At 48.0% G+C, this 144179-nt stretch overlaps 1 protein-coding gene across 1 annotated transcript; it reads right to left on the minus strand.

Annotated features, from left to right (window-relative positions):
- Nucleotides 1-7963: 7963 nt before the first annotated feature.
- FGFR2 (fibroblast growth factor receptor 2) lies at nucleotides 7964-105192 on the minus strand. The gene is made up of 17 exons (XM_035030390.1): nucleotides 104958-105192; nucleotides 83018-83284; nucleotides 82081-82158; nucleotides 71538-71707; nucleotides 60404-60527; nucleotides 44263-44453; nucleotides 41638-41782; nucleotides 39372-39568; nucleotides 30473-30624; nucleotides 27480-27601; nucleotides 25091-25201; nucleotides 23235-23425; nucleotides 16833-16955; nucleotides 16206-16276; nucleotides 14311-14448; nucleotides 12650-12755; nucleotides 7964-9641 (listed from the first exon to the last, which is right to left on the minus strand). The coding sequence occupies exons 1-17, from the start codon at nucleotides 105124-105126 to the stop codon at nucleotides 9477-9479; spliced, it is 2520 nt and encodes an 839-aa protein (XP_034886281.1). The 5' UTR covers nucleotides 105127-105192; the 3' UTR covers nucleotides 7964-9476.
- Nucleotides 105193-144179: the final 38987 nt, after the last annotated feature.

A 144179-nucleotide genomic window follows, 5' to 3' on the forward strand; every position in this document is an offset into this window, starting at 1 on the left:
CAGACCCTCAACTCATCCGACAATGAAGAAATTCTGGAACCACCCAGGACACCCCCTTCTGTCTTAATAGCCGGCGTGCTCTCGTGTAGGTAAGGGGCTGATCGAAGACACGCTTGAGTCATGTTGGAGATCTTAAATAACCAGGGGGAATTCTGACTGTTGCTATTGTTCTGAAAAGCTGCAAAAGCCGAGTCTACAAGGGTGCCTGTGTATACGCATGCCACCACACGTGCCCGCCCGGCCGCTGCCCGGGGGCCCCTTCTCGGGTTCTCCTTGGGTTTACAGGTGCCATGCAAATCAGGCCAGGCCAACAATGTGTACGTTTCAAGGAACATGACTTACACCCTTGCCTTCTCCCTCACACTCGTCCCAGTGTTTGAAAAGGGTCTAGGCTTTCACCCTGGGGATCTGCCAGAGACTCGGCTGCCCAAAGCTGCTTTGCACACCCACACTGCATTTCCCCCTCATCTCTGTCTCTGCACTTGACTAAACTCACCTGCTTTCGGGTCAGAAAAATAACGGCTTAGTGTTTGATTTGCTTTAACCCTCATTCAGAAGACAAGGGAAAAGCTGAAACCAGATCCACTCATTTTTATTACAACTCCCCATTACCTGTATGCATGGATGGCATAGGTAGATTTTCCCCCGGATCTGCTTATGTGGGGGAGTTGCGTGCTGACGTACGGGGCGAGTGGCCCTGGCAGGTCAAGCCTGACCTTCAGAAATGTTCTGAGCTCCAGTTCTTGGGAAGCAAATGGAAGTCGTACTCAGTGGTGCGGGCAGGTGAGCTAAGGCAGCCCCAACATGATCTGTCTGGCGATGGCCTTTGTGTTCAGAGAAGAGTTCGGACAAGGATGTGTGCCTCCCACCTCGTCCATGAAAATCCTACTGCACACAAGAACACCGGAGTGGGGATGGAAAATAAAACCCGGCCAATGAGATCGGGGTCATCCTGCCCCCTGAACTCGGTGTTCCCAGCCCCGCCGAGGAATACAGTGTGAAGGTACAAAGGTGCTCCTTCGCTGGAAAAGATCAAATTTACTTCCTGCCAAACGAGCATCATTCAAATCCGAATGTCAACCTCTCACCTTCTCTGCTTCTGGAAGAGCCACACTATTTATTTAGCCTTGGGTTTGCGGATCTCTTTGGCAACCTTGTTTGGAAGAGCACCGGGCATGTTGCTACACGGCGCTCCAGGGGAGAAACGGCGCCAGGAAGGCTGGTTTAGACACATCACACTGGCCACTAACCATCTCCAGAGGATCTTAAAACACCCTGCTTGGCCAAAGGGTGTTGCTCCATGACTTTCATCCACACCCCCAGGCCTCTCTTTCAAGTGGACCCCGTTCTCTAATGCGTCACCCATTTTCAGGACCTCTCTATCTGCTGCTGTCCTTGCCCACAAGCCACCTGCATGAGAGCCTGGCCTCTAACTAGCGTGTCATTATCTAAACCAGGGGTCAGCAACTTTGAGTAAAGGGTAACAGAGAGTAAATAGGTTCAGTCTTGTTGGGCCATGCGGCTTCTGTCGAAACTCTTCAATTGCTATCATAGCGCTAAAGCAGCTGGGCATGATGCGTTAATGAATGTGCGTGGCAGCGTTCCAATAAAACTTTACATATGGACACTGAAATTTTAGTTTAATGTAATTTTCATACATCACAAGATATATCTTTTTTTTTTCTTTTACCCATTTCCCCCACCACCCTCTCCTCTAAAACCCTCAGTTTGTTTCTCAGAGTCCATCGTCTCTCATGGTTTGTCTTCCCCTCCTATTCCCCCCCGCCCTCATTTTTCCCTTCCTACTGTCTTTTTTTTTTTTTTTTTAACATATAATGTATTATTTGTTTCAGAGGTACAGGTCTGTGATTCATCAGTCTTACACAACTCACAGCGCTCACCAAAGCACATACCCTCCCCAGTGTCCATCACCCAGCCACCCCATCCTTCTCACCCCCCACCACTCCAGCAACCCTCAGTTTGTTTCCTGAGATGAAGAATTCCTCATATCAGTGAGATCATATGATACTTGTCTTTCTCTGATTGACTTATTTTGCTTAGCATAATACCCTCTAGTTCCGTCCACGTCATTGCAAATGGCAAGATTTCGGGGGGTTTTTTTGATGGCTGCATAATATTCCATTGTATCAAGATATATCTTTTTTATTTTCTTTCAACCATTTAAAAATGTAAAAACCAGGGGCGCCTGGGTGGCTCATTCAGTTAAGCATCTGACTCTTGGTTTCTGCTCAGGTCATGATCTCATGGGTTGTGGGATCCAGTGCCGTGTCAGGCTCCGTGCTCAGCAGGGAGTCTGCATGAGATTCTCTCTCCCTCTCTCTCTACCCCTCCAGCTTGTGCTCTCTCTCTGTCTAAAATAAATAAATCTTTAAAAATACATAAATAAAAAATAAATAAAAATGTAAAAACTTTTCTTATAGCTCACAAGCAGTACAAAAGCAGGTGGTCAGCTGGATTTGGTCTGTGGGCCACCGTTTGTCCACCCTGATCTACTCAAGAGCAGGAAAGCTCTCCCACTAACCACACCCACAACCCTAGTGACATCATTGCCCATTTTGCGATTTAATGTTTTGACTTTGCCTTTTTCCTTCACAGCTCTGGCCGCTACTGGGTGATGGCCAGCAATAAACCAGGAACTTCTGCATTTTGGTTAAATTTAAATCCAACCCAAAGTAACCAAAGGGCTAGCTGGTCCCATGGGGAGTGACGATGATGCCAGGAAGGAAACTAGGTTCTGACTTCCTCTCCCGCTGGGTGAGTGTATGCACACTTCACCTTTTTCCAGAAGAGGCAATCAAGTCACAGCATAATTTGAAAGGGCAGCTCTCAGTCTGCATAAACTATCCAGCCATTTTCTCCCATTTCCACTCTCCCAGTACTCACTGCAGGAACGAGATATGCCCAGGGTCGACCAGAACGCTTAATGAACTGCCCCACGGAACAGAGCATCTTTCAGCCTCTCCAACCCTGTTGGGTAACTTACATTCATGTCACAAAGATTCAGTGGGACAGCCCCTAAACAATACACAACCCTAACCCCGGGAGAACACTGCGTCAGGCCTCCTCCGTTTTTTCCATGTGATATTTCCTTTTGTCACGGAACCCATTTGGATTTGCTTGTAACAACATCACATGCAGAGCTGGAAAGGAGCGTCCCTTGCAAAAACCCTCCTGAACTTTTGCTTCTGTTCTGGTCAGCCTTTTAGACCGTGGTACTTCAACCATTCAGCAGCGTGGTCCATACAGTTCTGAACATGTTGAATTGTCCCTTAAAGCACAGACAGGGCATTGCCTGGCAGTTTATAGATCAAATTCTTGTTTAAAAGGGGAACATAACAGGTTGAATGTTGTAAGCATAATTTCATTTTAAAAATTTTTGAGCACTTTCTTTGACTTAAAACTTCAATGATATTTTTTTTTACAAAAGTAGGAAAAGACATCGCCCTCATGAAATTCACAACTGTCTAGCAATCTCATGAATCAGTTTCTTCAGTGGTAATTATAAACATATATAGGGGCGCCTGGGTGGCTCAGTCATTAAGCGTCTGCCTTCAGCTTAGGTCATGATCTCGGGGTCCTGGGATTGAGCCTCACATGGGGCTCCCTGCTCAGTGGGAGGCCTGCTTCTCCCTCCCCCACGCCCCCCGCTTGTGTTCCCTCTCTCGCTCTGTCAAATAAATAAAATAGTTTAAAAAAATAAAAATAAACATATTTAGTTTCTGTCTTTAGATCTATATCTATGTGTATATTTACATCTATAAAAAAAAAATGATAGAGACAACTACTAAGGTGCGCCTGGGTGGCTCAGTCAGTTAAGCGTCTGACTCTTGGTTTTAGCTCAGGCCATGATCTCAGGGTTGTGGGATGGAGCCCCATGTCGGGCTCCATGCTCAGTGGGGAGTCTTGCTTGAGATTCTCTCTCCCCCTAATAAATTAAATCTTTAAAAAAAATAAGTAAACAGCTGTTAATATTTGAGGGCTATGTAGCAGGCACTGTGTTCAGTGTTTCCCAGGTAAAATCTCATTTGATTCAACAATCATTTGAGAAAGAGATCATTTGTCATCCATTTACAGAATAAGAATGCGTTTCCTCCTCTATTCTTAATTTACAAATCCATAAGCGTTCTCTGTCCCTTTCCAAATACATGGTGCTGCAGACTTTGACTTGAAAGGGATTCAGGCAAGGTTTGGTTAAGTGCCCTCAACTAAGGAATTAGAAGAGAGAAAGAAACTAAAAAGACAGGGCCCAGAAGGAGGCAGTGTTCTGAGCCATAGGAGGAAAGATCACTTACCTGCATATGTATTTTAAGCCCAATTCTGTCACTCAGCTGCTACATACTCTAGGATTCAGCTTTGCAAATTAGAAGAAATCCACAGCCTTTTATTTCCAGCGTCCCTAGATAATGGCAAGGTGGTCAACACTGATCGTTCTCATAGCCACTGTCTTCTTTCTACAGTACCTGGTGTGACCTCTGAGCCAAGGCTTAGAGGCAATTTTGAACAGCTCATCAAAACCCCCGGAACCCTGAGGGAGAAAGGACACAAGAGGGGCCCCTTCCAGAATGTCGCTTAAGCCGTGGAAGGCTTCTGCAGTCTGTGCCCCGCCAAGTCATTTCAAGGCTTCCTGGGGATGAAATGTGAGAGAAGATAAACTTGGCTTTCATCTTTAAAAACATAAAAAAATAAGTAACATCAAAACGCAGGCTGGATAAGGAGGGCTCCGATGTGCATACGTAAGTAATGGTGCATTAATCAGTCCCAATGAATTGCTCAAGCTCACCAGACTTCATAAAACTGGGGACACGGGACAGAGATATACTCAAGGATTCCAGCCAGAAAGCATGTCTATTCCTTTGCATCACATGTCAGTGCTTCCTTCCTTTCTCGGCCAAGAGGAAATGATCAATCTCAGCCCCTCCACTCCATGAGGCTCCACCGAAGCCTCCTCAGTTATCTTGGCCATTTTCTAAGTGCAAAAGCTGGCCAATTATTTGAAGCTAAGTGTTTTGTTCTAGAAAACCCAGTAAGGTATTCTGTATCTTTGATTCATGATCGGAGTGGTATCTCTTCAGCTATTAAATTCTTAGGAAGACACTTCACACCTACTAGGATGGCTATAATAAAAAATACCGACAATAACAAATGTTGACAAGGATATGTAGAAATTGCTACATTGTACATTGCTAGTGAGAATGTACAACAGTGCAACCACTTTGGAAACAATGTGGCAGCTCCTCAAAAGGTTAAACACAGTTATCACATGTTCCAGCAATTCCTCTGCCAGGCGTGGACCCAAAAGAAGTGAAAACATACGTCCACACAAAAACTTGTCCAAGAGTGTGCAGAGCAGCACTATTCCTAATAGCCACAAAGTGGAGATCCAAATGTCCATCAACCAATGAACAGAAAAACAAAATGTGTCTATTTTCACACAACAGAATATAATTTGGCAACAGAGGAATGAAGTGAGCACCTGGGTGGCTCAGTCGGTTAAGCGTCTGCCTTTGGCTCAGGTCATGATCTGGGGATCCTGGGATCGAGCCCCGCATCGGGCTCCCTGTTCAGTGGGGAGCCTGCTTCTCCCTTTCCCTCTGCCTCCACCGCCCCACTCGTCCTCTCTCTCTCTCTAATAAATGAATCTTTTTTAAAAAAATGGGAATGAAGTACTAAGAAATACTATAAAATGGGTGAGTCCTGAATACATTAGGCTAAGTGAAAGAATGGCCAAACACAGAAGACCATATATTGTACCATTCCATTAGACAGGAAGCAGAGTGATGGTTTCAGGGCTCGAAGGGAAAAGGAAAGTGGGAAGTGATTGCTAATTGGTACAGGGCTTCCTTTTGGAGTAATGAAAATGTTCTGGAATTAGATGGTGGCGATGGTTGCATAACCTCGTGAATATACTAAAAAAAAAAATCACAAATGTTAAAAACAAATTCTTAGAACACTATTGAGTATGGTATGCCAGAGCTGAGCTAAGCTCCTATAGGTAGTCCTCACTGTTAAGACCAGGAGGCTGGTGATAACTAGTTTTGCAGTTGAGGAAAGGACTGTCCAGATAGAATCTCTGACTTGCCCAACATCACCCAGCTTTAAGAAATAAACCAATCCAAATCTGTCTCAACCCACCATCCTCTACTGCATAAGGCTGCATTAGACCATTCCCAGCCATGTGACCCTCAGGAACCTCCAGTTCCTGACCTATTGTAATAGCGGAGACCTCTGTTTCTCCACCCTTCTGGAGCCTCAACTACAGTACAAGCTCGCACACAGACCAAGTTCTTGTTTCCGGATTGGTGGTTGGGTCCTCAGAGGTTTGACTGTAACTGCGTGTTTTACTTCCCTGTGTGTGGGATCAAGGAACTTTCGATGGAGGGAAGCTTCCTGAGGTCAAGAGGGATTGAGAGGCTGAGCAGTAGAGAAGGTAAGCCCAGTCCCAAAGAAATCCACAGAACTCTCTGGAAGGCCCCATTTCTGTCCTGCTCCTCCATCCTCCCCAGCCTGCCCGAGCCCATCACCAGTTAACTTTCTGCCCGAGCCCATCACCAGCCTCTTGACTACCACCCTTTCCAGCTGGAGACGGAAGAGCCAGGCACTACCCACTTCTCAGGGAGATGCCAGAGATTTTTGGTTCTTTGTAAGTGAACTGATCTCACATCACGGTGCCAATCACATTGTGGTTCAACTAATTTCCTTAGGTCTGGTGGCGGGGCAGGGGGGCGGGAGGGGAACCATAAGCTCCAGGATCCTATCCCACCCTGCTTCCATCTATTTATTTGGGGGGCAGAGCTCAAAAAAGAAGTGTTTCTCATTCTTCTCATGCACCTTACTGACTTCTTCCTCTGGATGTCCAATCTTTCAAAATAATTCAAAAACCAAAACGGCCAACAGCCAGTACGGTATTCTAATCTACATGGTCTCCTAGAAAGCTGCTCCCTCAGTCTCACAAGCATAAAATGCACATCAGTTATTCTCCCAGGACAACGGGTTACCCTCCAGATGGCTGGCCAGACCCTCATTTCGCTACTAATGGCCTCCAACCCAGTGAAGAGCCTCAATGTGGCACTTTGTAACCATATGGTTCTGAGAGCATGGCTGAAGTTTGGACGAATTCGGGCTATTTCGGTCTCCCTTTCCTGATATGGAGGCTGGCAAGCAGATACAATGGGGCCTTGAATCATAAATTCACATTGTTAGCAGGCAAAACACCACTTCCCTCTTCAGATTCTTGGTGGCCTGGAAATAGGTCAAATTATTTTAAGATTTGTTCAAGCTCTCTTTTTGAAATGTTGAAGCCAATTCTACTCCCTGTACATCAGGAGGAAGCCAGCCTACAAGGCTTCAAGATCCCTTCCCAGTAGCCAGATCATCTGAACCCCTCCACTCATAGCACCTGCCATCTGCAGGACACCTCCCTGTTTGCAAAGCTTTGCCCATGCCATCCCTCGTTTGCTTTTCCAAAAGTTAAAACCCAGAAAGAGGGGCACCTGGGTGGCTCAGTCATTAAGCGTCTGCCTTCAGGTCGTGATCCCAGGGTCCTGGGATCGAGCCCCGCATCGGGCTCCCTGCTCTGCGGGAAGCCTGCTTCTCCCTCTCCCACTCCCCCTGCTTGTGTTCCCTCTCTCACTCTGTCTCTGTCAAATAAATAAACAAAATCTTTTAAAAAAAAAATAAATAAATAAATAAATAAAACCCAGAAAGATACGACGACACCTTCGAGGTCCCGGGAAGCAACACAGCCAGAGCGGAAACCCACCTCCCCTGATTTCCCACCCGATCCACCTGTCCCAGGTACTGCTGGTCCCGGCCAATCCCTGTGGCAAGGCACCAGTTTGTAGCCAACAATGAACCTTCCCAGCCCTGCCTTTCATGCCATCACACCAAACAGCACTGAGTCAACACCTCCAAGCACAGGAAACCATTTGGTGAGACACGAGTCTTAAAAAAATAAGCTGCGTGACATTTATTTTGTCTTGTTAACATTAATATCTGTAGAAACATTTTTTATTGTCAGTATAAAAATTAACAGGATTTATTAAATACTTTCTCCAATTTGTAACAAGTAGAATCAGTGTAATCTGCATTCATGTTGCATGGCTATAACAAAGTGAGTAGGTGTTTCCAAAGCAAGACACAGTACTTTCATATAGAACGCGAAACATGGCAACATTGTGATGACGCTGGTATGAGGCCCAATCTTTTGGTGAGGTCCTGCCAGAATTAGACAGAAGCAATCCCTTAAAAAGATGGAAGTGTCTCCAAAGACTATCAGCAGAACAATTCAGTGTTTCAATTCTAAAAGCCTTCTCTAACGCCAATGAATCTGGAAGCCATTATCAAAATCCATTGAAGAGAATACAGGCTAATCTGATTAACGTGCAACTCAGGGCAGAAGGCCAGTTGCCAGGGAGGAGGACAGTCGGCTATCATCTCAACTAAGGTCCATCCTCAAGGAATGGATTAAGGCATCTTTTTAAGAGAACGGTGGTTCCATTTGTCTTGGGAAGTCCAGTTAAATGTTCCACGGGCCCAATGACAGAACTGCACAGCGAAACAAAATACTCTCTTATTAATGGGTTTGTTTCCTACTGGCATTTTTGTGGTGTAAGAACAACCATCTGACAGCAGAGCTTAAACAAATAAATCAAAACTTCATTTTCCCCAAATTAGTCATGTTCTGTAAATATTTCTCTTTTCAAAGAATCTGATAACTAGTAAAGTCCAAGCAATAGATTGACTAGTCCGATGCGCTGCCTGCAAAGAAATGCCACTTAAATTACAAAACAAAAACAAAAAAAACACAAAACTATAAATGATTAATTGTTTTGTATATTACCAATTCATTAATAAATTAATGTTATACCATTTTCCCTGAAAGCAAAAGTATTCTTCCACCTCTGCTCGGTGAAAATTAAGAAATTCTGTGTAAGAACAGCATTTAGCAAATAGCTATTACAAAAAGAGAGACCAATTTTCTAGGTGCATTGGGACATCCATTTAAAATCAATACAAAAAATAATTCCTTGTAAATATATAATATATATTTATACATAATTTGAATATATTTACATACATTCAGCACCTATATACTGCAATTGTGCTCTGTGTGTGCTGACATATATTTTCTCCAATTATTACAAAATTCACAAGGAAGGCAGAACCTAAGTTTGCCTCAAGTCCAGCTGGTCCACAGCCAGTACCCACAGTGGGTCATGGGCGCGTGGTGGCCCATGGCAGTCCATGGCCCCAGAAACATTCTTCTTCTCCAGGTGAAGATTACAAGTTTCCAACTGTATAAATTCTTTACACGTGTGCCGATTACTTTTCCAATTATTTACTCCTCTGATCCATATATACAAGCGGAGCCAACAAGCTCCTGGAGGCATGGCCTCCCTGCTCGTGTGGCTAGGTTCCTGGTGCTGTCCTGTGTGGGGACAGAAGGACAAGCTCATTCATGTTTTAACACTGCCGTTTACATGTGGATACTGAGGAAGGCAGGGTTCGTAAGGCATGGGGTCCGGAGAGAAAACAGAATCGTCTCCTGAAGAACAAGAACTCCTTGTGTCAGGATAACTAGGTGAATACTGTTCGAGAGGCTGACTGAGGTCCAAGTATTCCTGAAAGAAGGGAAGAGAGACGTTTTATTTCATCTCGGGTCAGGATAACAAGGTGAATACGGTTCGAGAGGTTGACTGAGGTCCAAGTATTCCTGAAAGAAGGGAAGAGAAGACCTTTATTTCAAATGCAGGCTCTCGAGACGCTCTATCGGAGTTGAAGATTCAGAGACCTAGCACCCCCCGCTCCCATAAAGATCTCCTCTAGACAACCCCCCCTTTATTGACTCTAGGCTGCCCTTAACCCTTCTCTTACAATCCATCATGAACAAACAAGAGGCAAGGAGGGAATGGGAAAATGCTGAGCACTCCAGTCCACTCACACAGACCCCAACAAGCGGCTTGCTACACGCCTCCTCGAGGGGAAGCACATGGTTCAAACCCGAGCCCCCGCAAAATGAAAAACACGTAATGTGTTATGGATTCCGGGGACCCCTTAAAATAGTTGAGACCATGAATATTTATTTTACGAATTACATTTTACTATTGCAGTCTCTAAGATAATTTAGGGGGAATCTGTCTCCATTCAGCGGGTAATTTCACAGATGTAATTCATTACTCTCAGAAGCTCTCCAAGTGGAAAATGTAAACAGGTTCAGAAAAGGCTCGGATGTACTCGTGTATGTTAAATCCATAATGGACTGTTAAAGAAGAGTTTGAAATTCAAAAGGGTCTCTTCTGCTCCCTACAGCCTCTGTTGGGGTTGCTATGGAAGAGAGCCCCCTGGATGACCCAGGATAACATTTCCTCCAACTTATGGCAGGGTGAGCCCACTGCCTGGTCTTGTGTGGCCCATGAGCAAAAACGTGTTTTGAAACATGAGCTAAAATGTTTTAACATTTTTCAAGGGGGGGGGGGAATCAAAAGAAGAGTAATATCTCATGGCATTAAAATGACATAAAAGGACATAAAAGTCATACAAAATTTAAATGCTAGGGTCCATCAAGTTTTACCCAGAACATAGACACACTCATTGACATATTGTCCGTAACTGTTTTCTCGCCTTGACGGCTAACCTGAATAGTTCGGCTCCCAGAGATAAAAAATGTTTACTATCTGGCCCTTTACGGAAGAGGTTCGCAGACCCTTGCTCGGAAACTCTGGCAAGATTTCTAAACCGAGGAACTTCTGGGTCTCACTCAGAAAAGAGCCTGCAGAATGTTGGGAACTCTACATTTTAAAAAGAACCCCCCCCAAAAAAAATTGGAAAAAAAAAACAACAACACTATAATTCATCACCAGGTTTGGCAAGGGAAAGAGTCCCCATCCAAGAATGGGGGATGTGTCAGTTCCAACAACATCAGCATTAACCGCACAACTGGAAACAAACACGCCCACCACATCAAAAGAGAACTTTTTGCTTACAATGATAAAAATGAAATTTTGTCCTAAATGGAACCATTTTTCTCAAGCATATGGGAATGATTTTCAGAAGGAAAGAAACTTCGATTTTTATATCCGTTAGACAATATGGCATTCTGCTTTTTTATTTTAGGATGCTAGATGTAAATTTCAGTATGAATGGACCCACTTTAAATATAAATACATAAATAAAGACATGGACTTAGGACCAGTAAAATGGAACATTAGTGCTTTCCCAGTTTCTAAATGCAGCCATAAATGTTCAGATCTGATAGGGGGAAAAGAGGGGTACCAGTGGATTCCAAGTCTAGGGTTAAAGGAACTTACACTAGAAACAACAATTTTGGCAGGAGAAGAAAGTTGCTTTTTTTCCCCTTGAACTGTTCCTTTCCTTTCAACTTCTGAAGGTCAGCTGTATTCATTTAAATGCAATCTCTCCTTTTATCAGCTACAGTTAGACGCACAAGATAATGTTGCTGGCTTAAGGCTTCATATCACAACATTTGATTTAAAAAAAAAAAATCATTCTGAAACTATTAAATGTATTTAAAAGTACATTAAATGTATTATTTTTATTCAAGCAATTTTAACCTCTTTTTGTTGTTGTTAAGATAACTGGGTTTGAGGATTTTTTTTTTTCCTGTTTGAAGGAAGACTGCTTGCTGCACCCTCATTAAATATCTCAAATTCATTCATTAACAATTTTTTGTGGGATTCTTCTGACCTCGATGGGTTTCTCATCGTTCCTGCTCAGATCAGACACTCTCTACAACCACAGAGTCCACTCTATCTGCATGCGGAAGCGAGCACTACCACGACTGAAATCACTCAGTGAGGGACAGAGGAGTGTTTCTTTCGTTGGTACAGATTATAAATATTTTAAAGAAAAATATTTTAACAAAAGGTAAAAGCTGTCACTTAAAAATCACAAGTCCCGGGGCACCTGGGTGGCTCAGTCAGTTAAGCGTCTGACTCTTTGATTTCGGCTCAGATCATGATCTCAGGGTCCTGAGATAGAGCCCCGGGTCAGGCTCTGGGCTCAGCAGGGAGTCTCTGCTGGAGATTCATTCTCTCTCCCTCCCTCTGCCCCTCCCCCAGTTCCCTCTCTCGCTCTTTCTCTCTCAAATAAATCTTTAAAAAAAATCTCAAGTCCCTCATTATACGAAACTGTGTGTACATTCACATACACACAGATGGAGACCGCACGCCCCAGGCCATTTCCAGACAGGGTCACGGTGGCCACCGCCGTGCGTGTGAAGCTAGACTGGCAGAACCTCACTGCTTCCAGCGAAGCCCACCAGTAAGAGAACGGCAGCAGCTCCTACATTAGGAGCTGAATCCAAGCAGCACAGAAACCCAAGCTCCTCACACGCAAACCCAAATGCTGCCATTTCTCTCGCCTCCACACTGTCCAGCATACCACAACCTGGACCCACCACCCAAAGGCCACAGAGAGGGGCAGCCTCAAGTAAGGCCCTCGGTCTGGTTTCATGAGTCAGAACTCTCAAAACTGCCCATATTTTAACTCTGTCTGACCCCTGTAGAAAAATGATAATCTCTACCACAGACTCCGACAGGGGAGGTTGCATTGAAAAAGCCGCACCGGCCTCCCAAGAAAGGACCACAGGCTTCTGGAAGAGGGTGCTTACCTCATTGGTTGTGAGAGTGAGAATCCGATCCAAGTCTTCTACCAACTGTTTGAACGTCGGCCTCTGGGAGGGCACCGCGTGCCAACAGTCCCTCATCATCATGTACCTGGGGAAACGGATTTCCCGGTGAATTCATTTTATAAGTACTAGGTGCATGGCTATAAGCCAGTGTGAACAGGCACTAGGGAGATACGTCCTAAATTATGAACATGTACCAGAACTTTCCAAATTAGAAGGCAGTTATTTGCTTTCCCCCAAAATTCACTGCTTGGGTCCTCTGAAAGGCACTTTGAGCTACAAAAACATCACTTCACCCCAAACGTTTTAGGAGCGTGTCTACGCCATTAAGACTTTTTTCTACGTCTTCGCTGCTGACTTGCATCTGTGAGTGACACACGCAGACTAGCACATCTCTCTGGCACTCTGACATGCTGAAGGAAAAGCCTTCTAGGAGCAGCCCGGTCTCCAGCCTCTCCCCAGCGCCCCCCGCGCCCCCGCCCCCCACTCCTGCTCCCGACCAAAGCAGCTACACATTCTCCTCCCTGACCCTTTGGGTTTTATCTTAATGACTGCAGAGGACAAAGGTTCCTCAGTTTAAAAAAAAATGAAGTTTGAAAACCACAACTTTAAGGTAAGGTTTTTATGAATTAATCTGCCATCCCTGGGCTGCACATTAACTTCCTGATTAACTCCTGGACAGGCCTAGGGTCCCAGGCCTTATCTTGATTATGGGTTTCGACAGACCCTCTATATTAGAAAAAGCAATAGGAATGACAGGCAGCACAATAAATACCTTTATATAATATACTATAAAATGTGGCCATTCATCAGATGTCCACTGTACAGTGAAAAGCACTCATGGGATTACGGATATAAAATCCCCATGAAATGATACACAATAGACCACAGTCTCCGGGACAATCACTCTTCTTAGTTAATCCGGGGGGGGGGGGGGGGGGGGAGAGAGGCCCCCCTTCAAAGCACTGATTTTACTGCTCCACAAGACGCATGTCACAAACACAACATAATTCCACTTGAAGTGTGGGGTAGGCTTTTCTCGAAACCGGCTCATGGTTTTATAGCCAGATCTGGGATTCTAAGGATGGCACCTGGACACATTCTCAATTCTCTGTGCTAAACTATGGGTAAAACAGAGGTAACCAGACACCAGTTTGCTCTGAAGTCATGTGGTCAATGCCAATCTAGAAGAGCAATTTTCAGTGTTCACCCATGCCCCCTGGCCGTGCTGGGGGCAGAAGCCGTGAGGAAAGGCCGGGCAGGCCCACGGCTTTCCAGCTTATGTATGAGAAAAAGCCAGATCTTTCTCCCCGTCCATCTAAGGAGAGACAACAGCAAAGCACAGCACGGTGGCCCAGGAAGATCGCTGCGTCTCACTCTCGAAAGTCAGAAGCCCTCAGCCAGGAAGCCTAATGCCCTGATCTAAAGCTCAGTCCATACACCTCGGGATGATGTTCTCTCTCTTATGGCCGTCAGTGTGGCCATCCACCCCAGTCCTGGGATTGAGCCCAGAAAGCTTCAGCAGTAATTCTTCTTAGGGCCTGTATGGAAAACCCGGGGCCTTGGGAAACCCGAAATAAGTCGGGAGAAGAGTTAATGGCATGGTGGGTCCGCTGGGTATCAGGAGAGACAACGGTCCTTACAGTTCATTGGTGCAGTTTGCTGGCTTATCCATCCTGTGTCCTTCCTTAAGCAGCTTAAAAAGTTCCTCCACTGGAATCCCTGGGTAGGGTGAGCCCCCTAACGTGAAGATCTCCCACATTAACACCCCGAAGGACCACCTGCAAGGAAGAGAGAAAACAGTGTTACCAACCCACCTGAATCCCAAAAACCCAAATATGCCCAGTGAATAAAGTACACGCCCACTCACTTCTCATGTTCAAAGACAAATGGCCTGAACCCTCCGGCAGTTCATCCCACAGGCCCCTCCCTGCCCCGAAGGAGCATCCTCCCCAAATGAGGACAACCGGAGGGATGTTCCCATGGAATTTTCCATCAACAGACAACAGAGTCGGGGTGGGAAACCATCCCTCTTTTTTTCTGGTAGAGATCTGGGGTGGTTGCTTTTTCATTCTGACACTCTCAAATGAAGTTACTCGTCCTTAAATGCAGTGTTAGCAACATGAGGATCTCAGCTCCTAAGCTGCAAAGCTCTTCATGCTGCCGTCCAGCTCTTCCAACAGCCTCTGTGCCTGACCCCCCTGGACTGTGACCCACCAGTATGGGCTGTTGACCGAATGAGGCCTGCAAGCCAATTCTGCAAGGTACACAGCTGCCCAGTGTGGCCAGTTGGAGCATCTGAGAGCACAAAAGGTTCATGACTCACTAGGGTCATGAAGGGAGTGGGCATCAGGCTGGGATGAGGATGATGGAATCCCGTGCCCCAGACGAGTTTCCTACAACAGAAACTGAAAACCTCTCTCGGGACCATGGGTACCTGACCTCACGGAGACCCACAGCTGGACTTTCTGAGCCTCGTTCCGGATACTCACAGTTCCTGGGATAATGGAGCCAAGACTCCTGCATTTACCTGTATCACTGAGGCTCTTGACACACACCCTTCCTGACTCTCTTCGGGTTTGGGGTGAGAAATGAAACTCTCCCCAGTTTTCTGTAGGGCAAAAGTGGGAGCACAACGCAGGCAGCTGACTCCCTACAAAACTGGGACTTGTAACACCTTCCTTCTAGGACTGCTAAAGGGGCCCGGCTGCGACACCATGCCTGCCCCGGGGAGCCGCCTGGTCATGTAAATAAAAATGGCTCAACTGATTTTTTTTTTTTTTTTTACTTTTTATTTTGGACTAATTATAGACTCATAGAAACTTGGAAAAAAACAGTACAGAGAGATGCTCTGTACCTTCCCCCGGTTTCCCGGCAGGGTAACTTCTTCCAAACTAATTTCCAACGCTAAAATTCTAAAATATCAGTTGGAGTCTGCCCCTCCAACTGGTATTTTAGAATTTTAGCGTTGGAAATTAGTATTTTCAAGTGTATCATAATGGGAATATTATATAGTTTTCACTGTTTCTGTCATGTCATCAAGGGTGCCAGGCCGAGATCGGACCTTTTCAAAGGATAAACAGAACACGCGGGCCCCGTGGAGATCACCTGAGCAGACTCTGCCCCACTCAGCCTGTCCCCCTAAGGACAAACCTGAGATGGGGGGAGTATGACAAACCACCCTCAAGTAGGAAAAGTTTCAAAATTCCTTCTTTCAGGGAGCAAAGAACATGCCAATGGCCTGGCAAATGAGACAGCAGCTTTGTAGTCGTGGATCCGTGAGTAAGTTGGGGTGGGGGGCACTTCCGCCCTGGCGGGACGAGGTTCGAAGTTACACCTCCCGTGCACTTTGAAGCTGGGCAGATTAGTAACAGCGCATTGGTTACCAGCCTACCATAAAATCCGTCCTTTCTAAGGCCGGCTCCTGCACCTTCTATCAACGTGTGAAATACAACAGACACCAAAGAATGAGGAAAGATGAATACGTATTTTTGCAGCTCAACCCGATGGCGAAGCCAGAGAGAAGGGAGTTACTTACACGTCACTCTGGTGGGTATACACTCGGTCAAAAAGGGCTTCTGGGGCCATCCACTTGACTGGAAGTCGCCCCTGCAAGTGTGGGGGAGAAAAGGTAAAAACCACCAGATTAAAACCAGTTTACTTTTGCTGGCTCGACAGGCTGTGCCCTATTTGGGAGCTGATACTAACGATTTTCACTGGTCAGTCATGAGAGCAGAAATAAGGTCCAGTAGGGCCTACACGTAACATGTAAGACGCACAGAGTGGGGCACATGAGTACAATGCCGTTTCTTTGGACTCTCATCATCCTCGATCTCCCTCGAACACAGACACACCCTGACCACCTTCTAGGCAAAAATTAATCCAGAAACTCCCAAGCTCTAGTCTTGGCTAGGGAAGTTCTTGACAAAGAGCCTGATGAAGACCAGAGGCTGCCGATCATTCTATATACAAGGCTGTTTCACATTTACTAGAAGTATCTTAAATACAGCTAAAATTTGCTTATTGAGAAGTCTGTCAAGAATACAGCAAAAGAACAGAGATAAAGGGCAGAGGAATAAATGCCTACTATCTTTCATCTGGAACATTCCGTGCCACCACCATCCCTCCCTCCGTCCCTTCCACCACAGTGCTGCCATAGACTTACGTTTGTGGTCTTTTTGTAATAGTCTATATTGTTGATATCCCTGGCCAGTCCAAAGTCTGCTATTTTCATGACATTGTTTTCTGTTACCAAAACATTTCTGGCAGCTAAATCCCGATGAATACACTGAAATCAAGAAAGAACTCATTTCAAAATGTTTCAAGGATAAAGAGAAAACATACTCACTTCTTACAAGGCAGACAGAAAGTACATCTTAAGTCAAAAAATGGTATTTCTTTTCTAATTAAAAATAACTAAAAAACCAAGGCCCCAATCATTTCAAAGAGCAAAGAGACACCAAGCAGCCAATTCTCTTTTACCTGCAAATGACCAACAACACTGGCGTCCTTCCTAGCAGGAGATCTGTGCTAGAGTATTCCAAAATCTTTTATCTCAACACTTAACTCCCCCCCCCCCCTTATAGCCAGACTTTCAGAAGAGCTGGTTAAACTCCAACACCACCTCCTCCTTACTTCCTTACAATCCGCAAACATTGTTTCCATCCCTGCCCCTCCCAAAAGTATATGAGGAACCTCTTGTCAGACCCAAGTGAGCTCTTCTAATGCTTCAATGTTACCCTCTGCAGCTCTGGACTCTGTTGATTTCATGCTCCTTTTAAAAAAAACGGTCCCCACCCCCACCCCCTTGAGTTCTATCCCTTCCCTTCTCTTGGCTCACCCTCTCAATCCAGCTCCTCTCTTCCCCTGTCCCTCAAAATAGGAGAAATGTCCCATTAATTTTGTATATTTCCACATATCCCCCGGGCTTCCATTCTTAGATACACACAAAGGATTTGCAAATTCCTACCTCTCTCCTGGGACCCTCACTGTCATCTTCCACAGGTTATGGGACATTTCCACTGTGACATCCCTTTGGCTCCTCAAATTCAAGGTCTCTGCTCCCCTAATTCTTACCCTCTTGGGTCTCTCTCAGGCCAAGAAGTATACACCAGAATTCTGTGGACACTGACTCCCACCTGCCTCTGTAATTTGTCCACCCCGCTGTGTCCCCACTACTAACCACACTTAGCCCAGGACATCACCACTGCCCACCCCCAGCCCCATGGAGAGCCACAGTGCCTGCCTAACCGGTCTCTGCGCTTCCAAACTCAGCCCCGCTGCACCTGCTACGCTCCCCACAAGTTGTGTTTCTAAGAACTGACCATGTCCTTTCCCGGCTTATATCATGACCAACGCCTGTCTGTCTAGGCCCAGAGGACACCGGCCCACACAAAATACCTGGGGGGTGGGGAAGGGTGGTGGGTGGGGGGGATGCAGACATGCTCACCAGAGGGCAGCTAATTTATAGTTCTGATACTCTTCGGTCTCAGAAAGGTCTGGTCATTGTAACTCCCATTTTTCCTTTCTACAAATGATACACTTTTGTAGAGTGTTATACTTCAATGTCACAAGATTTCATCATGACACATGGTAATGAGAATTCCCCAATCATCAGCCCCTATTTTTGGAAAAGGCAAGGTCTAAGGAAGTGAACAAATATCTCTACCAAATGCTTGGACACAGCCTCGTGGGTTAACTACTGGATGAAGGAGAGAGTCTTATCAAGCCACTTGACAAGGGTGAAATGGGGCTGGCTGTAGTTAGGGACTTCACGACACGGCCAATAAAAAGGAGCAAGCCACACTCTCTCTGAAGAATAAATTAGGAGCTACTTTTTCCAGCCCACCGCCCAACGATTCCTTGTTTTTAGACGCTTCGGTGGCCCCCTGGATGGGTGAAGACCAGGAAAGGGAGAGCAGGAAAACCCCACAAGTAGGTATGCCTGTGCCAGAATGGAAGCAGGAAATGTGAGAGCTTCCAGAAGCCGCCTGGGGATCCGGCCGGGGCGGGAGCCATGCTCCTAGTTTGGAGGCCTCTTCAAACTGAACTTCCAAGCCCTCGGCCAAACTCTCCCGGCGGCGTGCTCCCTGCCGACATGAGCTCTGTGCATTTGGCAAGCTGTGTGGTCAGAAGAATCTGGATTCCCACACGCTGGGCTCCCACCACACATGAGGGTTCAACTCAGAGATACCACGACAGTGACCTCCATCATCATCTTGGCAAGAGCCAGGATCGAGCACCAACCTCCCACATCCCACGATGCTAGCAGACACGAACGCCCACCCTCTGGGCTGAACAGTAAGAGACTTGGAACCAACACGCAAGAAAAAGAAAATAATTAACATCAAGCCAAATTCCCATCATCTGCAGAAATCAGAGCTGTTTTCCAGGGCAGAGCTGACCATTTACATAACTAGGGCCCTCAGACCATTTGGTATCCATTTCTTAAGTAAGCGGAGATCCACGGGTCACTAAGGGAAGGAAGACTAACACCCCTATGGCCCAGACGATAGAATTAAATTCCCATGGCAATCTCATGGGTATGGTTGCACCCATTTCACAGATGGGGAAGCTGGAGCCTGCTTTAAATAACAAAAACACCACCCACTCAGGTTTAACACCTTGGAGTAAGCTGAACTGGTTTTGGGATTTGGTAAAAAAGAAAAGTTAGTGTACTTTGAACTAAAAACAGCAAAGCTTTCATAATTTGTATGAGGTTCAAATACCCCATATTACCTTGCTGTGTTCTGTATACATCATGGTGTTTCTTTACTTGCCCCCCCCCCGAGTTCCCCACAAATACTCGCACACATGCGGGCACGCACGCACATATTTAAGCGGCTCAAGGACAGGCCCTGCGTGTTCATCTCTATATTCCCAGCACCGAGCACAGAGCCTGACCCAGTCAATGTTTACTGAGCCGAATTCATTATTGCATTCCATCAGTAATGAGCCAGAGAGCTCACTCAACAGTTCTTTAAGCGGGCCTCCAGCAAGCTCATCGCCGGCGGCTGTGAGGCGTGAGTGTGAGCAGGCCCTTGCCCTGCTTCTTCATACTCCACTGTCAGGAATAAGCCGTCCATCTTTGGAAGCAGGCTCCACTCAAGGGGACCATTCCTAAGATCCTCATCTACGGCCAGTTTCACACCTGTTCTACGTCTTCAACTGCAGGCCATCTTCTACAAAGGGCTTTGGGACCCTTCAAGGCCCTAAGGACATACAGCTCCGTCCCTTTGGGCCCACTCTGTGTCTGTGAGCAACGCCCTGACACAAGACACAAGGCATCTTATCGGTCCTCCCCACCATCCAGAGTGAGGCAGGGATTACCTGAGAGCAGGGTGGGGGAGGCTGGGGCGCAGGGTGGGGGAGTGGAGAACCAAAGGGCCAGGTCTGGGACCAGCGACTTTTCTCTGTGGACCTAGGAGTCCCCATCTTGGAAATGAGGACAATGACTCAGGCACACCTGGCTCAAAGGTGTCCTGGCACCTCCCAACGGTCCTCAGCATCCTTATCCTAAAATCGCACCTACTTCAGAAGTGTTCTGAGGTTATGGATGATACTGTATGTAAAACACTCACCCTGTGCCTGGCAGATGTTGAGCTCTCAAAAACTGGTACGGATTAATAATGGGAATTGCCCCCTTTCACAAAGTTCCCTCTCCACTATTCTGAACAGTTCCAAAAGAGGAAGGATCTCAGAGTCCTCGGGGCTAGGGAGCAATGGGGAGTCCACAGGGGCTCCATAAGCCAGGTGCAAGGCATGTTCTTCTCTCCCATTCTGAGGAGAATGACACTCCGCCTTCCTGAAACCTGTCCTGTGGCCTCTGTGAACCACATCCTGCCTTTCCTCTTGCTTCTCTGTGTCCCCTCAGCCTCCACTGCCATCAGGTGCTTTGCGCCAAGCTCCAGAAATTGAGAGTTTTTTCTACTCCCCCTCTTCTCTGCCTCTCCCCGGCTAGATGACCTCCCATGCCTTGGAACTGCGCTTCCTTTGCTGGCTCCCAAGGTCTTAGCCCGGCCCCCAGAGCTTCCTGCCCCGCACTGGCCCTTGAATGGCTCTCACACGTGGTCAAAGTGCATTCTGAACTGTGCACCAGAATCTCTTCCCACCACCCTCTCCCACCACCTCCCACCCCAGAGTCTTCCTCATCCTGATCAGCTGCGCTACCATCTGATCTCTCAGGCTGGAAATCACTAACTATCCCAAGAGCAAAATCTGTCCAAAATCAATCTTCTTATCCGGTGCCTTGTGGGAGCCAATAAACCCTAGCCCAAAACACCAGCACCAAGCTTGCCGAGCAGCACAAGACCGAGTGAGCTTTGTGGCACAAACCTGACCCCGTTACCCCCACCTCGGTGGCCTGCCACAGGCCGAGAGCGCAGCCTACAGCGCAGTCTGGAGGCCTGGCCTGGGTCCATGAGGCCCCAAATGAGCTCAGCCACATCTCGTACCCTGCTCTCCGCACCCTGTGTCCCTCCTCAGAAGCTGCACACAACTGTCCCCCGGGGGGGTGCTCACCAGCCACCTTTCCCCCTGAATCCCCCACTGACCTCCCACAATTTGTTTCCTGCACAGCACGCCTCTCACACCTCTCACCCTTTCCCATCTTTATTTTTATTCCCACGCTTATCGTTGATCTCTCCTGCTGTCACCCGAGGTTCCTGCTCCAAGAGGTCCAAGGACTCCATCCACTGCAGCCACCCGCTATGGGAGCCTGACCTGGGGCACGAAGCACCGGAGTCGGGAGCGCTCCGGAATATTCGCTTGAAGGATTAATAAAATGACCAAGCCGGCCTTCCTACTGCTTCTGTATTAACAGCAGAGCCCTGCTGCGTCCAAAAAACACTTCCCCCCCCCCACACGGGGAAGGGTACAGAGGGGCCGGGCCCTGGGGGGTGGCCAGCCCTCCCCCTGCCCCAGCCCTGGGGACCCCCTCAGGCAGCCTGCAGGCAGGCCACGCTCCCTAGGGTTTAGGGAAAGCTACAGCAAAGGTGAAACAGAACAGTGATGGTCCGTGTGTGCTGGGATCGCCCGTCATGCCGGCTCTCTCTTCACACACAATCTCCAGCCCAAAACACATACTTTGTACGCCTGAACCATTTAAAAGTGATTGCACACCTCACACCTAAACACGTGAGCAAACATCTCCTACCTTAACACAGGACCGCTATCACCACCCCCAGATTTAGTATCGATCCAATCATATCATCTAATGTAGACCCGATTCAAGTTTCAGTTGTTCCTAAATGTTCTTTATAAAAGCTGCACCCCCCCCCCAACCCTGAACAAGGCCCAGTCCAGGGTCACGCATGCACACAGGGTTTTCCACCTGTCTCTTAAGCCTCCCTTAATCTGGAACTGTCTCCCCAGTGGTTTTTGTCTCTCGTGACGCGGACATTTTGAAGCGATGTCTTGTCAAATGTCCCACATTCTGGATCTGATCCATTTCCTCACGTCAGAGACCTTTTCGGCTGGCCTGTATTCCTGCACATGTACACAATGTCAGGCACAAAACTGCTTCCTAAAATCTACAGGTTAAGAGCTTTTACGGGAAAAAAAGAACCTGAAAAAGTCTTCAACTCTGGCCTCTCTTGAAAATAAAAACCAAACAAAAAGGAAAATAAAAAGCAGACCAAAAAACAGAATGTGTGGGAGCTCTGGCCATGTTCCAACACGGCCACAGAAGCAGGAGCTGAGCGGCAGCCCCCCCCACAGCCCTGATGCCCTGTGGTCGGATCCCTTACTCCTGTGACTGGGCAGAGCCATGACCCAGCCTGGAGCCTGGGCTCCCCCGTGACAAGGGGTCCACGCCCACAAGAGAATCTCACTTCTCTGGGGACCCGAAGATCGGCACCAAGCTCCACCGCAGTAGAACGGACCCCACCTCTGCCTAAGGAGGAAGTTCTGCAACCCCCCGCCCCCGAAGTGTGAGCTAAGGCAGGGTGTCTTGGGTCATCCGAAACGCCCCAGAGGACATCGGGGCACCTGCCTAACTGCTTTCAGAATAACTCAGATGTTTAAAGTTCCATTGCAAGCGGCATGCTTGGAATGCAGACGGTTCACCTCAGGGGACCTGGCCAACTTCGAGCCAGAGGGTCACCCCGCTAAATGAGACAAAATAAACCCAGATGATACCCAGGACTCAGTGTTACTAAAATACCACTTTGCTTGATCTTTATTCGTAGAATATTGAAGGCCCTTTCAAGCTTAAAACCATAAACACAACATCCAAGTCTATGTCCAAAAACGCATCCCAAAACAAATAAAGCCCCCAAAACTCATCAGAATTAAACACAGCACCCCCTAACCTAGCTGTTCCCTACCGAGAGCAGAATCCCAGGAGAAGAGACAGCTTTTCTGCTCATCTCCACGGTGTCATGACAGGCTTCTCTGGCTTTTAAAGAGTTCACCAAACCCCCATGTGAGTAACGCAATAAATATTTTCCAGGTTGTACAAGACATGCAAGGGCTTGATTTAGCAAATGAGCTCGTCCAAATTGCCTGTTTTCTTCACAGATCTTTTTAACTGGAGTCCACCCAACTGAGGAGAAATTGAAGGACTCACTTTCTGGGAAGCCAAGTACTCCATGCCTCTCGCCAGTTGGTAGGTGCAGGACACCAAGTCCTTGAAGGTCATCTGCTCCTCGGGAACTCGGTTAATGTCATAGGAGTACTCCATCCCGGGCGGCCTGCGGGCTCGGAGGTACTCGCGGAGGTTGCCTTTGGAAGCATACTCGACGATGACGTAGAGAGGCCCTGTGGATGGAGAGGGCAAGCTCGCTGAGAAGACGCACCCAGATCCGCGCCGGGGAAGCTCAGCCACGTTTTGTTTCTTACAACCCACTACTTTTTCTTTCTTTTTTTTTTTTCTAATTGAAACATAAAGAAAAGCACACACAAAAATAGAACACCTACATTCTCATCTCCCCCAAAATGATCATCGACACTTGGGTCAAGACAGCCTCAAAAGTCTTAGAGGAATAGACAGAGATGCAGTGAGTGTCCTTCCCCTGTCATTTCCAGGCTCCCCTGTGCCCTCCTGCAGAGCAATGCTTACTATAAATTTTGCCTTTTACATACATATATGTATCAATGAACATTATTATTTGTAATCGCATATATGAATAATAAAGCTACAGCTTTGCAACATTTTCCCCCTACACGTTATCGTCCTGGAACACAGTCGGGCTGATAAAAATAAATCTAGATCATTCCTTTTAACAGCTACCTATGTTCCATCATGTAAACATGCCACATTTTATTTACTCATTTGCCTATGCTTATGGGCATTTACATCGCTTGCAGGTTTGGCCTGTAACAAACTGTGCACGGCGAACATTCCTGTGTATGTCTCCTTCCACACACGTGCAATCCTTTCTCCATGGCATAGACCAGAGGTTGGCAAACTACAGCCTGCAGGCCAAATCCTGCCCACTGCCTGTTTTTGTAATTAAACTGCATTGGCACACAGCCAGGCCCGTTCATTTCTGTATTGTCTGTGGCTGCTTTCTCGCTCCAATGGTAAAGATGACTAGTTGCCACAAAGACCCTAAAGGCCACAAGACCAAAACTACTGACAATCACCCTTCACAGAAAGTCTCCCGACTCCTGGTAGAGGCCTCAAGGAGAAATGGCTGAGGCAAAGACAGGCTTCTTCAAGTTTATTAATTATCATCAAACTGATTCCCGAAGTGTCAGTTAGCTCTCCAATGAGAGAAGTCAATGCTCCCTCTCCCCCAAGGAAGATAACATGTCCCTTCATTCTACTCTCTCCCTCCCCTGCACTATTCTTGGGAGCTCAGCCATTGCTGTCCATAGCAAGACATGGCTTCTTCAATCCCCATTTTAAGGGATCTGTCAACCATAACATAGGGTCTTTTTTTTTTCTTTAAGATTTTATTTATTTGAGAGAGAGGGAGAAAGAGCATGAGCAGAAGGAGAAACAGAGGGAGAGGGACAAGTAGACTCCCCACCGAGCAGGGAGCCCGATGCAGGGCTCGATCCCTGGACCCCGGGATCATGACCTGAGCCGAAGGCAGATACTTAACGGACTGAGCCACCCAGGCGTCCCCCATAGGGTCTTATTTTGAGAAATCCCTCTTAGCACTACAAAAACAAAAACATAAGGAGACTGTCTTTTCTAAACACCCTCCAGGTTATGCCCTAAAAACAGCAGGACTCTAGAAGGCCCTCCCATCCAAAGCCACCCAACGCCTACCTTTCCCCAATCCCCCAGTACGGTCACAAAGTCCCCTTTGTGTTCATGGCCAGGAACATCTTCCTAAGGGGATTTTAAAGAGAACTTTAAACATGCACTTGACGTGCCCTAGGAGCAAGATCCAAAAGTCCAACCGTTTCTAAAATGATGTTAACATTCAAGTGTAAATTATTTGGATGAAAGCATTTTTTCCTCCTACTCACCATCCTGAGTACAGGCTCCAAGGAGATTTATGATATTTTTGTGTTTTCCAATCATCTTCATCATCTCCATCTCTGACACTAGATCAGAAAGATCCTTCTCTGTGGCATCATCTACAAACATTAGGTAAATTAAAAACCATTTAGTTTTCTCTAACCCATCGACAGCCGCTGCTAGTTGCCAAAAACTTGGTGGAAACAGCATGAAATTGAATTTTAGAACCAGAAAACACTTTCCAAATCACCTCCCTCATTTTATTGGTAAGGGGGCAAAGGCCCAGACGGGGAACTGCCCTGATCCGTGTCAAACAGCTAATTTGGGGTCAATGGGGTCAAAAGTCAGGACGAGAATATAGGTCTCGGATGCTGAGGCCAATTCTTTTCTAGCAACCCTCACGACTGTGGGGGTGTTTAACTTTATCGTGAAGTCAGTCCATCCTCTGACAGATCTATGGTGCCTCCAAAAAACCGTATCAGACTTCAAGGTGCCTGAAAGCAACCGTGAGTACAACAGAAAGGAAGAGGAGGGGGAGATGGGGCATCTCAATTCACTACAGACTTTCTCCAGACCAAATGCCGCTAACCTGAGCCCTTACAGAAGTCACAGACAGGTTCAGGGGGCACCTCGTAAGTGTTTACAAAAGTGTGTGTGTGTGCACATGCATTTTGAGTGGGCAAAGGTTCATGCCTTCGACTGTGGGCTTCTCCAAGGGGGGCTGTGATTCCCAACCTAAAAAAAATAAAAGTTTTATAAATGTCTGCTCTCTAATTTCAAGAAAAACCGCTTAGGTCCCACATTGATGGGCTCATAGCTTCGGCAAGGTGGCAAGACTCTTCCCCCACGTGCCTCCCTTTGAGATAATTCGATACGGAAAACTGCATTTACTAAAAAAATGAAATAAGGAAATGCATAGGAGCCACATGGCAAAAAGCTTTTTAACTTCACAAGCGAAAGAGCAATGCAATTGGCTGGAAGGTAAGATGCACACAGAGCCCAGGGAGGGCTGTCCTTCTGCGGTGAGCCATTCACTGGCTATAAAAATCGCCAGGACCCCACAGGGCTCCGGGGCTGATGTCCTTCTCCATCCTGAAAGGGAAGGCCAGTCTGAGTATATCCAGAGAAATAAATGCCCAGACCTCCAATTCTGAGCTCCAAAAACCAAATAAGAAGTTCTTGCCAAAAGAGGCTGGAAGCCTGGGCCTTCCCCACGTTTGCCCCGGTCCGTGGCCAGGGGCTGCTGAGGTGGCTGTTTTGGGGCACGCAGCCCCCTACACCTGCCGCACAGGGGGGCAAGGGCACACAGGCAGACCCTGGCCATGCAGGACAAAAGCCAGAGGGCCACTTCTGTTGGTGGGGCACACGCCTCCCTCGCATCAAATCCCAAGGTGAGGAGCTCAAAACACCCAAGCTTTCCTTGGGAGCCATTCAGATCAACATCTTTACAAAATTCTTTTTTTTTTTTTTTTGGACTATTTCCACCCTGCTACCTCTCCACTCGGAGAGGGACAGGACGACCATTGCATGAAGCCCACAAAAGAAAAGAAAAAGCCTAACTCCAGGATAATCCACAGTGTGTCGGTACCGGCATCTAAGAACAGACAGACATCTCTGCCCAGACACATGGGAAAAACTCCGTCCTTTCTCAGCTCCCGACGATAGGGTTTATAACGGAACCATTCCCTTAGATCTCCTCTCCTACACGAATACTACGGAGGAGGAAGCTGACGTTTGAAGTACTATAAGCTCCTTGGACACTGGCAAGAAGCAGGGCTGGGCAGTCATCCCACAAATGCCAGGCGATGTTCACATCCCAGGGTAACTGTTCACATGTTCCAGAAGGTTCTGCCCGGCCACCAATCCCACCACCGATTCTGCTCCTTCCCTTTTAGCTTTCTAAGGGCTTCTCCCAGACCAGTGTCAATTCTGCTTTGTTCCTCTTACAAAAGAGAAGGTGTGTCCTCCTCTCCCCACGCCTCCTCCCTCCCTCCCAGAGGCCAACCCTCCTTTATTTGTTAAGTTGAGGCTTGCATCCCAAATTCAGCATACCAAGACTCATCTAAATGAACCAATTATGGGTGAGTTGATATTTCTAAGCACATACAAATATAGAGGGAATAAAAAAATCGCGGTCATCAACAAGGAGCTGACGAAGAACAACCTGGGAGGCTACCCCTTTCTAACAAAACTGGCTTTTCTTTCTTGTAAGTGCACGCAGCTCAAGATAAATCGTCTGTCCAGGATGCTGATTTATACTGAAAACTTCTCAACCCCTAGGTCAACTATGTGCTCTCTGACCCCCTGCCATGATAGAGTTCACATGCCACAAAAGGAACATTCTTGATAAGACTCCCCCTCCCCCCCCAACACCCACCCGTTCCCCTCCCCGCGCACCTTTCAACATCTTCACGGCCACAGTGACTGCTTCCTTGGGCTTCTCTTTGTCAATTCCCACCGCCTCAGCCATGACCACTTGCCCAAAGCAACCTTCCCCCAGAGGTTTGCCCAGCGTCAGCCTAAATGTGTAAATAGGGGATTAGTGCACAGCATCTGGTGAAGGGGAAATTCCAGAACTAAATATAAAAATCTTTCAGCGGCTTGCAAAAGCATGGAGCATTTATCATATGGAACTAATGAGACCGGGGGTACACACGCGCTTGAGTATTTTCTTAGTGACGTTGTAGAGAATGTCAATTACGGGCGGGACAGCTATTAAGTTTCACATTTGTGTTCACGATTTATTTTCTTTGTGGAAGGTATCCTTGCTAGTGAGGTGGTCAGCTTTCCTAAGTGCTAACAATGAGGAGCTTTTGATCTCGGGCCAGTTGAATATTCGTAATTTAGAATGTCTCAAAGAAAAAATGTTAAAGCTGTTCTTATTTTTTGGTCTCTGTGAAGTGATGTCTTTAAAATCACTATTATTCAAATACCAGGGGATTTTACGGTCACATTCCTGGCCAAGTTACATGATATGAATCTTAAACGCATTTCAAGGAATCTCTAATTTTTCCCTAAAGGACAAAGAAAATTCTAGAAATTGAGGGGAATCTTTTTTGGCCTAACAGTTTAGAAATCCTTAACTACCCAAAATTAATAATGAAGAAAACCCAGAGTGAACATGATAAACTGTATTTCTAAGCTCAGAAGCTCGGTGCACGTCCTACTAATAGCCGCATGCTGTCTTTGGACATTCTAGAAGCCGACAGAATGGAGAAATCTTTGGAATACTCATGAATGTGGTGTGTTTTTTTTTTTTTCCCACTTAAGCATAACGCAGCAAAGTATTTAGCAGTCCTATGAGTAAATAAACCATATTTATGGTAAGTACACAATGGTTTACAAAAGCTAAGCAAAGACTGAGGGCACTGTATATGCTAGGCTGAGGTCATTCTGTTTCTCTCCTGAACTAAAATTAAATTTAGTATCTTGGCAGAAAATAAACATTTGCATTGGAAAAATGGCTAATTTATGTCCTACTGCCCTGTTACTACAAGCGTAACAATCCTTTCTTTGTGCCACGTCTGCCTCCAATCTAATAAACTGCTTCTAAATAGCCTTCATTCACTGGAAATCTGCCCCACCTACATCCGTGCTCAACTCCGTCCTGAAATGCTTAGCACTCACATTTGCCGCACTGAGGGTCCCCCCCGGGTGGGAGCGGACAGTCAGGCACATGCAGACATCCACTGTTGACCGCAACGTCACGGGGCCTGAACATGAGAGCTGTCATTTCTTAACATGCGATCACAGCCGCCCAGGTCAGTCCTAGACGCACAAGAATGTGTGCCGGAGACCTCCTACTTGTACACCCAAAGGAGGGAGCGAGGTGGCTTCGGGAGAAACTACCCCATTCTCTTTCCACACTCTCCAGGTAAAGAAACCATTCTTTGTGTTTTTCTCTGATGCCTCCCAGTTGTTGTTCAATAAAGAAGTCCTGAATGAATGAACGGTCTTTCCACTACGGTGCACAACTACACTCCATTAACTCTCCTGACAGAGTGATACCTGCGCAATGCTTTGGTTCCAGCTTACGATGCACATTAGTATCTCCAAACTGGCTCTTGGGGAACAAAGCCAGTGTAGAGCTGTGGGATCAAAATCACGGTGCCCTGTAAGCCCCCTCTCTTTCCAAACAGAGCTCGTTAGACCCAGGCTCTAGAATAGCTTAGCTTGGTACCTCTACATTTGTGGATGAGTTTCTTCTATGTAATTAAACACCTCCCTGACCTAATCTCAGGGAGATACTGACAATGTGAAGACAAATAGGGAGTGGGAGCTACATAGAAGCAAGGCAAGAGCTTATTCCAGTTGATGTGATGTAGACGGACAGTCCGTGATTTCCACCTTCTACTATTACCAAGGTTCAGATTCAAGGGACTACAAGTGGTACCTAGAAGGGAGCTGCTGGCCTTCAAGGACCATCACACTTTATTTCAGAAGGTGGGTCTGGGTGCTGGTTCTGCCCAGAAGACAGAGGACTGGAAGCACAGGATCTGCCTCACACAGTCTCTGCCTAGCCCCACCATGTTGTTGGGGTCTGTGGTTCACAGCTCCCAGCTTACCACTCCATGAAGGGACACGCAAGATGGGGAAACTCATGAGCCAAGAACTGCACTTGGTCTTGCGAGGTCTATACCATGGTCATCATTTTATAAACATGAAGTTCAGAGAATCAAGGTTGCCCAGCCGCTGGCTAGCTGAGCCAGGATTCAAATCCCGCCCAAGACAGCCCAAATACATGGACCTGAAGCCAAATCAAGAGATAAAGAGCTCCCAGTAATGCCTTCAACAGAGCCCAGGTGGTCATGCGCTGACTGAACCAACACCTGATTGGAACGCCTCCACATGATCCAGTAAAGAAAATATTATGGACCACAGGAAACGTGATGTCAGGTACCATATTCAAACCTTTGCAGCCCCATAGGACATTAACAACCCTTAAAAAAGAGCAACGCTGACTGAAGATTCTTCAGGCAATTTGTATTTTATACCTAATTTCCCCCAAAGAAATGAACTATAGAACAGTCATGTTCTAATAACCAGAAGTTGGAATGTCGTATCTGCTTTATCAATGAGATTTAGTCCTACGTTTAGTCCATGTGACTGGGTTTGAATTATCCAAAGAGTAAAAAAGTGCTAACAAGGTACTGTTTTGGTTGGGGACCAGCCATGCCTAGCAGCTTTTTTAAAGAACCAGTAAAAGAGAGAGAGAGAGAGAGAAAACCCATTCTTTTCTTTTTCAGGAGTTGGTTATTTAGAAATAGCATCTCACTCCACTCCTGTTGCATGATCCTTGCAGCTAAGGACCAGAAAAAGAACATGTCAAGCCAACATCCCCATTTATGCCTACAATTCCATTGGGGGATGCGTCCAACAGAAGCACTCACTTATCTCTCGGGAACTCCCACTTTGGATCTTCTGGCAATTCATACTCGGAGACCCCTGCCAACATGGGGGTGTCTGCCGTTGAGGAGAGGCGCGTGGTTATCCTTACCAGCGGGGTGTTGGAGTTCATGGAAGAACTGGACTCGGCGGAAACCTGGAGACAAAACGCAAAGACGCAGATGTAATCCTGGCTCTACCTGAGAAGCCTGGCAGCTGGCCAGAGCCCAGCCAGATGTTTGATTCTGAGAAAGGAAGAGAAGTGGGAGCGCTGGCCAAAGTCAAGAATTTAGGACCAAAACCACTGGATTCCAGCACCTCTGTCCTCCCTTCTTTGCAGTACCACATTTCACCCACATCCTAGGTCCCTAAGACCAGGTTTGCAAACATTTTTAGATGGTACCAGAGCAACATATGCCAACCTTCTGACCCAATTCCTCCGAACAAGCACCTGAGGACAGGGCCACCACCCCATGAGCTTCATGACTGCCTTTTTGCCTAGACCTGTCCCAGAGCCCCACGTGGTCAATCTCCCTGCAGACCAGCTCAGATCATGAATCAATTCTGTGCCTATGAAACTCCACAAAACCTGAGAAAATCAGCTCTTCGATATTTCGTCTGCCTTTTGGAATGAAAAGCTCAATGTCTCAAGGAACTAGCTCGAGGATTCGAATGTGAAGGGCGTTCCAGTAGCTCTAAGTGCCCTAATTCCACATAACCTGAGGCCCAGGCACTGGGGCCATTCTCTGCTTCTCCCCAGTCCTTCTGGGAACTGGCAGATGCCCAGGCCATTCGATGAAAATCAACGGACTCTTGTCAACTTCTCTTTCAGAAACTAGTGGATTGAACACATGGGATGAAAAGTCAAGGAGCAAAAAACTACATCCTTGATTCATAATCACATGGGAAAGCTCCTCTCCCACCTGCAGCACGCAAGGGCTTCCCCGAGTTTTCTCATTCACCCTCACCCATTTTGGTCTGCGTCTGACAAAATGGTTACTTCTTAAATATAGCGCCTTCCCTGTGCTGGTTTCTATAAAGGAAAACACACCCACTTAAAGGCCAAATTTGAGAATTACTACACAATCCTGGAAAACCATGGGCTGCTTGACCACCCCCTTATTCTAAACCATGAACGAGACTTGGGAATCAGGAAAGTTGGAACATGAGGTTTAACATGGTCCAACCAAGTGGCCCACCCTCCCACCCTGGTTCTGTCCCCTGCATGACTGCCCAGGTCAACTGTACTCCCTAGCTATGCTGATGAACACCTTTTAAATTAAGGTGCCAAAGACGGAATGCAGACGAACAAACTTAGTTGGGATGACCATTCACAAAATAGAGCCTGAACCATTCCCTCTGTACTTCCCTGGGAACTAAGTTATTTGGAAAACCTTTATTCTCTCCTTTGTAAGCCCAAATTGCCCTTAATGCAGATAGAAACCCAAGAAGATGCCCAAGAATGGACTGGGAGGGGGAGAAAATCATTTTAGGAACAGGAAGTTGGTTTCAGTATTAAAATCAAGTTGTATATGATTTTTAACCCAGAATCTCTATTATATTTTATTATTATTATTTTTTAATATTTTATTTATTTATTCATGAGAGTCAGAAAGAGAGAGAGAGAGAGACGCAGAGGCAGAGGGAGAAGCAGGCTTTCCGTGGAGCAGGGAGCCCGATGCGGGACTCGATCCCAGGACCCTGGGATCATGACCTGAGCCGAAGGCAGACGCTTAACCATCTGAGCCACCCAGGCGCCCTCTCTATTATCTTTTAAAACGTACAAGAGAATGGGCACCTGCGTGGCTCAGTCGGTTAAGCATCTGACTCTTGATTTCGGCTCAGGTCCCGATCTCAGGGCCATGGGATCGAGCCCCACACTGGGTTCTCCATTCAGCACAGTCTGCTTGAGGATTCTCCCTCTCCCCCCACCCCGCTCCCGCTCACTTGCTCGCTCTCTCTCTAAATACATAAATCTTTAAAAAATAAAAGTAAAACATACAAGAGAACATTTCTGAGCCTTCTGAGCAATCTTTTCACAGGGAGACTCACTCCTAAATTTAACTATGCAGATAGTACGAGCAGTGCTATTGTGAGCACTGTAAATAATTTTTTCTTTAAAAAGGAGCTGAAGAATCATTAATTTTGGAGCCGAGAGAACTTCGTGAATAGATTGGGCTCCCAAAGGCTGAGGCCTCACACCCAAGTGTCCACATGCTCGCGTGGCTGGCAGAAGCAAGGAGGAAAGCACAAAAGGTAACTGTGTGAACTCACGGAACCCACTCCTGCTCCCCACTAACGCCAGGTACTAGGCAGGGACCCCACCCTGGCCAAACAGACGACTTAGAACACCCCTCCAGCGTGTGGGGCCCAACACACTGCACTACACTGACTCAAGGCCATGTGCTATGGATACAAAAGGAGGCTGGTGTTTTCAGAGACAAAAAGTTCTTCTGGAAAGTTCTCCCCCATGAAGAGGCAAAAATCACCTTTCACTGCAATGGGAACTTGTACCTGAGAATCACAGGCAACAAGTACCGACCACACTAGGAAAAGTCAACCTCTCGATGAGATGACACCGGCCCCAGATGGCCGCGGTCTAGCAGATTCTGCCGCCATGACTCTCTCTGCAAGGCCAGCCAGGTAGCCTGTCGCTACCGGCCCCGCAGGATTTCCAGAATTCCACCATCGGTGCCTGGTGTGCTGCCATTGGTAGAGAGGAGTGGAAACCCAATGGGGAAGTAACGGGGGGCATGGCTCTGAGTGAAAAGGCAGGTCCTCAAAAATCTCTGCTCTTAGTGGCAAGACTTAAGAGTACGATGGAAGAAAGCAGCCTTCCCATGTGGGGTGGGAGAACACAGCATCGTTTTTAAGCTTTCAGGAAGGATGATACAGAAGAGATTTAAGAGTGGCCACCTTCAGAGAGAGAGAGACTCAAACAGTTGAGGGATGGGGCAGAACTTGTCTTGCCTCAGAACTTTCCGAGCCATTTGAATTTTATTCCCATGCCTATGTGTTTCTCTTACGTTTTAGAAAAAGCACCTTCTTTAACAATAAAAATATGTTTGAAACACAGTGACTTGACTTCTAAAATGAGTTAGAAATGACAAGAACCCTGCCCTTCTCCTTCCCCTGTGCTACCATGCTGGGTTCTACGGCATCTCTGCACCCTCCCACGTGGGCACCCCACTGACCGGCCCCGGCCAAGCAGTCAACCCTAGCTGGTACCCTTCCCCTGCTAACTGTTCACGACACGGGGCCCGGTCAGTTCCCACCCCACAGAGGTACCATGAGGGTAAAATGAGGTCACACCCATAAGGCATTTAGTGCTGAGGCTGGCACTTGCTAAGAGCTCAGTTAATATTTGCTACCAACACCACAATAGCTTTCCCTAGCACCTTTTCAGAATCCTGCACTGCCCGGGTCCAAGGGAGCTGATGACCAGCACCTTCCTCTGGGGATCCCAGAAGATCTGGAGCCTGCGGTTGTTTTGTGTGGGAGATGCTAGCTTACTGTGTGCTCCGCAAAGAACGAAACCCCACTGGCATTAAGGGCTGAGACTGCCTTACTGGTTTGGACGATGAGACCCTCTGCTCACAGCCAGGACGGGCTGGGGCTCCAGCAAGTGAAAGAGCAAACCCAAGAAATAAAGGATCGCAGAGTCAGGGGTCAGTCCCAGGGCAGGAGGAAAGCTGGAGCATAAGAACGTCCTCATGACAAATATGGCTCAGAGGCTGCTTAAGAACAGAAAAACCTAACGTTCAGTCAGACGTTAACTGCTCTGCGGCTAACCTATGACCCGAGAGCAATCTTTGCCCACAACCCGAAGGCGAAAGTTCACACACATACACATCTTCCTCCAAACAACCTCGACAAGGTTTTCATGTGAAAGCTTTTAAAACGGAAACCCTTGACGAACTTGGTTGTTAGCATTACTATTAAAAACCTGAAAATCGTGTTTTCGAAAATGATTACTTATGAAAGTTCTGTCCAGATTAAGTGTGGAGGTTTAGATTCAATGTATAAATCTGGAAAATACTTTTGTAAAAAGCATAAAGGGGGAAAAGAGGTAAGAAAATGCCAGAAGTATGAGAGACTAGAATTTGGTCACTCTGTCCATGGAGGTGTTATCTTAATTTTACCTCCATGCATTTTTATTGAGCTTCTAAAATCCCCTCTGGGACTGTAACCATGGCTGGCTTTCTCTTCATGCCGTTTCTGCTGTGAGCCAACGTGTTTCCGGGGCTTGGCGATTCCTCCATGAAACGTTGCATCTTGCTGGACCTTCTTTCCTTCCGAACATGCCCCTCAAGTAATTCCCACTGTCCACCTGTGAATCCCTTGACTAACACAGCGCTATTAAATTATCACTGAGTTTGGTTTGGTTTTTTTTTTGGTTTTTTTTTTTGCACAAAATCATGATCTTCCCTTATCAGGTAGCCTAATTTAAAAATATTCCATGGTTGGCGATCATTAAGTTACTGACAAACAATAAATGGGAACACCCTAAAATAAACCGCCTTCCCGCTCCTCAATCCCCACAGGAACGCTTCTAGAGTGTATTTTCAGTCTCTACTCAACTCCCCACTTTCCGGAATCTCTTTAACACGTGCCATAAATCAAGCTTTTAACGAAATGTGCCTTTTGTATATTTCTACAGTCTATAGGGGAGATTAAGCAAGGAAGTGGGCTTTTTTTCTTTTCTTTTTAAAGGGCCACCAAGAAATAGTGTTACCTCTGGATACTAGAGTAGACTAGATTAGAACCAAGGCAGGGGACCTCACAGAGAGTAAGGCAGGCAGAAGCAAAGAGGGGAGGGGTGACGAATGTGCACGCTAATTCCTGACTCTGAAGCTGTGGATCCACGTTCCCAAGCCAGAAGAGAAGGCCCCGAGTTAACATACTTTTTGCTCTAAACCCTGCCCACCATTCCCCGATGTCCAAACAAAATGCTTTCACCCACCTCGAACCAGGTGGCTGGGATAAAGGTTCAAGGAGTTTCAGGGGTTGGATTCAAAATTTAATTCATCAGACGAGGTGGTTTATCACTCTTCTCCTTTGCCAGGTCTCTGCCTCCCCCATGCTGCTCCCTGGACTCCATGAATCAACCCATCAGAGCAATGGCTCACAGGTCCTGGATGGGCTGGTTCTTCCTAGAAGATCCCAGTAGCCAAAATCCAAATCAGATCTCACACTGCCCTGTCTCTGGAAGGCTGAGAGGGGAGAACAGCCAATGGGGGCACCCACATGGAAGGGCAGAGTCCAGTTAGCCATGCACGGCCACTCTCATTACCCACGCGTGTTCTGGAACCAGGGAGGTCTCACTAGACCACTTGAGGAACCAAAGGATGGAGAATATTCCAAAATCATGGTATTTTGCTGCTAGACAGTGAATGAGCTTCTAGGAGTGGAACCCTCCTTCACAGGGCTCATTGTGTTTAATAACCATTAATGCACAGCCCCTACCCAGGAGATGGGTTTATCTGTTTATGGCAAAAGGGAAATCTCCATCCTTCCCTATGGAAACTTTGGCCCCAGAGAAGGAAGTCGATGTACTCACTGAAAAACTGATCCACCAAACCCAGCAATAGCACATGCCTCCTGAACAAACCTCAATTTCCCCTGCACCCCTCTCCCCTGTGTGCGGCACAGGGAAAGTGAAACCCTCTCTTGAACTGATGGATGTGCAAAGGCTGCCTCCCAATGACTAAGGCTATCCACTGGCAGCCCCAGAGACCTACACAAGAGCTGACAAGCTCACGAGGACACCCTCTCTGGGCTGGTCCCCTTGATCACTCTGATTCCAAAGGAGCTCAGGCACTCCAGGGGCTGGCATGGTATCCGAGCCCCAGCACTGAAAGCAGGATGAACCCCTGTCAAGAGACACAGGGAGACGCTGTGTGTGACCTGCCTCTCCCAACCAAAAAGTTCTCTTGTCTTTCCTCAAGCATCAAAATGCATAAAGAGCCTCAAAAAACTCCTGCTTACCGGGGCATGAACACAAGGAATTTCTTCTTAGCTACCCGAGAAAAGTATTTTTGACTCAAAAAAATAACAAACTGAAATGTCTGTCTCATAACAGTTAAGTCCAGGACAAATTAGTAAATGTCAAGAAGGGAAAACTCACAGCAGGATTAAAAAAAAAAGAAGAAGAAAGGGAGAAAGAAAGAAAAGAAGGAAAAGAAAAAACACAACTCTTCTTGTTCTAAACAGAGAACAATGATGGATTGAGTTGAGTGAGATGTTGTGTGTATGTGTGTTGGGGGAGGGGCGAGGGTCAGGGCCAAGAAGATAACACTCGAACTCCATCATGAAGACGCTCAGTGTTACCGGTGTGGTAGAGGAGGTTGGGCAAATACAGCATGAAAAGTGGCCTTGCAAATAACTAGAAGAACCCATCCTCAAGACATCTGATTACAGGCTCACCTGTCGCCAGGTAAAGGCATGCTTGGCATCCCTGTGGTATTTTCTCTGTCATCAACAATCTGCTGGCCTTTACGGGGCTTCTCATTCCAGCTACAGCCCAATAACCCTCTTTTATCCAGATACCTGATAGGAATCTCCTTCCCCACCAAAGGGGCCATGCTTACTGTCAGAGTGCTCTTTGTAAAGAATCACACATCCATTTTAACATATAAGAGGAGGTGAGGTGTGTCAACATTCCCCCAAATAAATTAATCTCCCAGAGATCTGTTTTTTTTTCCAGGGCATTGCTATTTGCCCACCTTCCTCTGCTTCTCTTATTCTACTTGCCCCTACTAAAACCCAAGACAACTACATTCCAAACGATGACCGCCAAATAACCTTGGAACCACTGGTGAAGGTGACAGGTCTTATCTTGCATGGAACCTGGGTTAGACCAAGCACTCGGGAAATTATGATAAAAGAAAGAAAGAAAAGGAAGAAAGAAAGAAGAAAAAAGGAGAAAAACCTAATGTTACCCTTGGTTATACAGGGGAAAGTATAGCAAGAATGACCAACTGAGGTGGAGACAAAGAAGAAAGGCCAAAGAGAAATGAAAATAAGATGACTAGGGTTGAGTCGATTTTTAGGGGCAGCTGTGTCTTTTATATTTAAGTTAAAAAAAAGAGCATTGTAATAGTGGCAGAAAAAAAGATGATGACATCATTATGGGCCAATGGTCTAGCTACACCAAATTGCAGGTTTCCTCCAGAAGGTAGCATTTTCCCCTATTAGAAAAAAAAACTAATAATAGAGATGGGAACACCACTCCCTTTTCCAACTCCCTGAGGTCAGGTTCTCAAGATGGTGGCTGGAAGAATGGCCCAGAGGTAGCTGGAAAGGAGGAGGGAGGGGGAGGGGTGGCCATAGCCCCTGAAGGTCACTGAAGGCACCATCTGGCCATGTGAAGAGTCACCTTCAGACTGGACTCTCCCAAAGTCAGGCAAGTGGCCTCATCATGGCTTCTCTAGAAGGCCCCAAGAATGACAGTGGTGTCATTTCAATAACAATAGCATTCTTGGTGGCAGCAGGAGTCACCCAATGGGCACCTTTATTTCCCTTGCTCTTAACATAATTTGGGCCATCACCTACACTTGACAACACACTCCAGATGCTATCCTCAGCCTCTAAAAAGAATAAAGAGCTGCCTGATACGTGACTTCAAAGGAGGCAACAAGGACCCATTCAGCCCGGAGCTTGGAGCTGGGTCGAGAACAGCAAGAGCCATGCCAAAACCGTGGCTGGCCAACTGGTTCCTAATCCGTGCTAACGCCAGATCCAGAAAATGTCATCGCCACCTGAAGTCCCAGGAGGGACAGGGCTGGGATTAACCCAGAGTTTCTCGGAGTACATTTCAGAATCACCCAAGGACCCGATGAAAATACAGGTTCCAGGCCCCATTTCAAGATCTACTGGACGAGAATGTCCAGGGCTAAGACTAAGGAATCTGCAATTTTAACAAACGCCCTGTAAATTCTACTAAAGCAGACACTGCAACAGAGCCAGTGAGTTAGCCATTTTACTTGGTTGTCTCAAAAGAAATTCCTCGATCGGAACAAAGTTCCCAATGCTTATTTTAGTCAACACTTCCCATTCATACCTGCCTTCCCCTTCCATCTTCATGAACACAGAAGAAAGAGGCAAAGCATATCCTGTCCCACTTGGCTTTGCAGCTTCGGGTTAAGGCAAAGGTGCAGAGGCTCTATCTTGCCCTCTTCCCAAAGCAAAATGACACCAATCATGAGGTGCACACAAGCAAAAAGTAACCACCGAAGGCCAGTCACGGGGTTAAGAACAATCTGTTGCTCATTCAATATAAAAATCTTTCTACCACCGAATCCATAGCCACACTTGCGAATGATTAACAATAACATAATATATGCATACATTTCTATTTTAAGAATCAGAGAGATCGAGCCAAAACCCAGTTAAGAAGGACATCATAGTCTGGTCTAAATCAAGCAGTAGTTCAGTTTCATCTCCAGGGCGTAAGTTTCTGACCTTGATTTAAAATAAAAGTCAAAGAGAACCAGAGTCCCGCCCTTTCCAACTAGTGGCATGAGCCTGTCTCAAAAACAGCATTAGATCACAGGGGACAAAAGTGGCCTATGATTCAAAAAGGCCGCTGCACTTGAGCCTCAAACACACAAGGGCAATGCCTCCCCGTGTTATTTCCAGTCCTACCGATTAGCTCCCAGAGTCTCACACCGTCATGCTCTCTTGTTCTTGGAACTTGACTCAGCTGACCCGACTGATGCACCAGCACTTGACTCTCCGAGCCCCCAACACTAACTGGAGAGCCACTGAGAAGCATGTCAGGACCGCTCGCACAGCGAAACTCACAGAAGTACAGGATATCGTAGCCGAAAAACAGACCCAAGGGCTGGCTGGGGCGTGGGGGAGGAGTAAATTTCTTCAAACTCTTTATCTACTTTCTGTTACCTGTCTCCGCAAGGGGATGCGCTTGGTTAGCTTGTGCACAGCTGGCTGGCTGCTGAAGTCTGGCTTCTTGGTCGTGGTCTTCATTCGGCACAGGATGACCGTCACCACCATACAGGCAATTAGGAAGACCCCTATGCAGTAAATGGCTATCTCCAGGTAGTCTGGGGAAGCCGTAATCTCCTTTTCTCTTACAGGAGCTAGAGTGTAGACCACAGGGGAGGAACAGATAAGCAGGCCACAGAGTTAGGACATGGGGTTGCTGCATCCCGGCATAATTAAACGAATCACAAGGGGATGACCATTCCCAAGGACAGGTTTCCCAATGACTCAATGCTGCGGAATGGCATGGGCTATGGGCCTGCCATGCACCTCTCGCAAATGAAGGCGAGTAACCAAGGGCTCCCCGCTTGACCACCGGGGCCCAAGCGGCCACTAGCTCTAGCCTCAATGGGCCTCTGCAATCCAGTGATCGTGATGGATTGGCTGCCTCCAAAGCACAAAGGGCAGGCTACAGGGCCACATTCTGTCAGACATTTGGGCAGAATAGGACAGTCATCCACATCTACAGGAAAAAAGAAAAAAGGACTGTCTTCCATGGTGGTCTCTGACGCAAACCAAATCAAAAATTCGTAAATAGAAACAATGCCCACTGTGCATGTGAAGAGATGGTACCTCGCTCTTATTTGGGGGAGCTCTTCCAAAGGAAGATGTGACAGGGTGATTTAACCCAGATGAACACACTTCCATATGAAATGAAATAAATATTCATCTAGTAGGCTGGTCCAGAAAGTTTTCGAATTTCTTAATATAGTCCAGCATATTATTCAACCAAATAAACAAATTAACTGAATTTAAAGGCCAAATTGCCTTTAATATACAATCATTATGTCTGTACCGTGGAACGCTTCTAATATCCCTTAATCAATTACCATTTAAGATTTGTGTTTTCTGGTTATACTGAGGTCACTACACCTTTTCTCTTAGAGAAAAAATAGAAACGGTATTATGTGAGTTTCCACATAATTACTTAAGGTAGCACATTCTTAGATCAACTTCCAGTAATATCTGCTCCCTCCTCAGTCCTCAGTGGTCATTGAGCTACAAGCAGTGTATTTCCAAACAGTATTTTTCTCAAACTGCATTCTTAGTTAATGTGGTAGTACTATCAGGCAAATTGGTTAAGAAGTGCCAATTAGGCACCTGCAGAAGGCAGTACTACAAGTAAAAAGCAAGCTCAACATAAGAGGCATCTCATTGTTTCAAAGCAAATATCCACAGAGCAGACTCACAACAAAAGGGAAAATGGATGCAATGGTATTATTTAAAGCTTATACATTTTAATCAGAAAAAATACTTGCAAGATAGTCAAAACTCCCAGCAGCACAGCACAAAATGAAAAGATCAATTTCTTTTTACTAGATATAAAAATAAGCATGCAGGTAGGCACCATACTCTAAAAATAAGGAATTAATAACTGGAGTGGAACATCATGAGCTAGCAAACCAGTCTATGCAGCTTCACAAAGGAAATGACAAAGAGACACACATCAAAGTAGATCGTGATTATCAGGAGAAGTTCGACGAGGACAGAGATGTCGGTTAAAGATTCAGACAGAAGCAGTATGTAGGCAACAGGGCTTCGCTGATGTTGATTTCTCCACAGGGCAGAAATAACATCAAGCCCAAGTTGGCGAGAGCATGCTTTGCAGGAAAGGCAAACTGAGGGTCCACTTTATTGCAACATGCAGCAAGCCACCGATTCCCGAGGTAGGTAACACACTGCTTCTGTACATCCTACGTGCCGAGGTGCTTCTCCCCAGGCACCCCAACATACATCCACCTATTTACATATCATTAAAAAAGAGAGAGTGGAACAATGTAATAAAAGTACATATGGGGTTTTAGTGAAATGGAATTTGAAATGAGAAAAAATTACTTTGAATTTTACAAAGTAATTTCCCCTTCTTTTCCTTAGAAGAAATGCAGATGGGTGAATTTATACATTGACTCAGTGACTCACTGAAAATATAAGATCCCTTTGGGTTTTAAGGATGAAATTTCACTTGATCATAAATGGGAGTGTGGGATCTCATTGTAAGTGAATTTCCAAAGGCAACTTTCTTATCCCCGGGGGATAGTTTTCAGCATTTTTAAGAATCTTTACGCCAGGATAAAAGGGGCCATTTCTGAGAACAGAAGCTGTGTTAATTTTATAGCAATCAACCCAGAAAAGGGAAAAAACCATGGCGAGAAAGAGCAGTATATACCTGGCAGAACGGTCAACCATGCAGAGTGAAAGGATATCCCAATAGAATTACCCGCCAAGCACGTATATTCCCCAGCATCCTCAAAAGTTACATTCCGAATATAGAGAACCTCAATCTCTTTGTCCGTGGTATTAACACCGGCGGCCTAGAAAACAGGGAAGCAAGAGAAAAGGCTAGACAACATAGGGATGATCGTGGAGGGGGCCGTGGAACCATGAGGCATTGCACCAGGGGCTCCGGCAGGTGCTGGCCACCAGAAGATTCCGATCGCAGCCCGTCCACAAAGCCCACAACCGAGAGACACTGAGCAGCTCGCCTCCACAGGCCCGTCACCACACCGGCTTCACCACCTAGACATGCATGCAATCAGACGCATGGAAAAATCAACCCACAGAGATCCGTTCTCTTGGCCTTTGTGTTGCTTTGGATTTAGGGATGGTTTTCCAAAAGTGTAAGCACCCAAAAGTCCCAGCTGGGTTCTGGTTCTGTTGGCTGCAGACTCCCACCTTGAGAAAAGGATGGTGCTGTCTAAATTATTGTGTTGTAAAGCAAAACCCTGGAGACACGCCCAAGTGGACACCTGGCACGTCCTTCCAGCCCGGTGGGGACCAACCAGGGTGGAATACTGTGTCAGTTACCAGACTCTGATATTCATGTGGAACCATCTTGACTCACATTGCATGAAAGAAAACAGAAGAAAGTACGATCTTGGTAGCAAAGAAACTGGTTTTTTTTTTCCTTCAATATAAACATTTGAGTGTGAGTCGTGACAAAGAATGTCAACCGCTGCCTTCAACAGTGTCCACATCCATAAAATGGATTATGCTCCAACTTAGGATAGCAAGGTCAAGGACAGTATCTCCTAAGCACCCATTATGTAACCAAGGAAATGATATTCTGTTGGAAAAATTATCGCGTGCCAATATTTCTCTACCAATCTGGGGCAGAAGAAGGCATGAATTCTGCTGATACGTAAATGTCCCAAATTCAACAGGCATGCCTGTCTGTGTTGAAACTGCTGCTGGTGTGCAGAAATGACGGGGAATGTGCAGCCCAAACAAGATAAACCAGAAGGAACGACTTAAAAATTGGGTGGGGGGGTGGCAGGGGGTGGCAGGTAATCTTTAGAGGAAATGAGAGCAAGCACTCTGAACATCGTGGGCATTTTTCCATGGCTGCTGGTATCCTACCAGCTGCATCACCGAAGAAAGATTATGACGAATATACCAAGGCCACAGAGTCATCCTAGAAGCTGCCTGCAGTCTCCCAAAGCACCAAATCTTTTCAGCTTCTATATCCAGCCTTCTTTTAAAAAAAACAAAAAACAAAAACACAAAACATTGTTACCTTGCTGTTTTGGCAGGACAGTGAGCCAGGCAGACTGGTTGGCCTGCCCTATATAATTGGAGACCTTACATATATACTCCCCAGCATCCGCCTCAGTCACATTGAACAGAGCCAGCACTTCTGCATTGGAACTATTTATCCCCGAGTGCTGGAACAGACACAGGAGAACAATATAACGGCCAACCAGGAAGGACTTTGCACTGTCTAGGGACCCACCACCAATACACCACCAAAAAAAAAAAAAAAAAAATCTCCATTAGGTCTAAGGAGCTGCCTTAAAGGGTTGTGGGCTTAGACAGAACAAAATAAACTAACTGGTGGGCCATGGAAGTGACCCAGTGGAGAGGGATAGAAGGGTGTGATCAATACCGAGCAGAACGGACCCGCAATTCCCCAGGCTGGTCATCTTTTTCCAGCTCTTTTGACCACTGGGATTCTCAGCTGGGGAGAACACCCCATCGGTTGAGAGTTCTTAGTGGAGCTACCTATGGTTCTATGGGAAGACTGTTCTTTTTAAGGACGTTTTCTACGAGCACCTACATGCGGGAGACGTCGTAGGCAGTGGCTAAGGAGAGGCTTACTGACTTAGCTGCCACTTGCTATCACCATCCTGAAGCGCAAGACAGATCTAAAAATTAAAGAGGCTGATGCCATCACCAAGTCCCCTCTTGCAAGGAACCAAATACGAAATACAAGGAGAAAGGAAGTCTCCTTGTTCAACATTTCGCTGGTGCAAAAACATTTTCTAAGGTTTGTCTAAACCACATGTGAATGAATTTCAAAGGCCAAAAGCCTTCTTTTAAAAGTAAAATGTAAGTTGCCTCTGACAGATGGCTACTCCAATTTGATCCTAACATCGTACTAAGAGAAGTCGACATTGGCGTTAACCATAAACACTGGTACCACACGAGTTTACAAAGCTCTTTCAATGCACGCCATTGCATGAATTCTGCACAACCACCCCGTAGGGGAGATGGCATCATGATCCCCACTTTTATGGATGTGCAGCTAAGCCTCAATATCTCATATGAGACCTCAGGGCCAATAAGTAGCTGAATTATTCTGACTCCCACTTGAATAGCCCTTCCCTCCCCCTCCCGCCCCCCATTCCCTTCTGCAATTTTACTAGCAAGCCTAATAATCTGCTAATTCCCTACCACACTCTCTTCTGGCCGGTCAAGTAAGACCAACAGATCCAACGGAAAATCAAAGAACCTGTCCCCACGTCCACGACAGAGACCCCAGGTGTGGGTCCCTTCAGATTCAGAAAGTCCTCACCTTCAGCACCTTGAGGTAAGGCAGCCCGTCGGGCCCGTATTTGCTGCCGTTCTTTTCTACATGTTTGATCCACTGAATGTGGGGCTGGGCATCGCTGTAAACTTTGCAGACAAACTCCACGTCACCTCCGACCACAGTGGAGGCGTTCGCTGGCAGTCCAGCTTGGAGGATGGGCCGGTGTGGCGATCGCTCTGAGGGAGAGAGGGAGGAGGGGGGGAGAACCGAATAAATAAGTTGTGTGTCCAGAAGGCTGTTCGTGAACACAAGCCAAAAAGGCCTCAAGTCTGCTGGCTGACTCCTTTGAAATAACACTGCGGCCCAATGCATAACAAAACCGACTTCAAAGGAGACTGCTGGAGCGCAACCCTTGTAAAAAGAATACTTATTTAGAAAACAGAGAGAAGAAACTTCTGATAGCTCAAGTTATCGGTTGTCCGTGGCCACCTACTGAACAAGGGGAAAGATTTTATGTTGACAATTGAAAGGACAAATGGCAGGGGATGGGGGCCTCTTCACTTGTCCCACTTGGGATAATATCGGGAGACTCACTCTGACCGTAAGCTTAACACCACAGGCAAGGGACAAGCCTAAGGTCACCCTGAACACCAGAATGGCTCCCATACACAGTGTCTCCCGAAAATTCTCTAAGGCACTCTGAGAAAACCTCCGTTTCTTATTTTGAAAAGAAAACCGAAAGCAGGAGCTCAGAGTGATGAACAGACTGAATGAACAACTGCGTTCATCCCTTTACTCTGGACTTCACTCCTTTTATTCAACATCCATCCATTCATTACCTCGATATATATTGTTACCGTCTGCCAAACGCTAGACGCACCAGCAGACATTCCTTCTTCAGATGGGGCACCAAAAGAAACACAGACAGACACCAGTTCCCCAATCCTGGCGATGTTCTAGGCCATGTTCAAGGAAGCCCCAGAGGGGGTATGCTAGCCACCACTCCCCGCCCTCACTTGCCTTGCCTCTCTCTCTAGGCAAAAAGTTCTCAACAGAAGACACCCTACATCTTATGCCTGGAAAAGTTCCTCTCCCGTTTAGAGGGGGTCTCTACAGAAATCATATAGAGGCAACCAGGTCAAGGTATATGAGAAACTGTAGGCAAGAGTCCTCAAGAATCTGGTAACAGACCAGCCCGTTGTGTGATCCTGTCCACAAAGGCCCTAGAATCCCAGGCTGACTGCCATCTTACTACGTGACAATTCGGTCAAGAGTACATACCCAATCATCCATCCAGCCATCCACAAACGTATCATCCCACCCCCACGTACCTGCACGTACAAGCCAGCCTCCCCCTCTGTCTCCCCACACTGTAGATACCACTGTCTTTGTCTAGACTCCCAGCTTTAAAAATGGCCAAGGGAAAGAAGGAGATCCCAGCCAACCCAACACACCAAAGACGCCTCTCCACCCTACACCTGAGTATCCCTGTGCACTGGATTGGAAATAGCAAATCAGAATGACAGATATCTAAACCCTTCTATATTTGAGCCTTTCAGATTAAAATATCATTTGCTGGAATTTGTTGGACACAAGCCAAACCATGTGCAAATTGATTTTACTGCACAAGCCTGTTGGTCTTTAAAAACTTAAAAAATAATAATAATAATAAAGAAAAGAAAAAAAGTGCTAGTGGGTTACTCTTAACACATTTCATTCCAGAATCTTCCATCACTTCACAGACACCTACACTTTCACATTAAAAAGATAAGGATTTCAGAGCCTCCAAAGAAGTCATTCATTTCCCAACATTACCCTGCAGGCTGAGCAAAGAACCCAGAAGTCCTACTTTTGTGGGCAGAAAATCTCAAAGCTAGGATCCCTTCAAACATAACCAGAAAGCCTCACCCTTCGGCGGACACTCCATCCCTGCGATGGGCCACGGCCAGCCTCCCCGTCAGGTGTGGCAGCCAGCTGGATGCCACGGACACCCGGCTTGCAGCTGGACAGGGCAGGGCTGGTTTAATCCTGGCTAGCCCCATCCACGTGAGAAGAGCAGAGTTAAGGGTACACACACACACACACACACACACACACACACACACACTCCTCTGGGCTGGATACTACCAGCCAAGCTCACAAAATCCGCTCCTTTACACATACCTCATATTGAGGCGGTTTACCCTTTCCTGCAGAGAAGTGCATTTTAGGTATCCATTCATTCCCTGGCTCCGTTTTCCAGTTTTGTGTCCGTGTGTTTGTGTGTTTTAAGATAAATATTTACAGTGGACCTAAATATTTATTCTTAGAAACAAAGGTCCTATAAAATCTTAAATGTCATAAGCCAGATCAACTGAATTTCAAACCAAATTCTCCTTCTTAAACATACTTGTTTCCAATAAATCGTTTCACAAGCAAACATTGTGCATGTAATACCAAATAATGATGCCCTGGGAACAATGAGTGCTTTCATAAGGCCGCCTTCTCTGGCCGGCGCCAGCTTTCAGCAGGGAACGTAGTCACTGGGGCAACACGGGCAGGGCCGGCTGCAAGAGGCGCTGCCTTGTTTTACTTGTGGTCAACGTGCTGCTACGTTCCAGTTATTAAGTTATTCCATTGCTATCCGGACTATTTTCACCAAGAGGGGAAAAAAAAAAAAAAAGCCCTTGCAATGGTTTAATGTTATTGCATTTGCAAATTACAGCGTACCAAATGTTACCGCTTGCAGTCCTGAATGTATCCTTTCAAATTTTCTCACCTTATACAAAATAACCTCTTAACCACCCCCGCATACCTCCGCCCCTTCTCACTTTGGGTACAAAAACTGCAAGTCGGAATCTCTCTGTAATCGAAACCTTACACCGTCTTCCAAAACTTATTACAGCTGCCTTCAGTATAAAATGAAACCTTAGAGAATGTTATTTAAAATGTTTTTAAAAAGTCAGTAGGCCTCATGTTTCGATTCTCCACATCAGGCTTTGATTTCCTTTGCAACCTTATTCTCTGCCTTTAAACAAGTCAAAGACCAGGCCCCAAACATCTTGGGAAAGGTCCCGGGATGCCGGCATCCCCCGAACTGTGCCTCTTCTCAAATCCTTCAGCGATCGCTCTTCCCTGGTGTCTGTCAGACCCGAAAGAACAGGGATCAGCAGGAAGGGGATGACAGAAGTTAGAACTCCTGTTCTAACTTCCGAAACACAGGGGCGAGAGCAGGGTGCAGGCAGCAGCTCCCGCAGAGATGGGACCTCTGTGGCCAGCTCCCCAGGGGCCCCGGGAACAAGGCAGTGATGGTGGGCACAGGGACCCCCTCCCAAGGGCTAATGTGCTCTCCCTGGAACCTCACCAGGCCCCAGGCAGAGCAAATCCCCCAGGTTCCCAAGCTTTGGGCAACAGGCCGATATAAAAAGAAGAAGTCAATGAATTATCTCTGGGTCACGGACTAAAACTCAGAGCTGGCCCATCTCTCGGTCTTCTATGGGATGATAAAAATCACAGCCTCTCTACCAGGAATGTTTTACAGTTTTAGGCAAGGTTCTCTTACTGCATGTTGAACTCTCAGATCTTACAGAAAACAGATTTTTCTCTTTCCAGGGGCAGTGAAATAAATATAAGGAAAACCAAAAAGCTGATGAACAGCTCAACCTGTGTCCTTAGCGCGATTTTGAAAATACACATTCTGAGCACAACAGGTGGCAGAAGGTCAGTGCGCAGACCCGAACCAGGTCGCGCACCTTTAAAGGAGTGACTCTAGGGCCTCTATGTGAATTCCAACTTGAGAGAGAAGGGAACTAAGCCCAGAGGGCACGGTTGCTGCCGATGGGGCACTGGCTGCCCGGCTGGAATGAGGTTCCACCAAATTGATGCGTAGTAAACACAGACTGAAGTGCTTTAAAAAATACATGCTCTCCCCCACAAGTTCTCTCTCTCTCTCTCTCACTCCCTTTTGTCAAGAGCTCCAAGTGAGTCCACTTTCCTCAAGCAGAAGGCCCAGCAGCTACGAGTCTGAATTTCGAGACTGACCCTCCCAAGTCCTGGCCCTGACGCTGGGCGTCACAATCAGAAAGAACAGGCGGAAAACAGCCTGCCTCGTTCCAAGAGGTAATTATTGAGAAAAAGAAAATACCTGAGTGACAAAGAATAAATCTTTGTTAATTGACCACTGAAACTTTATAACATGCCAGTCCTCCTCTGGACATAATAATATGCTTGGCTCATAAGAGATCTACAACTTTTGCTCTGACATAGCAAAGGCCATAAAAAAAGTCCACGGAGCAGAGAGGCCTCATGCCTACAGGCTCAGTAAATACGCATCCCGGGGATCAGAAGGAGACCAGGTTCTTAAATTACACCTATAAATTAATCAAGCCCAGAGTTGCTGGTTTCCCAGCACACACTGGTCTCCTGAGTATTTCTCCCCAAAAGTTCAGCAGTGCTTGCCACAAAGAACCATTTCAAAGCTGTTCTCTCGGCAGCAAAACACCCAGAGACTCGAATCACACTCAGTGCCCAGTATTGATCTGGAAACAGCACGTCCCCTGCTCTGGGGCACCCATTCATGTAAGGAGTGTAGAGAACCTTGCCGGCTCTGTCCTTAAATTGAAATCAAAATTTAATTACCCCTCCTCTTAAATGGCAGTTTCTTAGCAACTCCAAGGGGCTGAATAGAGAAAGAACGTTCTACACGATTTGGAGGACAAATGAAAACAACGGAGAATTCTTTTTCTAAAGCCCAGCCTCGCTTGTTTTCTAAAGAGTAGGTAGTGGTTGCTTTTGTTGCCTAAAAAACACACTAAACCAGTTAGCAAGAGGCGATCAAAGCCCTCTGAAGTCTGAGGAGCCCAATAACCTGCCAAAGACCTCACACTAATTACAATTAGTAGAATGAGTTCATTGCCTTGTCAAGACTCTACCTAATGCATTCAACACAGTCAGGAGAGATCGAGTTGGGTTCTGAGTTTTGTTTTCCCTACGTTTTTCTCCAGCCTCTAGAAATCAGCATTGATCAGCAGAACTGATCTCTTTTCTTTTAGACACTGGACTCTTTTAGAAAGAGCCCAAGTACCGGTAGCTGGTATTCTGACTTGTCATCTTCTAGAACAGATGGAGTGGCCTGGGGTACTGAGCACCCAGAATAACTTAAAAAAAAGGAAAAATGCCTTTTCGTAGAAGGTCACTGGTGTGTTGCTCTCTCTCTCTCTCTCTGTCCCAAGCTTAGCTGAGCCTCATTTTCCACCCGCGTGGACATCTGACCCTGAAAGTCTTGCAGAACCAGGCTGGGTGGGGATCCAGCTTCCTCCAAAACATACACATTTTTCCAGCAGAGAGAAAGCAAAAAAGTCTCCAGACCAGGCCTGTTTGGGGAAAGCCACAGGGTCTCCCCTCTGGTGCTGAAGTCCCTCGGTGACTTGCGGAGGCTGCACCATGTGAAATGCTAGAAGCAAAACACCACTAATTCCTTTGTGCTTGCTCGATGAGGTGGAGAGTGGAGTGAAGTGCTCGCCGGGGCGGGGCGGCCTGGGAAGACCGAAGCAGGTGAAGGCAAAGTGCCTTCCCTAATTAATGTCATCGACTGCATTATGTGGCTGGGGGCTGAGTGGCTTCTACCAGCTGGGTGTCAATTTAGGTCTTCTTGGGCAAATTACCGAAGCCGGGCAGTGTGTTACTTACACCCCACATGTTTACGATACCCTGAGTTCTGTGCCTTCAAAAGTTAAACCGGAACTGAAGACTCTTAGGTGACCACAAAGTTATGTCCAAGTGAATTTCAAAAATGCCCTTCCTTTAGTTAAAGAGAGACATGGCTTCGGGGCGATGGAAAGTTCTGGGGATAGACGGTGGCGATCGTTGCAGAACCATATGAATGTATATTTCATGCCACTAAATTGCACATTCAAAATTGACTATATAGACTTAGCCATCGTTTTTTTTTTTAAAGGGAGACATGGCAAAGGCGACTACTCTCAAAGAGCGAACAAGATCTATTTCTAGGGTCATGGAAAACCTGCCTTCTCAATTAGTTAAGTGTATTTACCTTGTCGAGTTTACTGAGAGCTTTTCTCTGTTCTGACACAAAGACTCCGCACAAGGGCCCTCCCTGTCTTGTGCTTGGTTTTCACGCTGATGTAAAACTCAGACGTCAGTCTCCCCAGGCTCACTCCAGCGGCGCTGGGGTAAACACAGCTGAGAGCGGTCATGCTGGGAGCCATATCGCAGAGCCTCAGCACCCCACCACTCGCCATAGGGGGTGCAACATCTTTCAGGAATGTAAGATTATCAGCTGGTGTCTGCATAGCTGGGTTTCCTCCATGGAAAGCGCATGCTGGAGTGGAGATGTTTTTTCAAAGTCCCGGAATGAAACATACCTTTCTGCTGAACTCCAAATCAGAATGCCTTCTCTCAAATGATTTGCAGAGAAGCTAAAAATCAAATCACTGGGGAGCCCCCAAAGACAGCAGCACTCAAAATGAAGCTCTTTAGGTTGGAGATGTTTCAGTGACATCAAAGAGATCCAGTTAGTCCAGCTCTAGAAATCATCCCAGAAAAAGAGTCACCCAGGTGGCCAACAAAGATGTGTGCAAAACTTGCCTCTTTTGTAACTGGAAAACAAGCTAAACACCCAATCGGGGGGGAAATGATGAAATAAATTATACACTATCCATGACAGAAGAGCATACGGATCACAAATAAGAATGAAATCATCAATATGTATAGACATGGAAAGAGGTCTACAAAAATAATGTTCACAGGTTAATCAACTCCCACCATGAAAAGACCTTCATTCTAGAGGAAGTCTAGAAAAATCGGGCGCCTGGGTGGCTCAGTTGGTTAAGCAACTGCCTTCGGCTCAGGTCATGATCCTGGAGTCCCTGGATGGAGTCCCTGGATGGAGTCCCGCATCGGGCTCCCTGCTCAACGAGGAGCCTGCTTCTCCCTCTGACCCTCCCCCCTCTCATGTACTCTCTCTCAAATAAATAAATAAATCTTTAAAAAAAAAAAAAAGAAAAAAAAAGGAAAATCTATCACACTAATCTCTTCGAAGCTTTATTTTGCTTCTGGGGTGGTTCAAGCAGAAGTTAAAGCTTTCAGCCCATCTGAGCAAACAAGAAATGCTTCCCTTTGGTACAAACTACATGAGAAGTTAAATGATAAAACCTTATTCGTTTTCTTAGAGGCAAACTCAGACACTGAACCTAGAAGTGATTCTCGATACTCCTTGCTGTCAGCGTCACCTACAGAGAAGCGTCCAGATAGCCCCCCAGCTCACGAGAGGCTCCACTTCTCACTGTCTGAGCCTGCTGGGATGCCTCAAGCCAGCCTGCAACCCAGCCTACTCCCCACTGAACATTCGCTGATGGTTTCACACACAGAATGATCTTGTTTCTATTGGCCAAAACGTAAAATGCAAAGGACTGAATCTTTTACTTTTCAGGCCCAGTCCAGAGTGTATACTGAACCCAATAAAATGAGGACTTCCTTGGGGTGCCTGGGTGGCCCAGTCAGTTAAGCATCGGACTCTTGATTTCAGCTCAGGTCATGATCTCAGAGTTGGGAGACTGAGCCCCATGCCCCATTTTGGGGCCCCACGCCCAGCATGGAGCCTGCTTAAGATTCTCTCTCCCTGGGGCACCTGAGTGGCTCAGTTGGTTACGCAACTGTCTTCGGATCAGGTCATGATCCCAGGGCCCTGGGGTCAAGCCCCACGTTGAGCTCCCTGCCCAGCGGGGAGCTTGCTTCTCTCTCACTCTCCTTCTCTCATTCTGTCTCTCTCTCTCTTTCAAATAAATAAATAAATAAAATCTTTAAAATAAACAAAAAAGATTCTCTCTCCCTCTTCCTCTGCCCCTTCACCCAACCCCAACCTGCTCAAGTGCACTCTGTCAAAAAAAAAAAAAAGAGGACTTCCTTTTTCAAAGAAGGCACAACTGTCAAATGATCCTTCTGGAATAGTATCCAATACCTGTCTTGCAAAATATCACTTTCAACCTGATATGAGGGGAAATAGGTCTGGTGCACAGTCTGACCTGTTGATTTGTATACTTATTTGTACACTTACTTGGTCTGTATACTTATGTGTGAAAGAACGCTCTGAGGGGGACGCTCTGGGAGAAAGAAAGAAAAAGTAGTTCTAGCAACTTCCAGAAACCTCCATCCCTATCTATCATCATCCCACTGTAGCAGTTTTGGGGTCTTCTGAGCACAGAAGACATGAGACATGACATGAGAACTCCAACAGGGCAGAGCCCGCGTCTCAGTCAACTGACTGCCACCCCCGTCCTAAGGGAGGCGGCGGCCATAAAGGCGCTCTGGTGGAGGTATCATTTGAAACGTGAAGAAGAAAGCTCATGGCACTTCTATATTGACACTTCAATGACAGTTGACCTAATACTTCCCAACTGGGGTCTTTTGGTTTATAAAGGTGACTGGAAATCGAAGCTGTATTAAGTGTTTGGAGAGAAGCTCTGAAGAGGACTCGCTTGAGAACTCACCGTGCTAAGAACCAAACTCCAAATAGAACTCACACGTTAGGGGCGCCTGGGTGGCTCAGTGGTTAAGCGTCTGCCTTTGGCCCAGGTTATGATCCTGGGGGTCCTGGGATCGAGCCCCGCGTCAGGCTCCCTGCTCAGCGGGGAATCTGCTTCTCCCTCTCCCCCTGCTCACGCTCTCTCTCACTCTCTCAAATAAATAAATAAAATCTTTAAAAACCAAAGTCACCCGTTAAACTGCTTTTCTTCTATTATTCCAATTCGGCACGCCCCGCCAGAGCTCTTACGAAGTTCTAGCCCATTCCTGGGCACTGTGACTGCCAGCAGTGCACTTCGATCTTCATGCTGAGACCAGTCACCCACGCTCGGACAGCGTCAGCTGATCTCCCCAACCCCTGCCCCGACCCATCCTACCACCAGGTATGTGAGGAGACCGTCTTCTTACGAAAAGCTCTAAGACCGTAACTTTCTGTGACACTTCCACATCCTCTTTGCCCACATCACAGACTCAATGCCAAAGATGAGACAAGAGATCAAATATTAGCCTAGCCTTCTCCCCAGCCACCTCGGCCGGGACCCCGGCCAGAATCTAAAGCAATCAATAAGGCTTCCTTCCTCAACTATGGGGCAGAGGGCAACTGATGGCTTGCAGAGAACACGGCAAAAATGCTGACGCTGCGAAGTCCTAACATGCCCCATCCACGCTGGCTTGCACCTGCTCCCACCTCGGCAGCGAGCACACAAGACACCACCTGCCTGGAAGGACTAACTTCCGGCTGGTCTTGGTCCTGCGGGAAAGCACTCATATGCCCGTCAGTACCTTTGGAGTGACGTAGCTACCCACCGACCAGCTTTTGCCCCCCAGAATCCCTGTTGTGAAACAGGTATAAAAATCTGCTCTGTAATAACCCAAAGCCCATTAAACAGTAGCTCAAAGGAAGTTTTGAAATCTCTGTCCTGGAGGAACGAAGAGGACAGACCACTCCTTTAACTGGGGCTGCGCTGAGTGCCTCCTGATCCAAGAGGAGGTGTGAGACCACTTAAGGATAGTGACTAACAATCAAGCACGTGGTTCTATTATTTAGAAGCTCTGCCCCCCCCCACCCCCCCCCCACCCCAGCTTTACAGACAAGGGAACTGAGGGTCAGAGGTTCCACGCCTTCCACGGCCACAGAGCTGCCCAAGCTGGAAATGGAATGTGAAGCCCTCCACCATGTAATTCCCACAAGGACCTCCAGGGGCGCCTCCAGGCAGCAGGGGAGTCCGGGAGCGTTGACATAGTAGCCCTCGTCGGGAAGGAAAGGGGGAAATGGCTCTGGGGCCACAAAAGCAGCGCAGGCCTTTGCTTCCTACACAACCCTGCTCAGTTCCAGGATTCTTTTTTTTTTTTTTTAAAGATTTTATTTATTTATTTGACAGAGACAGAGACAGCGAGAGCAGGAACACAAGCAGGGGGAGAGGGAGAAGCAGACTCCCCGCCGAGCAGGGAGCCCGATGAGGGACTCGATCCCAGGACCCTGGGACCATGACCTGAGCCGAAGGCAGTCGCTTAACCAACTGAGCCACCCAGGCGCCCTCAGTTCCAGGATTCTATGGTAACTGAACAAGCTTACTTATTAAGGTGCTCGCTGTGACCTATGACCGAGCGTGGCACCCCAACCCACTGTCAATGGGCGGGGGGGGGGGGTTCTATCTCCCCCGGGGTGCGATTTCACCACTCCAGAGCTGGCATGCAGGACCAATATCAGGGTAAACACACCAAGTCTTAAACCCAGAGCAAGAAAAGGAAAGAATTAGTTGGCAGCAAGAAGATGAGGATGGAAAATCAAATGGGGCCTGGCCAAGAAGCCTCTAGGTCGAGATACTTCAAGTTCAGAACCGCCAGGGGCTCTGTGGAGCTGAGACTGGTGGATGCCAGGGAAATGCACGAGTGTGGCAACTCTTGAACATGAGAGTCAAGTGTTTAAGGCGTTAAAAATCTCTGGATGTATGGTTTCATGTGGTTTAACGTTACCTACCATGACAGCCACCCCTCATCAGACAGAGAAACGAAAGCTTTGTCTAGAAGCCCGGGTGTGATGGAAACGAGGACAGACAGGGGTCTTCCATGAGGAGCAAGTGAGCAGGAATGAACCCAATTTTGAGTTTCAGTAAGAAACCAACCAATTAACGAGGCCACTACTTCTTCATTTACTTAAATGCTCCTTTGTTCCAACCCCCCCCCCCAAAAAAAGAGTCCAAAATTCACCCTGGAAAAGTGTGGCTTGAGGGACTCTCACTTGCCTCAGTCCCTCTTCTGCTCAGAGATCACACTGGAGGCTTTGTCCTCCCAGGACAGAGGCTACCCCGAGCAGTAAACAATTTATGCAATTTCTCCTTCTCCTGCTGGGGATGGGCTGCCAAAAGCTCAGTGCCAGGTGTCAACCCCACAGCCAGGCTTATCAGTCAGTGCCTGGAATAAAAGACTCTTCATTCCTCCTGAACACACACCGGAGGGGGGTTAGCACCAGGACAGATTCCTTCGTGCTTTCAGGCTCCGTCCCATCATGTCTGGAGCCCAGTTAGAGCAGATTTATGTCAAGGACTAGTCGACAGCACCATTCTGCTCTGCCGCTCTAAGCAAGTCAGGGCTGGTGAGGAGGCCTGAGTGACCCCCACCCAGCCAGAGGTGTGCTTGGCCATTGACTGGCTCCCAACCATCCACTGAGACCCTGTCTGGAGCTTACAGCTCTTGTCCCAGGGGCGGACAAAACTCTAGAAAGTCAGACTGATAGATGACAAGGCATGGCTGACCTCAGCAAATCCAGAGGCACTGTTTCCAACCTCCCCTGCACTCTGCCCCGCAAGTATCCAACGCCATGTGAAAACCTCAAAACTTAGATCTCATGGTCTCTGGGATTGCAGAATTGGGACATGCAAAGGGAGAAAAAGTTCATAATCAAAGCCGATGGACTCTATGAGCGAGGAGGACCAACTGGTCCATTAAACACTTTCATCTCTCTCTCTCTCTCTCTCTCTCTCTCTCTCACTTCGTTGTTTTGAACATGGGGCGGGGGTAACAGCAGCACCTTTTCAGAGTTTTGCAGTGGTCCCTGCTGGTCCACACCACGGGACACATAAAACCGAGACCCCCATGTGCAGTGCATGGAGCATTAATCTAGGTTTCCAGAACACCCAGATGGAGGCCCGCGCTCTGGTGTTCTTTTAAGTACTTGGCAAATAAATCCCGCATCGCCTCAACTATCAGCAGGGTGGGAGGTGAGGGTGGACGCCACCTTCAGGAACTTGGAGCTCTCAAACACCACGATCCTATCCTGCAACGGGACCAGTCCTGGGACAGCCGTGACGACTGCATTAACCAAAGGTATAAACCCAGCAGGACACGTGAACGGCAGACACTGGCCCCTTCTGTGGGTCCCAACATGGCATTCAGTTTATTTAATAAAACTTCTGATGGAGTCTAATGAAAGCTATTAAAAATGCCTTCTCAGGGCGCCTGGGTGGCTCAGTCAGTTAAACATCTGCCTTCGGCTCAGGTCATGATCACAGGGTCCTGGGATCGAGCCCCGCATCAGACTCCCCACTCAGCCTGCTTCTCCCTCTCCCTCTGCTCTCTCTCATGCTCTCTCTCCCTCAAATAAATAAAATCTTTTAAAAAAATAAAAATAAATAAAAATGCCCTCTAACTCTCCAGAAAGTCCAGGTTTGAAGGAAGAAAACCAGCATTTGTTGCTGGCCACGTGATGCTAATTTGGTGCGGGGCGGGGGGGGGTTGTTTTTGTTTTTATCTGTTAACCCAAACAGATTCCTCATAACCACTGTAGTGGGTTGAACTTGGCCCCCCCCAAAAAAGATAAGTCCATGTCCTCACCCCTGGAACCTATGAATGTGGCCCTATTTGAAAACAAGATCTTTCTAATTAAGTTAAGGATCTTGAGATGAGACCATCCTGGATGGAGGGCAGGCCCTCAAGCCAACGACAGGAGTTCCTGTAGACGACACACAGGGGGAGATCTGAGACGCAGAGACGAAGGCCACAGGAAGACAGAGGCCGAGACAAGAATGACATGTCCACAAGCCGAGGGCGGCCAGCAGCCACCAGAAGCTGGGGAGAGGCGTGAAACTGATGCCCCCTCAGAGTCTCTAGAAGGAACCAACCCCGCTGACACCCTGACTTCAAATGTCCGGCTTCCAGAACGGAGATGGAATCACCTTCCGTTGTGTTAAGCCATCCAGTTTGTGCTCGTCACAGCAGCCCCTAGGAAACGGACACAACCATCACGGGAATGAGCAGGTACCATTATTCCAACTCCCCCGATGAGGCCGGAGAGGCTCAGGAAAGGCTAAGGGACTTGTGACAACTCCCTCGGGGCCCTGCTGCTCTCTCCACACCACCAGGCTGCCTTTCGTGGACGTAAATGGGTCTCGGCTCCTTCATTTGCACACACAAGGGCTGCGAAACCCAAGGTCACGGGATCTGTTCCAGGTTGTGTCTTCTTGGAGGCAGGGCCGTCAGAACCCGGTGCTTCAGCCTCATTTCGCTGATGAACGAGGGCCAAGACCCGTCACCTCCCGGAGCCAGCCCTGTGAGGGGAGCCTGGTTTCCGAGAGTCACAATTACCGAGATGCGGAACTTCGCGCTAATTTTCCCTCGCAAGTAAATGGCTGAAAAGTAATGGTGTCAATTTTAATGAGGATCAAGCAAGCCTCCTAAAAGGGCTCCCATTTCCCTCACACACAACAATGGCTGGCTGTTTAATTCCAGAACACAAGAATGTCACTTAAATTACACGGCTTTTACGTGAAAGTGCTTATGGGAATGCCTTTCCGAGGAAGAATTTCAATAAAAAGATCTCGCCCATTTTGATGCTTCGTAATATCTGAACTGCAAACCTATGTATCATAGCAACAAAAATAAACCCTCGAAGAATGTGAATGAGGACAGGACTTCACTTTCACTGGGACAGAGTCTCCGATTTTTCTGAGACGCAGCTGTAGCTGGGAAGCTTATCATCACGTGGCGGTATATTACACTTGGACTGTGGGCCACCAGAAAATCGTTGTTCAAGCCTGAATCCCTTTTGTTGCCTCTTGCTGAGATGTTCAGAACGCCCGCCTGCCAACCCCGTAAGTCTACATGAGACTCTCGAGCTGACTCAATTCTTACTTTATTAGTGCTTCTCAAAGCAATTACTGGGGTTTTGAGCAAAGATGAGAGTATTTCACACCTCCATCTTTCCTGAAAATGTCTTATACTCCACTGACTTTTGGCTTCTATTTATAAAGAAGGTTCAAGGCTTGGAAAATTATTAGGGGTTGAGCTTTAATGGATATTCCCAACCAGCATTGTGTCATTATTGGCCCACGTCTGGCTGGGCAATCTCCCAAATTTGTGACATAATCAGGCCTTTCTCTGCATTACTCCATACGCTCTATGCTCCCTCTACATTACACCACTGAATCATACGCTCTTTTCAACAAGACTGATTGCCAGGGGATTAACATTAGACAGCACAATTCCATTATTCAGCAGCCCAATTCAAATCCAGCCCTAAACTGTAAGAGAGATTGCAGGGCTTCACAGAGATGAGCTGCCAGAAAGCTCAAAGGAGAGGTGGGGTGAGGGGCTTTTGAATGTTTTACATAACAACTCAACCTAAAACCTGCTAGGAGCCAGAGAGAGCCCATGGCTGAGGTGGCCAAGCTGACTCCTGATTCCTAGACGGGTCCCCAGCCAATCCCAGTGAGCAATCTGTAGACCTACGCAAAGCCAGAATCCCCCATGGACTGCTACAACACAATTACTTTATTCACACAACTACTTAGTTTCAAAATTAAGTACTGAAGAACTTTTAGCCCCAAATCTTTCTTTCCTTAAATAGAAACACTCTCATGTCAAATTCAGGAGATGGGAGGCCCAACGTGAACTCCACGTTGTGTGCTTAATCAATAGATTTATGGCGCATCAATGCCAAAATAAATGTTCACCACTCTCTTCTCATAGTTGAGTGTTACTTCTTTCTGTTTGATCTATAAAATATCCGTACATAGTAATTCCCACTAAAAAACCTCCCCCAAATATCTCTGTGAGAAAAGAGGGTTCTGAAACTCAGTCTCTTATGAATGTCCACAGGATCTACATTATGTAAAAGCTACCAAATTTCACATTAAGGCTTCTGAATAATAAAGATAAAATGTCACAAATACTTTTTTTCACTGAATTCTAACATACATGTGGAAATAAACACTATCTCATGCTAAGGCAGAGTTTCTTATGGATTTATTTTAATTTGATAGAAAATCAAAATGGTTTTCTGTTTCATTTTCAGTTAACCTAAAAACCAAAATCTATGTAATTTGGTTAATCAAGCTTGTGGAAGGTGTTTTCATGGTTCTTTGGGCAATTCAAATTGCTACGGAGCCTTTCTTCAAAGAATTTCTAGTTTCTTAAAGGAGAAGAAATGCCCACACATGAAATAATACCAGGGACACATGCATAGGAAATGATGGGGGAAAGCCTTTGTTCATAGACACAGAGGGTGGGCATGAGTCTGTGGAGTTACATAGGGTCACTTTAAGGCAAAATCCATCAGAGAGAGCCTGGAGTTAAGACCTTTTGCAGGAGCCAGCAATCCTGCAAAAGAGAAGGGCAAACTGGTTAGCTGACCCTCAGCCAGGACTCAGGCCAGGTGGTGATCCTCAGAGTCCAGGTAGATGACAAGACAGAGAAAAGATGGATCACACAAAGAAAAGATCTTAGCCCACCATCCCTGCAGCAATGACACACATCCTCGGCATCTCCAATCCTCCAACAAGACAGAGAAACCCTATTTCCTCATCAGTTACAACACAACCCATCACAACAGGCAAGACGGGAAGAAATTTGAGTTCCAGGACAACAGGCTCATGGTCTTAAGATATTTAATTAAAATAGCCTACCTATCTGAGCACTTCAGAGATTTACAAGCCCATACACAGTTCCCTCTTCACAGAAGAAATTGTTTCTAGGAACAAACGCTGAACCTACAATACCGAATGACTTTCTCCTGATGCAAGTGAAGGGCACCTTGACCCTGACCTGCCCCAGCCAGCTATCAGCTCACTCATCGTCATACCTTTTCCTTTACTCTTCAGTCGGCATAATACAATTGCCTTTCTTTAGATCATGTGCCTCTCTTCTAAAAACAAAGTTCTAGGGGCACCTAGGTGGCTCAGTCGGTTAAGCATCCGACTCTTGGTTTCAGCTCAGGTCGTGATGTCAGGGTCCTGGCATCGAGCCCTGCACCGGGCTCCACACTCAGCATGGAGTCTCCTCGAGATCCTCTCTCTCCCCCTGCCCTTCCACCTCCTGCACTCGCTCTTGCTCTCTCTCTAAAATAAATAAAACTTTAAAAGTCCTCCTAGAGCGTATCTGTACCCTTTCCCTGAACACACTAACATTCTTCAAAGTAATCTCAGCTTCCAGAATGTCAGCACCTTTCCTACTATGTCCATTTTGCACAAGATGCAAGGGAACCAAGAGGATCACACAAAATATGTAAAACATGGCTCATCAGGAAAGAGCACACTGTCAAATGATAGAAGAACCCTTCTCCAACGACAGCGTGTATTTAGAAAGAAGGAGAATGCACCAACTCTCCCTAAACCATGGGGAGAAATGGGACTCGTTTTCATGATGCCATGATGGCAAGAAGCACACTCACCAACAACATCGAGGTGGTATGTGTGATTGATGGAGCCGTACTCGTTCTCTACCACACAGGTGTAATTTCCTTTGTCGGACGGGACCACGCTCTCCATAATAAGGCTCCAATGCTGGTTTCGCACCTGAAAAGATCAAAGTAAAGGTGCTTATTTAACAATCTTAGCACAGAATACCAGGCACTTTGCTTTCTTGATTTAGAAAGAAGTTGAGGGAGACAAGGAAGGTAGAGAAGAATCACCTGAATTCTACATTTCCCTCATAGTAAGGACTCAGAATGGAGACACATGAAAACAATCATTACCATCAAGGTGAATGTCTAGCAACGGGAATATGGACGTGTTCAGATCTGCAAGTGTGCAGGGTGGGTCGGTCACTGTCGTGGTGTGAAGGTTCCTCCAGGAGCTACCAAATGGCCGGGGGAACCTGCACATTAGCCTGCGACCCTATCGGTGCCCCAGAGCAGAGGGGCTGAAAGGCTGCTCATCCACTAGGAACCCTCAGGCCCCACGGCACCCATGGACCATTTAGGGCCAACGCCAATGCGCACTTACTATATGCCAGGCACTGCTCTGAGCACTCCATCCCTCCTTAGCTAATGCGATTCTCCCGAGGAGCCCACAAGCTAGATTCTCCATTGTTCCTGGAGCCTTCCAGTTTCTTTCCCCACGGCCCTCAGATACTGTCTGGAAGTCTCAAGAGGTTTCAACTGGGAACACATGTCTGCCCGCCCCCATCTCTGGCAGTGGCCAAATAGATGCTATATACTCCTGAGAGACATACCCAGAATTCCAAATATGGGAGCAATGAATCCTCAGGAAACCTAAGTTGTATATCCATCTGCTTACAAACTCCTTGAGACTTTTCAAAGATAAGCAGCACATGTGAAAATAAGCTACTGTGATTCCTACCCACAGTTCTGTCAACATGCAAAGAGACTAGACTCTAACATTCCCACCTTGCTTTTAAAATATTTTCATCGACTCAAACTTTCAAGCAAGCATGACTTTTCCTTACTAAGACCAAAATACAGATTTTATTGGGGCGCCTGGATGGCTCAGTCGGTTAAGCGTCTGCCTTTGGCTCAGGTCATGATCCCAGGGTCCTGGGACAGAATCCCACATCGGGCTCCCTGCTTGGCAGGAGCCTGCTCCTCCCTCTCCCTCTGCCCCTCCCCCTGCTTATGCTCTCCATCTCTCTCTCTCTCTCTCTCTCTCTCTCTGTGTCAAATAAATAAAATCTTTTTTATAAAATGCAGATTTTATCTTGCAGGTTCAAGGCTTTAACCTTTTTCTCCAAATCCAAATCATGTTGTAAAGGTATTTTGGGCCAGGCACTCTAAAGACATGGAGAAAAAATAAATAAATAAAAAGCCAGGGCCCTACCAGTCTTAACTATGATTTCAGGAATTTCAACTGACCTTCTGAATGATTCCCTTGAGCACTGCAAGTGTTTTCTGCCCTAATCACACAAAAAACTGATAATACCCGCAGAGCCTCTGCAAGCACACGAGTGAGTCAAGGAACTAGAGAATAAAGAAAATCATCTCATGAATGCTCCATTATAAAAACAGGAGGGCAGAGCAGCTGTCCGCTTTGAAAAGCAGCACCAACAGAGGTAAGAGGCTATCAGAGTCTGTTCCCACCCAACGTGTGTCACATCAGATGTTGAGCTTTGTTGCAAGCCACTCTCTGAGGGCAGCTACTGATGAGGAGTTCAAAAACGAGCCCACTGCTCATCCCGGACAGTCTTATGCAGGATCCCGCGGGTGAGGGCTGGACTCTTCCTCACCAAGTACAAGCCCTGAAGTAAGAGTGGGTTCTGGGCAGACAGTGCCTCTGTCCTAGCTGCTGCCCTCTCACCAACTCCCCTGTATAACCCTGAAGACTCTTTCAATCTACTGTCATGGAGCTGACGAGGGGATATTCCTTCTCACTGTCCCAGGTGAAGAGTCTGGCGGTAAAATGAATCTGAAGGCATCGGACCCCGGTGGAGAGAGTCTGTCTCCTCCACTGGAGAAGACCCGCCTTCTGCTCTTGGCTGGGCCATAGACTTACAGGAGAACCCAAGCAAGAGGCTAGGTATCCTCTTAGGAGGGATAGGCCTTCCATGCACGGTGTATAGAGGGAACGCTATGAAGGAGAAGAGGCGGTTGCTAAGTTTTCCAGGGCAATGAGAATGCTCTACCGAAATCCTGGCCCCCTGGGTGTTAACCCTGGAGCTGTGTGCTAAAGAGCATGGACAACTCCAGTACTAACTCCTTGACTTAACGTGAGGCAGATGGGCCCACACGGAGACCCTCCCTCTCCCCAAGCTCTCAGGGGGTATCAGAAATGGGACTTTCCTGGACTCTGAAGGACTAATCACACGGAGGGTAACTTGGGGATGAAGCCATAGGCCCTAACGTCACCAAGCCACGTAATCCAGCATTTAGCCCTGCTGTAAATATTCAGTTCTTTGAGCCCCCGCTCAAATGTCATGCCCATAAGCCCTTAATCATGACTAGTGCCTGTCTCTGGACCCCGTCCAAACTGTCAATGTCTTTCTTGCGCCTGGATCCAGATTTGGCACACAGCACATTCCAAATGGAGCTGAACCTGAACTGCACAGGGAGGGCATCGTCTGCCTCTGCCCAAGACATTAAATCTTGGCATATGCAGCTCGGCATACCACTGCCGTTTTTAACCCCTGGGCATATGGTCAGATCCAGTCTCTCGTCGGGGCTATGGCATTCCACGTAAGATCCCTCTTCAAGAGCATGTGCTCCCTGAATATTTACTTCCTGGAGATGCACGACAAATATTAACAAGTTAACATTTATCAAATGCTTTCACAATGAGAAACACATTGACCAGACAAGGTGCTTCTGCCCTTTCCGAGACCTTGGTACTCAATCAATAGTGCCCCATGCAGGGCGGTTAATTTTTATTTTCTTACACCATTGCTCCAGTATTTGATTCCTTGACATACCACCAATCCCAAATTTTATGAGCTGTGGCATTTTCCAAATGGACGCCCTTAGAAGCTGCCAAAAGTGGGAACGTCTGACACTTTCACAGGGGATATCCTACCATTAATTAGTGGTTGCTTAATGACAAGCTGAGAGAGGACAAACAGTAACTCTACCAAGATGGGGAGCAAAGGCACAAAGACTTTTGTGTTTCTTTTCTAAGCACTTCAATTCTATACCCCAATTCAGGGTCAACCTAAAGACGCTACCCTTCCAACAAAAATGTCAGATGTCCTCTTCACCGTGTTTTTCTAATATTCCTCATCTTTTTAGAGCTATCATTCTTCTGCCAGTTAGATCAAATGTACATCTCTACTTTCACAGAAAAGGGAATGTAAATACCCAAAAAACATATGAAAAGATGCTTAACCTCATTAACAATCAGGGAAATGCAAATTAAAACAATAACGAGACACTGTTATTCGCCAGCTGATTAACAAAAATTAGGAAGAGCCACCTCACGGAGTACTTAGTGAGGCTGGAGGGAAAGAGAGGCTCAAACTGAGAACAGGAACATGGAGAAAAACCTTTCTGTAAAATAATCTGGCAGCGCCTATTAAAATTAGCAGCACATTTTTTTCTTTTTACCCAGTTAATTCCACTTCTAGAAATCTAGCCTACACAGAAAACAGCAGGATGACTTCAAGGCACACGAACAAGACTGTTGCTTCGAGCACCGTTCGTAACAGCAAAACTGAATCCATCAGGAAGAGAGTCATTAATAATACACAGTTCATCCTATATGAACTAACGTATAGTTAATTCATTCCAACAAAATAGCATACCATCACTAAAAACAATGAGGTATTCTTAAGTTCGGACCAGGTAAGATATCATGAACAGTTACTGATAAATAGGGGGGAAAAAAGTAGGTGGGATAAAACTATGTATACTCAGGATTCCGTTGCACAGAAATACACACGCACGCGCACACAACCCTACAAGTGCCTACACTATAGCCCTGAACCTATAAACCTATAAGCACGACTGTATAAACACAGCTAAAATCAGAATGAGAAGGTACTAAATTGTTAGCTGTACATTTTGTACAATTAAGTGGAGCTATGCACGTTGCTGACTTTTTTCTCATTTTCGCTTTTCAAATTTAAACCGAAATCGCAGACATTTGACCCACAAAGTGAAATAAAACCGCTCCCCCCCGCCTCCCCCTTCAGTGGTAGCTGCTCTGTTGCAAAACCACCGCGGCTGTAAGTCTCTGGCAGCCTGAGCGACAGCGCTGGGGAGGACAGAAATCCTGCACCAGCAGACACACGCACAATCCTTTCTTCTCATTCCTGCCCGTGGCCAAATCTTTGTGGAATTCATCATTATTTTTCGTCTGCCAAGGAACAGAATTAGAGAGCACGAGGCTTCAAAACTATGTTCGCTGAAGACTTGTAAAAATAACATTTCCAAACTGAAACAAAGCAGATCGAAGCTAATGGCCTAAACTCTTTGACTCCTAATACAAAAAAGTGGATTCCACAAACATTCCATGCCCCTGGTCACAAAGACAAAAGATGGCCCAGACAGGTTTTTTCAGAATTCCTCTGCTACCTAGGTCTTCCGAGGTGCATGTTTAAAGCCGCAGCTATCTTCAGGTGACAACTGGGAATGCAGATTTAGTCTGTTAACGATACCGAAACACCTACGGGAAAGGTGAAAGGCCAGAGACCCAGGCTGTCACCTGGATGTTTGGTTTCCACATTGCAAAAAAAAAAAAAAAAAAAAGTCTGGACATTTCCAAATAGCTAGGTGTTCGATAACAAGCAGAATAAACAACCAGAAGCTGGATGGAAAGTTTTGCTCTATGTCAAGTCAATGAATACTGTGTCCATGTGATGGCAAATACCCCCAACGCTTCCTTCCACCCATAGCAGGGCCCAGTTTATGGGGAAAGGCAGCAATCCCTTTGAACCCTGGCCTTCACAAAGGCAGCCCATGAACTACAACTCACCGTAAGCCAACTGTCATTAGGATGCACAGAGCCTTACTATCCCATGCCAGACCCCCTTTTCCGGCAGGTTCCCTGGGTCTCTGAGCCAGGCCTCTGGAGGTGTGCACAAATTGAGCTTCCACGTGTCAAGGGCTGTGGCCCTCACTGCTGCTTATCACCACGCAGATGTGGAGGCAAATGCCTGATTAATAACTCCTGAAGTTTGCTTTTCAGGAGGTGTCCAGAGAACGGGGCGAGGCAAGCTCTGATCCCACCTAGCACGCAACTTCAGCAACTCTTTCCCTCCAGTCCGTGAACAGTGCATGGATCTCCCAGGGCAGGGAGGAGAAAATTAGAAAATGCAAGGAAGGCTGTCCTCAGACGCTGCAAGGGGCTGAGAAAGGCACTCTGGGGGCCGACTGACAGCAGGGTCACTGCCTTTCGAATTTCACTCTTTAAAAATCTTATGACCTTCCTCAAAAAGCTGAATGAAGAATCATCAGATGACCCAGCAATCGCACTGCTCAGTTGATACCCAAAGGAACCGCAAGCAAGGACTCAAACAGATACTTGAGCACGCCATGTTCGAAGCTGCTTCATTCACAAGAGCCAAAAGGTGGAAACATCCCAAGGGCCCATCAACAGATGAACGGATACACAAAATGGGGCCTATCCATATAATGGATTATTATCCAGCCCTAAAAAGCAGTAACAACATATCCGAACCCAGAGAGAGGGACAAATATCCTATGATTCCACTTACACGAAGTACCTACAACAGGCAAATGGAGAGACAGAAAGATTAGAGGTTACTAGGGCCTGGAGGAAAGAGGAATGGAGAATTATTACTTAACAGATACACAGTTTCTGTTTGGGGTGATGAAAAATAAATGACAAATTTTATATTCTGTATATTTTACCACAATTTTGAAAAATCCCACGGATCCTATGCCCAACTTTGCTCTCAACAGTATACCTTGGGCTGACTGATACTTACATGTTCTTGGGATGCCCTTACTACCTCCGTGTTTCTGATTTTTCAAGTGTTTTTTTATAAAAACACAGAACCACATTTGAAGAAAGCAGTTTAGTAAGAGCATGAACTTTGGAGGAAAACCACCTGGGTCCAAATGGCGGCTCTGCCACCAAGGAGCCACGTGACAAGTCTCATCTATAAAAGGGGCGAAATAACAGTCCCCCTCTTTGGGCGGCACAGGGGACCCAGGGCAGTGACATGGGTGAGCAGTCACTGCATGCTGGCTGATGGCCACATACACCTGCTTCCTCATCACAGACAGCCCGACCTGGGATGAAAGCTGAAATGCCTTGGCTGAGAAAGAGCTCAGCAAAATATAAATGTATGAAGAAGGACATTAGTCGTGATTTTTCCAAAGAAACGTACTTTGGGATTAAGCATAACATTTAATCAAAAGTCTCTAATATGACATCTAAGTAACCTGGAAAATGTAAACCTAATGAACCTACCCAGCAAAACCACCAGTTTAGTTGTGATTATGAGAAAACAGGTTTTACCTCATCTTTTCTTGGGCCTGAAACATACCAGGAAACTGACAGTCCAGAGCAGGTGATGCTTCACCCTGCTCAGGGGTCCACAGGAGTTCTCCCCTCTAGGAGGCCTGAGGCCATGTCCTCTTGTGCCCGTCCCCCAGCCAGATGGAGGGGAGTGCTGGATCCTGTGATCTCTCTTGGTTCTTTGGCAGTTACTAAGTGGCATGAAAGGCAGTTTTTAAGAATACTCTTCCCCTCTACGCTTGAGACACTACCTAGGAATGAAGTCGGGAACTGAGGTGGTCTATTAATTACCTCGGTCTTCTTGGTTTCTGCATTAAATGGTAATTACTGTTCAGAGCCCTTTGAAATATCTAGCCTTTTGGTAACCTCGTCCTAAAAAAAAAAAGATCTGTGCATTGTTTAGGATAAAAAAAATGGTTGGTGGTTATGCTACTAAATCACAGTTGGAAGAGATCAGATGTTCAAGACTATCCATTCAAACTTCATTTTAAGGATAGGTGACCTAAAAGAAGAGCTTCAACAACTTGCCCACAGTCAAGACTGATGAAAGAGCCCAGGCAGGAGTACAATTAGGGAGATATAGTTATGCTTCAGGGCAACCTCTATCACCATAAATAATAACATCCACCCAGCCTTTGCCCACATACTAAGAAAAACAATAATATGACTCTTAAATCACCTAAGGAAGGCTCAGCATGAGTTCTTTGATAAATAAGACTGAACAACAGCATATCAAAGAGCTCTCTTGGTCATTTTAATTAAAAGGAGCTTTCTGTCCCATTTCATAATTCTCTTTGATTTTGTTTTGGGTTTTTTCAGGTTCCCTTCGCCCTTCACTGGCCACCATTTCAAAACAAGCTGTAACACAGTGGATGACGGCCAAGGTGCCTGATCCATAAACAGGTAGAAAGAGCTAGACCGACAGCTGAGCTAGGCAGACAGAGCGACCATGGTTTATGGAATGAGATTTATGAAGAAAAAAAAAAAAATCACAGAAATAACACACATTTGTTTGCGGAAACTTTCAGGTCTTGCTTTCTGGAAAAATACATCTTGGAAAACTTGACACTTCGCTTCCTCGTTATATACGGTGGCAAAGGGATGGGAGTCAGGGGGGAGGGACATTTGGCCATGGGGCTGTCCGCGTGTCAATGGGGTCTCTGCTTTGGGGGGGATTCCCTCAGGCCGAATGTTGGAGAAGCACCAGCCAGGGGGCTTGGACTCGTGGTGGGGGTGGGGCTGCCAGCCTCTGTGACCACCCAGGACTTCATGACCTGGGGGCCTGGGGTGCGTCTAACACATCATTAGCAAGGCTTATGCTGTAGGTAACTATGTTTTCCCAGGAGATGAGAGATCTCTTTCCCTTTCAAATCCCAGAAGCCCGTGGGGCTCGACGGAATTCCTGAAGGAACCAGTATCCCCCAAATCAACATCCTATACCACAACTGCTGTGAAAACTCCTTACTCAACCCAGGTCGACCACCTTTGCGCTTGATGGACTGACACCCCCACCACACCCCAGGGCACTCAGACATGGCCACGGTCTCTTCTCCAGAGGAAGTCCAACAGGACCAGAAATGTGCACGCCTCACCACCAGCCAGCACACCACCTTCCAAAGGTTCCAATGCTCTCCCCCCTCCTTGATCGTTTTTTTTTTTAACAGCAAAATGTACTTTATCTTTTTTCAAGATCTTGTTTTTTAAGGAATCTTTACACTCAATGTGGGCCTCGAACCCACACCCCCAATCAAGCATTACATGCTCTACCGACTGAGCCAACCAGGCACCCCTGTAGCAAAATATACTTCAGAATTTTTGTTCCCATGCACTCAAATCCCCACTCTCTTTCACTCCAGAAATGGCTCCAACATGAAACGACAAAAAATCCTTTGGTCTGTGCCTCCACGCGAACAGGTTAAAGGTACTCTGCGAAAGGTTCCCCCACTTTGCTTTTAGAACCCAGGCGCTCTTCGGTTAGTGGAATGTTGCCCTCGGTGATTAAAACTGAACTGCACCTGCTAAAAATCAAGCAGTATTTCCTCATCAGGCACCCTTAGTCTTCCAGCGCATTTATAATCACTAATTCAGATTTGCAAAAAGCTCCTTACCCATAATAATGATGTTGGTCCTATTTATTTTGAGACCACAAGTTTCTGGAGGCTCATCAACTCTTTTTACTTTTTTCCAAGGCTGTCTTAAATGAGGAAACTCATTAACCACCAGGATCTTGACCACCACTCTTATACTTTGGTTGTATTGAAATGAAATCATTGGAACTGCATCAATTATGTTCCCGGAGAGCATTCGGTGGTTAGAACAATCCCCAGGGCCACAACTGTAGTCGTTTTAACTCCTCCTTTCCAACCAGCACCCACCTAAGGAAATCTTTGTCTTATCAGCCTTTACAAAAAAAGCAAGCCAACCTTCCCATCTCACGGTGCCTGGTGTAAGTACTGACCTCAGAGCAAAGAGACAAAGCACCCTCCTGCCTTCTGCTCCCACCAACAAGCAGGCAAGCAGGAGTCATGGAAGACAGGCCAAGCACGTCTATTTCCTCAGCTTCCAAGGCATCCACCTCGCAGCAGATAAACCTCACACCTGTCACACACGCAAATTGCCCCATGTCCACGCTTAGAAATTCGCTCCTAGGCTTTCCCCGTTGTCCTCCGGGTTTTGGCTTCTGGATATTTTTAAATGTTAACACAAAAGTCAACCATTTTTGTAGAAGAAAACAACCCTTTTAAAGATGAGAATTGGGTAGGGTATTTCAGAAAAGGGCTCCAGGGCACTTTTTTGTAGAGAGGAGGCCCAATGAACCATAGCAGTGATGAGGTCGGGGCTCACGTGCCCTCTCTCAAGTGTCGTCGGGGTGTCGTGGACACAGTTGTAGCAGAAAAGTCCATCTACCAAGAAACCCTCTTTGACCTGGTTCTTCAGAACCTAGGGTCCAGTCTAGAGTGTCCCCCGGCAGGTTGCCCAGATGGCTCCCGCTGATCCCAGGTCTCCTGATGTCCATGCCCTTGGGGAATTCATCTCCTCCCCTAATGATCTGCTGAATAACAGAAAACAGCCAAGGTGGTTAGAGGTCACATCCATGATCAGGTTACCAAAGGCTGTGACTCCTTTCTTCTTCACACGCTACTTCTTTTTGTCTGCTCTCCCTGAGGGGGGCCAGCTACCACACGAAGAGGCCTATGGGGCAAGGAAGTGAGGGCAGCCTCCAGCCCATAGCCAGTGAGGAACTAAGGCCCTCAGCCCAACAACCTGCAAAGAAGTGAGTCTGACAACCCCGGGAATGAGACTGGGATCAGGTCCTTCCCCACAGCTGATCCTACAAATGAGACTCCAGACATAACGGAAATCTTAAGTCCTATAAGAGACCTCGCCATGGAAGGCCCAACTAAGCCACACCTGGAAAACGGTGATAAAAAATGTTGTTTAAAGCTACTGCACCTTGGGGGAATTTGTTACACAGTAATAAGTAACCAATGCACCGACTCACGGACTCATGCTATCCAAAGGGACCAAAGAATGTCATAGTCAAATTCCTTCAGCCTTCCTCACATACTACATTCCTCAAGGCCTCCCCTTCCATACTAAATAATGCAGAGACTCCATGTCTCTCTTCCTGAGACACCCTTCCTTCAAACTCAGCCCAGGTTCCCTTCCTGACCTCTGTTATCCTTAGCCTTCCCAAGAGCCAACATCCTCTCTCCCTGCACACCCACAGGACAACATGCTCTTCTGACTTTGGCCCACTCAGATCCCGGCTCTCTGGTCTGCCCTCCCTTCTGGACGAGGAAGCCCCGTGAGTTGAGGCTGTGCGCTGTCCAGCCCTCGGAGGGTGCCTGCCCCCAACGATGCTCATCAACATCCGCTGACTGGATGAACAAGAGCCTGAACGGGCATTTACAGGCCTCTTTAGGGAGACGGCTGTCAAGGTCCACCTCCCCCAGAGCGGGGGAGACTACACTTCACCACCTTCTGTGATGGGCTCTCCAGAGCCTTGCAGACAGAGGACAGAGATGGCCTGTCACCATGGAAGCATTCTCTCTTCATAAACACTATTTCATACCCAGCGTCTGAGCCAAGTCCATCCGTACTCACACAACCCTGCTCAAACAGGGCAAGTATACTGACGCTTCTCTGATTCTGCTTCAGTTTTAGTTTTATAGACTATAAAGCATATAGAAAACAGACTCTCAACTTTCTACCCTCCTGTTATAAACTCTTCTCGCATAAAGAACAATGCCAATGGGGACTGTGCTTTTAAAGTATGTGCGAGTCCAGGAAAACGGTTTTAAAAGATCAACCGTGGAAATGACCGATGAGGGGAACGACGGATTTTTTTTTTTTTTAAGATTTTATTTATTTATTTGACAGAGAGAGAGAGAACACAAGTAGGGGGAGTGGGAGAGGGAGAAGCAGGCTTCCCGCTGAGCAGGGAGCCCGACATGGGGCTCGATCCCAGGACCCTGGGATCATGACTTGAGCCAAAGGCAGACGCTTAACCGACTGAGCCACCCAGGCACCCCAACAACAACTGATTTAAAAATATATATATATTTTCCTTCCGGTTCCTGCTACCTTTCAACTACTTAAAAAAGAGATTCATAAAAACATAAGAAAGAGAACATTTTGAAAACTTCATTCTACCTTATAGCCTCCAATGCGATGTTCCTGCTTAAAGTCCTTTCCATTCTTCAGCCACCGCATAGTTGGTGCTGGATTTCCCCCAGCCGGACAGCGAAACTTGACAGTATTGGCCGCAGGGACGGCATGAAGTCGCTTTTCCATCTTTTCTGTGTTGGTCCAGTACGGTGCTCCTGGGGTGGAAAACACGGTTACAATGTACAGAGAAGGAGAGCTTCATTTCCATAACAGGGAAGATAATGTTACTTTGTAAGTGAGCGAGCTGACATTCTCAAAAATCTTTGGGTAATATTTACATTAGGAAAAAAGTTTTCTGAAGTCTAGCAGATGGCCTAGCAGAAGGTCCCTGGAGATGGACTGCTTGTTAGTTTGTGTCTCTTAACAGGGAAAAAGTGTTTGAGGTACCTTCTCTCCCTTGTTCCTAGGGCCAGAATATAAATTCATGGCAAATCACGTTTTCAAATGCTGCTTTATATAAACAGTGACAACCCATACAGTAACTAACAAAATGTTGTTAGTTCTGAGTCCTCCTGTTAGTTGCTGAGTCCTCCAAAATGTATCATTTTAGATCAATCACCACACCTAGCAAATGATCACATACACACACAAGGTGCACTAGAAGCCAAGTCAGTTTAGCCACGGAAGCTGTAAAGAATAATCAATAATATAACTTACCATCCTAAGATGATAAATTATTCAGGGAGGCATCATTAATTTCCCAGTACTTTATATGACAAACCAGAAAGCCCTATCACTAACTATGTTTTAATTTTTTTAATGGAGAAAAGATTTTTCAGCGGTTGTGAATGCCATAATTCTACCACCATGTCTAAACAGGTAAAACTTAACAGGAGGCTATCGATTACATGTTATGTGAAGGTGAGCCCTCTAAATGACCTGCAAAGTCATGGATACAAGTGATTCTTTAAACTCAAGAGAAGAGATAACTTTTTAAATTGCCAAACAAAGGACATTTTATCTAAGTATGAACCACAGCAACGATCCAGAATACCACCGTAAATTCTTCATGCCTGCCAACAGCAGCTAATGAGCACTATTGAGTGAGGGCTTCTTATTTGCCAAACCGAGCTCTAAAAGCTGTTACATGTTTAGCATATTAATCCTGACACCAATCTGATGAAAAGGGCATTATTATAATCCTCGTTCACAGACAAGGAAACTGAGGCACAGAGAAGCTACAAAGCTAGGAAGAAGTGCAGGCAGATTTGAGCCAAGGCAGTCTGATTCCAGAGCCCACTGTCTTTGCCCCTACTCTCCATGGCTGCTGGTAAGAACCAGCTTCTCCAAGGGGTCGAAATCCACACCTTCAACCACTCTGATGTTAAAGACCGGAGTCCAGGACAGCCAGCCCTTGCCAAAGGCACACTGCCTTCTTGATTACTGCCCCAAATTTCCACTCAAATCTTGTACAGCTATTTAACTTTTCACATGTATGTTTCTGTCTTAGCAAACTGGGAGCCAAAATTTCCCTAAAGCATCCATCAACAGGGCCTTGCACCTTCTAGAACATTCTATAACACTGAAATCCTAGAAGACTGATTCATAACTGTGTTTACCGCTGATGAGGGTTAGACTGAGCCGCAGCACCCACATTTCACAAACCAGAGACAAACGGGTCCAGGCAGGGGTTTTGCCTCTGATGTGGATTTACAGGTCTCCTCCTCTATTCTGTGGATGACAGAGCTCGCTCCCGGCGGGGGGGGGGGGGGGGGGGGGGCTCAACAATCCCCTTAACAGCCAGACCCTCATGGCAGAATGAGGAATTGGAAAAACTGCATTCAAAACACCTACCCTTGTTTGCCTCACCCTTGCTCTTGAAACCGGACTATAAAAGGTGGAGCTGAGATTTCTTAACAAGGGCATGCTGAATCTTCTTTATCCTTGTTTATCTAAGTATCAGTGTAGATGTAGATGGTGTCTACACAATGCCAAGACCGTGCAGGCAAGGCAAAACTGAGGTGGTCATGTGTACCAGAGAAAAGAAAGGCCAGAGCAGGGCCAGGAGGAGAGCCAAGGGAATAAGAACAGGGTTGCATGCTTTCCTCTGAATCCAGTTGTATCTGCAATGAGTAGGCAACTTGGTGGCCATTTGGCTTTGGGTGTCGAATGCCCATAAACACACCCACTCTTTTGAGGGCTCACCGGGGAGTACTTGATTGCTATTCATCACAAGACTCCCAGAGCCTGGCATATACTGGAACAATTTCAATAATCTTTCATTTTAAAAGCTTCTACTTAGAAAAATCCATCCACAGCACAGCCACTAAAAAGAAACCATTAAGAGCACAAAATAAATAATGAGCTTTGTCGCTACACAAAGACTTTTATAAATCTGACCTAAATGAAAAGCATACCTCATGCTGTCAGGTGTCTATAATCATGTCATTTGTTTAAGTAAACACAATGGCCTATTCATATGAATTAGCTAAATAGTAATGTAGTAACTTTGATATAGCATCAATTACAGCTGAGCCGATCCTTTGGAATGTCTTTTCATTTTCGTATAAAAGAAATCAACAGATATGTGCTTACATTCCATTAGGCATGATTTGTACATTCCCTAAAATGTTAAAAAGTTAAGATTTAGTTGAAGGAACTAGGAACGTTGCCAGAGCGAAGCTGTCAGGGAGGCTGTAACCCACACAGGGATCACCCCAGACCATATGAGCCCACACGGTCACGGCCTGTGGCAACGTCACACTGACAGCCGGCACCTTTGTCTTGGCACCTAAGGAATGATTCAAGGACAAGGGTGAAAAGAATTTTGCTGGGATTTCTGGCAGGAAGCCACTTCCCTGGGGTAAAATTTCAATCGTCAAAACTGCACCTATAAAATCTGCTCGTGCAAAATAGATGCACGGCCATGAAGCAGGGTATGGGCACCCAGCTTGTCATCTAAAATCGCAGGGATGGGGCGCCTGGGTGGCTCAGATGGTTAAGGGTCTGCCTTCGGCTCAGGTCATGATCCCAGGGTCCTGGGATCGTGTCCCGCATCGAGCTCCCTGCCAGGCGGGGAGGCTGCTTCTCCCTCTGCCTCTGCCTCACTCTCTCTCTCTCATGAATAAATAAATTAAAAAAAAAAAGTTTAAAATCGCAGGGATGCCAGGTGGGCGGGGCACTGTAAAAGCTAATCAACAGAGTAGAAACCGATCGCCTACCCGCCTATACGGCTACCCCTCAAAACCTACATCTGCAACACTCTGTTTTCCTGAATACCTGTAGATAGTGACTCGACAGAAAAGCCACTGAGCCAAGTTTTCCAGGTTGTCTGTGTGGCAGTGGTGGGCCACCCCAACGCTCTGCCCAGTCCCACTCACATCACACAGGACAGCACACTTCTGTGACCAGACTTTCCCTGAAGATTTTGGCTCATGAATTTTTTTAATGCGCATGATGCTCGAGGGGAGGAATTTTTATTTTATAATGGCTCCTCCTGAAATAACCTAGTTTTATGTGGAGACTGAAAGGTCTAGAAAAATAATGAGACTATAGGACTAGCCCTAGCTGCACTTTCTTCCTCGGTGGCCCCATGTCCTCCACGAACTTTGTATTTGATATTTCCTGCCAAATTTGCAGTCTGGACACACGGAAATGCCAGCACTACCACCAAGAACAACAACGCAGCTGGTGAGAGACCAGGACCAGGCTCCTCTTTTAATACCGTGGGTTAACTTTCACTTGCAGAAGGAACTCACCTAACAAATTAATGATTTACAAAAGCAAGATGGCCCTTGCACATAGTAGGTGTTCAGTACAAACCTTTCCTCAACAACTTTATAAAAGATGAAACCTGCAGGCCAAGGCTACATCACATTTCAAAGAAGTCTCTGAGCATCTATTTAATGGATCCTCCCTGGCATAATCTTAGGGATGTAGGAGGAGTGAGTTTAAAGTCAATCCACAGAAAAGGAATGGTGATAGAAATCTCGGATGGCGTGAAGAAATGAATTCTACTAAATCAGAGGTAAGCAAGCTGACCTATAGGATGGGTGGGTCCCTTCTGCTCTGATATTCTCAGATCTTCTGATGTAACGTGTAGCAAAAGAATGATGCTCTCTTAGTCATTAAATACTAACACTGGGCTTAAAGGAACAGTAAAACCCAGGCAAAAAATAAATAAGTAAAATCCCGTCAAGGAATACTATACCTACTCAATATCATTTTCTACACTGAAACAGTTATTGTATATTAGTGAAAATGCTAATAAAATTTTACTTTAATATAGCAGTATTCTCTTAAGATGTGCTGGTTAAACAGAGATGTATAACCCCACAAAAACTTCCCTCAACGTTCCTTCAACCTACCACCTCCATCCCACAGTGAATATTCATCACATTCCTTTGCTAGGCCTCCTCTTTGTCATTTACGTATTTCCATCACCAGGGTGTCTCCATACTGAGATGTATCCCTTTCAATGTCTGCTGACCAGTAAGAGTAGAGCATCTGAAGGGTACAGCTTGAGTTGCCTTCAGCCCATGGAGTAGGCACTCAAGTGTTTATTGGATGGATGGATGGATGGATGGGTGGATGGATGGATGGATGGATGGATAGATGGACGGATGGACAGAGAGATGGACAAATGTACCAGATGGACAACTGCTAAAAGCTTGAGCTATAAAATGAGGGAGTTGAACTGAATGTTCTGGTATGGTAAGGTCCCTCCACGTCCTAACATTCTGTCCAGGTATTCTAGGCAGATACTGATTTTGTCAACACATGGTAGGATTAAAGGGTTTCTTTTGACCATGCAATCAAAAACATGGGCTGCCCCTACAGAAGCCCTTACATGCCCCAGTATGTGTCTCAACATGGACATCTAAGGTCTATGGTCTCCTCTCTTTCTGAAATCAAAAAGAGAATACAGCCCAGCGGTTTAAAGGAAAAACATGGAATCATATTACCACTGTACCAATAAGCCTCAGTCACCATCTGGTCCAATGGCAGATGTGATCAATGTCACCCAGAAAGGTCAAGTGATCTGATCAAGGTTGCATGGTCAAGGCCAGGCTGAGGGAAGACCCAGGCCTCCAGCTCCCTGGGCAATGCTCTTTCAACCACTCCAGGCTGCCCTTTGAACTCTCCCATGGTAATTAAGTCAAAAGTTCAAGATTAATGTGAGCTGTGAACCCTGATGACTGCCAACTGTATTTTTATTGATGCAAAAATAAAAAAACACAGCCTGTTTCAGCTCCTAGATTAAGTCTCACAAACTCCCTAAAGCCCCACTAAGGCCTCTGTCTTAAGTCTATAATTAGGGTCTTTAAAAATATCACTAATCAGGACATTTGAATGCTTTGACCCTGACTGGGGTGGGGGTGGGAGGATGTCTCTGAGCTCCACCCCCATCCTTCCAGTAGACTGAGGTTCATCTGTTTTCAGTTTTGCATAAATTAAGAGAAAACAAATCTAACAAAATACAGCGATGTGAGTGCGTGCATGATTATGGGGGCGGCGGGCTTTATATGAGAATCTCATTAAAAACAACAACTTGCTGACCAGTGAGGCATTTGATAAGAAACACATTAAAACAAACCAGGCAAGTGACTCTCATTTGAAATGCCTGAGTCCACTGGGAGACCAGCTGCCCCGTGGGAGGTTCCTAGGATCTGCCTTCAAAAGAAAACCCTCCACTTATTCATTATGCTGGCTGACCACAGGGGAGGCCAAGAAAGAGATCATTCAATCCAACCTTCCGGACAGAACACCATCCCTGGCTTTTGTGATAAAACACCCAAACCAATTTAGGATGAGGTTTTCATTACGAAGGAATGTCAAAAAAATTCAGGAAGCCTGTGTGCTTTGGGTTTATTATTATTATTACTATTATTTTTAATTCCTGGAAACTGCCACACAACATTTACCAACTTAGATATAATCTCTACTAAGTAAAAATCCCAATTAGACCAAAGGTGACGGTAAACTGTTATTATCAGCGGGTTAATCAACAAAAGGAGTATGGAATCTCAGGCCAAGTTCCTTCATTTTCCCTAGCCAGTTCCAAAAACTTGCCTTTCTCCCTGACACAGAGTATGGGTACGTGCAGGTCTCAACAGGAATGAAATCAAAATAGAAAACAGCCTTGTCTCTCTCTTCACTCAAGAGAAAGAACCACACCAGGAGCAAAAATCTTGACAAAGCTGCCTTGCTATGATTATCCCTCTAGTTCAGCAGTTAACCTGAACTTTGTCAATCATGATCTTCCCGAGAACTAAGTCTCAAGCTTTTCAGAAATATTAATCACTTAAACACAAGCTTGAGGTAATAAAAATCACTCGAGGAAAAAAAAAAAATGAACATGCATGTCTACTTATTAGTTGCCAGATGACCCATTAAGACACATGTACCTAGGGGAGGCAAGGACTAATTAAGTTACACTTTCCCTGCTGAAGTAGAAACTCTGAACCTTTCAAAACCCTCAACCTGGATGCATTTCAAAAATCAGCATTTGAAATCGCAATTTTCTGTCCCAGAAAGTCTGTTTCACTAAAGGGCATATGTAAGCAGCATTATTTCCTGGCAGCCAGGCTTGTAATGACATCACAGGATTGTTCCGCTCAGGGAAACGTCTAGCGCTGGTAAGGTGTGAGGTCATCAGCTAGTCAGCTGCTAAAATATGACCTGAGAATGCCCTTCACATCTGTGAGGGAAGAACCTGACTTAAAAGGCAAGAGAAAAGTCAGGTCAATCAAACCAGCCCATTGCACAGATTTTCAAAGCATGTGCAACAGGATGTGAATGAATGCTGTATTTTAAAGAGGGTCTTATGGTCAGTAAGTTTGGAAAACCCTGGGAAAGGCCAAAATTAAACAGATGTTTTACCACTGAACACTGCAGAGTTGTAGTATGCTGACTGACGGACACTTTAAGTTTGAGAAAAGGGTCCTAGGAGGAGGTATTTTTCAAATTCATTTCAAAATACAACTCCTCCTTGGCACAGAATTATTCTGGACTGGGGTTCCAAAGGGATATACTTTGGGAAACACCAGCTTATTCTCTTAAAGCACAGACCAGACCTGAGCATTACCGCTTGTCATGAGACCCATAAAAGATGTACAGGAGGACTGTAATTTCACAGAATACTCCCTCAACATCCAGGCTAGTCCTTGCCTCCCAAAGTGGTCTACCCGGAAAGGCGGGTCTGAGACACGATGCGACACGGCCCATGACGTCAGAGAACAGAACACAGAACTTTCAAAATCGAGCCACTCAATCTGCTTGCGTGAGCGAGGAAATCTCTACAGGGGAGCCCACTTTTGAGCTGAGCCGGGTCTTGTACGATGGTGTGAGAGTTAAAGTCAACCCTGAATACTGTGAAACATCCCTGTAAAAAAATCAGATCAGACGTACTTCCACGGCCAAACTTCAACAATCTTGCCTTAATTTTGGGCTTATTTTTGCCCTTGTTTTTGCCTGCCATGCTTTTTGTACTCCGTACAAAATTTAAGAACGCTACCAGGCAGATAAGTGTGCCTTCTTACAGCTAACCACCAAATCAGATAAACAAAAATCTAGCATACCAGCAGAGAGAATGACCTGCAATATATTTTTCAAGCCATCGGCTACAGAACTAACATCTACCAACCCAAAAAGAAAAAAAAAAAAACTTCAGACAAGCCCAGAAATGTGACTGTCAGCTGAAGATCACTGGAGCATCATTTGTTAACTTCACCGAAGAGGAACTTTCAAACACCCCCCAGTGGCATTTCCAGACAATCAGAAGGCACCAGAGGAATCAATCTGGACACATGGGTGTTTTCCAGGTGGCTGAAAATGCATGGAATTCGGTGCTTCTACAATTTTCCCTATTAATCAGGTCAGGCATTTGACACTGGAGGTGGCAAAAAATTGTTTTAATGGCAACATCCCCTTCCCCGCCTTGCCAATTACCCTGGCCATGGCATTCCTCTGTCCACACAGGCCACAGCTGCTTAATCTCCACTGCCCCAGGCTGCACCTGTGAATCAGACCAGCCTAATCACACTAACAGATGGCAGAGGCCAAGTAGCCAGCTAAGAACTGCTATCACTTTAAATCGCATCTAATGTTTCACAGGCACCAAACAGAGGCAGTTCCCGACAGCAGTATCTCCCTGGTACAGCTAACACCAGCCCTTAATCACTGCAGAGCACCCATCGTGGGGCAGACTTGGTGTCATTCGAGAGCTAATCACAAAGAACCCTGGTCCCAGGGTGAAGGTATGGCATTCATTAAATGCGCTCCACTCCCTGGCCCGTCCGCACAGGCACTGGGAAGAGGGACTAGTGTTCAGGAGGAAAACCTGGAGGTCCGTGGCAGGTAGTCCTTCCCAATCGCCAGAAAGAGGTTCAGTTCACTCGGTCTACTTGTTACATAACCTATACCTTGCTGTTACATTGTACTGCTTCCCAAGTATTCCTGGCAACATGCTATGAGACTTGGTTCAGCAGGACAATGAAGCTTGCAGACATGTCAACACAACCCAGCTGCCGCCGGAGTCTGAGATCCCACGTGGGGGCACCACTTGAGGGCTGTAAACAACACTGCACCCCCTTCGTCACCCTGGGGACTGGGAGAGGGGCGCTGTGATTCAACATGCAACAGGCCTACAAGTGAATGGCAGTTTTGCCTTTTGCTCACTGAATCATGAATTTCCGATCAATAACACAGGAATAATACCTTTCTCTACCTTATGGGGTTTGGCGGGGGGGGCGGGCATTGCCTGAGCCAGCAACCAGCACGGAGCTTGCCCAAAGCAGGCCCTCCAAAGCACGGTCTTTTATTGCCTCCTCTGCTAGAGCCAAAGAACTAATAATAGGGAATGAGTGATGTCTTCTGATGTACCAGGGTTTTGTTATTAAATAGTAATAACAACTTTGTTAGAAGGTTGGTACGAATCACAGAAGACAGTTTCACTCACCCACTGTTTTATAAATAAGAGCTCTTGGGGCGCCTGGGTGGCTCAGTTGGTTAAGCGACTGCCTTCGGCTCAGGTCATGATCCTGGAGTCCCTGGATCGAGTCCCGCATCGGGCTCCCTGCTCGGCAGGGCATCTGCTTCTCCCTCTGACCCTCCCCCCTCTCATGCTCTCTCTCATTCTCTCTCTCAAATAAATACATAAAATCTTTAAAAAAAAAAAAAAAAGAGCTCTTAACAGCAAACCCCTGCTCAAGGCACATCAACATGTGTGAATCCCTAAGTCAGAGCTTCTCATTCTTCACTATACAGGAGAATCACTCCCGGGGTTTCTAATTCAGTGCCTCTGAGGTGGGGCCTTGGCATTTTCATTTCTAGTAAGTTCTTAGAGCTGATGCTGATGCTAGTGATCCAGGCCCTAAGTTTTCTCTTGCCATAACAGTGAAAACTATAGACCAAAACATTTCCCTTCTTGCCCAAGCTGCTAGGAGACTCAGGGACAAATGCATTTCCCCACTTAACACATTGTCCCAGGTCCCTAACAGCACTGATTTTCTCGTCTTCCCTTAAAGAGCCCTGGGCCTCTTTTAAGAACTAATTGTCTTATTATTTAGGCCTTGATTAAATTTATTAAACTGACGAAAATCCTTTTGAAAACACGTAAAATATAACACCTGAACAAAGAATGCCAGTGACCAGTCTAAAATCAGTTTGGGAACACACAAGCCATGTTATCGGAAAGACGGAAGGCTCTATTTTATCTTCTTTCTTGAACAAACACACACACTCTTCTGAGTGCTGTGCAAATACAAACTCATCTAATCCTCGTTAACAACCCCAATGGACACTGTTAACTATTCCCGTTTTATAGCTGAAGAAACTGAGGCGCAGAAGTTAAATTACTTGCCCAAGTGACGGAGGCAGAGAGGCCACGTGCTTCTACACCAAGGCTGCCCATGTGTCACTGCTCAGCGTTAACTGCCTTTTCAAAGCCAGCGGCACCTGCTGGTCCCCTTCCCTATCGCTGCCTGCAAAGTAAGGCACACCGCGGTGTTTAAAACGGCCCCGGTTTCTCAACCTCAGCACTTCTGACATCTTGGACCAGATCCTTCTTTGTTATGGGCTGTCCTGTACATTGCAGGATGTTTATTAGCAGCACCCCGGTTCCTCCCACTGGATGCTATTGGGGCATCCCTCCTGCCCCTGTTGAGACAACCAAACATTGCCCAACGTCCCCCAGGGGAGGGAGAAGGAGGAGAATCCCCCCCCCAGCGGAGAACCCCCGAGTTAAGCCCCACACTGTCAAAGCAAACCAGAAGACGGTATGCGCTTCGACTCGGGTGACGCCTCGGAACCGTGAGAAGCCAAAGAGAAAAAGAAAATCAAAGAAAGGAAAATCGTGACCGCTTCCCAGAGTGGCTTCCGACACAGTAAGAAAGGAAGACAGTCGAAAACGGTGTACAGGAGCACTGGTTTATTCTCAGATTAGAAAGTCAGGAGAGTAGACACAGCGGAGAAAGGCAAGGGTTGTAGGGCACGCTATCCCGAAGAGCGGACGAGATGACAGGTTAGAGTCCGGACTTCCCACCAGGCTCTGCTCGCTCGGGAACCTTCCGAGGTGGCCACTACTTACTCTTGTTGTTACTGTTCTCACTGACAAAATCCTCGGAACCATCTGTGTCGTCCTCGTCATCTCCGGATGAGATGGCATCTGTATTCAAAAGAATATAGCCATGGTTGTGTTTGTGCAAAGCAAAAGGCTGTAATCACGTACAACTCAGCCCTTCCGGAGAGGGCCTTCCACAACCCGGGAGGAGCCCACGCAAAAAGTCCAAGACCGTGTTTAGCAAAGATGGTTTTAATGGCTTAAATTTTCTCTCCATGATGACAGTTGGTCTGTATTATGATTTGCAAAGCTTTCCGCTTTCACGTTATTTAAACATGCTGTCAAGTAGGATATATCAAAACTGGATTTTAAGCTTCAAACAGCATTCAAGTCCCCAACAGATTTACTGATTGTGTTGTGATCCATCCAAAGATTCTTTCCAACACCACCTTTCAGTTCTCAGGATTCCCTTCAAGAAGGGAATTCGTCCCTAGCCAAACTTAACCCCTGTGTGGCCTTCCATCCGTTTACTAACTTCTGAAAGCGAACCTTTAAACTTGGCCACAAAGGGGGTCCGTGCAGCTCCCCCTAACTGCGTGGAAGAAAAATAAAGGAGAGAAACTCACATTTTAATAAAAGGAATCCAAAATCTTCCACATCAAATTTCAATACTGGATTCTAAATGCCAAGGATGCTGGCAGTATGGGTGGCGGAGGGAAGGGGGCTGTTTTTACTTCTATAAAAGCGGACTGTCTTAAGAAGAAAATGTTACTTTGCACATGAGAATCCTGTCATTTTTAACGACCAGCCTCTCTGGTTGAGCTGGTCCCGTGGAAGAACTTCAAAAACAGATCAACAAACTATCCAATTAGCAGCTCCCACTATGATTTCCCTTGTCCAATACAATTTGACCCAGAAAACGGCTACAGAGGGGAGAGCGCGGAGGGCTCGCAGGCCAACTCACCTGTGACATTCACCATGAAGTAGACAGCCTCGCTGTCTACCGGCCTAGCCGCCGTGCAAGCATAGAGGCCGGAGTCTCTAGGCGTGGCACCTTTTATCTGCAAGTATTCCCCAATAAGCACTGTCCTATTGTTGGGCCCCAAGTGTACCCCATCCTTAGTCCAAATGATCGTGGCGGCATCTCTCAATGGACAGCACAACTCTAGCGACTCCCCGGGTGCAGCCACGTAAACTTCAGGTTGGGAGATTTGGTATTTGGTTGGCGGCTCTGCAGAAAGGTAGGAGAGAGAAGATGGAGACAGATGGGAAGGAGGAAAAGGAGAGAACGTCCAACAAAGGTCAGTGGCGGCCCGTTCATTCCCGGGAGAGGCCGTTGTTGGTTTGCAAATGGCCCCAGCGGGCGTTCACCTCTGCCCGCGCCCGGGAACCCAGGAAGCAGCCTCGTGCACAGAGCAGACTGAGTGTCCGAAACGTGGACCAGAGGAAGCGCCCAGTGGAAGCTGCCCTGCTGAATCTGCGCAAGCTGGGGGGCTGTAAACACACCGCCGAAACCCAGCATGGAACGATATTGTACAAGAAAACTTTTCAGTCGATTGCCAATCCAGAGTCTGCTTGCAACTGTCACACCCCAGCAATTCTATTCTTGTGGCATTTTTTTTTTTTGTAGGGACGTGTGTTTTATCATTTTTTTCATCCGATGCGACTGCATGGCTGTGTGTCTACACCTACACACACACACACACCTATTTATTTTTGTTAGACTTTGTTGTCACAAAGCCGAGCTTCTTAAAATGAAATGCCTCAAACTCAAGGGAAACTAATGAGTCCTTCTACAGAGCTGTAAGGCTCAGATCACTTTGCCGGCCTGGAGACCTAATTCTGTGCTGGGCAAGCTGGAACACCCTGTTTTTCTTCATACCAAAAAGAATGAAATGCCCCCAGACAGCCGAGAGGTGGTCTCCATATTGCACTGAAATGGATCTGGAAATGAAGCTGCTGAGCAAGCCGCTGAGCAAGGGTGTACCTTACCCTCTGACACAGTCACAGCCGGGCCCCTCCCTGCCCGCCAGCCCCCACCAGTCCTGGGTTCCAGCCCCCTCAGACCTGTAACTCTATGTCCTTTTAGAGGTATGCCTTCCTCCCTCACCTCCCCATTTACCCAATTCATCCTTCAAGGTCCAACTCATCCTGCTAGATGTGGGCTTGCCATCCATCCCCCAGGCCTGGGGTGACATGGATCTCCCCTCCTTGTCCACCTGCCCACTTCGCCCGCTTCTCGGGAAGCACCACGGATCCCATGGCCATGTCCTGTCTCCCAGGGAGACAGTAAGATCTAGACGGAGGGCTCAGGTCCCCTTGGGCGTCCCGCCCCGCCCCCAAGCATACACATGGAAGGGCCCCGTGCCAAACAGGATGGCAGTCCCCGGACATGCAGGGCAAGAGGGGACCCATGCAACGTGTGCAAGCAGAGGTGAGAGGGAGCCACAGGACTATAAGGAGAGCAGCCGGAGCTGCTGGCTGGGACCCACAAGGACCCATGAATGGGCTTTCATCCCTCACAATGGGAACTGTGAATGGTACCCAGAGTCCCAGACCCAAGAAACATCAAGCTTCCCAGCTCTGGGATGACTCCAAATCTGGGCAGCATCACAAGGCAATTGTTTTGCCCTTTTGAGGGTAGTCTGGACAAATCTCCCATGTAACAATGGAATAAGGTCACTTGGTGCCTTAGTCCCACGGTTGAAGGAACAGGGAGGACCGTGTGCCTCTGGTTCTAGAAATCCTCCACAGCACCATCATCAACGGCCAACATGGGAGGGCCAGGACTCCCCAAAGGGGCACCTTCAAAGGCACACATGCCAAGATGGGCCCAGATGCTGAAGAGGACGTGGTCATAAAGAGATAACCACAACAACAAATAAGAAAAAAGTCAAATTTAACATGACAAACGTACCCGGGAACAAGGGCAGAAAACCCCAACTCAAAGACAGGTTACATTTCCCAAATAAGTTTGTTTTTCTCATTCAACACCTACTGAACACCTACTACGGGCCTCGCTTTACTCTGGATGCTCAGGAAGCAACAGGTCACCATGAAATCCTTGCAACACCGGTGGGACTTTAATTATAGCGAAGGTGACCGACAATAAATAAAAAATCAGCCAAAAATACAAAGTACGGGAGGTGGTCTTAGGTGTCAGGAAGCCAAACACAGCAAGACGGCAGCACCAGCACAGACTATGGGGGAGGACTCGTTCTAGAGGGGACCTGGGAAACTATGGCCCCCAGGCCAAACCCAGCCTTCGCCTGTGTTTGTAAACAGAGTTTTGCTGGCTCGCAGCCACACTCGTTCCTTAAGTATGGTCTGGGGCCACGGAGCTGACTAGTTGTAACAGATGCCCTATGTCCTGCAAAGTCTTGCCCTTTACAAAACGTTTGCCAACCCCCGCTGAATGGGCTGTTGAGGGGAGGTTTCTCTACGGGGTGAAGGGCACAGTGATGTTTGAAAGATGGTGCTGGGAACTTAGCTGGAAGGCCCTCAGGCCACTTCCTGAGGTTGTTCAGGTCCTAATGCAACTGAATTGCAGGACTAATAGAAAGATCCTGAACTCTGAAGCCTGGGCACAAAAGGGAAAGGAGGAAAGATGTGGGCAAGAGGGGGAGGAAGAAGAGGAGAAAAAGGAATTCAGTTTGGCCCCAAATCTCAGACCTTGCCCCACTTCCAGAGGCCTGGAGTCACCTCAGTACTCATGGTGCCCCAAAGGACACCTGGCCCAACCCCTTTCACAGCTGGTTAAAGCAAGGATCAGATGCCATTTGGGTCCCCTACAACTGACAAGTAATCACTGAAACAGCACCCATAATGTTAGAATGAGTTTACACTGGATTGGCCCAGATCATAAAATAGTCAATATTTATGAGGCCCACATGGCATCATCATCATGTCACCAAGAATACTACAAAATTGGCTTTCCTCTGAGTCAGAGTCGGTCATCAAGAGATGACCGAGGAGGAGTAGCTGGACCCAAACCACAATACTCCCCTCTCTCTTTAGGAGAGACTGGGACCCATGCAGCCAGCCTGCTTCTACCCTGGCCCTCAGATCAGGAGAACCACGTCCCTGCTTCATGCAGGCAGTGGGACACGCTCACACTGCTTTAAAAAATAATAATAATAAGCAAGATACTTGCACTTATGATGCAGAAAAATCTCTCCCCTGACCAAGGCAGAGCCATGATTTCCCTGTTTTTAAAAGAATGCATGTTCACTGAGAAACCTTTGCCTCACCTGAAATAGGTAAACCACTAAGTCTCGCTGAAACCAGAGGTGCCCGGACCCATTTCACCAAAGACACCACCACCTGCCAGTTGTAGGAGGAGGAACAGGGCACAATGAGGCCTCAAGGTCAGGGACCGCGTCCTGTTTGGGGCTGGACACACAGGAACTGCTTGGTAAATGGCTGCCATCCTGCATGAGAAGAGGATGGAGCCCTGAGGCCCAATTCCACTCCGTTCCTGCTTGATCTCTCCACCCCCAGCCCCTCATCCCCTGAAGAACAAGAAGGCCCAAATAACACGGTGTCCCTTGCGAGGACCCAATGAGCCAACCAAATGAAGCCCATCATCCCACCCCTAGCTTGTTGGGCCCACGACAGTCACTACCGCTGTCGTTCTTCAAGGCTGAAAACGCTCACGGGGACTTGAGCACCACCCTTTCCAGAGGACACTCAGAGAAAACCTGGACTGGTGGATCTCCACAGAACGCAGGACAGTTTTAATGACGGGCTCCCAACTCGGTGTAAGATGACTTCTACTACAAGCGGGTTTTTATTTCTAGTAAAACCAGGTCAAAACTATCACCCAATTTTCCAGTTAGATGATAAGCTTCAAGGACAGTAAAATAACTCCCCCAAATACATCAATAAGGATGTTCATCCATAAGACGAAGCCACCTGACTCCAAGTCTGAACCCGTAAGTACAGCATGGGCAATTCAGAAAGCACGAGCTCCTCCCTCACCTGAGCGACCCATTCACAGAAAGCTCACGGGGGCTGTGTGAAGCCCAGGAAGACCGGGGTGCACGCCAGGAGGAGCACCCTCAGGGAGGGCAGCTCAGGGAGAAGGGCAAACAGGCGAATAAAAAGAAGGGGAGGGCGGAAGAGAAGAAGGACGGCGGTGGGGGGAGGGGGAATGAGTGGGGGTAAGTGGGGGGAGGGGAGGGACGCCACACCGGTCCACTGCCACACCACCCGGCAGCACCCCAACCCAGCTTGTGGGTTCCGGCATCAGACACCTCGGGACAACGTGCAAGGACATGGGCGCTTTGCCTGGAACCCCAACAGCTGGCTCCGTGGAGGCCACTCCAGGCTTGGGTTTCTCTTCTGCACCCGACTCCCTGCAAACACGCTCCCCGAGTGCTCTGTCCACATCTGCACAGGTATGTCCCTCACACATCTGCACAGGTATGTCCCTCACACTGCTCTGTGCGGAGCCCAGAAGATCCGCCAAGTCCTCCGACACCAGCAACGATGCGTCTGCGATGGCCCCGCAGCCTCCCTGAGGTCGGTCTGCCTCCACAGACACGGCCGGTGCCCCCCACCCCAACCTGACTCCAACAAGCTGCTCGGCCCGCTCTCTAACACACAACAGTTGACACGGGGCAAAGTATTCCCCGAGAGATTTAAACAATACCTTTTATAGTCATATGACCATTTCCTGCGTTTCTCTTTTTCCTGGTGCTACAGCTTACTTTTAACCTTTCTTGTGCAGAGCGGGGCCGAAATCCACGTGTCCCTCATCTGATCTCGCCAAAACACAACCGGGGGGAGCTTCCAGAAGCCACTCTTCTCCACACCAAATACTCTTTTCAGGGACGTCCGCAGACGGACACCGAATGTGCCCACCTAGCGCTCATAATGTAAGTTCACAAAGAGGTGAGAAGGCTAGACAGACGCACACTACCGTTGGACAGTGTCGCCGTGACCCGAAACGGCTAAGCGGGCCAGCGGGTGAGGTGACGGCCGGGGAGGGCTCTCCGTGCCGGTTTCTACGCGCCGCACGCACACGGTGGGCGCACGGATTTCAACTTTCTCCCCAGAAGTTCCAAACCCTGAGAAGTGCCAGCGGCAGGAGGTCTCACTGCTTCTTCTCTCTAAAGTGACTCCTGGGAGGTTAGGAAATGAAAGAGTGGGCACGCAGGCGGGGTCCCCCGCATGCAGCCTGCGCGATCCCCGCCGTGGGCCACCCTCCCCTCCCCTCCCCTCCCCTCCCCTCCCCTCCCCTCCCTTCAGGAAGGCCTCGTGCCCTCACCCCTGGGGAGCGGAGGGGCCTCATCTGGGCAGAGAAGGAAACTGAGGCAGGGACCATGGGCTCTCGGAGGGACACTGCGTGATGTCAGTGGCCTCAGGGTAAACAAGCCCAGGGAAGCAAACCCTGGCTGGCTGTTTCCAGAGCCCGGGGGAGGGCGGGGAGCGGGGCGGGGAACATCCCGTGAAAGTCAGAAAAGGGCCGTGACTTACGCACCCTCGCCAGGGTCACCAGCAGGACCGCCTGGGGACAACCGAAGCGGGGAGGGCGGTGGGAACAGTGAGCTATTTCAGGTAACGCTTTACGTTGCCAAACCAGCCAGAGCAGCACTTCAGACTGTCACTTTTTGTAACGTTTGCCTATAAACCTTCCCGTGTGGTTTTTGAAATGGCGCCCAAATGCAAACAGAGAACAGATGGGAAGCCCGCGCGGCGCCCCGTCCAATCGCTTGCGGAGGGTGGACGACAGATTTAAACCCTTCCGGGCGAACAAAGCAGCTTGTGCCTCAGGACAAGGACGTCACACGGCACAGATTCAGCCTTCGCTGGGGTTTCCTCGGGACGGTGGCTTTTCTTTTTTCTTTTTTTTTTAAGATTTTATTTATTTATTTGAGAGAGAGCATGAGAGGGGGAGGGTCAGAGGGAGAAGCAGACTCCCCGCCGAGCAGGGAGCCCGATGCGGGACTCGATCCCGGGACTCCAGGATCATGACCTGAGCCGAAGGCAGTCGCTTAACCAACTGAGCCACCCAGGCGCCCGGGACGGTGGCTTTTCACGAGTAAGAACCAGGAGCCCCGGCTTCGAGGATGCGGTGGGGTGGCCACTGGAAGGCAGCCGCGACGCCCCTCCCTCTCAGATAGTCAGGGGCATGCAAGCCCCCAAACACGTTCCTCCAGAAAGGGTTAAAAAGGGAGAAAGAGAGAGAATGGGAGAAACAGATCACCCACGGCCGGGGTGTGGCCTGCGGAAGCTTGGCCCGGGGTGGGGACAAACCTGCGCCCCTCGGCACAGCTCGCGGGGGCCCCCACAGGAACTGTCGCACCAGCCCAGGGGGCAAGAGTAGTAAAACAGCCTGGGTTTCCCGGTGCCCTCCCAGATATTGCACCGCCCTGTACAAGAGAAATAAATATCACCCCTGTGGGGCCGGCTGCCAACGTCTGGACAGAAGCAGCCCACAGACCGAAGCTGCAAATGTCACTGCAATGTCACAGTGCGGGGGACACTTGGAAGCACACGGCAGCTGATCCTGTCTGTTCCGGTTAGCCTCGACTCACCCTCCTGGTCTGAGATGGCCTGAAGCGGCCGTGCCATGGTCCGGGTATGAAGTTTTAACTGGCCGATACCCAATTTTCTATCCACGGGGCTGGAATACAAAACCCCGTCATCGCACACAAGACTCCTGAAGTATTTTTACAAGGGTGAGCTGAGGGAGTCTGGACAGTCGAGACCCTGGGCATTACGGCCCAGCTTTTCCGTAACCCACAGATGGCACTGGATCAGCCTGCCTGGCATCGGAACTCACCAACGGAAAGACATAAAGGCACCGGGGTCCCCCCCAGTGACGTCAGAAATGACCGCCCCTGCGGGCCCTACCCCAGGGGCTCTGCAAGACACACGGCCGGTGAGGGTGACGGCAGAGCTGGCTCTCTCAGCTCAGACATCCTCCAAGCTTCCCCTCTGCAAGAACAGACTTGCAGAAGACAAAAATCCTGACATCAAATGGAGACCTTATAAGGCACGGGTACTACTTGTTCTTTAAGAGGCAGAGGCAGGAGGGAGAGACAAATACGCTGCACAATATAAAGATGAAAGCTCCCTACCTCAAGAAATACTGCCAACATAAAAACGGGGGGACACAAAGAAGTCAAAGCAATGGAACGCAGATACGTAAACAGTCTGAGAGGCTGCAGATCTCTCTTTCCGACCGATTGTCGGGGTGTCTTATAGACACACGTCAGCACTTAAAACTCTCCTTGTCGGCTCCACGGGGGCCGTAACAACCACTAATAGCCACCTCTGCCACAGTAGCTTGCCTGTTCCAGAAATTCTGGACTGGCTCACATTCCTCATGATCAGACGGGATAATGGCATATGGTTCCAATATGGTAACCATTAAAAATTACATATTTAGGCACACCCCTCATATAATTTAGGTCTATCTTGGAGATACATGGCAAACAGCCTTCCAAGTTTGAAAAGAAATGATGCTGCTGCCCATGAGAAAATCAAACTGCAAAAACAGTCAGGTGCCTAGGAATGCTCATCCAAGGAGTCATCACTATCACCCGAGATCTGGACCCGAAGTGGAAATACTCACTCCCTGTCTTTGGTCAGGATCTCCTCTCCTTTTGATCCTGATGTTCCAAGGCTGTTAATTATCACGTTCTCCAAAAGGGGAGAGGGGGACACCAAAAGGAAGGTTTCCTCCCCGTTCACGACACCTGCATCAAATTCTTATGTTCAGGAGAGCAGAATTTCCACCGGACCCCCAGGATGCAGGTAGCGAAGAGCCCCATCTGCCTCAAGTCCCCGGCAGCTCTGCTTGAGCAAGAACCTCAAAAGTGAGCCCTCTGTTCAAATGGCATTTCCCAAACACGCCATCAGATTATGTCACAGTAGTCTGCACCCCCGGTCGGATACAGAACGAGAAGTCCATGCGCTCGACTGCCTGGTCATCCAGGCCCAAGCCTCCTGCCTTCTGGAAACACACTTGCCAGACATGGGAAGAAGCTGGTGCATCTCAAGATCTTCAGGGCTTCCTTGGACGCACTGCTGGTGGCCCCGCCGACTGACCCAGACTCCCGGGAAATCTCTCCCGGCGGGAAGGTTTTGTACTCCCTGTATCAGGAAGGGAACTGGGGGGAGGGGGACAGGGCTGCACGACGACATAAAGGAATGAAGGAATGAACGGGACTTGCCTGACCTTTCTTAGCAACACGATCTTTAAGATCAGGAGTGGCCTTGCAGAGGTGTCTCCTCTAAAATGAACACATCATCTCCGGTTCTGAAAACCTCATCTGTGCGACCAGAAACAAGCCTCTCAGCTTTTGTCATCACTTCTTATTTCTTCACCTGCAAGCCAGGAACGTAATAAAAGAGAGAGTGGGCAAAAAGCAGCTAGCTCCGGCCCGGCCCTCCACAGACACACGAATGTATCCGCCAGCAGGAAGACCTTCCAGCCGAAATCACTGCTCCTCAGCGGCAGTAGACAAAGCTCGAAAGAAAGAAAAGCCACCTAACTAGGTGTGCTCAACACGGAAGGATGGGGATGCAACACACCAGAGGGGACCCCTCCATTATATTCCTAGCGCCCCTAACACACAGGTTAGTCTTAATCATCTCTAGGGTCATTCTGTTTTCTGCTTGTGCACGTGTGTGAGTTCTAACCACAGAGCCCTGTGGTGGAGTTCTTGCCTTTCTGGGACCTCCCCCTCCTTCCACAACCCCTGTATCTGCCAACAGGTGCCGAATCCCACCCCTGGCTCTGGTGCTCCCTTCCCTGCACTCTGTTCCCGTCCATCTCAGGAGCTCTTCCCACCCACTCCAGGGCAATGCGGCTCAAGTCCCTGCTCACAGGCTCCCCCTTCCAGCTGCCCAGCTACAGAGGTGCTACCCAAAACCTGCACGTGCCCTTCCTTCCACGGCTTCCCCACCTGCAGCCTCTTGCTGAGTGGAATCACCAGCTCCAAGTCCGCTTCTCCCTCCTGCCTCCCATCGGATCGGCCCCTGCATCTGCACCCTTGTCAATTCTCTCCGAAACAGCTCTGAAAAGAGCAAGGACAAGACCTCACTCGTGCAGGTTCACTCCGAGCCCCTAACTTATCTCCCAAAAGACCTCTACGATGCCCCCAAACCACCGCCACGGTCCACCCCATGTATCCACCACGGACCACCGGAGCAAGCTTCTGAAAAGCAAATCTGACCTTGACTTAAAAAAAAAAAAAAAAAAAAAAAGGCAGAGACCACTCCCCACTCTGATAGGGTAAAACCCAAAGAACATCACCCACATTAAGGCCTTGGTTGCTCCAGGCCCCAGGTCCCTCTCCACCCTCTCCCTCACACCCTAGACGTGTCTGTTCTAATGGGCACTCTTTGCTCTACCTGGAAACCCTGTCCCACTGCTCTGCCTGGCAAGCTCCTGTTCGGCCTTCAAAGCCCAGCTCAAATATCATCTCCTCTGTGAAAATTCCTGACCCATTAACACTGCTCTCATCTCCAAGACACTACAGTCTTTGTTTATACATCTAGTACATACACAGCCAAATAGAGTCCGCCTCCCCCACCCATCCCCTCCAACTGAGCTTCCTGAGGAGGGGATCAGCACAGTGCTTCTCAGACTTTATTCTGCATAAAGACCACCTGGACAGTTTATTAAAACACAGCCCCTTGGGCCGTACTTCCAAAGTTTTGGCATCAGTAGAATGGAGTGGGGTCTGAGAGTCTGAATTTCCCACAAGTTCCCAGATAATGGTCATGCTGCTGGTCCAGAGCCCACATTGGAAGAAGTTCAGTGCCAGTGTCCAAGGACAGTCTGAGACCTGGTTTTGCAGTGGTGAACCCACATCAACTTGGGCAGCCCCTTCCTAGCGCTGAGCCTGAGTCCTGGTTTATAGAACAGGGAAAACACCTCCAGGCTAGCCTGCTGCTGGTCAAGGTCATCATGAGGACAAACCAAGAGGCTGCCCAGGAAGGCCTTTGTCAACCCTGAAGTGGGAGGCACGCCTGAGAAAAAGCACCCCTCACCCCAGCTCTGGCCAGGGTGGGCCTCGGTTCCTCTGTGCGGGTTGTAGCTTAATGCTAACTAAGCAGATTTTTTTTTTGCCCCCACCACATGGGAACCTTGATTTGCATTCCTCTGACTTTAAGACAGGGTTTTCTTTCAAATGTGCAAATCTGTCACATTCTATCTATGTAAGTTACCTAAGTGGGGATTTCTGGAATGTTCACAAATGGAACTAAACATCCCAGGATCTTTCGAGAGTTGTTATCAACCCCGATGACACCTGCTTGATGACTTTAGTTGAGGGAAGAGGCCTATGGCTTATTAAAATAGCATCTACTGTTCACCCATCCAACAAATCAAGGATACCTGATATTTATATGCGGAGCACAGAAACCCCAGCAGTTCCCTTGACTGGACACCTCATCACAACCCCACAGCATGCCGGGAGTAACCCTGAACGCCAAACCCCTCGGGCAAGGGGCCCAACCCATGCCCTGCACAGGTCCCAAGCTTGCTACAGCAAGTGGGGTAACCGGCCTGATTTCCAGAGACCATGTCCCAAAGCCAGCCCTCAGACTACACTCCAGAAGCAAGTTTTCAGGGGTGGCAAGTCACCTTTCCACACTTACTGTTACCCCTGGCTCCTCGAAGCTGCTCAGGACCAGCTCACCCCCTGACACGGACATAAACAGTCCACAGTGCATACTCAAGGGGGTAGGTACATCTGCCCTACGAGTCCCTGAAAGGTCAGATGGTGTCCAGATCCTCTGTGACATCTTCCCCCAGTAAGTACTTTCGGAACACGTGAATATAGTACCCCCGGACAAAAGAAAAGGGAAAGGGGGCGGGCCAAGAGTTACTCCATGAGGGCAAGGCCGCCTCCTGCGCTTCAACTCGGGGCCCTTTGCCGGTACCAATCGGCAAGTTTACTTAAAGGGCTGGACCTTTCTACTCTCAGCAGGATCCCAGCTCCAACACTAGTTCGGAGTCTGCAGCTGTGTCCCAGGACTGCCCCCCCCCCCCCACCAGCAGCATCCCAGCCATTTACAAATGAAGGGACAGCAGCTGGATACTGGGAAACAGATGGCCCTCCTCATTTGAATGGGTTTGATCTGGCAACGCAGGACTCAGCAAGTTCAGGCCTGGCCGGGGCAGAAATCGTGTTCAGGCTGAAGGCAGAGATTCATAGCCCGAGGGGTCTTTAGCAAGCAGCTGGGTCAGAATGGCCTGTTGGAGAGGTTTCCTAAATTCAGAGGGGGCAGGGAGCCTCTGCGGTGGGAGGGCACATCCCCAGCTGGCTTTGCCCCCCAAGACCAAGAAAGGCAGGGGCAAGAAAGGCAGGGCCAAGCCCCAGGGATCACTTTTCTCCAGTGATTTACAGAGAAAAGGAAATTTTCCCCTTGGGCGATCCTGTGCCCCAGGACTGAAACCACGTTCATTCAGGAAATTCCAAATTAAGCAAGGTGCCACCAGGGTTAAACCCTAACCTTTCTCCTAGGCCCTAAGCCGCGTATTTGCATAGAAATAAAACCTTCTCCAAAACAAACTTTGCAGAGATCCCGCTTCTCCAGGCCGAGACCCTTGCAAAAGCCACCAGAGCATCTCATCTCGGAAGGGGCTGTGCTGGGCCCCCAAGCATCTGGGCTTGCTGTGGAGGACATACCTGCCCTTTTTAACCCAAGACTGTGCTGCACTCCGCTCCAGGGAAAAGGAGGGAGCCTTACGTGAACCCCCAGGTCCTCGAGTGAGGCCCCATAATCGGTGTTCACTACCCAGGCCAGGTCCACCGGGCTACCCTGCCCTGCACCATCCCCCTGCCTCCATGGTAAACTGGTAAACAACCCCAGCTCTGGAAAAAAGAGACAGTCGAGGAGGAGGCTGAGAGCTACCCCTGACCACCTGTCCACAGGCCACACCTTTAAGGGTGGGCAATTCTGGGCAACAAGTGAATGCGGACAGAGGCCAGCGGAGGGGCCAAGCCCTGAACAGTTCCCAAGAGGCGCAGGAAGCCACCTGGCCAGTACATCTGGCTGGTCATGACTTGGGCCCATGCAGGGGGTCGGCTGATCCATCAAGGTGGGTGCCCACCTCCCTGTGAAGAGCGGCCTCGGGAAGCTGCCTAGTTGGAGTACCCAGAAAAATCCTCAACGTGGGCCGCAGGCCTCCCAACCTGGCGCGGCCCACTTCTCTAGCCTCCCAGAGGCCCCTGGCCCGTCACCGCAGCACTCTGGCCTCCTCGGGGCTCTGCCTCCCTGTGAGCCCGCCACGCTGCTCCTTCAGAGCACCTGCTCCCTGCATGGGAGCTAGAGCCTCATTTTTGTAGCTCTGTGACAAAGGCCCGTGGCTACCCACTCAACAGCACTTGAGGCTGTTTTTGGCTTGCCATGCTATCCCCACAGAACCTAGCACATAGTAGGGTTCCAAAAAACAGACCTGGGGGAACAAAGTCAAAGTCAGTAACGCTGCAGTATGAAAAGTGTGCGGACGATCTGCTGTCTCTGCCCAGCTCTGCAAGTTGTCACCCCACCAGGGCTGTGAGGCTTCGAGAGAAAGCGCAGGGTCTTCTGCGGCCAAGTATTTAACACCCTCTGCCCAACCCTGAACGCCCCCTTCTCAACACCCGCGACCCCTGGGCATTCTGCAGTCACTGTCCAAGTTCAGCGCAGAGTCCAGCAGACTAAACCAGCCCCGATTCACCTCCATGACCAGGCAGCTCCACTCAGAAATTACTTGTAACCACCCAAAATGAACTTTGTTTCCTTTCAAAATGCTCTACTCCCCAGCCTCTTCCCCCTCTTGGGATGCCCCTCCTAGCCAAGAGGAGGTAAAGGTATTGTTCCTTCCGACCTTTCCCTCCCCACTATTTTTTTTTTCTTTCCTAGTCTCTGACATCATAAGGGCCAGGTATTTATCATTCCTCTGGCATCTGTCACTGCCATGACTGTAGGCAGCAGGAGCCCCAGGTACACTAGTCTGCGCAGGTGGGTCTTGACCCCACCGAAAATCAGACATGCTGAAGAAAAGCGTGACATACTATCAGAGTGACAACCAACAAGGCAAACATTTTGGAGTGCCAGAGCAAACTGCCAGAAAATGGGCAAATACCAGACTAGCCAGCCCTACCTGCCCGAACTCCTACCGGGTGACTTAGCCTGGGTCACTAACTGGGACTCACAGCATCTCCCCTCCCGTCTACTGGGCAGGAGAAGGGTTAGCTCCTTACTAATAAGCTACATACCGCCGGAGGCCATTCTAGAAGAATCACAAAGGGGTAATTCTTGGAGTGGTTTTATTGCCTGGTGACTTTTCTTCAAACAGCTTTAGGAAAATAGGTGTGGATATGCGGGGAAGAGACAGAATCACCCGGCAGCGTCCTTTCATGTTTAAGAGTCAAATGACAGATTTAGGAAAGAATGAGGGGGCCACCACAGTACTCCACAAAAGACCCTCCTGCTCAGGAAAGAGAAGGAATCAACTGATAAATCTTTGTCATACCAATAAATTCACCCGAACGCCTGGACCCACGCTAACTGTGGGGTCTTGGAGGAAACATTTCATCTCCAAGAGTCTAGGTCAAGAGTCTCCTCCACAAAATGGGACTATGAGTACCTGGAGTCAAATCATCATGCTGTATACCCTACACTTACATGGCGCTCTGTGTCTATCGTATCTCAATTAAACATGGGGAGAAAAAGATTAGAGATAATACAGGTCAAGGTACACTGTGTCTGGCACTTAATAAATGGTAATGAGCTCCTGTTACCATCTTCATCCTCATCCTCTCAAGGAATGGGCTAAAGAATATGACCCCATCCATCCACCCTATCAAGTGACCTCACAAGGTTGTAACACGCAAAGGATTGCTCAGCTCCTCGCCCTCAGTCGTGTGGGTCCCCTCACAATTTCCTTCCCTTCCCTAAATTCTGGAAGCCCAGCTACCTGTGCCCCGAGGAACTCCCAACAGGCTGCCCAGGGGAAGTCACTAGGGGCAAACTTGACCAGGATGTCCATAACATGCTATGGCGCTCTCCTCACTGGCCCGGACAAAAGCGGAGCCCACTACACCCCAACCCCTCCCCCACCCCCCAAACCCAGTCTCCACCATTCTTCACAGGGCCTGATGACAATCCTTTGGAAGCCTCCAACAGACAACCCTTTCCTTGCCAAAATACACTGCTCTCCCCGAAGTGTGTGTCCTGCCATGACTGCTGGGCTACACCGGCGTTTCTTCAATGGGGAAAAATAGGTCAACCCTGAACCGTCTGGACTGCAACCAGCAAGGCGATGAGAGCATGTTTCTGAAGTCCAGACTTATAGAGACCGAAGATAATAAAAAGGGTTGGATAAACCAGGGCCTAGACACCCTTTATTTTAATTAATGTAAATGCCTCTCACTAGAAGATTTATCATTGTACGTTGTAGGGTAAATATACCTGAAATACTGGTTTTAAATTCTCTCTCAGGGCACATGGGTGGCTCAATCAGATGTTAACCGTCTGACTCTTGGTCTCAGCTCAGGTCATGATTTCAGGGTCATGATCTCAGGGTCGTGAGATCAAGGCCCACATCATCAGGCTCCAAGCTACTTAAGAGTCTCTCCCTCTGCCTGCCCCCCCACACACTTTAAAAAATAAAAAAATTTAAAAAATTTTTTTAAATCCTTTATCAGGTTTTTACATTGACAAGAAGTGGGGATGGGTAGAGAGAAAAGTAGCATTTACTGAGCACCTCTTCTAGGCCAAGAACTACAGTAAGAGCTCTATCTACATCCATTTGCATTTAATCTTCATATCCCCCCCCTTCACATAGATATTATCAGCCCCATTTTAGATAAAGGGAGGCTCAGAAAGATTATCTATCTTAGCCAAGGTCGCAACACCAGGAGATAGAAGAGTGATTCAAGCCTGACTTGCCTAACTCTCAAGGCTAAGTTCCTTCTGTCCATCTCCAGAAAGCACATCACATGCCATTCAAAATTATTTTATTCATTTTCATGGGGAAAAAAAATAGATGAAAAATTTAAGTTAATTTTACAGGGGCTTCTTGGTCTTTTAAAAATCTGAATGATATTAAATTTGAAACATTTAGAACATTTAGGATCCATACTCAATTGTGTACCTACCACCCGTCCGCTAAGAATGCAATATGTTTCGGTGGAAACCCAGGAGGCTTTGGCAGACGAGGAGGAGGCCCTAAAAGGCAGCCACACTCCCACGAGGCAATCTCACCATCAACTGAGAATCTCAAGTTTGAGGGTTTTCCAAAAAGTTTAAACCCAAAACTTGTCACTGCAAAGATCCTTATTTTCACTCTAAGGCCCCTCCCCACCTTGCTCCCCACCCAACAAGCCAAGTTGGCCTTCATGATGTCTACATATTCTTAAAACATTACACCTGGTCATGTATGGAAAACCTTAACAGTAAACATCATGTGTAAAGAGAGACCACGTAGAATCACAAAGAAGGAGTTCTCATGTTAGAAAATAAACATGACAATTCATGCAGAGTTTCAGTGTCAGAGCTCAGGACTGAGTTCCTTTCTTTCCAGGAAAGGTGATATATAAATCATACAAATAAATGCATCCCTTGTCCTCATTCCTGAATATATCAGAACTTTCCTTATAAGCTGGTTTTGACCTCCTCATAAAACATACTCACTACAACCTGAAATTCCATATAAGTTCATTCCATTCGTACAGGACTTGGAATTTACCATTCTTTAGCTGGACAAGGGGTTAAAGGAAAGAATATGCCACAGCTCAGCTCCCTGACTCAGTACAAAAAGAATCTGAAATTTACAATATTCCCATGAAGTGGCAAAAATCCAGAATGGGGCGTAATTACTTATGTATTCCAAAGTGGAATAAATGACAACAGTCCACACGCCCAACATCTTACAACTCCGTCATGGTGCAAGTTTCCCGAAACCAAAAATCACTGAAAACCTAAAGTATACCCATTTTACATAACATACTCTCTTCAAGGACAGCCACAGTCTGTCCTGAGAATTAAATATCCTTTTGCATGAATACAGAAGTAGTAAAAGCTTGAAGTTACATAAATGAAGCCTAGTGAAAGCTACCACTTTGGGTTTTCTATCATGCCCTGTTAAAAAGGGGTAGTCACAGATCAGAGCAAGAAAGGGGAAAAGAAAAAAAAACAAACAAAAACACTTGGGAAAAGCGTAACCTTTGTTAATTTCAGAAGGAGCCGTCTCCAAGACACACAGGATCATTATGGTAAAGTGGCCAACAGCTTGTTCAACCAGACTCATTAAAGAGCCTGGCTTCAGACTCCCTTCCCTACCTCTTTTACACATTCCCTAATTCAAGATGGCCAGAGCTGAACCAGCTGGGTCACTCCAGGTCTACCTGGGTAAGCAGAAGGAGGTGGCTTTGTTGAGGGGACTCTTCGGTTTCCAGAAAGCCTCAAGGCTTCGCATGAAGATAAAACATTTTCCCCAAAATGGAACACAAGTTATACATAGCTTTAAAATCTCACGTCCAGGGCCCTTAGCTGACTCAGTCTGCAGCACGTGTGACTCTTGATCTCAGGGTCATGAATTCAAGCCCCAGTTTGGGTATAGAGCTTACATTAAAAAAAATAATAAAATAAATAAAAGTAAAAATAGTAAAATCTCAAGTCCAAGAGCCTCTAAAAAGTCCAAGCTGTGTTCTTAGGAATTTGCTCAGCTTGGATACAATGAAGCTGAAACGTAACTGCTCAGAACCCCCTTCAGCGAAGGCCAAAGGTTCAGCCCCTACATCAGGTTCACTGTTCAGCCACATACAGCCTTGAACACGGTCACCACCAGTTAAAAGAAACTACACTAAAAAGGCAGGTCAGAGGGGCGCCTGGGTGGCTCAGTTGGTTAAGCAACTGCCTTCGGCTCAGGTCATGATCCTGGAGTCCCGGGATCGAGTCCCACATCGGGCTCCCTGCTCAGTGGGGAGTCTGCTTCTCCCTCTGACCCTCCCCCCTCTCATGCTCTCTCTCTCTCTATCTCATTCTCTCTCTCAAATAAATAAATAAATAATCTTAAAAAAAAAAAAAGAATTTCTTTAAAAAAAAAAGGCAGGTCAGAGAGAAGGACATGAGGCAAAGGTGTGGCATGATGAGGAGTGTCAAGCATGTCCATGCCATTAAAGCTGAAAAAGCAGAGCCATGCTAAGCCTCACTAAGTGGACACAGCAAATGGATAAAAAAAGAATACAAAACTAACAATACAAAGCTAACGTCATCCCTCCTCAAGGAAAACGAGTAATAAAGATCATGGGCATTTCCGCACAGCAGCAGAAAACCCACTGGATCCGAATCATTTGTGGGATCACCTGAAAAACTTCCCCCAAATAATTTTGGAGTTGCCTACCGAGCCGAGTCACCATGCTAGGAATCCAATCAGGACCGTGGAAAGTAGCACACCAGCTTTCCTTCCTACTTGGCGCCAAAAACCAATTTTCCACGTTCTCCCTGAAAGACTAAAATCAGACAGCTTCCATGGAAATGGAAAATCAGGCCAGACTCTGCTGTGAAAGGGTGGTAGCCTTTTAAACAATTACCCTGGATAAGTCAACACCCAAACAACAAACTTCAGGCTGCAAGGCTACTGGATACATTTTATGGAGAATGTCAACACTGAACAAGACTCTTCCTGTGGAAACACTACCTAGCTATTGCATAACTGCATAATTCTTCCTTCAGTCCGATACTGGACACATCTCCTATTGGATTGCTCTGGTTATCTGAATTCTCCCCCTCAGCTAGGTCAGAAGGACTTGGAAAGAACCGCTTCTGGTTCCTTGAGGGGGGCTCATCCCATAGTAGGTACTCAGTGTTTTGACTGGTTAAAATAAACAGGCAGAACACACACACATACACGCTGAATTCAGATCAGAGGGAGCGAGTATAGAAACTACACAAACGCCAAGTCTCTTGGCTTGCCAAATTGTCACTCTCAAAGTAATATTAAGCACAGTTCTTTGTCTCTGAATTGTGAAATACTTTATATACTAATAAAGAATGTGTACTTCATTGTGTATTTAACTGCATAAGCCTGCATTTGGTTCAATTGAGCAAGAGTAAGTCCTTGTTCCTAAGCTAACTCTCAAGTTCCAGTCAACTCTTAAATATTAACACTCGGGTATTGAGGAACAAAGATGCAGATAATACAAAACAGAAGATTATTTTAAATCATTCACTCTTGGTATGCAGATATATTCTTTTTTTTCTTTTCTTTTAACTTGCAATTAAATGCGTATGGCTGATGTTGCAGCATTCACAATACTTCTAACAAAGGACTTAAACCATGCTGGAAAAATCTGACTTTGAAAGTTCTCCATGTGCATCCTTCACTCACCAGCTCTGCCACTGAGTTTTGCACCAACTCAACATCGGTCCAGGACAGCATCACCTCTTAGAAGGTTGCCAAAAAAACTGGTTTAAAAAAAAAAAAAGGCAAACTACATTCTTCCCAGGTTGTTGCTTTCCAGAATCACACTTTCTGGAGGGTGGGAAAGTAATTAGGGGTTTGGGGCTGGAAAAGCCCTTTTATTTTAGCTCCTACTGGGCTGGTGTAAACAAAGATATCATTAATGTCAACAATGACTTAATTAACCAGAGTAGGTGACAAGAACTTGAAAGAGTCACCTCCTCCCCAGGATAATCAAGCTTGACTATACTTTAAATAATTAGAATATTAATCAACGGAACAATACTTGGCATTGAGGACTGCCCTGCCCCCTTTGAGTCAATAACTGAATTTATAGCCTTCAGCCATTCCTCTACAACAATGAATGACCAACTGGAAATACTCTTTTTTAATCTGGGATATCAACTAAAATCTCCTAGAGATTATTTGCTTCTCAAGTCAGCTGACTAGATCCAACCCTACTATTTGTTACCACTTCATCGTGTTCAGAAGACAAATGGTATGTGACAGATGATATGATATAGGATAATATTGTACAAAGCCGAGAAGACTGAAAAAGGATCCTCCAGTCTTAGGGCTCAGGCTCCTTCCTGGAACTGACTCGCATTTTTCCCTGGATACATTTTCCTCTGGTCCAGCCCAAGAGACCTCATCTAATCTGAACCTCCGAATTAACAAACCAGAAAGTCTTCCAAGATGGGGCCTGGTGCAATAGAAGATTAAGGTTGAATTTATAGTAACCAAAGCTATAGTTATACTAACCACGAAGGACAGCCTGGGACTAGCACGCACTCATCCATCCATAGTCCCTCCTTCTCTCCCACCCTCCTTTTTCACCCCCAGTTCAGCAGGGGGACCATGGCTTAAACTGGAGCTGTCCCAATCAGTCAGTTGGCATCCAGTTAACCCCTTTTTCATCTAGAATTAGATTAGATGACCTTCCTAATAACCTCTGACACCAAAGCTAAACTACCTGCAATGGAAGAATTCACATCGGTTGCCAATATGGTAGTGAGAGATCAGGGCAGCCCAGACGCTCCAGAAAGCAATCACGGCCGCCTGGAATCGCACAGGGCCTTCTCTGTGACAGAGCAACTTCCTTCTCAACTGTCCCCAAAAGCCTCCACATTTCCTGACACTGTGGCACCTGGCAGGGCCAGCTCCCAAGGGGCAGAGCAGACACGTGTGCCCATCTCATGGGCAACAAGGAGGCTAACATGTCCTGGGTGCTCAGGAGGTACCAGGCCACGTGCCGACTGCTCTCTGCTCCCAGGGATGCTGAAATCTCCTGGTGACCTTCTAATGTAAGGAACCAGAAGCCTCCTGAGGACGTTAATATACTCTTAACATTAATCAAGACCTTCAAGGTCATCTTATCAAACCATCGGACAACAGAAAGGGAAACAGAGGGCAGGGGTTCACATGCTTTTCCACTCCTCTGTGGGTCTGCACCTTCCATTTAAAACGTCTCACAACCCTCGACACAAACTTCATAGAAGCTGTGAGCCCAGAAAAATGCACGAAACGACTTTGGCAAAGTATTTATCATCATGTTGGGGAATTCGCAAACCACCCCACCCCCAAACCCCAAGAGGATCCCCAGATCCCAGGTTGGGAAGACCTGCTTTCAACAATACTCCCATTGTTGGATATAAATTTTTACACAAAGAATCATTGGGGGCACTTTATCGCTGTCCATGGTTTCTTCCCCCTCTCTGCCCCATCTCTTTCTTCCTGCATATTTTAAACTGCCTTCAGTAATTAAGGACGAGAAAAGAAGTCCTCCAGGGCCATTTTACACTTTCTGTTGAGACAAACTCCCAAGAATATGCTGTCCTGAAAGTCGAAATGAAAAATGACAGTTTCTTCCTAACCTGGGCCATTCCGGGGCTCATCCGGTAGGAAATCCTGGCTCAGCTGCCTCGCTGCGTGCTGAGCCATGCACTCAAGGGAAAACCAGCAATTAGGAAACACATCTATTTTAATTATTAGCAAAATTAAAGTAGAACAGGCCTGACTTTCAGAAACCAGGACCCTTTCCTCTCCCGTTAAGCCCTTTAGAAACGCATTGCCTTTGCAAATCACACGCATGCTTACATCACAGCACAGGTCACAAGGAGCCTGTCCCCTGTAAGTGCCACAGACACAAACTCTCGCCAGACTCCCCCTCCCCGAGATGCAGAAGCCACTGTGACGTCACTGCACCTGTTCTCATGAGGCCTCCATGCCTCTCCATGAGACAGGGCACCGGCCTCCCTCCGGCCAGTGCTTGACTGCTTCCGGTAAAATCCGGGCCATTTTAGAAAAACTGTTGCCCTTACCTATCCTCTCATGACCGGTGCACAGGGTCCCACTGGGAGCCCCTCTCTCAGCGCCATCATTTTGGGCAGGGACGCAGCCCTCCTTCCCGTGTTATCCTGACCGGGCTCTCTGTCCTTTGCCAGTCTGTGGCGCCGGGTGCTTTTCCAGAACGGCTGAGCTGACCCCAGACCACTCAGGACCACGGCAGGCCCCCAAAGCTAAGCAAGCAGCAGGTGGGCTCTCAGCAAACAGGTTCATTAAGTGGCGATGAGTGCTGGGATCTGCCATTTTATTCTCGGATTACCACTCGAAAAATAACTCAAGCTACCAATATTCCCGGCTGATGACAGATTTCAATGCCGCCCCAAGTGGAGGCTTGGCTACTGTCGTCTCGGAAGGACCCGGGAAGGAGGTTCCAGACCTGCCCAGCTGAGTAATACGGGCACCATTTAGTGTTCACAACTGGCTTTCTGCCTTTAAAATTAAATTTCCAAAGCTGAAAAACCAGCGTGTGGCCTGTTCGACCTGGAAGTTCTCATAGAGGTGGGAAACACCCAGGTACCTTCACTTTCAAATTTACCTAAAATAGACTTTGCAGCTTCTGTGACGTATTGCTTAGGTACTAGGAATTACAATGGCTTTAAAAAAAAAAAAAAACAAAGTAAAACGTCAAGCATCTCTGTGAACTCCAGAAGCTTCTTTTTCTCCTTAGACAATGAAAATAAAACGTCGGCGTTTCAGATATTGGCAATTTCCCTCCGTGGCTCCTTTTGTCAGAAAACAGCCAATTCTTTACATCGTAAGCAAGACTCTCCCTCCAGTAAGAATGCTCCTGCTCGGAAGGCTCTAGATGGCATTCACCTACAGGCTCCCCTCCTACAGCTCTCCTGGGTCGCTGCCTCCCTCGCCCAGCACAGAGAAACGCACACACCAAGAAACCACCAAACTGGACCGTTCTGCCTGCACTGTTACAGCAAGGAACCTTCTCTCGCCATCTCGGACTTGGGGGGGAGGGGGTACCAATCTCTGACCTGGGGGGAGCACAGAGCCCACTCTCCTTGCTCTTAAAGACTCACTCACAATGCAAGGGCAGCTGATTCAAAAACAGGCCTTAACCTCAGCGCCACTTCCCCAGACACAGCCCCGAACAAACTTGGTGCCCTGAAAGGTGAGACAAACAACTTACCTTCCGGCTCTAATGTGGTATCCTCCACCAAATTGAAGGAGGGCCGGGCCAGGGACACGGTTGCCATGGTGACCGCGACCAGGCAGCCCAAGCGGGCCCAGCTGAGCACGGCTGCGGCCGTGCCAATCCCCCGTCCTCTTCCATATCTCCATGTGGACGTCACTCCCATCTGCACACCTCGTCTGCGAGCATGGACTGCCAGCAATGCCTCCAGCCCGCGGCGCACTCCGGAGCCCAGGTGCCGCCACAGCCGCTGCAGCCCCTAGGGGAGACAGATGCGGCGAGTCAGTGAAATCCTCCCCGATGCCAATTCCTGGAAACCCAAGTGGGCTGCAGCCTCTTCAAAGAGGCACCAACAGCTCCCCTGCATTATCTGCGAACGCCCCGCGTGGGCGCCTCAGGGTCCCAGGTGTTCCCGCCAGACCGGTCCCCGACGAGCCGTGCCGGGCTGACCGTGAGGACGCACACTCCTAAGAACCGGAGATGAAAGAGTGGCTCTGGGACACAGCTCCGTGCGGCCACTCTCTTCTGCCATCCACTGTCACCTCTACAGCCCTCAAAACGCAGAAGCTACGTGCCCTTAGTTTCAAGGGCAAGTACAAAAGCAAGTTAACAATGCTCGGGTTGGCAGAACCGGCCTTGTTAACTTCTCTTAGGCCAACGGGGCTTTAGACAGCTGGATGGTGGAGGCGGCTGCGTGCAGACTTATTTCTGGGGCTGCGGCTGAGCGGCTGGCTCCACCCTCACTGTAGTACTCGGCAAGAAAGGAGACCAGCAAAATAAAAGGAACCCCAGGAAGGCTACCAAAAAGCCCTCACCAGTTTACACTTGTCAGGATTCATTTTCCAATATGGAAATGTATTTCTCGATCTTGCGCCAAGCAGCCACTTATGGGAGAATGAAAGGAACTGCAAACACATTCAAAGCGGCGGATCCTAAAAGAGGTGCAAAGCCTGAATCCCCTTCCACTTCGACTACGGGCAGCCCCCACCTGGTAAATGTCTTCAGCCCACATAGCGGATGCAAACTCTGAGGAATAAGGCAGGTGTTGATTAACAAGGATGGTGATATGTAAATTACTGTCGTGGTATGTGATTGGACCAATAACTTGCAATATGCTAACCTATTGGCTAAAACTTCAGAAGTTACAGGGGGTGCTCCACTCACTGGTCTGTTCACCCATGTGACCCAACGGCAAAGAGAATTGTCCAGGCTCAACTATTCTAAATAACTTTAAATGTACTCATTATCCTCAATGACTAAGTGCAGAACCGAAATGCACAAACTTGAGAAAATTTGCAACATCACAGATTCGGTGAACCAAATAAACGAACCACACTTTAAGGACTGGGGGCGAGGGTGAGACCTTTAATATAAAAATCTCTAAAGCCTGGGCTTTTGGCATGCCAACTCGATGTTTCAAACATGTCAAAGATTCAAAGATTTCAACATCGCCTGAGCCTCTCCAAAGCTACATCAGAAAAACTGTTCCTGTTAGCTTTGACGAAGGATTAAAATGGGAAAAGAGAATGCTGCAGTTCCTGAGAAGGAAAAAAGAAAACCTCTGATTCAAAAGAAAGCACATATGAAACGGTGATTCACGGCAAAAGCAAGAAAACCGTGTGCCTGTGAGCACACCCTCTATTTTCAGGTTGCTTGAAGGATTTTTTTTCCCCCCTCGATCTTCTTTCCTCTTGAAGTTAAGAGCCTCAAAAGATAACTCCGTATCTATTTCTACATACGTGTGGGAGGAAAGTACACAAGCATTCTCATTGATTTACTAAGCATTTCCAGAATGCATGGGAATGTTCAGCCTCTGACACAACTTCATGAACAATCTTAAATCCTAGCAGGAGATTTCATCCAGGCTGCTTCCCTGGCCTCATCACCCACCTGTCCCAGCCCAGAAAGGTTTCCTTTGCTCCAGGCAGAGAAAGCTGGCCAGGGACCTAAATCAGCTAAATCTCAGACCATTCATTCATCCCATCAGCTTGCACGAAAAACTTGAATTTTAGCCATTACCAGGTCTCGGCCCCAGGCTGCCCCCTGCCCAAATCTCTGGAACGCGGAGGCCTAAGGCAGCAGGTCTGCACAACTCCTCACCAGAGTGGACACAAGTGTGGTGGGACCTCCTAGGCAGGATAATTAGGTCCTGAGGCTCGGTGTTGGGAACACAGGCCCAGCAGGCTGCTGGCGGCCACAATCCCGGCTTCCTGCCTTCAATACCATAATCCTTCCTGGAGTCTGAGCCTCAGTGAAAGCCCCAGCGTGTTTATTTTTCTCCTTGAAAGGGAACTCTCTTCTAGGCCCTGGGAAGAGCTGTCACCCTCCCCATGACGGACGGCTCTTCATGGCCACCCGCTCCCCAGGTCTGTTTTCACCTGGGCACAAGCCTGCCCCCAAAGACAGGCAAAGTGACAAGCAAGAGAGCCTGACTGGCGAGTGGTCCCTATGCCGGGTTCCTGCTGGGCTCCTCAATTAACCAAAATATTCTCAACGCCCCCCCCCCACCCCCATGCTCCAAGAAGGCAAACCAACACAGTGCCTACCTTAATTGAGCCTCTACCACTGAGTGGTTATCTGTCCTCTGCAGGCTCACCCATGCTGAGCACTTGGGCGCTTTGTTTCTGGTAGATTTTACATCAGGAAAGTCAACAGCGCCAGGCAAAGTTGGGATGCCTGGATCCCCCCAGGGGGGCAGACCTATCTCTGAGCTCAAAGCCTCCCTACTGTTCCCCTTGTCTTCCGAGCTGAGTAATGGAGGGAGCTATCAGGGGTCAAATCTGGGCAGGTTGTGGGGGGGGGGGGGGGATGGAGAGGAGGTTCCTCAACATACTGAAATCTCCAAAAACACAAAATAAGGCTGACCCAGGACGGCAATCCATCCCCTGGTTAACGCTAGCAAGCCAGTGAGAACTTGCCGCAGCTTTGGGGAACTCCTAACCACCTCCAGCCCCGTTCCATTGTAGCATTTCTTTCATTTGTTTGCCTGGAATATCCTGTTTTTCTCCCCCTTCTTGGGGCGCTAAAGAGCTCAGAGAAATCTGCATTTTAATTGACATTCCAGGGAGAGGGAGAGGGAGAGGGGCGCCTGATTGCTTTTCTATTCAAACTAAACAGGCTTTTCAGATGAAAATGAGTCGCGGCCAGTGGAAGATTTACAGGGATTTGGGACCAGGGGGACAATGGGGTTTTAAATGTTGATAGCGTTTCACACCAAACACATAATGGGTGCCCCGAGTGTGAAAGCAGGTTTGCTTTTAAGGGTAGGTTTTATTGAATTGGGCCGGAGGAAGGCAGGCCCGTAGAAGGGTCTGGCGAGAGCCGGGCTTCGAGGGGAGCGGCGGCGACTCGGCGCGCCCGGCCAGGACCCCTGAGCCTGGCCCTGTGGCCGCGAGGGTTGGAGCCAGCACCTCGCAGGGCCCTGGGCCGACTCCCCGGCGCGGCCCCGGCCCTGAAAGAATGAGCGCGCAAGTTAGAACTCGCCTGCGCTTTCGACATCCCCGAGCTGCTGCCGGCTGAGCAGGCGGCGAGCTAGAAAAAGTCGGTCCAGTTCGCCCCCTAGCCCCAGGCGCGCTGCGCTCCCTCCAGCACCGACGGCGGCAGCGGGAGGGGGGCGCCGGTTACTGAAATCGGGGAACCCGAGCGGCCGCCTCCCCCAAGGTGCCACCCCCGAGCACAGCCAGCCCTACGGAGAGGTCGCCGGTCCCATCCAGCGGCTCCCTCCTGGGGAAGGGTCTCCACCGCGGCCCCCCCCCGCCCGGCCTGGATAGGGCAGGGCGGGCGCCCCCCGGACCCCGTAATGAGGCACCCCGAAGATGCCCCTGCGAACCCCGGACCTGCGGGGCCGAGCCACCGGCGAGGCAGCCCCGCCACTCGCCCGACCGCCCTGGGGTCGGAGGATCGCGCCGGCCGGTGGGACGGCGCCGGCCGGAGTTTGACAGGGACGGGGTGTCAGTGCCAGAAGCAGATGTCAGCATCTGGATGGGGGCGATAAGTAGAGGCAGAGCTTCCCAAGCGGCCGCCGTCAGCACGCACCCCGCTCCCCCATCACCTATGCGGCCAAGAGGGAGGACAGGGAACGGCCTCAACCGTGCCAGCCCCCCGCGCCCTCCACTCGGGGGACGGTGCACCCGGCGTCCCGGCCTCCCGCGGCGCCAGCTTCCCCAGCTGGCGAGGCTCCCCGAGGCACCCGACACGGCGATTACCTTGAATGGCAACGCTCCCCGGCCGCCGGTCTGTCCCCGCGCCCGGCGTGAGTCGGGATGGAGCAAGCGGCGAACTCGGGGGAAACTCCAACAAATCAGAGTGGTCCTCAGGTCCCGCCCGCGCCAAGGCTCCGAGGCTTCAGGCGCACCCCAGGCTGCGGAGGAGCGCGGGCATGACGCCCGCCGGCTGCCCTCGGGTTTGCGGAGCGAGGGGAAGAAAGGACTCCGGCTCGGCGTCCCCTCCACCAAACTTTGCTCGCAACTTGCGAACGCACAGGGCGCCCTGGAAAGCCGCGGCCTCGGGGCGCCCGGGCCCCGCCAGCCCGGAGAGCAGTCGCCGCGCCGGGCCAGCTACGCCGCGCGCACACCCCGCGGCGCCCGAGCTTTGTGGCGGCCGCGCTCGCCCGCCCGCCCGCTCGGCTCTCCGCGGCGCTCGCCGCCGCCGCCGCCGCCCCCTCCCCGCGCGTCACGCCCCCGCTGAAACCTGAGCCGTTTCCTGGACGGCGGCGCCGGCTCCGCCAATCAGCGCCGCGCGCCCGGCCGCCGGGCCTCCGCGCGGCTCCCGACGCCCGCGAGCACCCGAGACCCCGGCCACCCCGGCCCGGAGAGGTGCGGCGACGGCCTCGCCCCGCGCCACCGCCCCCTTCCTTCCCTGGGGGTTTAGGCCGACGGCTAGCCGGCTGATCGCCGATCGCGTCGCGTTGTTTTAGTTCAAGCCAGTAGAGCAAACGACGGACCGCCTGCCCTACCCCTGAAGCGACTGCATGGGGCGGGGGGAGGCGGGGGGGCGGTTAATGCAAGTGAAACTTCTGGGGGAGAAGGTCCTGCAAGACAAGAGCGGCGAGAGAAGAAACCGGCATCTATGGAGGCCCTACTCTGGGCAGGGCACACCGAGCGGGTTCTTCTTCCTGGGCATCACCGCCCTGCAGAAAGTAGCATTGCCAGTTTCTGATAAGGAAACGCGAGAGAGGTTCAGCAATTCGTCCGGGGCCACGCAGCCGCTTACTGGCAGAGCCTGACTTTGACTCTGGCCTCTCCTAGAGAAAGTCAAAAACGGCAACGACATGGGCGCCTGGGTGGCTCAGTCGGTTAAGCGACTGCCTTCAGCTCAGGTCATGATCCCGGGGTCCTGGGATCGAGCCCCGCATCGGGCTCCCTGCTCGGCGGGGAGCCTGCTTCTCCCTCTGGCCCTCTCCTCTCTCATGCTGTTTCTCGCTCGCTCGCTCTCTAATAAATAAATAAATAAAATCTTAAAAAAAAAAAAAGGCAACGACAAAAGTGTTGTTTAGTAATATATATCTGGAGTAATAAAAAGAAATTGGAAAGATTCTAAAGACGACTCCGCTATAAATAGCTGTGTGGCCTTGAGCAAAGCAGTTCCTCCTCCTGAATCTTAGATTCTTCAACCGCAAAATCAGATTCTAAAACTGAATGCCAGGCTGCAACTGGTTAAAGTTCGTATTTTCCATTTACCTTTCTCGGGAGGCTGTTTCTACGGGATAATTTATTTTTTAATATACTTTCTCTCCTCCTCACGCATCCAGCTCCTAAGCTTTTGTGCTTAAGTCCAAGACGATATAGATAAAAACCTTAATTATTTTTCCTTAGAAAAGGTCATTAAACCCCGAAGTGCTTCAGAATGCTTTTGAGGCCTGAAGATAGATGGAGCAGTGAGTACAAAACTGACCTGGAAAATCGACTTTTCCAGCATTTAGAAATGCAGTCGCTCCTGGGTCACCGACATAGCACACTTCAATAACATTTACAAAAAAAAATTTTTTTGAAGGTGCCACACATCATGAGAAAATCATTTTTCTTCACAATACATCACAGAAAACTTTTATGTAAATGACTTACATGCTGGGAGTATCAAATCCATTGGCATGCTTCAGGCAAATGGGTGTGAAATTCTATTTTGGAAATTTGACCGCAAAAAGAATAGATTCTCAAGCCAAATGATCGGTCCACATGCTTGGGTATGTTTTTGGTCAAGTCTTTTTTTTTTAAGTTTTTTTTATTTATTTATTTGACAGAGACAGCGAGAGAGGGAACACAAGCAGGGGGAGTGGGAGAGGGAGAAGCAGGCTTCCCGCGGAGCAGGGAGCCAGATGCGGGGCTCGACCCCAGGACCCTGGGACCATAACCTGAGCCAGAGGCAGACACTCAACGACTGAGCCACCCAGGTGCCCCTTCGGTCAAGTCTTAACCTGGATCAGTCCTAAGGCCTTTTTATGAACTGACACCTCAGCCGTCCACTCACACCTGAATGGTTCTGAACACACCAATACCTTTTTCAAGTCCTCAGACCTGTGATCACAAAAAGAGAGGTGGCTGCATGTCTGCCTCCTCGGGCCCTGGCATTTAACATCTTTATATTCCCCACCAATGGGAAACTCAAGTGCCTCAGGACAGATCCCCTTCCCGTCCTGCAACATATCCATCAGCCATTGAAAATGCTGTTAACACATTCTCACATAAATTACTGGTGCAGGAAGCCATCGTCCCTAACCCCATTCATCAATAGCTTGATGTACACTGAATAAAAAGGCAGGCTTCCGCTGAAAATGACAAATCAGAACACCTACTTTCATGACCAGATGCAGTTCGCAGAATTTATTCTTCACAGGGATGAAAAGACACCCATCCATCACAAGACCCTTATTCCCCTAAGAGGGTTCCTTTTTTAAGGGAGCAAAGCCCACAGGCCCACAGCAGCAACCTTCTTCAGTTTTGAGAGAAGCAAAAGCATGTTTGGAATTTTTTTTTTTTTTTTTTTACAAAAACCGATTCTGTCATCATATTTAGGCTTCAAGTGACCTCAGAGGGTCTAGGAAAGCTTTCACACCAGTGAGGCTTCTGAATGAGAAAATAATCTCTGGACAGTTTTTTTTCTCTTCCCTCTTCAAGTGGCTGGAACCCCTTTTGTCAATGGCCTCCCGTGAATGGTGTTGCTAATAAGCCTATTAATGAGCTTCTCCGGCCGAGTGTGAATAGGTAAATAAGCGCCAATCTGTTGAGGTTCAGGGCCGAGGGCAGAAAAGCCAGCAAGAACTAAAGGTGACAGTTTGCACTGAACTACCAGGGCCAGCACCAGGTTTCTGCTGAAAGAGCCTCCAGACAAGGCCACATTCACCACCCCTCCACCCCCCACTGGGGGCCCTTTTCTTCACAATTTTCCCCCCTTTACAAAAATGTCTTGAGTAGCCACCTTTTTTTTTTTTTCAAAAGCCCTCGAGACACCCTTCTTTCTTTCACTCTAGTAATGATACATCAATGGAAGGAAGAAAAATGAGGACACCAGAACTCCCTTGCCCTATGACTTTCAAGAAACAAATTGTGTCGCTGGCCCAGCAGTGATGGGAGGGGAGGGGAGGGTGGGGTGGGAGCCCTCGCAGCCATGGGCCTTTCTCCTCTAAAGATTCAGAATTTTTTTTTTTAATAATTTGTTTTTTAACGGATGGCTGTTCCTTCACCCTATAGAAAAGTTAGATGAATAAAGGCTGCTGATGTTAAGTGCTAATGAGCCCTTCTAATGTCGTTCTGAGCTCCCCACAACTATGAATCTCATTCTTTAGGCTACATCTCAATAATGTCTGGAGCATAAAAGAAGCATTTGAAAGGCGAAATATAGAAGAGTCCAAGGACTGTGGTTAGCCTGGTTAACTCCTGGGATGAGGGGAGGGGCCTGATCCTCTGACAGTTCCGTCCCACCTTCAGGGAGCTTACGGCATTTAACTGAAGCGACATCATAAATCCCAGCACCACACATCGAACGTCTGTGACGACGATGCTAAACTTAGAATGGAATCTCAAAGCCAAGACGTCCCTGGGGACAAAGTCCTTCCAGAATTCCTGCCTCGCTTTGAGGCGAAGGGACTTTGGTTCCAACAGGCAAGGTGCAGCTCTCTTCACTCAATGGCTGTGTGGCCTCGGGCAGGTTACTTAAATTCTCTGGGTTTTCCATTTTCTCAGATAAATGAGCACAATCGTGGTACCTATCTTGTAGTTATTTAATAGGGTCACTAAGAAGATTAAGTGAATGAAAATGTGACAAAACCTATTTTTATCCAGATACTCCTCATGGTTCTGGAAATGCAATGTTCTCTCCTATGATTATTATTAGCCACTCTTAATATTCCTACCCCCTGGGTCTATTGGAAGGATTCAAGTGTTTCAGTGAAGAGCCTAGAACCAACTGGCACCACCCGGATATTATTATGGACCTGGTTTTAACAGAGTCTGGAGCCAGGACTTCTGAATTCCCCGTGCCCAGCCTCTGCCCCAGCTGAAGGACCTGGTGATGCCTACCCAGAGCCCACCTGAGATGGAATGCCACCTGTGCTGAGTCATACAAATGATTATCCAGATGGAAGGCAACGTAATGCTTACTGGTATCGTTGTTATTTTAGAAGCTATTTTAGCACTGGTGAACAACTCAGCCCCGAAGAAATAATTTTTTTACAAACATGAGAAGCACCTGAATTAAAATTGCCACTGTGTTCTGCTCTCACGGTTTATCGGATTTCCAAGTGGCTTAAGTGACCTGCATAAGTCTTCCTAAGGAGACCAGACCCAAAGGTGAGGAAGTGTGTGATAAACCATCATGCTGACACCCCACATTTGACAGGGGAGGGGAGTGGAGCACAGAGAAGGGAAGTGGTGGGCTCAAGGTCACACCACACGGGTTAAGGGCAGGGAAGCCAAAAGTCTGGTCTCCTGATGGGGCTGGGATTCACTCCAGTGGCCACCAGAGCAAGTCAACCATTTTCACCTATCCATGCCCCCTGATGGATCCTTCTAGGTGGTTCAACTCAGTGCAGAGTTGAAACATGTTGAGTAGAATTCATTGCCTCCCCAAATGTTAATATTTCAAGAGAACAGTTAATCTACTCACCGTGGGTTCATCCTACTTCTTCAAGTGCTCTAAGAACTTGGTGAGGGTCATTGTTGCTGTCAATGTTTCCAAGAACCTTCAAGTTCAGGTACATAAGATTGTTAGACCTCTTGCACGTACCTACAGTTCATCAGCTGAATTTGCAGTCTTCAAAATAGGGGAAGAGGTAAGGGCCAATGTCTGTGGTTCATAAAATGACTCTTATCAGCGATATAATGAAAACAAATAGAAATGGACAATTCTGAAGAATTGTGTTTGAGAAATTAAGGCTTAAAAATCTGCTACACGTTTGCTATTTAAAACTGGGTAACCGGGGCGCCTGGGTGGCTCAGTTGGTTAAGCGACTGCCTTCGGCTCAGGTCATGATCCTGGAGTCCCGGGATCAAGTCCCGCATCGGGCTCCCTGCTCGGCAGGGGGTCTGCTTCTCCCTCTGACCCTCCTCCCTCTCATGCTCTCTGTCTCTCATTCTCTCTCTCTCAAATAAATAAATAAAATCTTTAAAAAATAAAAAAATAAATAAAACTGGGTAACCAGGTCTGTCACTCAAAAGGCAATGAACAGGCAATTCGACCCCATTCTGGTTCAAGAAAAGCAAAAATTGCTATCAGAGTAGTAGGAGGGGGAATAATTGGGGAAATTTTACTCTGGCCTCAACACTATCCCCTCCATTGCCCCCCCCTACCCCCCGCCGGGCTGCAAGTTCCTACCAGGCACCTGCCCATTTGTGAAGGAAAACTGACCGGTCAGTTCGCTGGTTGGCCAGACCAGCCAGATGTAATGTCTACACTGCCCAAAGTCAAAAGGTACCTGACCAACCACGTTGTGCAGTAGAAACAGCGCCAGGCCAGGGCATCCCGGACCTGGGTTTTTATCCCAACATTGCCAAGAACCATATGATTCTGGGAAAGTCATTGAACATGACCCCCACCTTGGCCTCACCCTCTTTTGCATAATGTGTCCCCTTAAAAAAATTAATGTTTCTAAGAGCTCCAGCCCCTACCATCACTGAACATTCGCTGCCTCCAGAGACACTAGAAGTTGCCGTTGACCCATCACCAAAGAGCGACCAGGTTTAGAGGAAGTCGACATCCTCTTTAAAGTATTTTGGAACCAGAGTCTAGGAACCCTGCTGTTGACCCCTGTCTACTGGTAACGGTATCTACCGGGAAAGTCCTCTAATCCCTGGCCCATTGCTGCTTAAGGACAATTTATGGTACGTCATTGCTTGACTACAAGACTCCATGCCTTCCCAACACCCTTGGCCCGCACTCAGTCACCACCTCTGCCACAACAATGGCTCCCAGCAGACTAGAGAGAAAATAAGCAGGGGCTTTTGGGGGGGAAGTGGGGGGGTACAATTAGGAAGAGATTAACAACAATGTCATATTGTCAGCTTTTGCTCCATCCCCGCCCCCTGCCCACCATCACCGCCTACAGCTGTCCTGGCACCATCTGATATGGTAGCCACTAGCCAGTGTGATTATTTCAAGTTAAATTAACTAAAACTAAATAAAACTTACACGTTAGCCTTTCAGGAGCGCCAGCCACATTTCACGAGCTCAATAGCCACCCGCGGCTCTGGCTACCGAATTGAGGGGTGCCGGAATGACAAATGGTCACTGGACAGTGACCCTGTCTTCCTCTTTTCCCCCGAGGTCTCCTTAGCCAGGGGAGTCCCCAGGAACTGCTTCTGCCTCCCCCAACCCCAACTCCCGTGTATTCTCGCTCGTGTCATGCTACCAGAGGAGTTTAGGGGTGGGAACCCCACTCCTCGGCACAGGAAGAGTGCTGGAGATTCCCAGGAAAGGTCTTCGTTGGACAACTGCAATATTACTGTTGACTGAACATAAGTGATATGGTGTCTATAGCATCATCTCCTGATTCTGGGGCCTACTCGAAGCAGACCCCGGTCTCAGTGGGGTTTTCTGTGGGTTCTGGTTCTCTCTGGGAGGCCTCCTGCTCCCCCAAGTCCTCAAGAACTCACAGCTGTGCGCTCAGAGCCATGAACCTAGAGGGAGAAAGGCTGGCTGAACCAAGGTGGAGATGCCCTTGGAAAACACCCAGCTGAATGTGACCATGGGCATCAGTTTGGGGGGAGAGGGGTTAATCGGGGACCACTAAATTAGAACACCCAGAAAGCTTAGCCTGCCTCCCCCATCTTGCAGTTGCAGGGCCCGGCTGGCTGCCTGGCCAGCCTCTGGCAGTTTATTACAGGCCCTTTGTGCTCACAGGCCCTCAATAGATACTTGATTGATGGTGATTGTAACTTAGCCTCTTTTGGGGTTTCCCAATTAAGGCATCTGGGTACATTATTAGCACAGGAGTTTGTACCTTAGTCGATGAGGTATATTTCGAAGTTAGGGAATAGAAGCCATGTTAGGGCAAGGCCAACCCAGCTGTATGGTGCAAGTTAACCTTCCTTGCAATGACCCGATTTCCACAGTGCCTTCCTCCCTCCTTCCCCTTGATTTCTGTGTTTAGTTTGTTACACCATTTCCCCAGAGTGTGTGTCTACTTCGTCCAAACGTCAAAAGAAGTTCACTTTAATAAACCAAAGGGGAGAAAAATGATGCTGCCAGGATCCTGGTAAACTCCGGGAAGGAGACGGAGAATACAGAGCAGGACGCATCGTAAAACCACAAACCCAGTAACCCTTTTAGAGTCCCAGAGCTCTTATATTTTGTCCCCAAGCTGGGGAGAAAGGCCATCAAGGGAGGAGCGATTTCTTTAACAGATTTCTAAGAGCAGCGTTGAGCAAAAATTAACTCCTTCGCGGGGGCCAGATGCCGGGGGAGCAGGTGGCTCCGGGTGAAGGAGGCCAAGGTCCCCAGGGCTCCCTTTGTTCTCGCGGCTCTGCGCAGGTACGCGCGCGGCGGGCGCCAGCGCCCCCGTGTGGCCGCGGGCGTCCGGAGAGGTGCAGGGTGGATGCGGGGGCGCTCGGCGCCCCCGGGAAGGGGCTGCGGGGCTGGACGAGCGATGCGGCGGGGAGGCCCGGCGCGGAGGAGGGGCGATCCGTCTGCACCAGGCCTCACCCCGAACTCGTTCGGGCTGTGCAGGTGTTGGGCGATCAATGTCGAGGCGTGTCTGCGGCAGGAATCCTGGTGCTTGCTGAAGCCCCGCCGGGAGGGGATACTGCAGCGACGTGGCGGGGCAACTGTCTCCACCACCCCCGGGCCTGGCCTGGCCTGAAGCTATCTCCGGCTGCCTGTCTGTCCGCAGCCTGGGGCGGCATCTCTCCACCTGGATCCTCAAGCCAGAGCTACGTTTCCCGGCTTCAACTTCTGGCCGCCTGTTTGAGCTTCCGGCCCCAGTCTCCACCAGCGCCGCCGCCCTCCAGGCTGAGCATTGCCAGCTCCCCTCCCACCAAGGCCAGTTCATGCCGAGATCTGGGCTGTCTTTGGAAAGCCATGCACCGCCATCCTTTTTGGCTTTTCCCCTAGTATCATTGAAGCTGCCCTGGCTCCCTGTGGACGGTCATGCAGGATCCTCGGGCAGCTTCTGTCTCTCATCTCTCTTCCTCGCCAGCCACTCTGCCCAGAGGTGGGGACCACTGCCCTGCTCCTCCATCAGGTCGCTCAGAGCCTTGGTGGCTCCCCGTTTGCAGGGAGCATGGCAACTGCCCTCTTGGCACAGAGGGTGCGTGGTGGCTGACAGTTACTGCGTTCTTATTATGCTCGGAACAACTGTGACCATGGCCTTTAATGAATTACCACAAATTGATTACAAGGACCCTGTGAGGTGGATACCACTATGACCCCAACTTTACAAATTGGGCAGTGGAAACACTGAGAGCTTGCCCAAGGTCATAGGGTCATGAGGGAGGGAGCCTCACTTCTGCTGCCCCTATCGGTGAGCAGGTGGTGTGGGCCCGGTGGGGGAGGGTCCCGGGTGGCGCAGCTGCGGAGGCCTGGGAATGTAGGCCAATGGGGCCCATTCTTCCCATCCTTCCAGAAAAGTTGACTGTCCCATCCAGATTATGGTAATCGTTGCAATTTATTTTTTTTTAAAGATTTTATTTATTTATTTATTTGACAGGAACACAGAGAGAAAGCACAACCAGTGGGGGTTGCAGAGGGAGAGGGAGAAGCAGACTCCCCACTGAGCAGGGAGCCCAATGCAGGACTCGATCCCAGGACCCTCAGATCATCACCTGAGCCGAAGGCCGACGCTAAACCGACTCAGCCAACCAGGCGCCCCTAATTGTCTCAATTTTTAGACATTAGCTCCTTTGTTGGGTTGGCCTGTGGGTCTACAGGTCATATCCTCAGCTGTCTGGAAGTGGCTAAGAACATGGGATCTGTAGGCCAGTTCTGCCTGCAAAGGGCCTCATGTCTGCCCCTTCTCACCACATCTTCCTCTCTAAATTGGAGTAATACTTGCTTAACGTTCTTACCAGAGTTTTTGTGGATTGAATGGAAAGCTTCACGTAAGTTGCTGGGTTCACTGCAAACGATCAGTGTGTGTTAGCTAATTTTACTATTTCCCAACTAGAGGCATTCAGACCTCCCTCTTTGTAGCCCTGTCCTAACCCTGGCCTTACTCCCCCCTGTTTATCTCTGCTGTGTGACTCTGGGCAAGTTACTCGGCTTGACTCTCTGTGTCCTTATTTGTAGGTTGGGAATATTGGATGTAACCATATTCCAGATTCACCTCTAAGAGTCTTGATTCCAGCAGAAGCTGGAGCTGTTGAGGGCAGACCGTTGGCTCACTTTCTTCTAAAGGTCTTCTCACTATCACGCAGATTCGTTCCGAGTTAGATCATCATGACGATGGGCAGATTCTGCATTTATCCAACTGAAGCATTATTTTGTCCCATCCTCTTTTCCTTTGTAAAAAGCCCTCCATGTCTTGTCCCCTCCAAATAAGACAAGATACCACTTCAGAGCACTGCTGGTTTGGGGTACCAAATTTATCTAATAAAAATGCAGGACACCCAGTTAAAGTAGAATTTCAGATAAACACAGGCACCTTTTTTTTAGTAGAAGCATTCCCCAATATTGTATGAACAAATATTCCATGAGACATACTTACATTAAAAATGACTGTTTTTCTGAAATTCGGATTGAACTTTGTGTTCTATATTTTCTATGGCAACCTGATACTGGGTAGAAGCCACTCGCACAAGTTGACTGGTTGGGACAAGTCCAGGAGAGGTGGGCATTCTTCCCAGAGACCACTGGGAATTACCTGCCTTTTGCTTCCATCCTGGGCTCACACTGGAAAAGTCCCCATTAAATATAAGGGGGTCAGGTCTGATCAGAAACATAATGCTTTCCCTGGGCTTGGTTTCTGGGGCCATTGTATGGTAGACTTGCGCCTATTTTGAAGTGATTAATTTATATATTGAGAGAACTATTTGTATATTTGGTGTTAATGATAATAATCTTATAGAAAGCCCTGTTTCCTCTTTTATTTTTTTAAATTAAAGAGATCTTTTTTAAGGTTTTATTTTTAAGTAATCTCTACACCCAACGTGGGGCTCAAACTCACAACGCTGAAATCAAGAGTCGCACGCTCTCCTGACTGAGCCAGCCAGGCAGCCCGCCATGTTTCCTCCTGAGTGAAGTAGTATCCAGGGTGTTGACTGTGGTATGAAGATGCTGTGGTGTTTGGTAATCAAGTGTGTATACGAAATGTGTGGCTGTGGTCAGTTCCCTGGGGCGGAGTCTTACCACGGTGGACAATCTCCATGAGACCCCAAACATTTAAGGCACCAGTTTCACCATGAGCCAGAGAGAGGGGCTATTACTGGCAGGTCCTCAGCCACCAGCCTCTGGTGGCTGCCGTCTCAAGAAATCCTGGCCACCATCCATTTTTCAGAACCCAGTGACCATGTCACCAAGGAATGGTGCTTCACTGGCCATCCTGGGTCCTGCCTTCCTGCTCAGGGTTAATGTGGATCCAGGAGGACTAGGCCACAAAGCCTGGGATGACAGCCTCCCACCAATGTGGGTTCTCACCTGGTCTCAGCTATCCTATGGGGAGTTAGTTTACGGGGAAAATGGAACTTTTGTCCAGGATGGAGGCAGACAACCTTTCTGCTACAAATGCACCCACACACTTGGCACATTTTTCTGGCTGCCTTCCAGCACCAGCCTCTGCCACTCTACCTGGTTCTGGTGGTCAGGGCCGGCCCTCTGCTCCAGCTTGCAGGGCTCCCAGCAACTTCTCCTGACCCCGTCCCTGTCAGCCATCTGCGGTGGGTCCCACCCCTCTACCAGCCTGGGGATCACGAGTTTCCCTGCTTACCCACCCCTGCCTCCCACCAGCCCCTGTCATGTCTCTGTCTCTGGACTCACTTTACCTGTCATCCACCTTTGCCACAAATTTCTTCAGCTTCCAACAGGTAAGTCGTGGACATTGGTTTCAGTCAGAGCTGGGTCCCCGTGCCTGCTTCTCCACTGAGCCTCCATCTGAACTTGGGCAAGGTGACTAGCCTCTCTATGCTCCATCTGTTTTATAGATGGTACGTGGGTGTCCTAGGGCTGCCAGAACACATGACCATAAACTTAGTGGCTTGAAACAACACACATTTCTTAGGTCACAGTTCTGTAAGGTCAGAGGTCTGGGGAGAGCTCAGTCGAAATCAAGGCATCGGCGGAGCTGTGTTCCTTTTTGGAGACTCCAGGGGAAGAACCTGCTCCGGGCATGTTCGGGTTGTTGGCAGAAGGCAGTTCCTTGTGGCTGCAGAGCTCAGGTCCTATTTCCTGGCCTGACCGGCAGTCGGGAGCCTCTCTCAGCGCCCAGCCTCCATGTTCAGGGCCTGCAACCACATGTCCAGCCCCTGTCGCCCCCTGAGTCTCTGTGACTTCACCCTCTGCTGTGTCTCTTCTGCTCCAGCTGGAGGGCACTGTCTGCTTTCGGGGGCTTGCGTGACCAGGTTGGGTCCACCCAGGCATTTGCCCTATTTTAACCTCAGTAGCTCTAATGTCATCCGCAAGTCCTTTCACCAGATTCTGGGGATTAGAGAATGGACATTGTGGGGCGGGGGCCATTATGTGCCAACCACAGGTGGGGTGATGACGTGAAACCAGGCGTATTGGTCTCCTAGGGCTGCTATAACCAAGTGCCACAAACCAGGTGACTTGTCTCACAGTTCTGGTGTCTAGAAGCCCCAAACCAAGGTGTCAGCCGGGCCATGCCCCCTCTGAAACCTTAGAGGAGAATCCTCCCTCTCTTCTCCTGGCTCCTGGTGGTGGCTCACAGGAGTCCTGGGCTTGCGGTTCTGCCTCTGTCTCAAGTCAGCCTTCTCCCTGCATGTCTGGGTCCAAATTTCCCTCTCCTTCTGAGAACACCAGTCCCACCGAAGGACCGCCCCTAAGGACTTTATCTTAACTTGATTCCATCGGCAAAGATCCTATTTCCACACAAGGTCACGTTCATAGATAATGGGGTTAGGACTTCCACAGGACATAATTCAACCCAAAACACAAGGTAACGGCAGAAAAGCACCTAGCATGGGTCCGGACCTCTGGCTGGTGCTTAACCAACAGGCGCAGTGGGCACTGGGCAACTCTACGGTCATGAACTCTGTGTCCCGGTGGGCACGGATTGGCCTGGTGGTGCAGGTGTGGCAAGAGCCTGAAAAATGGCACCTCCTTCCATCCTGCCTTCCTGACTGTCCCTGTCCCAGCACGGGTTCAGCTTTCCCTACGGCCCTTTCCTCAGGCTGCCCCCTTGCCTGCGACGCCCCCTCCCTTCTCCTGCACTGTCCAAATCCACATCTTGGCCATTCTTCAAGTCCCACCTGTTCTGGAAGGCCACCCCTCAGGTGCTGTGCCCATTGGCAGGTTGAGCTGATTAAAGAGGGAGAAAGGAGAGGCTGTACCACCCTGGAAATCCTGCCACTCGGCTGGCCGGAGAAGAGAGGCTTCCTATTAAGAAATGCAGATAGGAAAAACCCGGCCCCGCCAGGGAGAAGCAAAGACAAAGCAAGGTGCTGACTCAGTGGCTGAAAGGTTCAGAAGACGAGTAATTTTCAGGCAAGAAATTGCACCCTCTGCTGCTCCTGGCCCGATAATCATCCGTCTTGTAAACGTGAACTGCTCTTCCTAGAAAGAAAAACAATAACATCCAAACACTCTTGCCAAGTGAGCCTTCCAAGAGCCATAATTCTTTGGGGATCTGCGTTACATACAAGATGCTGGGTATTGGCTGATTACCACCCTCGTGCATTTCTTCTGTCTGCCTGCCCTCGAAATGCAACGGAGGAAAGGTCTGATGGATCCCATCAGCAGCCCGGGGATCTCACCCCAAAGTTGAGTGCCTCCACATTTAATAAATCAGAACACGTGCAAAGCCAGAGCAGTCTCACAAGCAGAGTTTAGTGGAGAGTAAGGGCCTCAGCGGGCGTCCTCTAGAATGACTTCCAAACACTTCAGCATCCTGACCTCTCCTCATTTCCGGAAACGTCCTTAAGCTCACTTCCCCCCCGGCACAGATGGGAACGGGACTGGGAGGACAAGGGACAGCTGTCGCTGCTGGGGAAATAAAAGAGGCGGGTGGGCTCAGTTGGGACTGAAAGACGCCCCAGAGGGAAGTCATCATTTCCCCCAAGACACTGCTTCTCGAGGCTCTCACCTTCAGGGTAAAGGTCCCCCTGGGGTGTGGGGGGTTGCTGATCATCTCTGCATCACCAGGGGCTTGCACAGGGCCCGGGAAAGACGGATATCGGTTTGTTGAATGAACAAGTAAGCGTAGACCAGGAAGTGATTTAAGGCAACCAGGTAAGATTCTGGAAGCCGCCCCCACTTGCAGCCAAGACTTGGTCTCCCCCCTACCTGGGTCCCAGAATGCAGGCTCTCCACCTCCCACAGGCACCACCCCAAGGCCAGGCCAAGGGCAGAGCACGCCAGAAAATGCAACCACCTTTCAGCTGCAGAGCGTGGGGTCCCACAGGTCAGAGCTGAGAGCCACAGCCGCGGGGGGTGTGGGGAAGCCGTTTGCAGCTGTTTATGTGATGTGTATCTGGTAGATAAATAAACTTCATTTTCCAGGGCTGCCAACCTCTAAACATGAAGAAATATACATTCGCTCAGAAACGTAAAAAAAATAAACAAATGTGGTGATGTTTGAATCCTAGCGTCAAAGCCCAGGGTCCTGAGCTCCTCGACTTTCAGCTGGTTAATAAACCTAGTTTATGGATCCCCTCCTAGGGGCCTGTGTGTGGAAGTTCCGCTCAGAGGAAATGCTCCCAGTTAGGTTGTGGGGGAGGGAGAGTCCGAGCCGCAGATCCTTCTGGTACTTCCCCAGGCGCAATCCAGTCAGGCCCACGGCACAAGCCAGGTGATTCTTCAAATGGTCCGGGAGGTGATCATCAGCATCCGCTGCTGACAGCCTCAGCTCAGCCTAAAGCAGGTGAGATCAGGTAAGTCAGGTGAGAGGCCACCTGGGGCTTTTGAGCTGGGACCTCCCTTCTATGGTGACTCTGGGGCATCTTTGCATCAGCAGCCGGTTGCTATCCCCACAGTCACGTGGGTTGGCTGGGCTCAGCTGGGGGGTCTTCTGCTCTCCGGTGGTGTCACCAGGGGTGCACTCATCTGGAAGCTTCACTGGGCTGGAATGCCCACTCTCATTCACTCACACAGCCAGCGATGTGCACAAACTGTCATCTGGGAGCTCAGGAGGCTGTCAACAGAGAGCCTCAGTTTCCCTCTCTAGGGTCACTCCACAGGGCTTGAGCTTCTCGTGGCGTCGCGCTGGGTTCCGAGCAGGAACTGCAGACCTGTGAAAGCCCAGCCCCAGAGGTTCCAACACATCCCTTCCATCCAAGCAAGTAAGGCCAGCCCAAATCCAAAGGGGGCGGGAAGGGACCTCAACCCTCCACGGGAGGAGCGGCAGAGAATTTGCGGCCATCTTTAATCCACCGCAGGACGCCACTCGTGGGGGATGGAGGAGGACACTCCGCTTTACGCTGCTAAAGACTCCACTGGTGGCTAAGGACTCACAGCAGCCTGGGCAGAAGGATCAGTCTCACCGCTGTCCCGGCTTAGCACTGAAGTGGCTGGAGACACAAAGTCACGGAAACAAGGAAACTTTCCACCTTTCCTCAATGGGTGAGAGATGGCAGGGGGAGCATGCCTAGCCACTTCTTCTCTTCTCCTTTGGGTTTGGACGTTCCTGATGCAAACAAGCAGAGCTCTCACTGATCGTAAAAGCCCCCTTGAGTCTACTGGTGACATAAGACCCATTCCTCTCTGCACTTTTTTTTTTTTTTAAGATTTTTATTTATTTTTTTGACAGAGAGAGCGAGAGCGGGAACACAAGCAGGGGGAGTGGGAGAGGGAGAAGCAGGCTTCCCGCTGAGCAGGGAGTCCGATGCGGGGCTCGATCCCAGGACCCTGGAATCATGACCTGAGCCAAAGGCAGACGCTTAACGACTGAGCCACCCAGGCGCCCCACTCTCTGCACTTTTCAATCCCAAACTCCAAACATGTTTTCTAGTAGCCCTTTTCTATGTGACAGTACTATGATCTAAATCAACTGAAGCTTAAACCTAGGGTTGAATTTACATATAGTATAGTTAAATCTACATAGAGAACACTCAGGAAAGAGACACACATTTGCTTTTTTTTTTTTTTTTAACCTCCTTTCTCCCATCCCTGCCTGATTTCACTTACACAGACTACAGATATTACTTTAGCTCTGCAGGGAACTCTGAGCCTGGGCCCCTGAGGACCCTGCATACCCAGAAAGCCAGTCCAATCAATTCCTGGAAAAAGCAGTGGGGGATGGGTGTGGGTATCAGAAATAGCTTTAAGGACTCCCAAACCATAATGCGAAAACCACACTAGATTTCCAGAAAGCGATTTCTCATCCACAAGGCAATTGCTGAGCTGCTGACTAGAGCCCAGAGGTGCGGGGACAGTCACGGCATGCATGCGTCCCCGTCCCCGCTCTCCACGGTGACTAATGGTGTCTCAACACATTCTCCTACTTTTCGAGGTGTTCCCAAAGCCAATTTGAAATCAAGCAAAATGAAACAAAAAAAGATGGTTGGTCTCCACATCAGGGCTTATCTGGGAGGTAATTGGAACATTTGATAAAATGCACGGACAACCGCGCAATGAATAACCAAGAAACTCCAGACAACTTCTACTGCCTCTGATTTATTTATTCAGTCATTCAATCACCATTTACTGAGCAGCTGGGCTGCTAAAGCTCACCGTCCTGGAGCTTGTGGTCAGGTGGGAGCACAGGTGTTCAATAAGTGATTCCAAGTCGGGAGAGCACCATAGAACCGCTTCTTGCTGCAAATGCAAATCATGTCGTTAGTCCTGTGTCTCCATACAAAGTCAGCACAAATTTTGTTCTGCAGCTCTCAGCCCAAGTCCTGTCTGAAAAAGTAATACATTATGAACAAATGATTTGAGAATTAATGCTGTCTGCTGCCGCGTCTTGATTGGCACCTTCCTGCACAGGATGCAATGACCCAGCCACCAAATACCATACAAAGATTTGTCTGAAGTTCACACCAGGAAATGGACACTTGAGCCTGGAGAAAAACAAGACACTCCTCCATCACTCATCCCTATAGCCCATCATTGTGGTGACTCACTGTCTGAGTCTGTTCAGGCTGCTAGAACAGAAACACCTAGACTGGGACCTTAAACATCAAATAGTTATTTCTCACAGTTCTGAAGGCTGGAAAGTCCAAGATCAAGGTGCTGGCAGACTGGAGGTCTGGTGAGAGCCTGCCTTCTAGTTCATGAATGACCATCTTCCGGCTGTGTCCTCACATGGTGGAGGTGGGAGGGAGCTCTCAGGCCTCTAATTATCAGGGCACTAATCCCATTTGTGAGGGCCGCACCCTCATGACCTAATTCTGTTCCAAAAGCCCCACCCCCAGATCTCATCACACTGGGGATTCAGTTTCAACATACGAATTTAGGGGCAGGGGTAGAGGGGGGTGGGAATGCAAACCTTCTCTCCACAGCATTCACTAATGTTTTCCTCCCTCCCTCCTTCCCTCCTTCTCTCCCCTTTCTTCCTCCCTTTCTTTCTCTCTTTCTTCCTTTCTCTCTCTCTCTCTCTCTCTTCCTCTCTTTCTTTCTTTCCAAAAGACATGCCCAGTCTGGGGAGGTGGAGGAAGAACTGGGCCTATCCCAGGGGATGGCAGTTCTCATCCCATCTCGTTCACTGGAGGCCAAAGGCAGACCACTACCCTTCTCTGGCTTTGTTTCCTTATCTGCAAATGTGAGTGGAAAGGGCCAGTTGACCATGCTCTTTCACTAAGCAACAGGGAGGCAACTGGGGGGAGGCTTCCCCTGGGGTGCCGGGGCGGGTCCCCAACCCCACTGCTGTCTGGGGACCTGTGTGCTGTTACCTGTCTAGCAGGGTAAAGGCCCACGCTGTGCAGGCCAGGGAAGGTTGCTGGCTCCAGGGAGATCCTGGCTGCTACCCCCATTGTTCGGTGCTGAGCAGCACCCCCAGCTTTGCCATCGCTCTGCCGACCATCGAGCCCCATCCTGAAAGAGGGGGAGGCAGGGGTGCTCTGTGTTGCATTCTGAAGAAGGCCAGGGTCAGAACAAGAGGGATGGAAGCAAGGAGGGGCCCAGGCCAGCTCCCATGCAGGGCACCTGGTAGGCCTCGGCTGGACATGCCAGGGTCCCCTGATCTGGAACCCCACTGCCCCTGGTTATGTAGGTCATCAAAGTTCAGTTTCTGCATCAGATTTCATTTGCAAAGGAGTTTCTCTGCTAAAATAAATGTGACCACCACAATGCTAGGTGATTGAAGGATCCCACTGACAACTCTGTTTCTCTTATAGTCAATATATAAATGTTACCCATTTCTACTAATGGCAGCTTTGTGACAAATAGTGACAAATAGTTCACAAGCAACAAGAGCTGCCTTTGGGGGATTTGAGAAAAGGATGGCCACCTGTCTGCCAATCTACCTCGCTCCTTCCTTCCTTACCCACTCCCGCCGTATTCATTCATTCATTCACTTATTCATTCATTCATTCATTCATTCTCACCCAACCATCCAGCCAACCTACTAATATTTTTTTGCACACCTGCCTTGTGCAGAGCTCTGGGTGAGGCACCAGGGATTCGGCATTGAATAAGACAATGTCTTTGCTGTTCCCCATAAAACTTGTGTTCTGGAGGAGGCAAACGATAACCAAGTAAATAAATAAACAAGACAATTACAGATCACATCAAGAGTGAACAAGAAAATAAAATGATGGAAGTCAAGAGCACCCGAGGGGCCTCATCCTGTGGCTTGCAGCCCCACCGTTCTGCAGGTGGGCAGCCACTGTCTAAAGAGGGTCTCAAACTTCAGTGTGCGCATGAAGTACCTATGAATCCTACGAAAAAAATGCAGCCTCATATACCCTAGTTCTGGGCTGGGACTTGAGATGCTGCCGGTCTCACCGACTTTCAGATGATGCCGAAGCTGCTGGTCCAGGGACCACAGACCATGGGACACACTGCAAACCCTGACCAAGTGGCTTGCCCTTAACAGCCCCCGCCCCCTAACACATATCTCAGCCCCCAGCCATTTTACTCCTTGGACCTGCCTCTTCCCATTACTGAGTCTCTGAGAGCTCGACTCAGTCCTCAGATGCCCTGGGTGCTGTGGAAAGAGCAGCAGGTGGGGCATCTCTGGGCCATCGCTAACAGGCATTTAACCTCCCGGCCCTGGAGGCCCATCTGTGCACGGGGCCAATAATGCAGCCCTGCTTTCCTTGCAGTATATGGTGCGATCAGAGGAAACAGACATTAATACAATGAGAAGTCAGATCTAGAAGCCTGGAGTTTACCCAGCCTTGAAACAGACAAACAGATGGGGATCCTTTGTTGGGGATTTGAAGGAAGCAGTTGAGAGTCAGCCTGGGCATGTGGTTGTACGGATTCAGCGCAGCATAAACGGATCTGTGGTAGTTAGAGAAAAAGACAGCAATCGGGAGTCACAGAGAAGCCTTGTAAAAACATCACGCAAAACCAGTCGTACCTGAAAGGCTATACTGTCTCTTTAAGCCCCCGTGAGGTCTCCCGATTTTCTTTGGCATCAGGGTTGGGCATCTCTGGGAATCTGACCCACATCTGTGTACGATAAAGAACAATTATCAAGCAGAAACACGCCTTTCACCAAACACACCTACTTAATTGGTGCTTTATTTAAGCTAATGTTTCACATTATTTTGGCCTCCCCAAAGCATCAAGTTGAAAAGGCAAACTCATTTACTGCAAGATTCCTTGAAGCCTAGACGTGCTGTGTGTGTGCTGTGGGCAGAGGCTAATTAATGATGCTTTTACTTATTAGCAATAACCAACTTCACATGCACAGCCTTTTGAACTTGTTTCTGGAAACCTCTGAACCACAGGACTGGGATAGAATAACAGGCACTCTATAAATATTTGTTGAGTGACTGAACAACATTGAGGCAGTGAAGCATGATGGTTAAAAGGGATCGAGACCTTGGCTTCAGACAGAAGGATCTGGGTCTGCGTCTCAGTGATGTTTGTCACTATTTCCGTGACCTTACATTCTCTAAGCCTATGTATTCATAAATTTAAATGATTAAATGAAAGTGAAATCGTTAAATGAAATCAAATTTATAAAGCCCATTATCTGGCAAGTAGTAAGTACTTGAAAGATGTCAGCTATAGAAGGTGACCATATAAGCTATTGGTCAAAACAGGAACACTTTGGTGGCAAATAGAGCACTTTCATAATTATGCCAGAACAGCAGGGGTCAACCAGGACGGTCCCAGGTAAATGAGGGCATGTGGTTGCCCCGGCTGTCAGTGTTTCCTACAAGAGATCCTTAGAGATGATCAGATGCAACCTATTTATTTAATGCATAAAGTTAGTGATTCCTGGGGAGGTGAAGAGTGACCTGAAGCCACAAAGCCTATTAGCAGAACGTGGGTTCAGAGTCACACTGCAGGTGCAAAGCTCCTTGCCCTCAAGAACACAAGCGCTGCTGAGCGCTGCTCTGAGGAGGTGGTCTCTGACCTTGTGATTCTGCGAGGTCCCATTCTGCAGAGCTTGACCGTGAACGTCAGAGAAGTTAAGAAACTTGCCTAAGGCCACACAGCAGTAAGCACAGGCGGTCTCCCGGATTCTCTTCCACTGAAGTATGGGATGTCCCCGCGTGGCTTCTAACAGCTCAAGGGGTGGTTGGCATGCTGATGTAGGTTGCAATTCCAAGAACTTCTCACATCTTCTTTGGCGTGCGTGTCTCAGAGCTCACGGATTCGTCGTGATCGTTGGTGCACGATGCAGACATTTGGTCAGAAGTCACTGCTCCTTCCTTGCTGCCGTACCTATCCATAGCATCGCATCGTTGGTGTACCTGTATGTCTCTTTCTAGAATCTGAGCTCTGCAGTGGGAGAGGCTATGCCTGGCACAGTGGTGGTCTTGCTGCCTCTCACATAGAAGTTTGCTGAATGTCTTTGCTCTCCGCATCAGTCTCATTGCTGACGATCCAATACAAACGGACAGTGAGCCAACTTTTCCCTGTTGAGACATGAGAATTCTCAGAAAGGGCCCCGAGCATCCCTGCTGACGGGTCCTACCTCTAGTGAGAAGCGACGGGTGCCAGCCCTGAGCCTCGTTCACAGCTGGTGGGCTTCCTCAGCCAGGTCTCGTTCCCTCGTGCACACGGCCATCTCTCGCCTAAATCCTGGAGAATCACCACTGATCTCATGTGCGGGCTGGAGCTGGCTCCTCTGGTTCTCAGGAGCCCACGGCGGCCACGTCCGGGGAGTTCACGTGGCTAGCTGGAACGTGACCACGGCGGGAACATTTACGCCATAGACATCGGCAAATGCTAAACATCGGGGCTTTTTTTTTCCTCTTGGGGAAGCAGTTGTTACACATTTATGAGCACGCTGCTACTGTGTTTGTGGCACCCAACCCCGCCTGACTGTTCTCGGTCGACCTACTCCTCCCAATGTCTACCCATTCTCTCAATTCTGCTGCCCTGCCCTGACAACCGTGAGCAGTCAGCACAACATGGCTACAAAGGATCGAAATACCATCTAGGGCGCCTGGGTGGCTCAGTCCGTGAAGTGTCTGCCTTCGGCTCAGGTCATGATCTCGGGATCCTGGGATCGAGCCCCGTGTCGGGCTCTCTGCTCAGCGGTGAGTCCGTCTTTCTCCCTCAGCCCCTCCCCCTGCTCTCTCTCTCTCAAATAAATGGATAGAATCTTTAAAAAAAAAAAAAAAGAAAGAAAGAAAAGAAAAGAAAAAAAGAAATACCATCTAGAAGAGAAACATTTACCACCAAGTTTCCCCCAAAATGAGTCCATTTGGTATGCTGCTTGTAAAAATGCGTTTACAGAATTTCTTTCAGATCTATGCCTTACTCATGCCTTTACTTGATAAAAAATTATCCAGTTCCCCTCCACTCCCTCCCAGAGCCCAAACAAGGTGTGATCATCACATTTTTTAATCTCCAGCATGCCCTGGGCCCTGTCAGGGGTCTACATACGGACTGAGTTTCTTTTAAACAGGCTAAAGTTTCTCAGCATTCGATTTTGTCCTTAAGGGTCTGAGGAGGGAGAAAGGCACACACCACTTCCAAGCGAGGCTGCCAGGAAAAGGCTGGGCAGAGCCCCCCAGCTAAAAACGTCTCCTTTTGAGGAACGCTGATCTACAGAATTAAGTTACAACTTGACTGTTTAAACGGATGGTCACAGACTGTGGCAAACCTCTAAGACTGAAATCTGAGCTGCCGTTTTGCAAGCACAGATTTGTGATTTTTAGCAAGCCTGCTCAAATTGAGAAACGCTTGTCTCAGCTCTACCTTTCTCGTTGGTCAGCTTCCACGCACGAGGGCTCTCTGGGTAATGATGCGGTAAGGCTCGGTTTCAACCATCTCTCTCCATGAACATTTTTTTTTAAAGATTTTATTTATTTATTTGACTTATATATAGAGAGAGCACAAGCAGGGGGAGCAGCAGAGGGAGAGGGAGAAGCAGACTCCCCACTGAGCAGGGAGCCCGATGCGGGCTCAATCCCAGGACCCTGGGATCATGACCCAAGCCGAAGGCAGCCGCTCAACCCACTGAGCCACCCAGGCGCCCCTCCACGAACATTACTTTATGATGGTTTTAAAAATCACAGATAAAGTTTTACCTTGAAGAGAAATCTTATTTAACTCATCCTGCCCTCCCCGCCTGTTTGGACCCCGTTAGAAATGACGGTTCCATGAGACGGTACAAGCCTCTCAAAGCAATGAACTGATCACTCCTTCTTAAATTTAGCTCTAACTCGATTATTTTGGAAACCAGATGCAGAGGCTGGTAAAGCTTACTAAAAATAGTAAGTCACCGCTTTGGCATAATGGGTCTTAGGACGATTAATTACACAGCAGTAATGTTCTTAATCATCTCTAAAGGAAACCATTTGCTCCTAGTACTAGAAGAAAGCAAGCAAGGACCTCGCCAATAGGGCCACCAAGGGCTGGTCGTTTGCTGAGTCTTATGGAGGAAGCGCAGGTGGGACCATGGGAGGTGGGAGCCATGTTTTGGCCACCTGGGTATCATGAAGTTGGAAGAACACAAGCATGTTCCTTCAGTTGTTGGCTCCCTTCGATAGGGAGGAAAATCCTAACAGCTGCCCAATTTTCCCTGCTTGTCACTGAGCAAAAGCCCCGTGAGAGAATGCCCAAGCAGGTAGATTCTGCCTTCAGAACTAATGTGAGTGCAATACATTTGGGACCCAAAGAGAACACACCCCTCAGACCCCAAGTGTTACCATAGTTCTTCACCATCGTCTGGTTTCAACCCTTCATGGCATAGATGGTTTGTATTTATTAAGTGCTTGCTGCATGCCAGGTGCGAGGCTAAACACTCCACGCAATCCACTCTTTTTGTATTGTGGTAAAATGTCCATCTCATAAAGTGTATTATATTAGACATTGTAAGTGTGCAGTTCGCGGGCATGAAGTTCATTCACATTGTTGTGCAACCATCACCACCACCTGTGTCCAGAATGTTTTCATCATCCCAAACTACACACATCTCCTCTTTGATCCTGGAAGATGGGGAAACTGAGGCACAGGGGGGCACCATAACTAGTCCAACATCCCGCAGCTCAGAAGTGGCTCTGACTGGATATAAATACACACCTGCACATCCGGGGTCCACACGGACCCCCAGACCTCTCAGTACACTGTGCCCGGAGAGGGAAAGGCCCTGCCCAAAGTCGCCCAGATGGCTGGTGGCAGAACTTGACAACCACACCCCATGTCGCCATGTCTTTTTGTCCCACCACCCTGCCTCCATGAGAGATGCTTTGAATTCAGAGATGCCTGAATATGTGGGGGGTCACAGTGTGGTAGGTTGTGCCCCCCCTTTTGCAAAAAGCGGCATGTTTTACGACTCAAGGGCTCAGCAAACCTTTTCTGCAAAAGGCCAGATAGAAATAATGTTGGCTTTATGGACCATATGGTCTCTGTTGCGACTAGTCAAATCCACAGTTGTAGTGCAAGGAGCCATAGATGATCCAAGAGTGGCTGGCCGTGCGGTGTTCCGGTAAGACTTGAAGTATGGACACTGAAATTGGAATTTCACATAATTGTTTTATTGTGATAAAACACACGTAACATGAATCGACCATGTTAACCGTTTCGTAAGCACACTACCACCATCCATCTCTGGAACAGTTTTGTCTTCCCAAACTGAAACTCCATACAAATCAAATGCTAACGCCCCATTGCCCTCCCCCAACCCCTTCCCCTCCCCCAGCACCCACCATCCTACTTTCTGTCTCTGTGAACTTGAACTTACCTTACATAAGCAGAATCGATATTTTATCCTTTTGTGTCAGCTTATTTCACTTAGCATGGTGTGAATTTTATATAATTTTGGTATGTCACAAAGTGTTCTTCTTCTTTTGATTTTTTCAATGATCTAAACACGTAAAAACCTTTCTTACCAGCCATACAAAAGCTAGATTTGACCCATGGGCCATTGTTTGCCAAATTCTCACCTAAAGAAGGTTTGCACAAGCCCAGGTCTGACACTCTGGTCTGGGCAAATGTTAAAACTAGGGCACAGAGAGGCCAAGCAACCTGCTCGTGGTAACACAGCGATGAAGTGCCCTAACTCAGATCGGAAGCTGGGAATCTACACCCCAGTGTGGTTGGGGAACAAAGAAGTAAAGTTCGGATCGCTGAGTTTTTTTTCCGAAAGTGGTTCCATGCTGGGCGACTCAGAAGCTACATTGTTGCTGCTGAACACACAGAGGTTTCTACCAGCTTCCCATCCTGGAGACGGATTGGCAACGCTTTAGACCCTCTAGAAGAAATGTCAAGTACACACTCATCCTTCTGACCGGCGTTCAAGTCAAACACACAGGCCAGATGGTGAAGAGTCAGCTTTATCACTCAAACCCTCCCTTCACTGGAACGTGCTTTACTTTATATATGGGGTCTTGCCAGATGCTTAGGAAGACACATTTTAAAGAACAACAAACACTCCTCTGTTCCTTGCTGGTGGTGGAGGGGACCTTAGGTTTGCGGCACCGGGCTCTCAGCAAATCCACCCTTCTGCCTTTTTTCTCCCCCGCCAGCCGGAACCTTCACACGTGGGCTCTTCTTCAGGCCGCTGCTGCTGGAGGGGCCCTGGGGAGGGGAGCCAGGGGGGGCCCACCCGGAGGATGGAAGCCCATCTCACCCACACCTGCACAGTGACACGAAGCCTCACAGTTGTCTGGGTTGGGGTGTGAATGTATTTTGACACCCCACACTTCTAGGTCAGTGCCGGCAAGAAGGGCGAGCAGAGCTTATGTGCAGGAAAATAAATAGTTCGGGTTCAAGTTGAAAAGCTGGAAACAGAGGCCTCGGGGCTGGAGCAGAAGCCTCACTATGTTCTGCTGTTGTCTCTCTGATGGTCCCCCCACTTCCTTTTTCACAACTTCCCACCCCAGGAGTTGGGATGTCCCATCTCTAAATGGAGGGTGCTTATTTTCAGGGTCTTGGCTTGGCTTCTGTGGTTTGGGGGGCCACCTTCCCCCTGTGACGTTGTAAGCTGGATCCTTGGAGTAAAGTGTCCCCCAGGCCTCCACTCAAGCAGAACACAGGCTTTCCTGCTTCCCACTCTCTTTGGACTGTCACATCCCTTGTGGTCGGTGGTCTTGGCTGGTCCTGTGGAAACCGATCAGGAAGTCCTGTGGTGAGTCCTGCCTGGACTCTGCTCCTCAGGGAAGCCCACAGATAAATGTAACTTTGTAACAAAGACACCTTGTTTACAACAAAACTCATCTTTGAGACAAAGGCGAATGGCTGGGAAAACCCTATTTCTTCAGTGCATGATCATTGCAGCCAACTTTGAGGAAACAAATGCGTCATTCATGATCACCACCACCAGCACGACCACCATCATCGTGAGGAGAAGGAGGAGAAGAAGAAGTTTTCTGTTTTGACAACTAAATACGCATACGGTCACCCATCCCTGGAAGACACTCATTCCGCAGGAAGGCTTGTGTGAGCCAAGCGCCGTGTTGGGTGCTCGAGGGGATGCAGACATAAGACTTTGGACTTTGGAGGGGTGCACTCCACAAGGGAGATAACACGTGTGCATTAGTTACCCTAACCCCAAGCAAAGCATGCTACAGAGCAGGTGGGAAAGTGTATGGGAGCAGGGGGAGATCGCCTGAAGCCGGGGGCGGGGTAGGTCAAGAAACGTTAAAGCCTGCGGGTGTTAAAGCCTTCAGAGCCCCTTTCTGGCAGCTGCTGTGCTCTGACCATCCCTGATTTCGGGACCCTGGCTTTGTTCCTCATGACCTGGCTTCCTCAGATCTGTCAGTGGCCGGGCTCTCAGTGGACTCCCACGTTCTCCATGACCAGAGGAGCTTCACCTTGCCCCCTTCAGGTGTCCCAGGGAGGGAGTCCAGACCCGGAACCACATCCCCTGGGGGTCCAAACCTACACCTCCCTTGTGCAGCAATGTCAGCAGGCACCCCCGCACTCCCCCTCTGTGCCCCCCGAAAGGGCTGCCGATGCAGGAGGGCTGCTGAGGTGCCTGGGGCAGCTCCACCAGCCCAGCTTAAAGGCCTGGCACCCCGGACGACAGGCCTCATCGAATTAATCTTTCCATCCACACGACCTGGTGAGTGGCAGGTGCCCCAGAAAAGAGAAATGGATCATGGTAGGTCACCAACATCCTGGGAACAGATGAAAACAAACTGCGGCAGAACCAGGATGATCAGAAACCTCAGCAGAGGGGCCCCTGGGTGGCAGTTAAGCGTCTGCCTTCAACTCAGGTCATGATGCCAGGGTCCTGGGAATGAGCCCCACGTCGGGCTCCCTGCTCAGTGTGGAGTCTGCTTCTCTCTCGCCCTCTCCCTCTGCTTGTGCTCTCTCTGTCTGTCAAATAAATAAATAAAATCTTTAGAAAAAAAAAAAAGGCAACCTCAGCAGAAAGAGCAATGTAGGAGAGTCCATTTGAGAGGTTACATCCTTGAGCATTTCCGCTCTCATTGAGGTTAAATGGAAACTCTGTATGTTACACTATACACTCTCCTAATGTGGTTTTTTTAAAAGATTTTATTTATTTATTTGACAGAGAGAGACACAGCGAGAGAGGGAACACAAGCAGGGGGAGTGGGAGAGGGAGAAGCAGGCTTCCCGCTGAGCAGGAACCTGGGATCATGACCTGAGCCGAAGGCAGACGCTCAAGACAGAGCCACCCAGGCGCCCCTCTCCTAATGTTTTTAAGGAGAGTTTTGACAAAGCTGGCAACAGAAATAAACAAAACTTCTGCACAAAGATCAGAATAAAAATTAAATGTCAAACCAGGGAAAAGATTTATAAAATATATAATAAAGGGTTGCTATACTTAGGACATAAGCAACTATTCCAAAACAAGAAGAAATAGATGCCCTTTTTTAATGGCGAAAACCATGAAGATGCATTTCTTAGAGAAGAAATAGAAATGACTGATAAGAATTTTTTGAAAAATCAACCTTCCCGCTAATCAAATTAGTCACATTAAAGCAACTTTCAGACACAATGTTTCATCTGTAAGGAGGCTTAAGAAACCAACAGGATGCCTTTTTAGCAAGTTGTAGGGACAAAAACACCCATATACTTCCTGTGGGACTGAAATTTGGTCAATCTTCCTGGATGGCAGTTTTCAATATATGTCAAACATCTTTTAAAAATGTGTTTAGTCCTCTCCCACTCCCCCTGCTTGTGTTCCCTCTCTCGCTGTGTCTCTCTGTCAAATAAATAAATAAAATCTTAAAAAAAAAATTGTTTAGTTTTTGTCCCAGCAACTATACATGGAAAGAAACATGGGTGTACACAAAACTCTATTTATAAAGCACATCCACTGCATTATGGATTATAATAGTGAAAGACAGGAAACCTTCGAAATAGCCAAGAGTGAACTAACTAAAAATAAGGAGCCAAGTAATAAAACAGGACAGTTTAATGATATGGAAAGATGTTCACAGTAAATTCAGTGAAGAAAAGCATATGGCAAAACAGTGTGGTATTGTGATGTTTTTGTTTAAAAAAAAAAAAATCCCAACTGGTATTTATACAGAAAAGCATCTGGAAATATGTACTCTAAGGTGTTAATGGACGTGTTTCTGAATAGGTGGGATTGTGTGATTTTCCCCCCTCTATTTATTTATATTATTTGATTTTTCTGCAATGATCATGTATTTTTATAAAGAAAAATATATATTTTAATAAGTAAGACATAAACATAAACAAGACCAGGAATAATATGTACCATAAAGAAGAAACATGTTGGAGATTGCAAAAGTTGAAAGAACACATTTATATGCCAGTGGATATAAGTGGAACATTATCTAACAGACATTTCGATGAAGATTAATGTATTCCTAAGCTTGTAACAAAGATATGGGAAAACATTCAGCATCATTAGCAATGAAAGAACTGCAAAATTAATAAATGAAAGAGAATAATTCCCCAATTTCCAATTAACTATAGCATTCAAACATACTTGTTTTTAATTGAAAAGTGTTATAATGTGCTTTATAAAAAGAGTTTATTCAACATGAAAGTTTCAAAGACACACCTCAAACCACACCACCCAGAAATCATAGCATTAATATTTGATGAACGTCATTCTCAAGTTCTGTAAGGATAGACAGAAGGATGAGTAGAAATAATTTTATAGTATTTTATATGTATAATAGTGCTATATATCTCATATGTAACATATGATATATGATACTATATGATATGACCTATCTATGATATTATAATATTAATGTAATATATTTAAATGCTATGTATGCTATATTACATACAATGCTATATATAATATATAACATACACTATATATGATGTATATTATAATATTAATATAACATATTTAAATGCTATATTGTATATAATAATGTTATATATGTGATATTTTAATATTAATATAAGATATATAACATTTTGTTCTTTTTTTCTCCCTTCAGTTTCCTTAGTGCCCAGAATAGTGTTTGGCACACAGAAGGCTCTAAGTAATTATTGTTGAATGAATGAGTTGAATAGTATCATATCGTAATTTTTTTTTTTTTTTAAGATTTTATTTGACAGAGAGAGACACAGCAAGAGAGGGAACACAAGCAGGGGGAGTGGGAGAGGGAGAAGCAGGCTTCCCACCGAGCAGGGAGCCCAATGTGGGGCTCGATCCCAGGACCCTGGGACCATGACCTGAGGCGAAGGCAGACGCTTAACGACTGAGCCACCCAGGCGCCCCTTGATTTTTTTATTCATAAAAAAAAGATAGCAAGAATTTGGAGTCATTTCCTCCCACCTCCCAGTGGTTGAATGTATGACACTTCCAAGTTCTTCATTTGAAGTCCTCTTTTTGATTGGTGGGGCTCCTTCCAGAAGAGCACGCAGGTGCTGAAGGTCCCGCACTGTCCCTGCTCAGATGTCTGCCCACTGCTCTTCTCCTAGAGTTGACAGCTTGCATCGGTTTAATATTTTTGGATTTTGCTTTCCTTTCTTCAGAACACTCTAGGCATTGCTCCATTGTCTTCTCTTACTGAGTCCGGGAAACCTGACTTTTTCCCCTCATTGGCTTCTTCTGCCTGAATGTCTGAGAAGTCTCTGTTTATCCTCCAAGTTCAATATCTTCACCAGGATACAGCTGAACGTCAGTATGGGCATGCTGGTTTTTTCCTGATGCTCTTTTGCTCTACTTCTTTCTGAGGATTTCTCTGAGCACATTGCCCCTCTTTCATTTGTCAGATCCCTCATTCTGAGCGCTCATGACCGTCTTGGACTCTCTTTGTCCTCTGTGGCTCTCATGTGCTCTAGCCTACTCTCATCTTTGCTTCTTCCTGTGTATATACCAGGAACAATTCCAGCAAGTCTTCCTTGTCAATAATTTTATTTTTTAGTGTCATCTCTATTATTCCTGACTTCCACTATATTAGTGATGTCATCAATACTGTTTTTTAAAACTACTCAGTGTGTTTCCTTTGCTTTGAAATCTTATAAAATCTCATTCTATTATTTTATATCATCTAGCTTTTGAGGTCTTGTTTTACTAGATTCATAGTATTACTAAGTTCTTCTGTTATCCAACATGTTCATAGGTAGTTCCTGGAATATGTTTTTGTCCGGGGCATGCTCCTCATCTATTTTGTTTTTAGCCAGCTGTGCTCCCTTTCTTGCCAAAGTTGCCATTGCTATAATGCGTTTGCAGGGTTGTCATCCCATGTCTTGTCTTATTCAAGTTGAGTGAGTGCAGCACTTTATGCATCTATTTACTCTAAAATAGTGGAGGAATTTTTAGGGGCGCCAGGGTGGCCTAGTTGGTTAAGCGTCGGACTCTTGGCTTCAGCTCAGGTCATGATCTCAGGGTTGTGGGATGGAGCCCAGGCTCCCTGCTCAGTGGGGAGTCTGCTTCCCCCCTCCCTCTCTCCATCTGCCCCTTCCCCAGCTCATGTACTCCCTCTCTCTCTAAAATAAATAAACAAAATCTTAAAAAAAAAATAAGAAATAGTAGAGGAATTTTCCTTGACCCCCTCTTCACGTTATTGAGGGTTCATTGTCTTGTAGGCCACAGCATAGTGGAGATTTTACTAGCTCTCCATGCTTTTATAGTCTGGGGAGACGAGATGGGGAAGGAGCAAATCATGGGGTCAGGAGCACAGCCAGCAGCCTTCTCTCGGAAGCCTGGGCGCTGCTCTTTTTGGGGATGTCACTAGATGTCATAAATCAAGGGCCATTCCATCCAGCCAAGCTGCATCTCACTTCTGCCACTTTTGGCTCCCTGCAGACAGGCAAACCTTGGCTGAGGTTTCAAGGAGACATTTCGGACCTTGCAAATTCAAGGGATCTTTTCACAGTGCTACCTCCTCTTGCATTCTCTGCTAGATTCTGTTTCTCTCTAAATGGAAGAGTATTAGTAAAAATGCTGAATTTCACCAACGTTCTTTCTTTTCTTGGAGAGAGAGGTTTGGACTCGGGAGCTGCACTACATCAGGATTTGCTGTTTCTTTCCAAGGTCATATGACTTTCCCAGACAAAGGTAATTCCTTGCTTGGTTACTACTTGTGGGTTTTTGGTTTGTTTGTTCATTTGTTTGTTTTTGGTAGGGCTTTTTTTTTTTTTTTTTGCTTTTTTTTGCTTTCTTTGCTTTTGGGGGTTTTGTTTTTATTGTTGTTGTTATTTACTAATTTGTTTTGTTGGGAATTAGGAGGATGAATATCCTTCTACTTTCTTCAGCAGGAGGTCCCTCCTTCCTTCCCTCCCTTCCTTTTCTTTTTTTTAAGAGAGAGAGAGAGAGAGCACATGCAAGCGGGGAGGGGGAGGGTCAGAGGGAGAGGGAGAGAATCTCAAGTAAACTCCACGCCCAGCATGAAGCCTGACTCCGGGCTCCATCTCTATACCCTGAAGATCATGACCTGAGCTGAAAGCAAGAGTCAAAGGCTCAACCGACTGCACCACCCTGGCACCGCCCCCCTTCCTTTTTAAGCAGAATGCACTAAACAAAACTGGTCTGATGACTCAGGGACCTCACGGAGACCCTCATAATTGAAACATCCTTTAGAGGTGGCTGCAGTGGAAGGTGTTGACGAGGTCGCTCTGGGAGGTAGAGATGTGGGGATCCTACGAGAGGATCCAATCCTCGATGCTGGTAGCTTCTTGCCACTTTTCCTCTGTCTCATAATCGTGAGATTAAGCCGGTGAAGCCGCATGCAGGAAAACGTCTACTTCCCATAAAACCGAATTCATCGGAAAAGCCAAGAGGAAGAAGCCTCATTCCAAAGGTTTTCCAGGTGCCCCAAATCACCGTCTTCTCTCCTGTTCTCCGGGTGCATGCCACGGTAGGAGAGTGACAGTTGCCCGCGTCACGAAGTCCAGTGACCAAAGCAGTTCCCATCAGCTTGCCCATCTGGGTGGCCACAACTCTGGCAGCTAAGTCCCACCGTCTGAGAGGCTGATGGGGGCTTCCCCAGCTGGGCGTCTTGGTTGTGAGCCACAGACAGCAACTCAGGCTAACTTAAGCAGAGCAGAATCCATGTGGAATTACGGGTCACCTCACATATTCACAGTAGGACGGAATACCCAGACCCAGAAAAGAGAGGACCGAGGAAGCTCTAGGAACCTGGGAGGGAGGACACAGGTGACAGTCCTTTCTCGGCACCGCTGTTGAAATAGATCTACTCCTGCCATCCTGATCTGCATCCATTAGCTGAGCCGCTTTTTTGAAGTTTGCCCACAGCAACCACTTGCTAACCCAGGCAGTTAGACTTGAGAGTCTGTGAAGACCGACAGGGAGCGGGGTCATGAGGTGACGAGGCTGGCACCACCTGAACCCACAGAACAATTCACGTCATTGAAAATGGAATCACCAGACAGCCCCCCCTAAGTGGGAGGAAGAGCAATACCCATGAAGGATTCTTTCCAGAGAATTAAGCCTGAATGGAATCCCACCCCCTCATTCTAACTCCCACGGTAAAGGAAATATAAGGGACAGAGGAACTTGTTGAATGACACTACCATGGTAGAAACAGCAAAATCTAGACCATTCTACCCAGAAATGGTCTGGAGAAGAGTGGGAAACTGTTCCAAAGAGGCGAAAAACACCACCCAAGTGCAGCGTTGGGTGGTTGCACCTGGATTCAAACACACCAACTGCAAGAGGACATTTTGGGGGTGATCAGGGAAAGCTGATCATGGACCAAGTGTTAGATGATATGAAGGAATAATTTGGGGGAGCAATTATAGTATCATGGTTATATGAAAAAGGAAAAGTCCTTATCTGCGAGATAAACTCACTAAAGTATTTATAGGTGAAATAATATGATATCCGGGATTAAAATATTCCAGAAAACAACAGCAAATGTGGGGAAGATAAAGAAAACAAGATGGCAGAATGTTGATCATCACTGAAAGTAGGTGATGGAAACATGGAGGTTCATTATGCAATTCTCTCTACTTTTATGTGTTTGAAATTTTCCAAAGTAAACAGTTTTTTAAAACAAACAAACACGTCTGGTCTCGTATCTTGGTTCCAACGTTCCCTGGCTGTGTGATCAAGGGAAAGTTACTGAACCTCTCTGGGCCTCAATGTCCTCAACTATCAAATAATAACAGTACCTGCATCCTAGGCTTGTAGTGAGAATTCAGGAGACAGTACTTGTAAAGTGCATTTAAAAATATCTGGCACATGGTAAACATTCAATAAACGTCCACCATTGATTCAATACTGATGTACTGGCTTGGGTTCTGCAGAGAAACAGATCAAGACAGGCATCTTGGAAAGCCCTGAATCAATAAAATCTTTTAAAGACAGGGCCTTACCTTATGGAAACATTAGCAAATACAAAACTGTCAGCTTATTTTGATTCTGCTGGAAAACAGTGGGAGCTTGACTCACCATCCACTATCAACGAGAAGATAGCACACATGGTCTAAACATGCTAATTCCATACAGTTGTAAAGCTCTCCCAGCACTTGGTCCAAGCTCAGAAGTTTTTTGCCTGGAGAACCCACAGAATACTTCTAGAAGGTCATTCTCATGCTATTTTTCTCCACTGAGCTTTCATCGATGCTATGACTCAGTTTTTAGAGGCAAAGTGGTCCCTTCTGAAGAGCAGTGACCACCACCCCAGCCCAGTTGGTCGACACTTAACCAACTGAGCACCCAGGCGCCCCTGGTGCCTCCTTTTCCATTTCCCATCAACCAGGAGGCACCTATGGGACCACCATCATGCCTTAGCAGGTCTGCTCTGCTGTCCCCCAAATCCTCATATTCCCAACTGCCTGCATAGCCCCTGGCCTTGGCCTCTCTGCCCTGATTTGAAGAATAGGAGCATTTAAAAGACTCTTCAAACTGTTCTTTCCACCCCTGGCCACTTGCCCCAGCCAAGGCTCAGTCACATCTCTCCCTGCAAGGTGTGTCTGAAATTCATGGCACCCAAATGGGGATGCACACTTGTCTCCTTTTCCAAGAACATTCCTATTCCCCTTGAAAGAAAGGGAAAGAACATAATGTATGATTTCTGGCTCTCCACCCCATTTCCTAGAGGAAAATCTTGCCCTGTAAATTATGAGGAAAAACACTAAGTCCCAAGGCCTGGGGGCCACCGACAGTACCAAGGGGTGGAATGACAGGGAGCCCAGCGTGGGCACAGCTGTGCCAGTGGGAAGTGGGGTGCTCATTCCCCGCATTCTCTTAGGATTAGAGTGTGCATTCTCTTCTGGTTTTAGAATCTTCCAGAAGCCTTCGTGTACTCCACAGTCTCGGCAATGTGACAATGAGCACCAGCTGGGGGACCAGATGGTTCGGGGTCTGGGCTGGGTGACCTCAGGATGGGGAGTTAGTCCCCCTCCCTGCCTCTGCAGGGGGTTGCGGCCCATGTGGCAGGAACGTGACATGCAGAATCACACTAACAGTTGACATTTGACTGAGACCAGGCACTGAGGCCATGTGCCCCCTGGAGCCCCCACCCCCACCCCGCCGCCGTCCCCAGGTCCGCGGGCTGAGCGCCCCCTGCAGCCTGAGCCGTGCCCGTGGGCAAGAGAGGTGCCCTCAGGTTCAAACCAGCAGACTGAATAGACCACAGTTCTGCTCCAGATCACTGGCCATTAACACGACAAGGCCATAGCTCCTCCTGCAGCCCAGCTGGTCACAGCTGCCGGACTCCTGATGTCATTAAGGAACACCGCTTTCATGGCACGGGAGCAGCCGAGAAGCCCTGTCAGGGATTTTCTAAAAGCTCCCGTGACAGGTGAGCCCCACACACGCAGCCCGGGCAAGGGGGCGAAGCGCGTCGGCCCTTGCTACCCCCGCCATGCTCCAAGGACCAGCAAGCCAGCCTCCCCCGGGAGCCTGTTGGAAACGCAGAATCTCAGGCTCTCTCCAGATTGCTGAACGACCTCTACATTTTGGCCAGGTCGCAGGTGGTTGGTAAGCCCATGAAGGCTCAAGAAACGCACATTTATGAAGCTTGTTGCATTTCAGCCAAAGCATCCAAGGTAGCAATCAGCTCCTGGTGTGGTATCATTTGCGAAGCTGGCCCTATCCTCAAAGCCACTTGGAAACAGGATGTGGGGAGGGGGGTGAGGAGGAAGTGCTGTCTCTGGTTTGAATCCTGTTACGTATGGACTACACCCTGGTGCACCGAGCCCAGCTTCCCTTTGTGTGCGGGGCTGGCAGGAGGCTGGGAGCTTAGCCACAGGTGGTGATGCTGAGCTCCACATAGGACAGGTCCACGGTTCCCAGCTCAGACTCACAGGGAAATGGGGAATTCATCCAGCAGACAAGCCAAGCCAGCCACATTTTTGTACTGCTTTTTCCAGTGCACTCAATTATAATAATACTGATGATCATAGTGTTCACAGCCAGTTGCTGAAAATTTAGAAGCTGGAAAATGTATGCAATTAACTCATATAATTGCCCCATGAGCCCTCCTTCATGAACCTGTGGCCCTACAGATGGTTCGTGCTGGAGTTTGGTGACTGGAACCTGGGGAACGTTCTAATGAGCATCCAAAAGTTCCACGTGGCAGGTGGAGGAAAAAACAAGCTGGGAACCCCAAGCTGGACACTAAGCCTGGAGCAACTAATACCAGAAATGAACAGATTGGAGCTTGGGGTGTGCAAGGCAGGAGGGGCCTGGGGCCTATACCTAACTTGCACAGAGTGGGGCACACAACCCAGCAA

This window comes from Mirounga leonina, unplaced genomic scaffold (assembly GCF_011800145.1).
Source record: "Mirounga leonina isolate KUSES-001 unplaced genomic scaffold, KU_Mleo_1.0 Mir_114, whole genome shotgun sequence".
In the NCBI taxonomy this organism is placed as follows: domain Eukaryota; kingdom Metazoa; phylum Chordata; class Mammalia; order Carnivora; family Phocidae; genus Mirounga; species Mirounga leonina.

Bases quoted from the DNA above. Each gene is read 5' to 3' on its own strand.
- FGFR2 (XM_035030390.1), bottom strand. From the start codon at position 105,126: ATGGGAGTGACGTCCACATGGAGATATGGAAGAGGACGGGGGATTGGC. The intron at 71,708-82,080 runs GTAAGTAGTGGC...TTTCCACCCCAG, and splicing joins TGAGAACAGTAACAACAAGA to GAGCACCGTACTGGACCAAC. The intron at 9,642-12,649 runs GTAAGCACCCTC...CCCTTCTTTCAG, and splicing joins TCACTCTCACAACCAATGAG to GAATACTTGGACCTCAGTCA.